Source organism: Crassostrea angulata, chromosome 10, assembly GCF_025612915.1.
Source record: "Crassostrea angulata isolate pt1a10 chromosome 10, ASM2561291v2, whole genome shotgun sequence".
In the NCBI taxonomy this organism is placed as follows: Eukaryota; Metazoa; Mollusca; class Bivalvia; order Ostreida; family Ostreidae; genus Magallana; species Magallana angulata.
In genome coordinates this window covers 35648159-35792337 of record NC_069120.1, presented here as the reverse complement: position 1 = coordinate 35792337, position 144179 = coordinate 35648159, and the positions used below count along the sequence as shown (strand labels likewise).

General features: G+C 34.6%; 15 protein-coding genes, 2 long non-coding RNA genes and 1 pseudogene across 25 annotated transcripts in view; 9 read left to right on the top strand and 9 right to left on the bottom strand.

The window, feature by feature from the left end:
• LOC128167147 (E3 ubiquitin-protein ligase MIB1-like) overlaps positions 1-38731 on the bottom strand; it is a 40081-nt gene extending 1350 nt beyond the window's left edge. Inside the window, exons 1-21 of one of the 4 annotated variants that reach the window (XM_052832695.1) lie at positions 38349-38731; positions 37222-37393; positions 36753-36987; positions 36449-36515; positions 36063-36196; positions 35470-35546; positions 34292-34487; positions 30396-30543; positions 29214-29404; positions 28390-28497; positions 27468-27665; positions 26859-27010; positions 7223-7355; positions 6404-6490; positions 5277-5405; positions 3385-3566; positions 2717-2909; positions 2192-2270; positions 1825-1911; positions 1232-1347; positions 1-468 (exon numbers count right to left, since the gene is read on the bottom strand). The exon at positions 1-468 is cut by the window's left edge and continues 1350 nt beyond it. In XM_052832695.1, coding sequence (XP_052688655.1) covers positions 328-468; positions 1232-1347; positions 1825-1911; positions 2192-2270; positions 2717-2909; positions 3385-3566; positions 5277-5405; positions 6404-6490; positions 7223-7355; positions 26859-27010; positions 27468-27665; positions 28390-28497; positions 29214-29404; positions 30396-30543; positions 34292-34487; positions 35470-35546; positions 36063-36196; positions 36449-36515; positions 36753-36987; positions 37222-37393; positions 38349-38610 — 3087 coding nt within the window. In that variant the 5' untranslated portion in view covers positions 38611-38731 and the 3' untranslated portion in view covers positions 1-327. The remainder of the gene's footprint in view (positions 469-1231; positions 1348-1824; positions 1912-2191; positions 2271-2716; positions 2910-3384; positions 3567-5276; positions 5406-6403; positions 6491-7222; positions 7356-26858; positions 27011-27467; positions 27666-28389; positions 28498-29213; positions 29405-30395; positions 30544-34291; positions 34488-35469; positions 35547-36062; positions 36197-36448; positions 36516-36752; positions 36988-37221; positions 37394-38348) is intronic. The other 3 variants (XM_052832696.1, XM_052832697.1, XM_052832698.1) reach the window with 3 other exon arrangements.
• On the top strand, positions 14806-15919 carry LOC128167153 (uncharacterized). Of its 2 annotated transcripts, none has more exons than XR_008241220.1 (2): positions 14806-15358; positions 15534-15919. It is a non-coding gene; the product is annotated as an uncharacterized LOC128167153 (long non-coding RNA). The 2 variants fall into 2 exon arrangements; XR_008241219.1 differs by having other exon boundaries at positions 14806-15369.
• A 12-nt stretch (positions 38732-38743) lies between the features above and the next one.
• On the top strand, positions 38744-54830 carry LOC128167149 (CDK5 and ABL1 enzyme substrate 1-like). Of its 3 annotated transcripts, XM_052832699.1 has the most exons (13): positions 38754-39143; positions 42782-42870; positions 43029-43125; positions 45407-45487; positions 46049-46166; positions 46684-46801; positions 48104-48184; positions 51294-51397; positions 51900-52006; positions 52119-52155; positions 52309-52371; positions 52775-52879; positions 53324-54829. In XM_052832699.1, the coding sequence occupies exons 1-13, from the start codon at positions 38791-38793 to the stop codon at positions 53462-53464; spliced, it is 1494 nt and encodes a 497-aa protein (XP_052688659.1). In that variant the 5' UTR covers positions 38754-38790; the 3' UTR covers positions 53465-54829. The 3 variants fall into 3 exon arrangements, with proteins under 3 accessions (XP_052688662.1, XP_052688659.1, XP_052688660.1); XM_052832702.1 differs by lacking the exon at positions 45407-45487 and having other exon boundaries at positions 38744-39143; positions 53324-54830; XM_052832700.1 differs by lacking the exon at positions 48104-48184 and having other exon boundaries at positions 38763-39143; positions 53324-54828.
• A 2103-nt stretch (positions 54831-56933) lies between these two features.
• Positions 56934-61420, bottom strand: LOC128167152 (Rieske domain-containing protein-like). The gene is made up of 5 exons (XM_052832706.1): positions 61333-61420; positions 60715-60841; positions 60418-60452; positions 60242-60322; positions 56934-59962 (listed from the first exon to the last, which is right to left on the bottom strand). Exons 1-5 carry the CDS (start codon positions 61348-61350, stop codon positions 59777-59779), a joined length of 447 nt encoding a protein of 148 aa, XP_052688666.1. The 5' UTR covers positions 61351-61420; the 3' UTR covers positions 56934-59776.
• LOC128167150 (manganese-dependent ADP-ribose/CDP-alcohol diphosphatase-like) lies at positions 61345-63995 on the top strand. 2 transcript variants are annotated; one of them, XM_052832703.1, is made up of 3 exons: positions 61345-61483; positions 62539-63213; positions 63486-63995. In XM_052832703.1, the coding sequence occupies exons 1-3, from the start codon at positions 61426-61428 to the stop codon at positions 63797-63799; spliced, it is 1047 nt and encodes a 348-aa protein (XP_052688663.1). In that variant the 5' UTR covers positions 61345-61425; the 3' UTR covers positions 63800-63995. The 2 variants fall into 2 exon arrangements, with proteins under 2 accessions (XP_052688663.1, XP_052688664.1); XM_052832704.1 differs by lacking the exon at positions 61345-61483 and adding an exon at positions 62065-62104.
• Positions 63996-64847: 852 nt separating this feature from the next.
• LOC128165951 (uncharacterized) lies at positions 64848-66975 on the bottom strand. Its single transcript, XM_052830883.1, has 4 exons — positions 66876-66975; positions 66520-66588; positions 66229-66392; positions 64848-66133 (listed from the first exon to the last, which is right to left on the bottom strand). The coding sequence occupies exons 1-4, from the start codon at positions 66973-66975 to the stop codon at positions 65768-65770; spliced, it is 699 nt and encodes a 232-aa protein (XP_052686843.1). The 3' UTR covers positions 64848-65767.
• Positions 66976-69431: 2456 nt separating this feature from the next.
• Positions 69432-70608, bottom strand: LOC128167151 (uncharacterized). Its single transcript, XM_052832705.1, has one exon. The coding sequence runs from the start codon at positions 70440-70442 to the stop codon at positions 69615-69617; it is 828 nt and encodes a 275-aa protein (XP_052688665.1). The 5' UTR covers positions 70443-70608; the 3' UTR covers positions 69432-69614.
• Positions 70609-76137: 5529 nt separating this feature from the next.
• Positions 76138-87029, bottom strand: LOC128166434 (uncharacterized). Of its 2 annotated transcripts, none has more exons than XM_052831601.1 (2): positions 86907-87029; positions 76138-78759 (listed from the first exon to the last, which is right to left on the bottom strand). In XM_052831601.1, the coding sequence occupies exon 2, from the start codon at positions 78733-78735 to the stop codon at positions 77392-77394; it is 1344 nt and encodes a 447-aa protein (XP_052687561.1). In that variant the 5' UTR covers positions 78736-78759; positions 86907-87029; the 3' UTR covers positions 76138-77391. The 2 variants fall into 2 exon arrangements, with proteins under 2 accessions (XP_052687561.1, XP_052687562.1); XM_052831602.1 differs by lacking the exon at positions 86907-87029 and adding an exon at positions 81391-81414.
• LOC128166433 (uncharacterized) lies at positions 81345-83182 on the top strand. The gene has a single exon (XM_052831599.1). The coding sequence runs from the start codon at positions 81401-81403 to the stop codon at positions 82742-82744; it is 1344 nt and encodes a 447-aa protein (XP_052687559.1). The 5' UTR covers positions 81345-81400; the 3' UTR covers positions 82745-83182.
• LOC128166435 (uncharacterized) lies at positions 86787-90334 on the top strand (annotated as a pseudogene).
• Positions 90335-91040: 706 nt separating this feature from the next.
• On the top strand, positions 91041-94938 carry LOC128166436 (serine protease inhibitor dipetalogastin-like). The gene is made up of 7 exons (XM_052831603.1): positions 91041-91187; positions 92222-92317; positions 93412-93609; positions 93875-94042; positions 94154-94281; positions 94396-94576; positions 94815-94938. The coding sequence occupies exons 1-7, from the start codon at positions 91154-91156 to the stop codon at positions 94886-94888; spliced, it is 879 nt and encodes a 292-aa protein (XP_052687563.1). The 5' UTR covers positions 91041-91153; the 3' UTR covers positions 94889-94938.
• Positions 94939-96574: 1636 nt separating this feature from the next.
• On the bottom strand, positions 96575-101525 carry LOC128166579 (GTP-binding protein SAR1-like). Its single transcript, XM_052831847.1, has 7 exons — positions 101427-101525; positions 100966-101037; positions 99450-99569; positions 98997-99062; positions 98724-98827; positions 98147-98278; positions 96575-97745 (listed from the first exon to the last, which is right to left on the bottom strand). The coding sequence occupies exons 2-7, from the start codon at positions 101006-101008 to the stop codon at positions 97629-97631; spliced, it is 582 nt and encodes a 193-aa protein (XP_052687807.1). The 5' UTR covers positions 101009-101037; positions 101427-101525; the 3' UTR covers positions 96575-97628.
• On the top strand, positions 101516-104830 carry LOC128166580 (28S ribosomal protein S24, mitochondrial-like). The gene is made up of 3 exons (XM_052831848.1): positions 101516-101641; positions 103043-103226; positions 104417-104830. Exons 1-3 carry the CDS (start codon positions 101624-101626, stop codon positions 104734-104736), a joined length of 522 nt encoding a protein of 173 aa, XP_052687808.1. The 5' UTR covers positions 101516-101623; the 3' UTR covers positions 104737-104830.
• Positions 104831-106330: 1500 nt separating this feature from the next.
• LOC128166581 (uncharacterized) lies at positions 106331-109651 on the top strand. The gene is made up of 3 exons (XR_008241158.1): positions 106331-106474; positions 108597-108832; positions 109128-109651. It is a non-coding gene; the product is annotated as an uncharacterized LOC128166581 (long non-coding RNA).
• A 1332-nt stretch (positions 109652-110983) lies between these two features.
• LOC128165950 (adhesive plaque matrix protein-like) lies at positions 110984-112273 on the bottom strand. Its single transcript, XM_052830882.1, has 2 exons — positions 112025-112273; positions 110984-111847 (listed from the first exon to the last, which is right to left on the bottom strand). The coding sequence occupies exons 1-2, from the start codon at positions 112271-112273 to the stop codon at positions 110984-110986; spliced, it is 1113 nt and encodes a 370-aa protein (XP_052686842.1).
• A 297-nt stretch (positions 112274-112570) lies between these two features.
• LOC128165949 (uncharacterized) lies at positions 112571-114137 on the bottom strand. Its single transcript, XM_052830881.1, has 3 exons — positions 113958-114137; positions 113288-113698; positions 112571-112981 (listed from the first exon to the last, which is right to left on the bottom strand). Exons 1-3 carry the CDS (start codon positions 114135-114137, stop codon positions 112571-112573), a joined length of 1002 nt encoding a protein of 333 aa, XP_052686841.1.
• Positions 114138-127298: 13161 nt separating this feature from the next.
• LOC128167327 (WD repeat domain phosphoinositide-interacting protein 3-like) lies at positions 127299-136773 on the bottom strand. Its single transcript, XM_052832987.1, has 10 exons — positions 136591-136773; positions 133864-133938; positions 133232-133333; positions 132701-132788; positions 132347-132441; positions 131384-131574; positions 131024-131109; positions 130292-130393; positions 129608-129729; positions 127299-128651 (listed from the first exon to the last, which is right to left on the bottom strand). The coding sequence occupies exons 1-10, from the start codon at positions 136655-136657 to the stop codon at positions 128545-128547; spliced, it is 1035 nt and encodes a 344-aa protein (XP_052688947.1). The 5' UTR covers positions 136658-136773; the 3' UTR covers positions 127299-128544.
• Positions 136774-137002: 229 nt separating this feature from the next.
• Positions 137003-141619, top strand: LOC128166472 (enoyl-CoA hydratase, mitochondrial-like). The gene is made up of 8 exons (XM_052831653.1): positions 137003-137139; positions 137343-137537; positions 137943-138070; positions 139061-139160; positions 139285-139389; positions 140417-140536; positions 140832-140899; positions 141292-141619. Exons 1-8 carry the CDS (start codon positions 137031-137033, stop codon positions 141355-141357), a joined length of 891 nt encoding a protein of 296 aa, XP_052687613.1. The 5' UTR covers positions 137003-137030; the 3' UTR covers positions 141358-141619.
• The last annotated feature ends 2560 nt before the right edge of the window (positions 141620-144179 follow it).

The following is a 144179-nucleotide window of genomic DNA, read 5'->3' as shown; positions in this document are numbered from 1 at the left end:
ACAAACAGGCAGTGTAAGAAAAAAAAACCTATCAAATGAATTCGCATTAACATAGATTCAACAACACTGAGATTTTATAACAAAAACTGGGAAAAAATTAATAATAATAATAATTAATAATAATCCATGTACAATATACAAAACAGTATTTTCTTACAGCTGGACTTTCTTCAAATTTAACATCTTAATTTCCATGAAATAATGTCAATCACATAAATAATGCCATCCATGACTTGTTCTGCCTTCCACCAAGAGTATGGAGGAATTTGCTTTTCCACCACTTTTCCACTATCACTTTTGCAGACCGATCCACCTTTTTCAATGTCACTAATACAGAAGGATCCGCTTTTCCACCGCCTTTCGACATATGGGGCACTCCGCCATCCTGTCGCCACACATCTGACATGTGCCGTGGCCGCAGAGGAAGATCATGTTCTTCAGGCGGTCCATACACACTGGACAGCTAGTCTGAAAATTGGGTCAAGGTAAAAAACATCAAAATAATTAGGTCAAGGTAAAAAAAAAATCAAAATAATTACCAGGTAGGTCAAGGTAAAAAAAATCAAAATTTCGAAAAAAATGTTTTAAACTAAAATTGAATTCTTTTTTTATCTGTGCATTTGCATCTTTTAATTTAAGATACATTGTACCTTAGAGACATATGTCAAATTTATGTTGTTTGCCTGTCTTTTAAATCATACACAGCATTTTAATTATTGGTGGATCTATAGAAAGATTTATCAATTCAGCCTTAACTGCACTTGCATTCATGTCTGAGTCAATAGTTTATTAATACTTGCATGTAGAGTTTTCCAAGAGAACTGTTACTTACAGATACATGTATATGAAAAGTTCAAACAAAGTAAACCCATATTTATTCAAAATGTGTCCATGCTTTCTCAATTTTTTATTTCTAGAAACAGCAAGTCCATCTGCCATTTTCAATGCTACTAGTATCTAATTCATTGAAAATCAAAAATAATACTGTGGTTTAATTCATTAATATTACCAGGCATCAATATTTTGTGGATTTGGTGAAAATCAGTTTCAAGGAACACGTACCGGTAAATCTGCGGCCGATGATCTTACCATAACAATATTGAATAAGCATTTAGATATTGCATTTCAATCGACATTTAATTTCATGGATCAACTCCAAAACAAAATTCAAATAAAATTGGCATTCAATGAATATTGATGAAAACCACAGAAGTGTCCAAGTCCTTCATACAAGAAATGGTACCTGATCCTTAATGTCCTGTAATTGTTGCTGTAGCTTTTGTATGTCTTTTGTGTTGTCACGGGAACCATTGTTCATTATACCAGGGGGTTGTGGTGCCGGAGGAGCTGAAATTTAAATATACACGTCACAGAAAACTTCTCTTTACCTTTCGTGATGCAAAAGTCTGGAGTTATCATCACAGAAAACCTTATCAGGTTTGTTTCTGGTTATGCAAGTACAAAGTTGAAGAGTTATCTTTCTTTTATAGATTCTCACAAAGGTTGCATCTCCCTTTATAAATAAAGAGCACGTTTGTTTCTGCCATCATCCACTTGTTTTGCCTTAGACTGGGCACTAATCCCAAGATTATCTCTGATTATTTTCTGTTATTATTATTTTCATTAAAAATAAAATGAACATATATTGTTATATATAAATATACATACTGGTACAAGTATAAATTTTAAAGATGCTATTCTTTTCGGGAAAAAAAATCCTACTTCAAAGATGTACAGACAGATTCAATAGAGAATTATACACAACTAAGTACTGGTAAGAATATTAAAACTTATGTCCTAGCGAAGGTCTCTATGGAGACTTACGAGTTCCTCCACAGCACACAATGAATGGCACAGTCTTCTCTATGGAGGATCGGCATTGCACACACTTCTTCATCAGCTGCCCGCAGCCTGCAAGCAAAGAATTGTAAAGCAGGATTTAGTTATTGTGCACACTGATAAATTATATTTATAAAGAACTATAAGCATGATTACTCCAGTGATTTGAAACTGACGATGAAATTTGAGCAAAATAAAATACATGTACTATACTTTTTTCTAATTTTTGAAACATGGTAAAATTTCAAAAACCAAATGTGGTATCTAGGTATTTCTCCTTTGAAATCAAAACTAATGATTTTTTTTTTAAATCAAATTTTTATTTATTAATTAAGGTTTATTAAGAATTTACCATCACAGGCACACATGTGTCCACAGGGCAAGAAGAGAGTGGACGCCTTCTTATCTGAGCACACTACACATTCCTCTATCTGAAAGCACAACATCATTCCGTACGATCAAAGCAATGAATTTATTTATAAACCATCACAACATTTTTTTTTTGTATTGGTACTTCACAAAAATCTTTATTACCAGTCTTTACTAATTTTAATTCAAAATGAATTAAGATTTAAAATTAGAGAAGTTTGCAAACAAAACAGGCTGTACAGCAGATACTGAAAAATAGAAATGAATACAAGTCAACCCAAAATAAAGAGAATAAAGGTTTGGAGAAAATCCTCTGACACCACCCCCACCCCCTCCCCACAACATACACCATGGAAAGTAAAACATGTACTTGTTTCTTTTCCGGCTCCAAAGTACATTTATGACTTGTATCTAAAATGGGACTCTCCATACACTAAAGGAAACCCCGTGTGGAGTGGATAAAGTGGATATAGGGTCCATAAACTGCGGGAGAATTCCGGAGGCTTACCTTGGTGCGGGACTGGACCTGTTCCTTACACATCAGACACTTCTTGACCCGCGGGGAACAGAGGGAGCAGGTGGCGATGTGTCCGCACGGTCCAAACAGGGTGTCCCTCTTCAGGTCGGAGCAGACCATGCACTCCTCCAGTGACTCCTGGTCATTCCGCAGGATGACTGTGTTAGAGGCAGTGCCATTTGGACTGTAAAAAAGGAAAAAATGACTCCATCAAGTACTTATATTGACAGATTAGCCTTAACCATTGACCATGACCATTAAGGTAAATATAATCCTATTTCAGTATGTAGTTTGAATACTAAAGAGAGAAAGAATTAATCAAGACTTTGAAATGGAGAATGGCCCTGAATATTTGTCTCTTACAATGAGAATGGCCCTGAATATTTGTCTCTTAGAACAGACCTTTGCCTTAAAAGCCAATATGTTTGAGGTCTCAAGAATTAAAGAGCAAAGCATTCCATCAACAGTTTAATCAAGGGAATTCCCTTTAACATTATCTGTCTTTAACCACTGATCTTGAACCCAACCAAGGGTCGATATGTTTAGGGCATAAAAACTTGGTAGTAAGGGTGAAAGGGAAATAAAATTTTTACCCTTTTTCTTCAACATTTTTTACAACTATTTCATTTTTATTTTTCAAATGGTGACCCCCGACTTACCTATGCCTCTCTTTGTGACACTTGGCCAGGGCTTTACACAGATTGGGGTCGGGGCAAAGGTCCAGTGGGGTCTGGCCTTTCTTGTTCTTGATATTAAGGTCAGCTCCGTTTGCGGCAAGGAAGCAGGCAATAGAAGCACTGGACTTCTTGTCGGCTCCAGGAGTTCCGAGGCCCATTAGAAGCTTCAAAAATAGAGAGTCAGTGAGTCAAGATAGCTGTATAAAGACCAGGTCCATCCAAAATGATCAAAATCACACACTGGCATAATGTATCCCAAGTTATATAAAAAAAAATTAAAATATTTTGTTGGGTAAAAACTAAAACGCAACGTGATAAATCCAATTCAGCCAGTCTTGAAATCTTATATAACCTTCATTCAGATAGTGAACAAACTGCTAAACTGTACTATTGATAAATGATGCTAAATTCCAGTCATATCACACTGTACGAAATCAAAACTGTCAAGTTTAAACCTTAGTCCCATCAAATGTCATTAAAAAAAAGGCTCTTTACTGCATAAAATAAAGTAGTAAAACTGAGGAATGATGTAAATGCTGTTCATTTTATTCATAACATTTCGAAAAAATGATAAATAGGAAGATTTATTTCTTCCATTTTTTTTTCTCTGTCTCCAAATTCAACTCCTACTAAAGGCATTACTGCATGATTTTTTTCCCTGCTACTTCTTCCTCATCAAGCAAATTAAATGTCATCTAATCTGAATTTTAAATCATTATGTCACTGATCGAGATCAAAGTGGTACTTCTTCTAATCATCTCAATGTTTACTTGAATATGATTACAGGGCAGGATGTAAATCTTTCATCTGATTCAGTGAATTTATTTAATCTAATATCCGACAGACGATTATCAAATCTTAAGTGACTCGGTATTCATTAGTTTTTACGTCTCATCATCACAAGAATTAACAAACAATGCAAGGTTATCTCCTTCTAATAAAAAAACAGCACTGAGTCACATGACTCACATTGTGACCCCCCCCCCCCCCTCCCCTTCCCCTTTCTACGGTGCCAAATTTAACCCAAAAGTCAGATTCTCCCTCAAACATGCAGAGCTCACTTTTTTTCAAATGATATTAGGCATATTGAGTCTGTGTTCAAAGAAACACCAAGCAAAATCAGGTATGTGTTATTGAATTTGGTCAAATGCATATACAATTCCTTCATGTGTATAAACTAGTAAAAACCAATTCACCCTTCCCCTGTCTACTACAACTATCTTTGCATAAAACAGAAATCTTAGAACAAGTATATGTACCAAAGGCTGGCCGATACTGATGGAATCCTCAGGCAGCTTTGTACAATGTTGGTAAATATATACATGTTGTCACAATTATTATCTAGTTATGGGAAACAAACAATATAAAGCCTGTCTTTTCCATCAACTATCTTAATTATAATCAGAAACTGTGAATATTCATATCAAAGTTCTAAATTTACTCCTTATTCAGTTCTGTGGTATTTTAAGAAATACATGTATAACATTTCTACTAGCCCTAGTTCTAAGTGGGTTAACCCTTTCAATCAGTTGGTAGATTGCTGAATTTGCATGCCAAAGTACCTGGGTTCAAACCAAAGATGAGGCAAAATCTGTCTCACCATTTTACATGTGTATTTTTATTTTGGCAGAATTAAAAGTATGCGTTGATGGCTTTAGCAACTGGGATAAGCAATGACACATTTTCATTTAAGAATCATTTTTTTTCTTTCTTTTTTTTTTTTTTGGCAGAATGAAATTTTAGTGTTGGTGGCTTGAACCACTATGATATGCACAGAGACATTTTCTTCATTATTCTTTCTTTTTATCAGAATAAGGAGTATGTGTTGATGGCTTGAGCCACTGTGGTAGGGGGTGGTTGGCGGTGGTTTGTACCTTGCCGACGTCCTGCATGTCCTGTAGCTGTCGGAGCTGGGACAGGGTGTGGTGTCGGAGCGCCTCGTGGAGGGGTGTGTCCCCGTCCTTGTCCGGGATGTTCAGGTTACAGCCCTCCCTCACCAACAACTATACAACAGAATAATCAATAATATACTTCAAGGAGTTTCTATGATTTCTTTGTCATATAATCTTGCAATGTAAGAAAGAAACTCTGGAAATATTGCTGTCATTTTTTTCAGAGTGTATATGAAAGCTGATGTTTACTGTGTCCACATTGTATTGTGCTGAAGTGCACATTCTGACAGTAGATATATAATTTATTTGTGCTCAAGTGCACTTTTTTAACTCAAAGAGTGTGCTGTGTTTGGATTGAAGTACACGGTAATATTCTGGATTTGCTAAAGTACATACCAGTAATCCAAAACATTGTGTGTGCTGTGTTTATCTACTAGCATTTGATATCTGTGTGTGTGCAGTGTTTATTTACTAGCATTTGATATCTGTGTGTGTGCAGTGTTTATTTACTAGCATTTGATATCTGTGTGTGTGCAGTGTTTATTTACTAGCATTTGATATCTGTGTGTGTGTGCAGTGTTTATTTACTAGCATTTGATATCTGTGTGTGTGCAGTGTTTATTTACTAGCATTTGATATCTGTGCTGCACTCTCACAAAAAGTCAACTTTCCAAGTGAAGAATTTATGTAGATCAGAAATCCTTGACTTGGGAAGATGACAAGCATTGTATACATGAAGTTTATGCCTTGACAATTTGTGTTCATTCTCTTTGTGATGAAGAATAAACTTTGATATATTTGCGTGCACTGCATTTGTGTTATTGTACAACCTGTGACAAACTGGGTGTGCTCTATTTGCACTGAGATGCACAGTTTGATGGAGTAAGTATGCGTTTTATTTGTGTTAAAGCACATACCCTCACGATCTGTGTGTGCGGTCTTGATGTGCTTTCTTTGAGGTGCACAGTTTAATTGTATAAGCTTGCATTATATTTTTGCTGAAGTACATACCCTGACAATTTGTGTGTGCTGTCTGGATGTGCTTTCTTTGCACTGAGTGCACAGTTTGATGGTATTAGTGTGCATTATAGTTGTGCTGAAGTACGTACCCTGACAATTTGTGTGTGTTGTCGTTCCACTGCGAGGTGTAATGCTGTTTGTAGATTGACGTTTTGCAAGTCCATGTTAGCCTTCCCCTGAAAGAAAATAATGACATATGAGAAACCTTTCATGAAATCTGTCAGCTATTGTTCAGTTCCTAATTGATCACAGCATCCATAGAAATACATTCATCAACTGCACCTTTTCAAATACATGTATATTAGTAGTCTATTCTGTGTGTATTGGTCGACACTGAGATGTACAAACAAACAACAGAACTATCAATTTCATGTTATCAATCGTATCAAGGTGAATACAAAACTTTTATTCAATTCATTCTTACAATTTTAACTTCAAAATGAATGGATCATATGGAAATTAGGCAAATTAATTATTTGTCAACTCAATTTTGAATTAAATCTTTTCTGATTAAGTTAATTAAATCCTACAATATCAGAACAAGGCAAATAAATCCAATAGTAAAATGTACCATCTCACACACTAAAGAATCCCCCCCGCCCCCAAAATTGGACCTACCCGTAATTGGAATCCAGTTTTAGTGGATTGGGTTCCTCAGGATGTCATTGGTGAATTTGTCATGTATGTTTAATGAATTAGAACACTGTTTCATGCTTTGCTTGTTGATAGATGTAAATATGAAAATTTGTGGTGGCGGGTTTGGGGGGAGGGGGCGGTGGGCCACAAAAATCTCAAATACCAGGCCACCAATAATTCTTCTGATTTCACAGTGATCCATAGTACTGTAGCATATGCCATGTCAAATTAAGCCGCTTAATTAATCTCGCATAATTCGTACAGTAACATACCTGGTGAACTAGAAGTTCCGCCACTTCAACATGGTTGTTTAGTGCCGCCAAGTGGAGGGCAGTGTATCCGTCATCCTTCTTCTCATCCACAATCCATGGCCGGGGGATTTTGGACAGAAGGATCCGCATAGCACTGAAAAAGACCAAACACAATGAAGTTGCTGAATATATACAACACTTCTATTACTACTGTAGACTAGAGTCCTTTTCAGAATAAGTTTAACATCTCAGTTGTTTTGTACATGTACTACAAGAAACTTCAGTCCAATCCAGGGGAGTGTGGTCATTATATGGAGTATTCAGAATACTCTCATTTTGGATTAGAAGGGTTCCAATGTATATGGTACAGCACAATACAATAGACATACCCAATAATCTTTAATCATTAAAGGACTCCTTTAAAATTCATTATTCTAAACTTCTATCAGACTTCGTTATCTCGAACTAGATGGGACTGTTTAAAAACTTCAAAATAACGGTATATCAGTATTCAAGATATCGAGAGTAAAATACTTAAAAAATAAGTGGTTGGGACTTACAAATCACTTTGACATATCCATTGGATTCGAGATATGAGTGTTCGAGATATCCAAGTTCAACTGTACCAGTAAATGATTAGGTTATACATATAAAATTAAGATAACCAAAGCTTACAAGAGAGCACAATTTGACATTCAGAGGGAATAATAATATCCTCAATCCTTGCCATACTCTGTGGTTTCGTTAATATTGAATGCCATTGAATGCTATCAATATTTGTGAACAATTGTGAATATTAAATAAACTCAAGAGCTCTGACAATGCTATATTAGTGGACAAAGATCCTGCTTGGCTACCAGAGAAATTTGAGGATCAATCAAACTATGAAATCCTTCAATTACAAACTCTCAACTCAAAGTCTTGAACCAAATACATGTATTGGTACGAATTAATTTTACCCCCTCCCTCTAAAAGTACTTCATGGTATAAATCTTCATATCATATGAATGTACATATGGTATATTAAACATGGTTATTTAATTTTTAGCTGGTTATTACAAGATGTAAATTATGATGAATCAGCAAATTTTAAGCCCCAGAGAAACATGCACACAACATGAACATTATTCAACATGGCTCTTAGGATTTTTTTTTTTTTCTTTCTAGGCGTACAGATTACAAACATAATTATCTTGTCCAATGTCAAATTAGAAGCCAGATTCTCGTAATTAGACTTTGCGACTACCGACACCTAAAAAACAAGGTTTGCCGCAGTGTGAAACATACTTGTTGGTGAGGACACTATCTGGGTGTTAGATATAATCTAAACCACCAAAAATTTTTATCTGTGTGTTCCAGGTTTGTAACATTTCAAAACTCATTTTTTTTTCTCCTCATACTTTTCGTCTTTCATTCAAGTGTGAGTGCAGAACATTTTATCAATGAGTCAGCCAAGCGTGCCTGGAGCTTCTTGTTCTGACCTAGTGACCTCTATAATGGCCGCTTCTGGAACATATGTTGCCCAGAATGACCCATGTATTTTGGTCAATTACTTCTCTGCCAGTCAATGCAAATCTAAACACATGATTGCTGGCTCATTAGCCTGGACAATAACTGCCTCTCTCCCCTATCCTAATCTCCCCCACCCCTTCATACCAATAGAAATCCCCCCCCCCCCCCTCACAGCAATTTAGTTTTTAAAAATTAGCCTAATGTAAAGTGATTCAAATATAGCATTTCTATAATTGATTTTCCAAAGTTACAAGATCTTCATTTATAGAGATTTTTGATTTCAAGATTACCCCTTGGCAATCCCCCTGTAACAATCTCTTTGGTGTGGTCTAAAACTTAACTCCAATGCACCATATGTTCTGAAAAGTCACAAGTCATATAGCTCAGCAGGTGCTTTGATTCAGGATAAGACCAAAAGGAATAAAATCACCACAAAATGATTTATGATTTATTTAAACTCTGATTTTTTTTAAATATGTACTATATGTAATATACTGCTAGGTTTGAATTGAGTTTTTAATATTGAGTAACCAAAACACAGACTTTTATTTTTTGATAATTCATGATTTCAAAATTTCCAAAGATACCCTTTTTCTCTTTGTCCATTAAATGTAAAACTTAGCATCATAAAATTCTTACAATGAAATATTTTTCAAAAGGAAAAGAAAGATATACATCCATTACAAGAAACAGGGGAAGCGAGCATACATTTATATTGTCTCCATCTAAAAAAAAAATAGCATAAATTTATTTCCCATGATAATCCACAAGTGGCATCAGGCAGGAGATTTATCACCCCCCTAAATCTTAAGATAGGGCCCTTCTATATAGCTTCTGTGTGTATGCTTCCAGACATTTCTAATTATGGCTCACTGCTTTCAAGCCCTGGCTGCAGCCTCTCTCAACAGACGCACTATGTAATGTTCCTCTCATTCAGCAGAGAGAGAGAGAGAATGAGAGGGAGAGAGAAAGAGAGGGAAAAAATATTGCCATGGAAACCAACATCTCTCTCTAGGCTGTGTGGTTACAATGAAGACAACCTATATTGATTTTGCTGCAAGTGCCTCTGTGTTGCATTCCTAGTATTATTATTTTTTTTTTGTACTCAAGGGGTGCAGACCCTTAACAAAAACACAGCCAGCGTCATATTAACCCTTAATTAGTAGATAAGGTCACCTGCACGAATTTTCCTTGTGTAATAAAATTAAAAGTACCAGCAAAGCATAAATGTGCTGAACTGACAAGAAAAAACCCAAACCTGGCATTTATTTTTTTGTTCTCACTTTCTATTTCATTCTAGTTAATTCTTTATTTATGTCACATTATATCACAAAAAAAAACAAAAAAAACAGGCCTTGTCCCTTACTATGTGGGACAACCGACTGATTATTCAATGGAAGAACACCAGGTTTAGTTTCCACGGAAATTAGCCGGGAGATAACCAATGGATGGAGGGCACCATGTCCTGGTAAGAAATGCATTATGATCTGGCACTATTTGCAGACGTCATTCGGTTGTCCTGCGTTGTCTTAAGACCTTCTAGATCAATAGTTTTCCATTAACTCTGAAGTGTGAAGGTTTTTGTCCTCATAATCTTGATGTAACATGCTCATTTTCCAGTAATTTAATTTTCATTCAGAGCCATAACTGTTGCTTCTGGCCACTGATAGGAAAATATGATATTCAAAGAATCTCTCTCAGTATGTCAAACCACAAAAAAAACTGAAGCTAACGAAAAAATTGAATAAACGAAGGAAAAAAAATTGTTCTATTGTCAGTTACTCAAATTCAGCAATTAAAAAACAAAAAAAATATGTCAATAACGACAAACAAATAAAGGCAGCTGAATAAGTAGAACCAAATAATCCACTGTTTTCAGATGATTGATATGACCAGAAGGAAAAATGATTATCCTTAATCAAATTGTGAGCACCAAATTCCATGGTATTGTAACATCAAACCAATAGTTAGCAAAATGTAGCGGGACTTCTCCTGTAACTCCAATATTGACATCGCTCGTCATAAGCAGCCATTGTCTGCGGCCTGCAATGGACGGACGGATGGAATGAACGACTCATTCCCCCTCTCTGTCACTCTCTCAGCATTCTCCATAACATGCATTCTGCTCTGTTATTGATCTTTTGGAAGAGGCTTTCAGTCAATTGGACTGCCAAAGGTAATCAATGTTTACACTGGTCATCAAGTTACAGAGAAAATTCAAACTGTGTATCTCTGGGCCTTCCTGCATGTGACAATTTGGTGGAGACACAGATGTCTGTCGGAAATAAATGGGGCAAGGTGAGTAGTGTTCACCCATCTATTTATAGAATAGGGAAGCCTTTTGATTTAGCCAAAAAAAAATCCAGCAACAAAAATGATAATAATTTGCATACTATGCAGAGAGTTTCAGATAATGAATATCCAATATTTAGACACATTAATCTTTTCAAGTGTATGGCTGTCAGGGCTATGAGTGGGATTGCTGGAACAATTGATTCCATAGAATTTGCTTCTGTCAGGAAAATAATGGAGATTGGGATAGGAGTATAACCCCCAAATCTATAAGATTATAGAATAAATAGACATTAGCTGGTATGTTGTTATAATTCTTTCATTTGATACATTTTATAACATTATTTAGTACCTGCATCTACTGTATCTAGATTTTTAAAAGATTATTTATGAATCCGACTACATGTACAAGTTTTAAACTTTTGTGTAACGTGAATTACTGTATATATACCCTTTAAACTCTAATGAAATTTTAAGGCCTTTTCACCTAAAAGCTGACACTATACTGCCAACTTTTAGAACCTGAATGTCTGAATATTTGAGATATATGCAATAAGGACCCCCCCCCCCCCCCAAAAAAGTATATGTTTAAGAATTTAATCTTTTTGAAATGAATGAAGGAATTCTAAGTGAATCTACAAAAAAAAATCAATGCTTTACTTAAAATCAGAGGTATTTTATGTATATTTTTTTCATTTTCTTCTAGATATCATATCTAGATGTAGATATCATATTATATCATATCAACACATATTCCATAGGACTTTTTCCAGCTTTTCTGTAAACTAAGAGATAACAAAACTGATGTCGATTTGAAATGAATTCAATGGTTTTTTTCTCTTCTTTTTTTTTTTTTATACAGTTTCCAAACTGGATCAGGCAAAACTTTTAAAGGATCCAGAGTGAATCTACATGTACTTCAAGAAGACTCTTCTTCAAAAAAACACACAATACTGAAAGGAAAAAAAAAAACATTCAAAAATTCAAAGGGATGCAAGAATATTTTTTAAACCCATTGCTATCCTTGGAAGATCCAACAATTCTGAAATTTGCTAGCATCACGCTGAGCCACAGCTTCTATCCTCAATCACAGAACATCTAGATACCATCAGCCTACCGAGGAACTTGTTTAGATAGCACCTGCTAAGAGAATTTCCACTTGGGAGATGTTCCCCCTAAACCCCCAGAATCTTCAAACCTTATCGGCTGAGGCAAAAAATTAACTTCTGGAAAATTTCCCAAAATTTTATTGAACTCACGAGGTGCTACAACTTTCGTAAGATTGAATTTACCTCTCTCTCTCCTGTTTTTTAGGAGACAGAATAGCTTTGTTGAATCTTTAGGAAACTTCCCCTGTTAATCTGAATCATATCTTGCATATGCCCTTTGCAGCATCCATAAATAAGTTACATAATGAATATAAACAGTCTCTATTTTTAAAGATGTAATTCTGTATTGGTAAGTATCGACCTTGTAATTTTCTTTAAAAGATATCTTCATAACCTAATTAATTATAGTATTTTAATTATAATCATGAATATGATTTTACAAATCCACATATACTGTAGAACTTAGCAGACTATAATATATTTAATTTATTTCAAACAATAATGTTAGATATCACTGCATTTAACATCTTAAGATCTGGTCCTGAATTAGAAACTTCTTGCATGGCTATATTTAGGAACTGTTATGATGTAATTTTGCATTAATTCATTTCAAAATTTTAATTTAGAGGACATTCTCTTTTCAGATTTCTTTCTTGATTACTGAAAATATTCCAGTCATTTAAAATTGAAACAGGTAAAGTACAAAAAAGTATACTTTGATTCTAAACTAAAAATCTACAATGTAATGCTGTATTTTCACACAGAAAAGGTGCTTTCAAAAATATTTTTACTCATAATACATTCACACACTCAGATTTCACCTTAATTGCAACATCAAAAGATATTCTTGTGAATTCAAACCCCTATAATGCGACAAGATTACCCCCCATCAAATCACACACCCAGGAAGCTAAAGAATTCCCCCAGTGTTTATTCAGTGACACACTTTCTCACTGCCAGTGTTTGTATAATGCCAATCTCTGTCAGCAGGTGCCCCCCTCCCCCTACCCCCAGTTCACAGGAAGTCCTGTCCCCTACTGTGTATACACAAAGCCACCCACCCCCAAGAGATGTCTATGACCTTTGTGTACTCATCACTTATCAAAACACATGTTGGACTCACACTCTTTACACCACATGTACAGATTAATGAAATGAGGAAGAAATTGCACCTCTGGGGCATGGGATGTTCTTAGCAGGACAGTGTTCTTCTGCATCATTCACATCTCTCTCTCTCTCTCTCTCTCTCCCTCTCTCTCTCTCTCTCTCTTTTCACCCCACACACTAAATAACTGAATAAGTATATATCGAATGGGTTTCAACCCTCTCTCTCTCATCTCTCTCTCTCTCTCTCTTTTCCTCAAAATGAAAGGAACACAAAACACCTGATGGGTGAAATATACATCAAGATTCCTCCTTGCACCTTAGGAGAGTAAAAATAACACAAGTGTAGATAGAGGAATCTAGAGCCTGCATGCTCCGATATTAACCTCTGATGGAAACAACACCTCTGAGCAAGTGACATTTGAACTCTTAATTCTGATAAGAAATGTTTCCAGGATAAATTCAAGGAGTATCATTCGCTCTTGCTTCTCATATATTTGATCAAATTAGAAAGTAAGAATATATATATACATGTATATGGTACGGGCCTTTCCACTTGAAAATTATAATTCAATAACTCCTTTCGATAAGGGTTCTTCAATCTAATTACACAAACCATACTTGCAATCATAAATACATTAACTGATTGAAGGCTTTTAATGTTTTAATACAAAGAAAGCTGGGGTAATGCGAATAATTTGTCTATTATCTTTTATTGGAAGAAATATATCTATCACATAAACTTTCAATGATTTGACTCTTCCTGAAAAAAAAAAATGATTCTACTATCAGCTTTTTACATCAATGCCCACACCTATCTATTTCAACATATCTACAAAATGATTAAACTCTGAAATGATGAATTTTCATATTCACTAATGTAGAAAAAGTTCTTTTTTTTTTTTATTTCATTGCCAGCTCATCAAGATATGCCAGAACTCTACGAAACTGCTGTATGTACAGAAGCACCCACACAGATTTCAGATTTCTTCAAGAAAACTGCTTCAAAGCAACGCTTATCATCTTGGATTTACCGCCTTTTTGCAATCCAGCTGAGAGGTTCATTAGAGATTTCAGGAAGCAAAACATTGCTGCCCCTCCCCATTTAAAAAAGTGGAAGAGCCTTTGTTGTAAAAACATGATACCTACATCCTGTCAGTGGGGCTACCCAAATCTTGTTTAAAAGGAGGCTCAGCATTTGGAGCAATCTGATTGGCCGAGAAGATACCAGTTGCATTATGTGGTAGCAGTCAAATGGCCAACAGATCTCATGTGCTATCCCAGAAGAACTTGAAGTAAGCGTTGGTTGGCATTAGTGCCAAGTTTTCTGGCGGTCACAAGGGTTAGACCAATTTCTCTGCCAAAATCTATATAGAGGCATTCGTTCGGCACTCCGATCCTTTTTTTGCCCTGACAGTCAGCCATTGACAAAACTGATGGACTTACAACCGACAAGGTTTCTGATGCTGAGGACTCACAAGAAACAACTATGATCTCGGTCCATACTTCTTTGCTATCCCATATGTACAGCCTGATCAGTTATGGAATGTAAAGAAGTATGTATCCTTGCTCATGGACAAACGCCGAAGCAGCTTCAACTTTTTTACCGTCCACTAGTGGATATTTAACATTGTCTGTTTTCATTTGACAGGATACCTCATTTTCTCATGCAGATCTTTTTATTTGTTTGTTTAGTTTTTCCTGTCTTTTTGGACTTATTTATTACAAAAAAGTTTGTTTCGATCTCACTTCTGTTCTCTTATCTTTTTTCATCAGGTAAGTAAAAAGTCTGTGTGTGTGCTCTTAAAAGTAAAGACTTCATTAAGCTGCTTTAAAAGCTGTTTCAAAAGTTTTTCAAATGCAATATTTGTGCCTAAAACGCATTAACTTTGGTAGAACTTGTCTCACTTTTCATCTATCTTAGGATTGCAGGAAGCCATTTTCTTTGTGAGTTAGTGGGGCACGTTTCCTGAGATGATGTAAAACATATGTTTCATGCTTGTTACATCCCTCCAGTAGTATCAGTACTTGTGTGTAGCGTCCGATAGCATGTGTGAGGGGGTTCTCTGTGGAATGATAAAGATGGTTGCTGCTAGATCACCAGTCTACAGTAGAACAAAACTTTCCAGCCTACAGTTTTGTGAGCTTTTAGTATTGCATAAAAATGCATCAAATTCTGCTTCATTAAAGAGTTCAAAATCTGCTTTTTAACAATCTGTATGCTCAGTTGAGTAATAAATATAGTTCGTTTTGCAAGCATTTGAATTAATCTAAAGTATGAAGTGTGTTTTGTGAGATTTTTTGTTCTTGTACAGTTGGATTTGGAGATTTGAGTAAGAATTTAACAGCAGGGGGCCTCCATCAAAACGTGAGCTTCAAGTGCATCCAATGTGATCATGTTCCCTATCTAAAGATAGCAGCTATATGGCTTCTGAATTGGATCTCTCATGCCTCTGGAATGTCTGCTACTGCCTGTCAGCAGGGTGGCAGGCAATTATGCAAAATCCACTTCTAAAAATTCAAAATGGCCGCCATGAGCTCTTCTATCCTAGAGCTCCTCCAGACTGCAGGGCAAAACCTGTGACTTTGAGAAGTGACTTTGAAATTCTTATTCTGGTGCATCCAATCATTAAACTGATCCTTATTATTTTTAATACCATTTTCGATTAAAATTTAAATAAAAAAAAAATTGATAAAAAAATGAAGATCGTTTTTGTAAACTTTCAAAATTGTTAGTACAAGAACACCCTTTCTATTTTGTTCAGCCTCATAATCTTTTGATCATCTCTTGTAGCATGATTTTCAATATCCTTTTAGTGTTTATTCCAAACAACAAATGTGTGTTTTGTAAGAGAGTGTGTGTGAGTCTGCTTGTTTGAGATAATTATGGCATTGGCTTTGAAATATAAAACACATGCCAATTTTTGACATTCTCTTGAAAGCTCTTCCATGTTCCTTCTCACAACTCTTACACCACAGGCTCATTACAGAAACCGTTTCACTGCACAAATGGCAGAGATCTTTAATTCGACATGATTACTTGGCATACAAGATGTACACCCTTAAAAAAAACCCACACATGCCCTACATACCATAAACCTTACTCCAGACTTCACAAAACGTTATAGTCTATCATAACCATATTGAAATAGAAATTTCTGGTTATATATCTGCATCACAAGCCTTGGAAGATCACTCTGCCTTACCATCAATGTTCCATATAAACCACAACAAATTAAGCAACATACATTAGTGATGAGGAAATACTTCCAGTGAGGAAACACTTAATTCTAGATATTGTATTTCAAAGACTGGCCATCCCGGGATATCTGATTACAGAAAATAAATATCATCTGGTCCCATATGGACAACATTGTACAAAATAGAAATGTACAGGATTGCCCCCCCCCCCTCCTCCAAATTCCATTTACATTATTTTTCAATTGATTGTGATGCACAGGACCAAATATTTCAGAAGAGAACAACACAATCTAGAACACCAGCATTGTATACCCATTGAATTATTATATTTATTTCACCTTCATATACATCTTCATACATATGTGTATCAAAATATGTCCATCTTAATTATGCAACCATTTTGCATTCCCAGGTAAATCAAGGGATAAAACCACGATGTCCTGCTAGATTCATTAATTCTCATGTACTATGATATTTACATTCTGAATCAAAACTTTTTTATTTAATCTTTGAATTACTGGTTAAAGAAAAGCCCATTTAATCTTTGAATTACTGGTTAAAGAAAAAACCCCTCCCCCCCCCCCCCCCCCCCCCACTTAAATTTTTTTTTCAAGGTCAGACGAGTCTAAGTAAAGAGATAGAGAGCTAGATTATTACAAATACCTTATTCTTATTTCATATTCACACTTTCCTTCAGGGGTTTGGAGTGGGGGGGGGGGGGGGGGGGGGGGGGCTCATGCACCCTACCAGCCGACTAAGAAAACAATCTAGGGATGAAAGATCAAAGATTTCAGTTCTATTCTTATCCACAACAACCACTGAGAGAAGTTTAAAACTGCATGATAATATCCTGGAAAGGGCTTGTCAGCCACAGTCGTTAGTGTAAATACAGACTACCCCATCCTATTAGCGAATTGCGTAAAAAAGTAGGGAAAACTGAGGTTTTAATTATGCGGCATACAAGTTTTTTGTTGTTATTTCTAACTTGCAAACACATAACATGTTTATTCCTTTTCCCAATTTTCTTTTCCGTCTTCTTTTCTTTTTTTTGGCAGTTAACCTGATCTGTTTTTAAAATAAATAGCATTAACATTTTATAAAAATCTTAGCTGGTGTGCGGTACAGAAATATCTATAAACAAGCTATCATTGATAGATATAAACTACCTGCAGTAAACTTTACTTACAAACAGAAGCGCTTTCTCAACCACCTGACAATTATATAACAAAAATATAGTGTAGAAAGCTTTTTTAGAGTTGTCTTTCCTTGGTTACAGAGGAGAAGATTATGTAACAGAAAAAAAAAATTATGACAAAGTTCAAGAGTACCACACTACAAAGAGGAAATTATGAAGTATATCTGATATAAACTCCATATTACACTCTGAAAAGCACCATAAATACATGGACTTGAAAGTCAATGCAAGGTCTATATAATTAACATTATTATACCTTCTGCTAATAATTTTTCTAGTTTTCTAGTGCTTTTCTAGTGCTGATCATCATACGCTAAATTAGGTTTTTAATTTCTGGTAATGTGATGTCTTTCGATTTTTTAAACAATAAACTGCAACAAAATTGCCTGAAAAGAGCCCGCTTTTTTTTATGTATCTGACTAACAGTGCACAAGAACTGCCATGATCAACCAGGAAATCCACGCTAGGTATTTCTGTGTACTGACAATACGTAACACTGATGCATGACTGTCTGATCGTTCACCCACGACATTAGGGGTCATTAGAGTACGCAGAAAAAAAGCACATGTAATGCTTTGAAGTACCAAGAAAAACCATTCCTCTTTGGACGCAAGTCAGAAAAATGACAACATTTTTTGCTGCAATTTCTTGATTTTCTCTGTCGTTTACTGCAGTTAATGATGACATAATGGTGTTTCCATACGACAAAAAAACAACAAAGCATGATATCATACTGTCTTTGTACTGTATCAGCCTCTTCACATAGTTTAATAATCACCCTCAACATTTGCAAAGATACCAATGTTTATTTATAATTACTTGGTTCCTTTCACATTCCCTCAAGATTCCTTATTATCACTGATAAGTGTTAATAATAAAGCATTCGTGTGAATCTGACTGATAATTAATACACCTATCTATCTCCATTGGCAAAAGCATGCTCTTTTTTTCCCAGTTCTCAATCATGAACTGTGATCTTGAAATCATTAGAAGAGCATAAATACATGTATCAAATTGAAAGAGCATGATTATAACCTGTGGTGACTTGGCTAATGCTGATCCAGAGACAATGGAGCATTTTGTACATAAAATTCTATAGTGTTTGGTTAAGATGAAATAGTAGACAGAAATTACTGTGTGTTCTGTAACTTTTAAATGTACCTGTACTACCATAAGGTAAAACAGAAAAAAAGGGAAGAAAATAAAGCAGGTAGTGACTATACACCAGTACACATATTTAAAACCAAGCATTGAAACACCAAGTAGAATATCTAGGGGTTAAATTAATTAATAAATTGAATACAGTAGATTCCTTAATTTTAGGTATTAATGAATTAATATACCCATAAAATCGTGAGAAGCAGATCTCACACATTTTAAAATTTCACTTTTATTATTCTGAGAGATGTCAATTAAATGAATCTATGATAAATATTTGGCGTTTGCGATTTTATCTTCTTGCAATTTGCACTCACATAAAATAAGGAATCTACAGTACATAAAAGGTAACTTTTTCAGAATTAAGGAAAAAATTCATTTAACCATCTGCAATACATTATTCCCAGTACTCGAAGTGTAAAATTCACACTCTGAATTTAAAATATATAAATTTAAAATGGTTAAAAAACCATCTTCTGCTATATTCAGTCTACTGCAAATACATATTAGAATGTTCTAATATTTATGTCTTTTTAATTAAGAAAAAAATTATTGGAACACTGCATTAGTATGAAAATCTTCAAAAATATGGCACAGAAACGTCAACTACCAAAAATGTGGAAATAATCACGCCTCCAAAATCTTGATAATTATTACATGTATTAGTAGTAAAATCACTGCTGATCAAAACCATTTTAATAGACATGCATGCTCATCCCACGACCCCACTGAGATTCTGCACAACGCCAAATTTGACTGCAACATTCCTTGAAACGTGACTTTGATGTCAATACCTGGAACGCAAAAAACCCTAAAAATCTTTTCAAATTTCAAACTGAATTTTTCATCGAGTTTGAATTTTCTGATATTTTCAATCAATCATCTAAATTCACGGATGCCTAGATAGATACATGTAATTACTCCATCAAATAGCAGAGATAAAAGACCAAAACCTTAATACACCACGGCTAACAAGATGTATACATCCACAACATTAATCTCTATTTTTATAAAAAGAGGATTTTCACCCAAAGTAAAACCCCAATAGTCTTTTATTCTGAGCCTTGCAAACCTGAAGAACAATTACCAGAGCTAAATGGATTAGCTGTGGTTTTTGAGGAACATATGGTTTACTTTATCATGGGCTTCAGGAATGTCAGGCGCTACCGCAGAACCATATGTACTGGAGGGATTAACATAAAACATTCTATGGGGCCAAAATTGGGGGGGAGAAGAGGACAACAGAAGAGGGGGGGGGGGGGGGTGTAAAAAGATGCTAAAGAAGGCATCATATAATCTCTATCCAATATAATGTTTCAATTTGGAACCTGCTATCAATTGTTTAAAATCAATATCTAAAGCTAGAAGACTTTTACGCATTTCTCCATTTTTTTTTTTCAAATTTAGATCCCCAATCTCTTCTCCTGGTTTACAGTAGCAATGTCTGCCAGGTTTGATTTATCTTGTCTTGGAGTGGGGGGGCCTCCTGAGGGGAGAAATTCAGACAGTGATCAGGAAGCTCCCCGCTAATATCTGCATCCATCTTAATACAGAAAAGATTTCAGATAGATAAGATGGAGAGATGCTCCCCATCCATGCACACTAATTTGGGGGAACATGGAGCACACAGACAGAGCACAGATGCTTCGCCCCCTATGAGGTCCCTATCTGTGGTTAGGGGGAGACACGTGGAGTAAGTGTAATAGATAATTTGTGTATACTGTTGATGTTCCATCTGCCAATGGCTGCGCATGACCAAATATGCTGACAGTTTTTCCCATGGCCCGGCCAGCCTTATAAGTTATCCATGCTAGCAGAAAGATCAAGCAGCCCTCGAGAGAAACTCAAAACTACCCCCCTTCGCTTCCAAGAGCAAAAATTTCCAATCAGATTAAACAATTAATCTATTAACATGAAAAAAAAAATATGTGGTTGGTATGAATATTTATAAACCAAGAATAAATCTTCAGAAGAATGGGAGGTTACTAGTACATAAGAAACCTTATCCCCTCACATTGTAAGTGCGTATATATGCCAGCGTGTTCATCGTTTTATAAAGCCCTGACGAAAGACAATGGAGGAAAGAGGGACCCCTAAGACAGTACATGTGCAAGGTATATTGACATTAATACAAATACTACCCTCCTCCCACCTCTGCCTGATAAAAGTATCAGGGTTACACCGACTGTAACCCCTGACCTTTCGGCAGGTAATGGAGAGAGAGAGGCACACGCATTGTGAAGGGGGGTAGAGCCTAGGATATCTCACATTCCGCTCTGATCAACAATGAAACTAAGCACAGAGAGTGTACATCTTTAGGCATATACAAACTGTGAGAGCATTCAACACCGGGGCCGATGTTATAAATTCCCCTCTCTCACATACACCATAGGCACATGGCAGGCTTTGCCAAATATATCTCCCTGGTACCTGGATGCAGGTACGACAATCACATGGCTTATGGTGCTCTCAGTGCTCGGTCCACAGTCGTTGGCCATCAGTCGCTGCCTCCTCGGGATTAAATCACCAGCTATAAGGGGACCTGTATTATCTTCAGCTTATCATTTTGTCTCTGTACCTTCCATAATATACTCTATGTATCTATGTTTGATATATATTGATGAAGGATGTTATTCAGTAATTGCTGAAACAAAATGTAAGTCCATTTGTTTGGTTTTCTTTCTTTTTTATAGTTTGCTGTGTGCATTGATTTTGATTTTCAGGTATATTTTTCTCTGGTTCTTATTTTTTCAAAATTCAAAATAAATGATACAACTTTTTGCCTCCATATTTGCATGTAAAAATTACATGATAATTTTTCATTAGAAATGGGAAATATAAGGATCTTTATAGAAATCAGAAAAAAAGTAATAAGTTCCTGTAATTTTTTGCAACTCTGCATGCTTTTTGACTGTTGTAAAAATGATTTACAAGCCCGAAAAAAAAGTTTTTTCCGTAATAAATTGCTGCATCCTACAACTGGTTGAAGGGCACCATTTGAATGTTTGTTCCTGATTGCTGTGTTCTCTCCCTTTGTTTAGTAATAATAACCAAAAAAAAAAACTCCATCACCAATTTTTTATGAATATTTATTTATCCATTTTTTGTTGTTTTTTTTTACCTACATTTCCTTCCCCCCTGAACCAGCTACTGCAATATACGAGCAGCTGAGATGTTAGTTGCTATTCTGTAGTTGGTTGAGATTGGGCCAAATACGTTCAGCCAGTTAAATTTGGTCCCCTTCAACCAGCTGTAGTTAGCACTGTTAACGACCGCAAGCCATGCCCTGTGTATTTTTTTTTTGTGTGAGTTTTATTTTTACTTTCAGTTTTAAAATAGCTGTAATGTGAGTTTTGCTTTCAGCAGCTGACTGTGCATAAATCTATATTAACTGGGGAAGTTTTCAAGCAAAATTCCATTTATAGTAGAAGAGGGGGTGTTTTGCTGATGTTGTGATGCTGTCTGTATGAACTGAATTGCATGAACTGTAATGGTGATTTTTTTTTTCAAGTGCATTGATGAAATTAGCTTGTTAACTGGTTTAAATATTTAGTGAAAAGTGACACACTTGCTAAGTATTTTATGGGAAACCATAAACAGTTCCTTACTTACTCAATATGATACATATATATAACAAATTCCACTGATTACTGTTTTTATAATAAGTATTGATAGAATTAAAACTGTGCATTGTAACTTGCATTCAATCAAACACAACTGTTTCATGTCCTCATAACCTCCGGTACTTATACATGTCCAAACATACTGAAATTCTCTATACATGTACTACTGAAGCACAGATTTGTTGTAAGGAAAATCTAAGGCATAAAAAGAAAAGGTTAAGACTGCATAACAACATTATACATGTAGTAATTTAAAGCATTTATCAATGATACAATATCTTTCAAAATCATGATTTTTTTTTCTCGAAGAGGTAACAGAATAAAGGACTGAGATTTTTAAAAGAAACAACAGAGTAGACGACTGAAAACCATGGAGAAATATTTGTACTAAGATACCCGATGTAAGTTATGTGCAACAGCTGATATGTGTAGTAAAGTAGTAAGAGTATTTGTAGCAGGTACCAGTTATTGTAGGGAGGATAAAGCATTGGTTCTCTAAAACTCTGTGAGCCAATGCATGGATCTAATAAACACTTCATGCCAAAACCTCATAATCTCTAGTAACCTAGTTATGATATTTACCATTTGCCTTTACACAAGAGTTCACCAGGAGATACTTAATGAACATTTGATCTTTGTATATTTCAGATCTTTCCTCCAGTCCATGATCAGAAGAATCTCAAGAACAACAACCTCATGCTAATTAACCTACACTAACAAACCATCAAAATTCTCTTTCTAAAGTTTACAACTTTTTAACATTTCCTTACTGAAATCATATCAATATGTAACATATCCCCTCCCCTCCATGTCTTCTTAAAGTGTGTGAAAATTCTTATTCTATAGTTTACAACTTTTTAAGATTTCCTTACTGAAATCATATCAATATGTAACACCCCCCCCCCCCCTCCAAGTCTTCTTGAAGTGTGTGAACAATACTGTTGTGTAAATAACATTACAACATCAATTAATATCAATTAACTAATTTCTAGTGCCCGCATCACTAGTATTACATCATCACTGCATGAAATTGCATTTATAACAAATCCTATCTTTATTTTTAGCCATCTTTCCCTTCTTTATTGCCTTCTTATTTTCTTTCTCCTGTCAGGCTTTATTTCTGTTTCTATCTTTTACATGTAGTCACCCTTTCTCCATGTTTAAATGGCACTCTTCCTCCTCCTTTCTCTTTGTCTGTCAACTAGTAGTTGATTTTTGCACCTGATGTCTTCCAAGATCTCTCTCTCTCTCTCTCTCTCTCTCTCTCTCTCTCTCTCTCTCTCTCTCTCTCTCTCTCTCTCTCTCTCTCTCTCTCCCTCAGAATTAACATTAATCTTCTCCAGGGGGACCCCCTAGCTTGAGTCAGGGTATAATGTCTTGCACCTGGTAATGACATGCCGATGTCTTGTGTAACACATCTTGCCAAACTGTCCTACCCTGTCAGCATCTGGGCAGAGACAGCTGGGGAATGCTGCAGTGTAACCCTGGTGCTCTGGTCAGGTCAACAGCAAAATAAACAGGGTTAGAATGTGCATGGTCCTGATGAGGCCAAAGGGAAAACAAATCACTGCTTACCGGGACAGATCAAACTAATTCATTTTTGAGACCCTCAAGATTTTATTTGAAAGAAATTGTGATAAATCTAAAGAAAGTAGTAGCTTGGTTTTGAAAAGTATAATGTAACCCCATCAACAGGCAAGTTTTCAGCATTGTTTCTAATAAGATATCAGTAAAAGACATTTTGATTCTTAGCATTCCTTTTCATGATATATCACTAGGGAAAAAAAAATCAAACATGAAATGTCACTCTTTTGGCCAACAAGAAAACTCCCCCATCCTCTTTGTCTCCCAACTTATAAACAAAGCCAGGAATCTCCACACCAAAATTCTTTGCAAAAGACTCCCTGCAACAGGAGAGAAAGTGTGTTTTACTGAATTCCTGAGAGTTTTCTATGGTTACATCAATTGTAGGATGCTGCTAGAAACAGACATCTTCAATCAATCAGGAAGAGATTGGGTTTAGGGAACAATGAGAGAGAGAGAGAGAGAGAGAGAGAGAGAGAGAGAGAGAGAGAGATTGCCTTCCCATAGACAAGGACAAAATTTGATAAAACTATTGAATAACTTAGAACAGCATAACATTGTACAAACATGTTGATGACCAAAATATATGGCATCTGGGGAAAACCAGTTCCAAGAAGATAAAATTAAATTGGAATTTACCAGACAATCATATTCTCTTGATGCTTTTAGGAGATAATGGTTTTTTAAGCAATGAACTGAACTGTATTCAGAGAGCTTGTCAACACCTGTATACTAACTCTCCTCGTCATTTTGTTACATAACAGAGGAAGAGCTTCTGTATCAGCCTCCTTTGAAATAAACCAGCTAGCTTTGAGCAGAGATAGACAAAAATATACATTTTTGAGCTTTGTATACCCCTTTCTCAAAAAATTGTGCACAAAAAATGCACATTTTTCCCTTTTTTCCTTCAGCTTGCCCCAAATCTTCCTATTTTCCTGCTATCACCATTTACAAATTAATTTACTTCAAAGATCCTTGTGTGATACAAAATATCCTATATCCAAAACTCTACCGTTTTAGGGGTCAACGTTAGTATGACACATACACAACATCTCCCTTACATTCACAGATGTTCCTTACTTATACATAGAAATTACCATACATGGCTCTCAAAACTCCTGTAAACCCCCTCTCCCTTCTTTTCATCTCTTACTCAATACACATTGCGACAAGATGGTGCAGTTGTGGAAAAAATAAGAAACCAGAGATTTTAACACCCCATTTGATCCACCTATAAGGATCATAAAAGCAACATGATCCCAACACATCTGGGGAGAATAAAAAAGGAGATGCATCCTCCCACCACATGGAAATGCTATGGCTGTGTTTATGTATAGAGGCTCCAACAGATAATGCCTGCCGTGTTATTAGTGTGCCAGCACAGTGACCCCCTGTATGAGGACACCCATTGGGGGAATCTTTATCCCTCAAGACTGACATGGAAAGATTTATGAGAGCAACTAGGTGTAACTGTCTAAGCTTTAAAAGAAAGACAGAGCCCTAGTTTCTTTCATGAAAATACATACCGTTATATATTTAGAGTTGCAAAGTCAGCTGGCTTTAAATGTCTGTGGTTTGAAGAGGCATGCACCCATACTTTCAGCATGCAACATTTTGTTAAGGTTTTAAAATGATTTTTCATAAATTTATGATTTATGAATGTCTAAAATTGGGTTGATTAAATCTTAATATCAGAAATGATCATCACATAATAGTTTTTAATAAGCCTTGTTTTGATTTTAACTTTTTTCCATGCAACACAAGAAAACTATCTGCCTCATTTTTAAACTTTTTTCAGACAAGATTAGAACAACCAAAGTCAAAGTGTTAATAAATGTAAAGGGAGATAAGTCTCTGATCTTTTGAAGTTTGCTGTGAAGAATTTACATCACAACACAGAACACTGGTAGCAATTATAAATCCTATTCAAGGATATTTCTGAAAATCTCTCAGAATTTTTCTTATAATTACCTTAACTAACATTAAAAACATCTGATTATATAACAAGAACAATAAGATTTTGAAGTCCATGGGAAAAGAAAGACAACTCATGTATATCAAAATATTAACAAACATTGATGCTGTCCAAAAGGAATGCTTGACTTTGCTATGAAGCTCTTTTTACAGTTATAAACCAGTGTGTGAAGCACTTCAATCCATGGCTTAACCAACAAATGAAAAAAAATTATCCTTGAAACAAACTCTTCTTCCCAATGTCCTAACAAATTCATTCAATATACAAATTCAACTTAAAAAAATTTTTCAATGAATAAAACTGATCTTTGCACACTATCCCAGTTATATTTGAAAGAGAAATGTGATACAATATACACTGCAATGTTCAGAGAAAAGGTGATAACTTAGTGACCAATATGTAAGCAGTCTTTATCACGAACAATTTAATAAACCATATACGGTCACCACAAACTCTTGGCACTGTGCGATCAGATAATTTTAACATTAGGCACATTAGGTTGGGAAGTTTTCAATGCAGAAATCAATAATGCAGTGCAAATTTTGCAAGTATTTAAATCTTAACACTAGCGACACATAATTTATCAAGTCAATTATCAAGCAATCATTATGAAAAAGACAATTACTCTACAAAACATTTGTGTAATTTTGACTACCAGTATAAAGTTAAGTTTATATACAGTCTTAAAATTCTTTTTTAAGGATTATCTTGACAGAGCAAGTAAACATGCAATTTCAAAACAGAGGCAATATAAAAGAATGAATACAGCAAAAATATATACTTGATGCTATAAATGTGTCTGAATAGTGTTGTAATTTAAATCCTTCAAAAGATGAACACATAAGATATCTGCTTAATTTGGCAACAACACTTTCATGCCATGCTGACTACATGGATTACATACCTGGGATTTCCCCGTAAAGCAGCGTGATGCAGTGAGTTGAAGCCATTGTTGTTGGTGATCGTCAGATCTGCGTGATGTTCCAGAAGCAGGGAAATCATGTCGTCCCTTTTTTTGCTGATGGCGTCATGAAGTGGGGTATCCCCCTCGGAATCCTTAATAAATGTCACAGATTAGCATAAACACGTTAGCATGAACAAATGCAAGGTGACTAATTTATGTTGTTGATTTCACATACTATCATATATTCTGAATCAAATTCTCCTAGGAACTCACATCTAAATTATTTATCTCTTTATAAAGATTTAACAAAATATTTCTGAACACAACGATTTCAAAGTTTCATTTGTGTCAATATTATTGATGCACCAGTATAATGAAATAGTAGTAAACAATATCAAAATTAGCAATGATGTAATGTTACCATTATATCATTTTATAGTTTTTGCTGCAAACGTTAAGAAGTAAAAGACATTCATTTATTTGAAAAAAAATTAAGATTTTTCCTTTACCTGTATTTTCTTTTTCTACGAAAAATTACATGCACTTTCAATACCTCCATTAACCACTATGACATCACACAACACTATCCATGCCCAAACCAGTTTCTACCTGCAGACTCGGGTGACATCCCAGATCCAGGAGAGTTTTGACCACGCCAATGTGACCTTTGTTGACCCCTATGTGCAGTGGTGTCTGTCTGCGTTTATTGCGGGCATTCAGGTCGGCTCCCCCGCGTTGTAGCTGTTCAATGACGCTGGGTTCGTCTCCAAAAGCTGCATGATGCACTGCACGGTCGCCATCTTTGTCCTGAGAAAAATAAAAGCACAGATAACTTGCAATACTGAGCTGGATTACATAAATGGAAATAACAGTATTTTGTTTTACGTTGACCAATGCACCTATTGGCTTTTTACACCTCTTCCTTAGCCAAGGGTTTACTATCCATTCCGCTCCTCCTCTTGTAGAGAAGCAGAGTGGATCGTAAACCCTTGGCTCGCGAAGATGCCTTTTACAGTTATTTCAACAACTACAGATTAACAAAGAAGAAAGGAAGGAAATTACTGTGGAATCATTAAAATTTGTGGGGGCCAATTTTCGTGGATTGCTTAAATTTTACAGGTTCGTGGGGATGTAATTTCGTGTGTTATCTTTTACCTACAAAAGAAGAAATGACTTTATAATCCTAGTTTACTAAGACGTGGAAGATGTTAATTCCTGGATAAAAGGTACCCACGAATTCCACGAAAATTGAGTCACCATAAATTCTAATGATTCCACAGTATTTCCAAATTATATTGAAACTCTGAATCCCACCCATGACATTATTTACTGGTAGTCATCATGAGAACAGGTCTTTTAATGCCTTAACTATGTATGTCTTGCATAAATTTGGCACCAGAAAAAGCTTTCAATGTTCTCTCTTAGCATTTTCAATACATATGTCAAACTCTTAAAAACATGTATCCACTAGTGCAATGACATGTTTACACCTAAAGTTACATGGGAAAAAAGAACAGAAAAGATATTGTACCTCGATTTCGAAGTCGACATCGTGTTTGATGAGGATCTTGATGACGTCAGTGTGTCCATTCTGTGAGGCCGCCTGCAGGGCCGTGTGTCCAGCAAACATTCCATTGGCCTACATAATTCAAAGCATCTTATCAATGAAATCTATCTGTTAACATGTATGTTCCAAAATATCTTAGCAAACACTGTATTACCTCCCTTTAATTTTTTTGTTAAAAATTGTTTTAAAAAAGTTCATGCATTTCTTTCTGTTGTCTAACGCTCAGCTAGATTTGAAAGTTTTGTAATTCTTATAAAAGGAGTTGTCTGTTCCTCATACTAATATATAATCTAAAATCCCAAGAAATTCCACTTTGGCATCAAGATTATACATGAAGCACCATTGTTAAGCTGAGCTAAAAGGGAAAGTAAATGAGGAACGATGTGTAAGTATATAGCACATAACGGTAAAACCTACCAACCTTTAACAAGAATCAATGAATGGTTGTCAGAGTTCTAGCATTTAGCTTAAGTCATTATTATAACTGTGTGTAATAAAAACTGTATCAGATTACTAACAATCTTATATCGTAATATGAAAGCCAGATTTAATAATATAAACACACATCCATTGTATGAATTAAACAGACCATTTACAATCAATCATTTAAGAGTTATCAAACCTTGCTGAGGGACAGACAACATTTTAAAAACAACTTGAGATTAGCAACAAGTCTGCAATGACCACTCTGCACTACCACTATAATAATGAAATGCCGCAAAAATATACAAATTTATTAAAAAGTTATCATTTAAAGCAAAGCTCTCTGATCAGATATTTTAACATACTGCTAAGTGTGAGTTATCTGCCTTCTCTGCTGCGTTTTGAGCGGGTTGGTAACTCACATCATTGTCGGGTCGACTGAGCAGATCTTCCACCTTGACGTAGTCCCCGTTGGCCGCCGCCTTCACCAGTTCCTCGTTAGCATCGCCAGTCACATGGGTCTCAAATAACTTCTTCAATAATGCGCTAAGTCTCTCTGAAAAAAAAATTATAATACATGTAGTTAATCAGAGTACCATCTTTACCATTTCATCACAATGTGGTAAACTAAAGATATAATGCAGACTCATATAAGTCTTTACCTTTAAACATGCCCTTATAACCAATATTAAAAGGCAAAAAATATGTTTCAAATAATATCTTCTGATCTACTCATGTAGATCACAACAAAAGAGTTTAAAATAAAGAAGAGTGCATGGACTTTTTAGATATAACTGAAATGACATACCAAGGTAAATATATGTATTAAAATAAATGATAATATTCTTATTAATGAAATGTCACCAGAACATAACACTTCATTGGTTAAAAATCAAATCCATTTGAAGCAGACTCCACCATAGGATCAATAAACAGATGTTGTTTGTCATCAGATTGCAGATTTGTAGCTCATTTCATGGTACACTGTATCAAAACTTATTCAAATAACAAAGCAAAGTCACAAATAAACATGGATAATTTGTACAACTGAATTTTCTATGCAGTGATATACATCTAATGACAAAATCTTGTGATAACTTAATTTCCTTCCTTCAAAAATCCCACCCTTTCCTGCTAAGAAATATATTTTGGGGTTCATGAAGTAGGGTTGTCTCTAAGACCTGTGGGACGGGGAATTCCCCCGCCTAAAGTCATTAAGTGATGTACCGGTAATTACCCGGCTATTTTTGCATTTCAAACACAATCTAGCTATAAGCTAGACCCACAGACCCCATTCTACCTTTTTATTTCTTCCTTCTACTTCAATTTTTAGAGACAACCCTGATGAAGACATGAACACCTCTTTATACATGTACTTCTCTACAAAAACTTTCAGGAGACCAGGCTCGGGGGCCACAAAACTACGGCGAGGTCAATTTTTGTTTCAGTCTTGCTTTACAGCTAGATATTCCTTTTAAGAGGACTGAGATCAAAAGTCAACTTGTGAAAGTGTTACGGCCCTGGGGCTTGATGGTTCCCTTTCTCACCTCCCGAGGAGTTTCCTATGGCAGCACCGTCTGAGGAGGCGACTTTCGTGACGGCGGAGGGGTTGTAGGTCCACGAGGTGCCACAGACCTCCACCTTTAGGTCGCTGTCGTGATAAATCTGCTGGACACGCCCGATCTTACCCAAAGTCTGCAGTAAATGTTGTAAACATTGTAATTAATAAATTACTATCATCACTTAGTACAAATGTACTTACATCTTCAAACATCTATAGTTAGATATATTTTCATTTAACATGGAATAATCAAATTAATCAAATGCCCTAACACAGTTCTGTTAAGAGTGATAACCCCATTTTAAATTCCCAAATTAAAAATGCATGCAAACATAATAAGAACTAGATACGATCTCGTTACGAGTAACGAGTAGGTCTTCCGTTCAATTTTTTAAACGATACCATTAAAATATCAAAGAAATTTCACAATTTCCACTCAACACCTCCCTTTCAGATAATGTATACAATTATCAATATCCTTTCAAATGCTTGACAAAGAGTTTTGCTTTTTCACATACAGCACATTAAAGATTTAAGATTGTTGTCCCCTAAAATCCCTAATGACGTCATCAGTGGGGTTGGCATTGAGTTTTACAAACTAATATTGTTACGATCAACAACTTTGCTTCTATAATGCATTACAAAATCTTGATCGTTTTAAAGGTATTTGAAAGAGACTTTACGAGTCTCTTGGCCCCTAATTAAAGGGGCCAGCCCCTTTCCCTAGAGTTCATTCAAAAGGTCCCACGAATACTAACATTTTTTGTTCTTACAGCCACCTAAAATTGTTGTTCATTTTTTAGATACAAATGATTGAATATTTTAGGGGCCAGTCCTCTAGATCCTTAATGGGGACAGACATTGGTGCTTTGATTAATGGAATCGATTAGAATCATCAATGCAAACATTTTCTCTTTTACAATGCTTAACAAAATATGTCTCCTTTTTTAGATATATTGCGTCCAAGTTTAAGTACTTTGGCCCCTAAAAAACCCTCATTACGCAATAAATGGGCGTGGCATTTATATTTTATGAGAGATATTGTTTCGATCAACAACTTTGCTTCTATAATGCATTATAAAATCTTTGTTGTTTTTAAGTTATTTGTAGTAGAGTTTACGAGTCCCTTGGCGCCTAATTAAAGGGGCCAGCCCCCTTTTCTTGATTTTGTTGAAAAGGTCTTAAGAATACAAACATTTTTTGTTCTTACACCCATCTACAATTCTTGTTCAATTTTGAGATACAAATGTTTGAATATTTAAGGGGCCAGCCCTGTAGATCCCTAATGGGGACAGAAATTGGTGTTTTGATTAGTGGAATCGATTTAAATCATTAATGCAAACATCTTCTCTTCTATGATGTCTAACAAAGTATGTCTCCTTTTCTAGAAATATTGCGTCAAAGTTTCAGTACTTTGGCCCCTGAAAATCCCTTATTACGTAATAAAGGGGCGTGGCAATAATTTTTTCTGATAGATATTGGTATTATCAACAACTTTGCTTCTATAATGGATAACAATATCTTTATCATTTTTAAGTTATTTGTAATAGAGTTTACGAGTCCCTCAGCCCCTCAAAAAAGGGACCAGCCCCTTTTTCATGACTTCGTTGGAAAGAACTTATGATTATCTACCACTTTTGTTATATATATCTTAACAAAATATCAATTGATAAAACGATACAGATCAAAACGTATGAAAATTTTGACTAAAAATTCGTACCAAATTTTCGTGCCTACGCGAGCTCCAAGAAATAGCGCCACTGGCGTAAAACAACACAATAGTGCACAACTTCAAACTATAGACTACCTATCCTGAAAATTTCATAGTCATATCTCTGATATTTTCTGAGATCAACTCTGCACAAAAAAGGTCATAAAAATGTGAAAAATGGCCGATAAATCGGTACCGGAAGTGACGACAGGAAAAATCTCAAAAATGTATGAAGTTTATCTCAAGTTTCATCTTCTGTGAAAAAATAGTTGAATTCGGTCGAATAGTTTTCGAGAAATCGCGTGCACAAAATTAGTGGAAAAAAATAATAAGAAGAAGAAATCGTACGAAAACTATAAGGTCTTCCGTTTCCAACGGAAGACCTTAAAAATTTGAGTGTGTAATTTTTTTCTGAAAGTAAATTCCTTCACTTTTTATCAACATTTAAAATGAAATATACTGTGTGTAACAACATATGTTATACTTGTGGGAGTTGATTTAGTTTGAAGTTTGAAAAGGATCCAATTTACTAGTAAAATTATGACTCACTAACATATTTCTGGGACAAAAGTTCATTGGCTCGAAAAAATAAAGAATTTCAGTTAATCCTTCAATGTATATGAATCATTATAATCTGTATTTCTCTAAAAACCATGCAAAGCCACCTACACAAATGTTAAATATTTAATATCCTCAATGATAATTTGAATTACCACCTCTTCCTCAATTATCACATCTAACATAAGTACTCCCATTAAACAGAAAAAAATTGTTCAGAGACATCATACATTGGTACATGTCATAACTAATTTCAGTGACTCTAATAATCACATAATCACTTGAAGCTTCATCTCAGACTAATAAAACCTGCATATATTATGGTTTCAGTGTTATTGAGTTTCAGATTAAATGTAATGGCAAGTAAATCTGAGAATCAAATTTTGAGGCTAAATTTCCTTCAACCAGCAAAGATTGAGGCATCAATTTTATTTGGTATCAGATAAAGACAAGCATAATAAAAGAGTCAACTCTTGTGGTTCAATTTTCTCCACATCAACTGCTAAATTTTCATGGCTAGCAGACAGGGTTGGCCGGGAAATACCAGTGCTGGGAATTACCAGTGGTAAATACCGGTATTTCCCGTCCCGGTCAATACTACTGTTTTTCACTAACGTGGGAAATACTGGGAAATACAAATTTTTAATCTTTATTTCTTTAATTTTTTCAATGTTAAACATATGTTTATGATAAAAGATATTAACAATAAGCATCAAAAACCAGTTTATCCTACTTTCCCATTTCACTGCCAGTTTATGAATCTTAAATTCACCAATCACCTATTCCCAAAGACTTCTATAGCTGCTAAAGTACAAATTTTAGTCCAGCTTTTTGAACCTCAAGTTTTCTGTTTTACAGATTTATAATTCAAAGCACAAAATAAACTGTTATAATTACTGTAGGTGTTACAAGTAACAATTAAATAATCACACATGTTGTTATAATAAATGACACTTGACAGTTTTGTGCTCCTGTTTAGGGGAGATATATACTATGAGTGGGGCTGATTGGCTTCTTCTTAGGTGTGTTGCATACTGAGGTAGTGACACAGTCACACTTTATTTTTCACAATTTTCTTGCACCATTTTCACATTCACCAAATAACCAGAAAATGGAACTTTTGATATCATGTTTATGATAACTGTATAGATTCATCTTAAAAACAAAATAACAATGTTGTCAATGAATGAACCATGTTTGGAGTATTCAGAAGAAGATAACCAATGCATTACTGGGCAGTCAAAACTTGTTAAAATCAAAGAACATTTATAAAATGTCAAAAAGCTGACAAGGTGTACTATTGTCTACATCCCTACAGATTTGATTAAGACTAATGTCTAAGTATGAAGTACTATAATATGTAGTTGTACTTTATTTCCCAGTATTTCCCGGGAAATACCAGTAATTCCCCGGAATTACCAGTATTTCCCACCGTCCTGGGAAATATGAGTATTTCCCGCTTTTTTGCCAACCCTGCTAGCAGAACTAGTGGATGTTGTATATTTTATCAAGCCCAACTTCCCCAGTTTTCTACGTAATGAAGTGTACTAAGCGTACTAATGTGTACTAAGTGTACTAATGAAGTGAAGTTTAAATTGGAAATTGTACTGTACCGGCATCATGGCCTCTGCCCATTCCCCATGGCCTCTCTGTAAGAGCTTGATCTTCTCTGGGTCATTACAGATCTGGACTAGGTCACCCACAGCAAACTGGGCCGAGGGGGTGACTGAGGGCGTAGCCTCATTAGAGGTGGAGGGGACAGCACTAGGAGTGTTCACTTTTGTAAGAACTGCAGGGTTGAATGTCCATCTGTGATGAAAAAACAAGGGAAAATGAACATCCATTTCAATGTTAGATATGCGACATCTGTAAGAAGGCAAATAAGAACACAAATCTTATTAGCAATGATCAACCTTAGAAATGTACAAGCTTATCTCTTAAAAAGATTGGTGAGCTAGTGCCGTAGCCATCCTAAAACAGAGAAGCAGATTTCTAAAACATTGGTTTAAATTCCTGAATCGATTAATTAACAATAAGAAGGCACAGTGGTGTACTGGAATAGTGCTGGAGTGGGGTCTCAATTTAGAATTGTGAATCAAGAGTGGGCTTCACATCGGCAATGGCATAGCTCATTGACTGTGCCTTAATCATTATGTTTCAATTTCGAGGTGAACACTTTTAAGAACCATTGGTACTGTTGTGTAGCAATCGTATCTTCTCGGGCCTTTCCGGCAAGCTCGGAAAACATATCCGAGGTTGTTTTCCGAGCTTGAATAAATTTAAGATAAGGCTAGCTATTTATTATAATATTTAAAATAACTTTGCATTATAAGACCTAAGCTACTGTTACTTTTTGAGATTTTCAATAAAACACAAAACTTCATGTGAAGGTGATAAAACGGAATTCAGATGGTACAGTTTATCTACAGTAGTACAGTATTCCCAGAATCCCCTACTATGGAGTCGAGCATGCATATTCCAGTGAAAAAGACTAACGTAGTTGCTAGCGCTCGAGAGTGCTAGCAATGATCAAGAGAACAAAGCTGACTTATGCGCCATATGCAATTTCTTTAACTTTAACAACTAAACTACACTTAGGATTTAGATATTTTGTTGACAGGTACACATACATCATTCTCCTATCTAAATTTTTGTATCATGATATAAAATCTTTTTGCAAGTGGGAAGTACATCTACCAGCATAACTTTCATGTTTTTTAGACAGCAAAAGCTTGCTTTACTTTATGGAAACAGCAAATATTGGTATCCCGTCGAGAGCTATAATACTGACCGGTTTCCACTGGGGTAAGATACAACAATATCATGGTCTTCATCAATGCCAACAACAGTTCCTGTGGTACCCAGACACTGAAATAGACCATGTCACTCACTTAAAAGACTAAGTTTCAAACTAAATTCTTAAAAATTAACAGTTTTAAACAAGTTGCTGTATGGATTCCATTTCAAAGCATTAGAAAAAATGTAAACACTGACAGAATACATTTTTTTTTATTTCTCAAAAATTTTTATTGAATTCGTCTAGATTCTTATGATTTGAGGACCTTTCTGAGGCTTTCAATTCATCTCTGACCTTGAAGAAATTTTTGAATAAAATTTGTAGAAATCTTTCAAAAATGTGGTTTAATCAATATCAAAGGCCATCAATTTAATGGATTTCTTCGAAAATCACATTTTCAAGGAAACATACAGTAAATTTGTGAACATTGACCCAATCGCTACAATAAGTTAGAAATTGCACTTCAATGAACATTTAATTTTGTGGATCGATTGTATCAACAACAAAATCCACAAAACTTGGTCTTCAACATATATTGATGAAACCACAGTATCCTAACCTATGACCCTCTGGATTTGACCTCTTACCTCAAACATTCCGTCGGTCCACCCTCCATGCCCATGCTGTAGAGACTGTACAATCTCAAGCTCAAGGTCGACGTTGACCTGGTCACCTATCGCTAGTCCCCCCGGACCTGATCTGGACCCTGGACCTTGTTCTCCTAAGGAATGGAAATGCAACTTACAATATGTATACATATATATTGTGGTATTCGTGTATAACCATGCCTGTTTAAAATCTGAACATCAAGTCACATACACAGTAACAGCAGAATGTTATCATAATGAACAATTACTAGTAAGTAAATGTTATACAGTACCTTCAAATTTCAACTATTAAAATTTTTGTATTGTGAATTCTTTATAATATACTGCTAGGAAGTTTGATGTAGACAGCAAAATAGTTTTCTTACCCAACAGAGGAAGATGGTCCCTATAAAAAGAGCCTCCTTTGGCATCATTCACAACCTTCAAATCTGCCTGAAAATGGAACAAATACACCTATTAATGTGTTCATAAAAGCTAGCAATGAAAAGTTTTGTCTTAATTTGATAGAATTTATGGCATCAGGTTTTTTTTTAAAATTTCTTGACGTTTGTTTAAATCTCTCGTGAACGATTTTGCCAATGCACAAACTTCATTACATATTACTGATGTAAATAAGCAAGTGATCCAAAAATTTAAAAAAATTAAAATACAAAGAGAATCTCATATTACCATTCCCTCAAAGCCCACTCTGTAGAGATTCTTGGCAGCATTGTCCCACAACACATAGGCTGCACTCCTGGGACTGGCTGCGCTCCAGTCTTGAATCTCTGTGACCTTGCCCCGACGCCCGTTGCCCCCGTCCTGATCCTCCCACTGCCAGTCCACCCCCCTCACAACCCGCGCCCCTGGAAATATTCCCCGGGCCGTGATTTTCTTGCTTTTTCTTCTAGGTTCAACTGAGCACCTGCAGAAAAAATATCTAAAATTAAACAATTCTTGACAAGGTAAATATTCTCAAACGAATTTCGACCAAGAATTTAGAAAATTCAAATATAAATGATTCTTGCTTTAAGAAAAGATTCTAATAGGAATTTTTACAACAAATGTCAAGTTATTTGCCCCTCTTGATATATGTACATCGTTTTAAGTCGTTTATCTCCGTCATAATTTTTTGTCATACTGGTACATTTCAACCTACTTGTCACTTCCAGGTGTCGTGATTCTGTAAAATCGGTGCCGTAAATTATGTTTATCGCCATGGTAACAGACACTACACAGGTCATAATTGGAGCATTCAGCACACTTCCATCTAATGCCAAATATAGGTTGCTGCCTGCAAGTGTCACACATCGTGCCATCGTGTTTTATTCCTGTCAACAACAAAAATAGTCATCATCATATCTATCATGTCTTTTTCATTTCAATATGAATATTGGTTGACGAAAGGTAGTAGCATATACATGCCTACGTCTCCTTACTTCTAATCTTGAACTTAATTTTTCAATAAATTTAATCTCCTGGCCAAGAAAGAAAATTTTTACATTCAAGCTATTAGGATTTTGACAACAAAGGATTGTTTCAGTTATATCAGCTAATAAGTCCTGTGAGATTTTGACCTGTGAACCATTCTGGTAATTGTGTGTAAATTTTGAGATTAGTGAGATACTGGTCAGTTATCAATTTGCTTAAATCACTTTATCTTATCTGTTGACCAAAACAATGTTAAGTGGTCTAATGGGTTTTATGATTTTTGATCCAGCTATAACTGATGTTAATTTTAAGCTGCAAAAGAATGAAAAATGCGAGATTTCATTTTAGTAAATAATACATCAAATTGGCGAAACAGCAAGATTGATGTTGTCGAAAGGATGGAACATCCTAATTTGAATTGAATCCATTTAAATCCCAGAAAGAAACTCAAGTTTGGAACACACCAAGATTATGAAAAGTATTGAATAAACAAATTTCTCGGCAAGCAATAAAATACATGTAGTAATATGTGACTAGAGAGATAGTTACAGTTTGCTATGCTTGAGATGCAAAACTCAAGTGGGTGACACACACAATTATTACAATTTAAACCTTGACAAGGGACTGAAATGGGGGCAGATCAAATTTCAAGACATGAACAAGAACAATTGTCTCGAGACTCGGTGAAGGAGTCAGTCCAAATATCAAGCTGTACCAAATCTCTACAAAGATTTAGCTTGGTACTAAAAATCTCAAAATATGGTTCCTCAGAAATACAAGAGTACATGACTAACATAAGCCATAAACATGTGTTATATGTTCTAGTAACTAAATAAAATCATGCACTCAATGCACCTGTTGGAGCACTATCGACGATCCTAAGGTCGAATGCCCCTGCACATCTGTAATTGGCTGCTGTCCCATTGTCCCACACAACGACAACTTCCTCGGGAGACTCGAAATTTCTCACAGTACCAACATGGCCCTCTCCACCATCCTGTTTTCCCCATTTCCAATCTGGACCTCTTACAACACGCGCCCCGACGCCCTCGACCATGTTCACACGAGCTACACGATTAGTCGTGCTAATGTTAGGGTCTATATTTTCGGCATTCATTGTCACTGGTGGTTTATATCACCTCATTGGAAAGAAATAAGTCAATTCTTCAACGATGTAAACATTTTCTTCTGTGTCTGTCAAATGGCTGAAGTATGAAATCTCGCGAGATATCTCGAGGCCGTTCGGAACATTTATACCGAACACCTCTGGCTTCATGCAGTTTATTCATTACTTGATATGGCGACAGCGAGCATGAAACAACAAAAGAGGAGATCAAGACGAAGAATAGCCGCTGTTAATTTTCTGTCAAACATTTCATTAGATGGAACCTACAGGGATACTAAATACCCATTATTCAATCCAAAACACCAACGTCTAAAAGATGATATCACGGAAGAAGTGGAAAATCACATAAATAAATCGAGTGCAGAAGAAATTTGTGAGGATGAAAGTGAATCAAGTTTAGAAGGAACTCGAAAAGTATCCGCTCTATCAGCGGTTGAAAATAATATATCTGACAACAAATCCGTCCAAAAAAATGAAAATGTGAATAACTTACAGAGAAATATTTCCAAAGGAAAAAGGGGAAGGTACGTGATTAAAAAGGGGGTCAAATTTGACGTAAGATGGAGGTCAATATTTGTGTTCTGTATCAGTCAGCTATTTGACCAGTGGTCATTGATTTTTGTCGGAAAGATAGACCAAGTTCAAGAAACCATGAATGATTAACATACAAATGCGTACAATATTTTGTATTTGTATGTCAATTTCATATGAGCCTATGTTTTAGACTTTTTATTTTAAAAAAATGTCATTTATCATTTAATCCTTCATCATCTTGAATTATGTGTGATATCACTGGTAGACAAAAGTCTGATTGAAAGAAAACATCATTTATCGCTTATCTGACTGGGAGTTGATAAGTTGGTACAAATATACGGACATGCATGTTCATATATATCTCATGCAAGACAGTGGGATTCATTTAGATATTGTGGTTATCATGCGGATCCTGAATCCTTACATTGGGTTTATATATGTATAATGTTATATTTGGATTTAATATATGATATATACTGGAATTGCGAGTCATCTTTGACCTCATTGACCCTACAATGAAGTCTAAATGAGGGAACACCTACGGCATTTGTGGTGCAGGCATTATACTACAACTGTATGCCAGGAAATAAATAATATTCATTTGTCACACATGACAGGGAAATGGTAAAAAGTGTTTTCAGAGGCTAGTGTGACATGATACACACTTCATTCACTAGGTCACTTATAGATGGTGTAAATTCTTTAAGTCTAATTTTCTACAAATAGGATTAAAAGAATCGTATTGAAAGACTAATTCGATGCCATGAATAGTATTAGGTTGAATGTAGTGCAATTTCACTTTAGGAAAACCAACCAATAGAAAGACTTTATTTAGAATTCATTTAAGTTAAAAAAAAAATACAGACAAAACACATAATTCATTTCATTTGGAATACACTGCAGCACCTGTGCTACCAATTGAGTATATTGATAGTGAAGAAATGAATTAATGGACCCTAAGGCTGTACAAGACTTTAGCCAGTGTATACGAGTCTAGACTGTTATGTCAGTGTGCATAACATCTTAATGTCTTGTCACTGTACACCCTTAAAATCCTGTTAACCTTTCAACAACTCTCAAAAATAGTTTAAACACATACATTATACATGTATGTGCGTAGTTTTATTTATCTGGTGGGGAAAAAACCCAAAAAGGACGGGAAAGTATTTTTAAAACTTTTAGATTTTTGTTGTTGTTTTGAATGGTTTTGGTTAATTCTCATGCAGTTACATAATTTGCAGTTTTATGCAAACACATTTGGCATACATTTCTAATCTTCAGGCATATTTGATGTTTTGGTTTTTTCTTTAATTTATATCTGCCAAGAGATTATATTATTAACAAAGCTTAACAACTTCAAAGAGATACTGGTCTTGATATTAAACAATAAAATAAAACAATAAACACTACATTATAATTTGATAGTAAAGATTATTCTGATAAATGTTCCATTTCTTGACTTAATATTAAAGACCTAGATGTATAATACGAGTTCTTTAATAAACCTGAACACGTGTGTTAAATATGTCCTTTATTTGTAAAGCCTATTGGAATCCAGCTGTTTACTGCTGACACACAATAAATTAAATGATTTTATTGAACATCTATATATTCCATCAAAGTTAAAGCAATCCACACTATGTAACTTTGATCCCACTTTTTTTTGGCCTTTGGAAATGCAATTTATTTAGATATAAAAAATTAATTAGTTGATATGATTAACATATATCTGAGTCATATTTAAATATCTTACTTTTAAATAATTTATTCTGTTTGCTAGAACTTACCAACCCTCTTCCTACGTCAATTAACCAGTCATAAATTCATTTCAATTGAGACATTTTTTGACATAAACATCCCACCTGTATACCTACAACTTGCGTCATAAATGTACAAACTTTCTAGATGCACGTAAAGGTGTCACAAATATGTTGTTCCACCTCACTCTATATGTGTTGTGTGTACAGATTTGACAATACAAAAGTACTGGTTTTATATTTCGGTTTGAAAACAAAGTCTTTGTGAGTCATACAGGTTTTCTATATCAAGTTCCTGGAAATCTTATTCATTCGAGCAGTTTGCAGATTATCAATTTTGAAAAAAAACATGTTTCTTATTCTAAAAAGATCTGAATATCAATTGAAGAATATGTAAACAAATTATTCTTCTGTTTTGTAACTTCTACAGTCATTTAATGATTTGTATATTTAATTCAATTAATTGTTATTACATTATGATGAATATAAGGCTTAATTGTGTGGGAGTGCTAACTGTTAGTAATTTAATTATTTTAACAGTTGACTTATTTGAATCTGCTATGTAAGCTAGTTAAAAAATTATTTAGTTTTACTTGATATTTATTTGATCATTGTTTGATTTGGAATAATTCTTCTGTGATATATGTACCTCAGAGTACAGAGTGTAATTCAGGAATGGGCTGATGCATACCCCCACCCTGCCACCCCCCCCCCCCCCACCTCCATTTAATTTTTTTTGTAATCAAAATTCAAAAATTGAACTATTGATCAATTTAACGTCCTATAATGGCCTATTGATACTTGTAGATAAACATATCCAGCCTTGTTGTTGACTCTCGTCGAACAAATCCAACCTTGACCGTCTGCCAGCTTAATACACAGTGTTGATATACCACAATGACTTTAGATTTTGAACGATAACGCGATCAAAAACATCGCAACAAAAGCAATTCTTCCAAAGGTTAAACAATCAGCATGAATGGCATTGTTCATATTGGCTTTAGTCTTATTAATCAATATTGAATAATTTGTTAATATGATCATATATTTAAAGTTTTACTTGCAGAAGTACATTTTTAAAGAAACTGCAAAGTAGGTCACATCCATAAACGTGTTTACATGCACGTTTTTGAGAAGATTATTAAAAATGTGACCCACTTGATAAAAAAAAAAAATTTGACCCATTTGCATTAAAAGAGGATTAGGGGGTTTATTTTAATGTTAAAAACTATTTTGTGATTATAAAAATGCAATATGTATGTAATACAATGTTTATTGATTGAACATTTTGCACAATATGATATTGTGTAAAATCTTCAATCAATAAACATTGTATTAAATGGTGTTTAATATTTATTTTTATTGATGCTATTGGGTACTCTCCAATCTTTGGTAAAAGATTTATTTAGGCTGCTTCCATTCTATTTATACTTGAAAATATTTCCTCAGGATAAATCTTATAAAGATTAGTTTAATTAATCAAAAGATTTGTCAAAGTTGTTTTATTGCCAACCACAATACTAGAAAAACTAGTAATTACCTAAATATTTGATACTGTACAGTATTTTTCGAGCATTTGTTAATTGCATTGCTGGGAAGGAAGGACAAAGATTAAAAGACTAAGAACTCAATCAAAACGTTTAATGATTCTATTTGGACCCCATCTTTGTGCGACTTTTATACCCTATTAGAATAAATTTTGCATAGTGTCTTTGTAAAAAAATTTCTTGATTAGTATATTATGATTAAGGTGATGATGATGATGATGATGATGATTATGATGATGATGATGATGGTTTTAAAAATTGTTTGATTGCCATGTGAATTGAATGATACCGTATAAAATTGTTTTTATTAATTATTTTCCTCAGTATTGCAGTCAGCATTTTTGAGGAGAGGGAGAGATGGAGAAGAGATTCCGGAATTGGATATGCTCCCAAAGACATTCCTGACAAACCAGGTAATATAAGGCTGCATGGAGTAACCAAGGCAACACAAACCAATATAATGAGAAGTGGGTCATACATTTCAATTTGATATACAAATCAACTGAGGTCTGTCAGTTGAGGATATTATGTTACAATATTAATAATATGAGCAACAATTCCAATCTTGTAGAAGAGAAATGTCCGCGACAGGAAGGAAACGTTATTTTCCGAGGGAAGGACCTTCGACAGATGAGTACGGAGACACGAAAGCTGCTCGCAAATGAGAGGTACCATTTTATTTTTGCTGCCTTCAGAGTTGTAGAAAGTCTCGTACCTGTCAAACTTTGTTTCACCTGCAAAAATTCCCCCATCAGCATTGATATTTTTCTCTAGATCACTCCTCTTCTCCAAGATTTGCATGAAAAATGACTTGAATGTTGTTATGCAGACATGTTAGCATTGTTTTGATTGACAGTGTTGTCATATGTATCCTGATTTACAATGACATTTTCATTTTTCATGAACATTTGCTTTGAAAAAATTACATTGTGATTGGTTGAATTTTTTTTTTGTCTAAATAGTGACAGTCACTGAACTTAATTCTTTTTAGCTTAACGAGGCCGAGTACAGTTCGAGTGCGCATGACTTAGCACATCTTTTTTAGTTTTTTCATACAGCCGTATGTGCTAAGTTATAACTTTCTTTTGTATTATGTATTTTATAGAAAATTAACATTATATGTAATGTTTATTGGTTGAGAAATTGTGATTATAAGACTTTGGTAGGGTAACATGCTTCATCACTTATCAGTATTGTAAACTAAGCATAAAGTTGAAGAAAAAAGTCAGATCTGTTCATTTATTTCAGGTGGAATTGGATTATCAAATAAAGAATTTATTGACAGAGCATCAAGAGAAACATAAAATCAATTTAAAAATGTTACTGCATTAAAAATAAATTTTTATATGCCATCTGACATCTACCGCAATATGTCAATAAGTTGGGGAAAAAAATTGTTTTTGATATTTACCTTGACCAACTTGGCAAACCATGAGATAAACATTTTAATTTCACCGTTAGGTGACTTTTCACACTAGTTTTCACATATATAAAAGAAAAAGAAATCCTAGTGCAGAAATACAAATAATGTGCAGAAAATATGAATACATATAATTAGCGCTTTTTCAACAGGGCCCTTATATAGGGTCCAATCGCAAAAATTGATAACTTTCCAGACGACTGTCTAGGTAATTGGGGTGGTAAATAAATATTTTTTTTATCTTAAAATATTTGATATTACATGCAAGAAATTTTATAAATATATTTAGGGTATAAATAATTAGACTTGGCCTCTGTTAAAGCCTTTTTGGATTTTTTTTTATCATTAATAAGCATTAAATGATGGCAACAGTAAACTTAATTCTTAATATTAACTTTTTAAATTGTACCTGATGGTTTGATTTATTTTTCATATAATGCTTATATAGCACTATAGCAATAAGAAATACTTAAACCTTTAATAGAATAACATCTTCCAATTAAACATGCAGTTCTATTAACAAATATCATACAGTTACTTTAGAATTATCTTCTTTATGGTAATGTAGATGCTATTTGACAACAATACTGTACATTTCATTCCATCAATCATTTTGGTCAATATTACTTAATGGCTTGAATGTCTGTTCATAAATAACAGCAGGCAAAGGATTTTAGGCGGATGTTATATACAGGAATGAACTATGATGACTTTGTTTTGTGGTTACGAGTGTGTTAATAACCGTTACATCACACAGAATGACTAGGACATTTATTGTGAAGCATTGGAACATTGCACATTGACTTGTCAGTCACCACTTTGAATTTAATGGCTCTCTCTTTACTACAAGTTCAAGTTTTGGTGAACAAAGGTCAAAAGCCAGCTTAGTATATGGCATTTAGCAGTTACAATTTGATATTGGCTCTGCTTTTATTTTAAGAAACAATAACCAGTTCAAGTCGGCTTAAAGCTCAAAGGTTAAAAAGCCAGCTAGGATGGGCTCCTAACTTGCTCACAATGCGCTTCTTTTTATTTTTTTTATATATTGCCGTCTTCTCATTATTTTTGATACAAATCTTATGCTTTTTTAATTAATTAATTTGATAAAAAGTGTGAAACCATACATCTTGTTAGCATGTTACTTATAAATGCACATGAACACACTTGTACTATAACAGCACATACAGCATTCATTGATGGAATGTTCAACAATAAACAATGCTGAAATACTCGTACAGAATGCCAGTTTTTTAACTTCTACATAGACATCTTCATGTTAAGCACTCGATTGTACAATCTATGAAAAATATGACCTAAAATAAAGAGTGAACAAAAACTGATCTAACTTTAAAAAAAACTTGATACCAAGGAAAATCTTCATACATATATCAAGTGTGTTTTTCATTTATGCATGAGGAAGAAATTAACTTTTTTCTCTCTGATATAACAGTTTGCTACAATTACATTACACGTACCTAGATTGCATTTCTTCTCCTATCTCATCTCTGAACGCATGCTTTTTTTACAAGGTTGATGATTGTCTCAAAAAAGAAAAACCCCTTCGTTGTCTCCTCAACCCTGATGTACAGTCGTAAATCACAGATGCGCAGGTAGGTCAACTCTCAAGGACAAAAGGTCAAGAACAAAGGTCAAGGCCATTTGATAGTTTAAGCCCAGTTACCTTGAAGGGCTGTGTGATCATGTTTTTGCTCATCACCATCTTTTGCTCACTTTTTATGCAATCATTTTAGGACGTTGATTATTCATAACTAGCTTTTATCTTTACATGTATCATGTTATTGATAATCAGATTTAGACCTTTTGTTAGTAGATAGAAAACTTCGGTTTGTGTATTTATTGTACCTAAGTTAGTGTCTGTGTAGACGTAAAAAAAACAAAAAAAAGAAAACATTATTTTTGATACTTGTAGTGAATAAATCTAATCATCTAATCCACATGTACAAACAAAACGTTTGTCATACTTTATACATGTTATACATGATTTTATATTTTCTATATTCGTAGCTTTTAAAAAGGAAAATACTAAGCTTGCTTTAAAGCTGCTTAACATTAATATTTAAACCCTTGAAAAATATTATTTGATAAAGATTTTTTTTTTTTTTTAATTTACAATGTTGTTTTCTTACTGTGTTGTTGGTGTACATTTGTAGAGACGAGGAAATCTTTGCCAGGGCCAGGACTGTGTCAGGGTCAGGTTCAAGGTCACTGTCCCAGGAGGGGCTGCTCTACCTGGGTCTCCATGCCATAGGGAAGGTGGAGGAGGGGCAGGTAAAAACTGACCAGTTTATGTCTCAAAAATGGAAGGAGGGTGGGTGGAGGTGTTCTGATATGTTAGAAGTATATACACTGTTAAGTGGAGTCACTGATTGAGATTGTTTATTTACTGGTACTAAATGGATACAGGTACCTATCTTTATTACTAGAACTAGTACAATATAGTATACAAGCAGTACTTTTAAAGAAAAATTGAATTTGAAATAATTTGCTCAGCTACCGGTACATACAGGTATCCTGTATAGAGGGACATATTTGCCCCATTTTATTTTCGCCCACATCTGTGAGCAAATTGAAGACTGGGCGAATTTAAAAAAAAAATTTAATTACTGTGTTAATTCGAAAGAGTGTCGGTATTCATCATATAACCGTAGGTGAATTGGATATGTAGATGGAAGAAAAAAATAGATGGGGTAAAAATAACCCTGTCTACAGTTTTATCGCATATTTATGAAAACGAACAGGAGATATTGTAAATGCATGATGAACAGCTCATGTTTTGTCATTTTAGGACATCTCCTATGCAGATTTCCTGGTACCCTCAAAATCGCACCTTAGGAGGGTCTCGTCAGAGAGGGGGCCATTGAATGCCATGGAAGCAGCCCCCAGCCATCAAAATCTTACTGCAGGTAAAAAATTTTCACACACTCCATAACCAAAAAACCATATCATTTTATTAGCCATAAAATTTCTCATATTCCCAGCCTTTCCCACTTAGAATTAAAAGCTGTTCTTATGTTTTGGAGGTTTCTTATATTGTATTTATGTTATTGGTTGTTTTTTTTTTTTATTTCATGTACCATATAATAGGCTTATTATAGGCTTTGAAGGCTTTTAGTAGAAATTCATCGATTGTTGGGTTATGCATAAACTTTTTTTTAATGATGGATGAAGTTATGCTTTTTCCTTTATTTTGTAAGCACAACAAAATACATGTACTATATACCGATAATGCTCTAAAGAAGGAACTTTTTAACACATTTTGTTGATCAATTTTCCTTGATAATGACTTGATAATTTCCTTCTATTGAGGTGCATTATGTTGTAGGTCAGTTTGTAAATCAGCGATATAAAACAGGTACATGCACCGATTGTTAATACGGTACATGGCCACACATGTGACAGGTATTTATGTAAATCGACCTTAGAGTTCATCTCAAGGGGAAATATTGATAAACATTTCTACTGATATTGGTAGATATGTTATACTGTTTAGAAATAGTCTAGGGTTCAAAATATAAATATAGGTTATTTTTTATGCATGGTATTAAATAGAAATGCCGGTGACATCTCTTTTCATCATCGGTTAAATGCATAATGTATTAGTTTTCATTATCGGTTAAATGCATAATGTTATAGGGGGTCTTATTTAAAGTTATATTGAAAGATCAGCAATGAATATAAAAGAGATAGAAATAATATAGCATCGAAAAATAAACACACAAAAAAGTGCTAATAATATTTTACTAGTACAGTATTTCACTATACTAAGAATCAGTGTTTCCGAAATGGTATGAATGTTCTTTTCTGTGCTCTAGGCCTTTGATTTTATAAAAATCAAACAAAGCATTCAAAATGGGATGCAGATCGTCTTGAAACGTAACTTAATTTTGATGTAGTTTTAAGTCACTTCATGTGTTGTATAGAATGCTCTGCACATTGTTTGTCCCCAAAGTGATAATACATGTATTAGATCATATACAAATAATTATGATATAAATGACCTCTATTTAGGACAAATCGGGATTAGTCTTACTCGATAGAGATAGCATTATCGCTTTGTTAGCCTTGTAACCATCCAATTTATTGTTATACAATGTCACGGCAGAAAAATCAAAACAAGGTGACTTTTGTTATGTAATGTCATTGCATTGTGTAATTTGGAGTTTTTAAAAAATGCAAAATTAAAATGCTGAAGTGAAATCTGACAGGTCGAGAGCTGACCAGGAGTAGGTCACATGACCCCAATCTGCTCCTACACCGACCGTCAAACGCTCCGTCACTGGAGAAAGGTATCATGTCTGGAACAGTGGTGTCAACGGGCCTTCTTGTTTAGGGACGGTTGATAATTAAACGATTTATCTCCAATTGATTACAGATAATCGGAAATCAAGATTTTAGAGTAAATTTTTTTAGTAGGATGTTGGAAATTCATTTCTTTTCTCCTTTTCTATGGAATTAAAAAAAAATATTAATTGGAGGACAGTAAATTGTGTCTTTTTTTTCTTTTTTAGTTTATAAAGCAAAAATATTTTTAATTGCATGGAACTATGGGAAATTCAAATTGCAATTATTCCCCCTTCTGACATATTTTTGATGAATTTGACTAATTGAGCAAAACAAAAAATATGATAAAGTAAATATTGAGTTTTTCTAGATAGTCTATTCAAACTAAATAATGTTCTGTTAAATGACATAGCAAGACTATGATTCTATAGCAGCTCAATTCCTTTCATGAGAGTTTAATAAAAAAAAGTCTGTCAAAAAACAAATTTTAATTCAAACTTAAGAAAATTAATTAAATTAAATTAAATTGTTGCTAAACAAGAAGGCCTGAAGGGTTTAGTGTGCTTACATTTGCTTTGCTAGACCTTCCTTCCTATCACCATAGTTACCAGAATATAGTGTGTAGTAGCCATTTGTAATGCATGATTCCCTTCATCTTCAACGAATCTTTAACACTGAACAATCTGTAACTATCGATTTGTAGTGTGTATTCAATTAAAGAAAATCTTAGAATTAATGTTCAAATATTGAGGTTCAGTATACATATCTGAAAAAATCAAATATTTAAAATATTTTGGATTTATGAATTTTATGAATATACTTTTAAAATATGGGGGGGGGGGATACAAAAGATAATTGTCCCCTAAGAGTCAGGGGAGGGGAGTGTATGTTCAGGGATTATGTTTGTTTATTTTATATTGAACCTTAATTTAACTCATTCAATTTGTTTGTACCAGTAATTATAATTTTAAAATTCATCATTCAAAATTCTTTGAATTTTTAACATTTAGAAAAAGTTTCAATTTTTTCTTTCCATTTACTTTTTATCTTTCAATACTATTTTTTTTTTAATTGTTGAATTTACAAAAAGAAAATCTTTTTTGATGATCATCTATATTGAGTTAATTTTGATGTCAAACTTAGTTGGTTTTAGATGTATGTGTTTACTAACATGCCAAAACAGATATGGCTGTAAAGTAATGTGTACTACATGTACCTTAGTACTAATAATGGAGTAGCACTTGTTTTACTTTGAAGTTGTCCACATTAGTCTGTATATAATGACTAGGAATATGTAACTTAACTATATTGTAGAGCATATGACTTAGGGCATTAATTATTTTTTTTAAAAATGAATCAAAACAATTTTCTTTTAATTTTCAATTATTGAATGATGTAATTATACTTTTCTATGTCATATTTTCTTTGGTGGAATGAAGACTATGAAATGCAGTGTATGATCAAGGACTATAATATGAACAAGTTTCGGACTGATCTCATGGCATAGTAAATTAGAATGAACATTTACGCAAGCTTCAATATGAACACTAGCCATTGTATGAACATATGCTTTGATATATCCATCAGCTTCAGTATGAACAAATTTCATAGTATGAACATACTATCTACTCTATGAACACATTCTACAATATGAACATGTATGGTTTATTGTGAACACAACTTTCGAAAACAAGGTTTGGATAAATTTAAACATGTTAAGTTAATGGAATATAAGATATTAAAGAACATTTGTTTCAATGATAACATTTTTCCTAGAGGGAACACAAAATGATGACATTACAGTTGAAGATGCTAGTCTAAGATAGCATTGTGAAAAATTAAGTGACAAGACTGTATGAGACATGTTCAGTGAAGTGATATATATATGCAGCAGGAAAAATTGTACCTGTTTATGAACATGTAAAAACAATGCCATCTTTTTTTTTTAGCATACTTATTACCTTTCTTACGACTTTTACTCCCAATTTCACTTTTGACCTACGCAGCAATGTTAAGGCGTCCCGATGCTAAAATACGGCTGGAAAACGATATTATTTGAATCATCGCAAAAATACTTTGACCGGGAGTATTTCTTAAAATCTATGTTACATTTATTGACACCGATGTTAAACATTATATTTGATGCATTTTTGTGACGTCATATGTACTTTGCAATCACGTGACATGCGAATCCTAATACATGTATTGCAAATGATCTTTCTAAATCGCATCGGCGCAGGTGATTAATGACATTAAATCATACATATTTTTAAGAAAAATCCTTTGTTGAGTCATATACTTTGAAGTTCTTGCTTGGGAAAGAAATAGATATTTCGTTTATGGAAGATATTGTTGAAACATTACACAAAATCATCAAAATAATGCACATTTTTACTAATCAAGAGCAATTTACAAGAAATTGGGGTAAACCCGTGGGTTTCCCAAGCACGATTCACAATGGTACTTATATTCTCTACCAATTTTACGATAAATATTCTAAAATTGTGTTGATCTTTCACCTGGGTAAGCTGGTTTTACATGCATTAAAATTTCTTCATTTAGTTGTTTACACGTAACAGGGAGAGTCTCCAAACCACTAGTTTATAAATAGTCTTTTACTTAAAACGAAGTTTTAAATCTGCCGATTATTTGATACTGGGTTTTAATATGAATGAATTCTGAACGTGTAGCATTAACGGCAGCATTTATGTAAAGGAAACATGCGGAATTATACTGGTTTGATATAATTCACTTTTAACGTTAAGAAACATTCCCTGTAAACGATCGACAGGAATGCAGATCGTGACGTCAAAGTTAATTATGACATCATATCGTATGAAGTACAGACAAGTGACTTTCTACACATCGCTGTAAAATCCATCGGGAAGCCTTAACATGCCCGCGTAGTACCATCATACACAATGAATTATATACAGCACATGTATTATGACATGCTATCTGCACAAAATTTATTAAAAAATAGAAGTCCATGGTTTTTTGCAGTGAACGTTTGGCTTTAACTTTGTTGAAAGATTCATACAGAGTACTCTGAAATGATTTTTTGTCTGTGATGTGTTTTTGTGTCTTTATGTGTGTTTGTTTTTGTGTTCACAGTTCCAGAGGAGGCCACAACTGATTGGTACGACCCCAATGCACTGGACGACCGTGAGCTGCAATGTGGGAGCTACAAGACTCTGCTGACATTTTCCTCCTATGTGGTGAGTGATCAACAGCTTCATGAATATAAAGATCATCTAGAATTTATTGAACTTTATTTACCAAGACTGTGTTTCTTTCAAAATGTTCAATTATCAATGAATGCAGACATCGTCGGAAACCCACGGCCAGTATTGCATACAATACAACCCATTGGAAGCCACGCATATGTTTACTGAGTTAGTGTATGTGAGACTGGCCATATGAGTTTCTGACAACTTGCAGACATCAATAAAACATTTTCAAATCATAAAATGTGAAGTGTCATCAATCAAAAATGTAAATAATATAAAATTAAGCGGCGCATATCAATACAAAACAACAATAGCAGCCATATTTAAAATGGACGTCAGCCTTGCATAATTTACAGTTCTATACATATTATTTAAATGTTACCATTATTATTTTGGAGAATTCCAAAATTTTCTTTGATACTGGTGGATGTTTATATCATGTAAAAATTTTTTACTAACTTTCTGATTTCTTATTTTTTTTTTGTTTCAGACTTCAGTGATAGACTATGTGAAACCTTCAACTCTGAAGAAAGAGATCAATGAAAAGTTCAGAGAGAAATACCCAGCCATTCAACTGACCTTGACCAAGCTCAGAAGGTCAGAGAAAAGAAAGTTATGAAAAACTGTGTTAAGAAAAAGATTTTCACTTTATACATATATTTATTAATAGTATAGGAAAAATTTATTGTATTATTTTGGATTTTTTCAGCATTAAGAGGGAGTTAAAAGTGATAACACACACCAAGGTAAAATTATGGAAGATTTTCTTATGATTGATTTTAACATGAATCTACATAAAACCAATCCAAATTTTCTTTAGAAATCCTGGTGATTTAGAAAGAAAATTGTTGTTTCTTTTTGTGACACTGTCCATTAAATTTTTGTGTTACCTCTTTCAGTGTGGTTTAGACCTATGGATCGTGGCCCAAGCATATGTTTATTTTGAGAAACTGATATTAAAGGTATGTTACAATTATCATCATTTGACATTACAAAATAATCTGCAAGATATAACTCATTTTAACTTTTGTACTTTTTATGTATAACAGAGTCAAATATCTTTATTTGACATGTACATTGTACATGTATCAACTTCCAAACATACTATTGTATTTTTATATTATAATTGATGATAAATACCTTGACTTTTCTTAGTTATTGAAAGTGACTGCTAAATGTTACTGTAGATTCCTTATTTTACGTGAGTCCGAAAAATAAATGCAAGATTCTAAAATCTGTGAGATGTGCTTCTCGTGATTTTACGCGGATATTAATACCCTGCGTTTAGTTAGGAATCTACAGTATTGCATTTTCAGTGAAAATCTTCATCTCTTCTTCTCATTTTCTATGTTTCATTACTTGTAGCTGATGATTAATAAGCAGAATAGGAAGCTATGTGCTGGAGCCAGTCTGTTATTGGCTGCCAAACTGAGTGACATCAAAGGGGCGGAGCTTACAAAGCTCATCATGGTTGGTCACTCTTGTGTCATTACATTTAGCCCTTCAAAAAAGAAAAGCGCATTAAATGTACAATTTTTCAGTGAAATGAAGTAAAATTTATTAAATGAATTACCAATATACTAGTAAACTAATGTTTCATATTGTTTTCTAAATTAGTGATTACTTCTAACTTATTTTAATGAGCCTATTCAATATTTACTGCAATCTTAAAACTTATTGATGTTAACGTAGCTAGATTATCATATTTAGAGCCAAACTGTTTTTTCTGTTTTAATTTTACATAAATGCAAACTTGAAGTAATAGACATGAGGAAAAACATAAGAAGGCTAAATTTGAAAAGCATTTGAAATTAAGCATGTTTACAATATTTCTTAATCCAATAATTGTTACAAAATTTGAAAAGCATTTGAAATTAAGCATGTTTGTAATATTTCATACTCCACTGATTGTAGCAAATAGAGGAGGACTTCCGTCTGCCCAGGAAGGAGCTGTTGGTGTTTGAGTTTGCGTGTCTGGTGGCCCTTGAGTTCTCCCTCCACGTGTCCGACACCGAGGTGTTTCCCCACTACCAGAGACTGCTCTACCAGTCCTGACCCAGTTCTGACCCATCTCTACGGACACTGGGTCAACACACAAAGTCGACGAGACAGGACAATGTTCAGTCACCCATGAAGTCAACGGGACACAACAAGTCAACGAGACTCGACAATGTTAAGTTGTCTCGCATGTCGAGACTTAACTTCTTTACTCGTCTCAAAAAGAAATAGTCATTATTTTTTTTTTCTGTAGGATGTAGGATATGACTTATTATTATTGAATAAGCTTGCCTTACTTTTAAAGTCAGGGTTCTGACTCAAATTAAACTACCTGATGAGTCTTAAGTTAGTTTCAAGTCAGAAAGAAATCAGCTTTCTGTAAAATCCCAAATCATTAACAAATCTTTTTTCTTAACACAGCTGATTTCATTATATTTGTTAAAAGCAATAATTTAAAGCCCCAAATTTTCCAGTTTTCATTGTTTCCTCTTCAATTTCAAATATATGTTGCCTTCTATGCATGTGGATATTACAGACATCTTTGGGTAAAACCAGTGATATCATAAAGTTAATGGCTGCTAAATCATATTTGTAACCCCTGTTGTTTTCATCATTCCAGACTTGATTTCAGATTTGTAATATACGGTACATATGTACAGTAAAATTTGTCTTATCTGACATTTTATTAACGGTAACTAATTAATGGAGAGAAAAAATGTTAAGTATAAGGACACCGATCTTAAAAAGTAAGGAGCAATAAGGATGTGTTTCATTATAAACAATGTTCACAATATGTGGTTTTCAGATAAGACAGGTTTAACTGTTAGAACCAGATTTTTATCTCTCTCATATTCCCCTTCATGTTTGTTGCATACTTTGGTTAAATTCCAGATATGAATGGTCATTATTCATTGAAGTTAACAAAGCTTGTATAAATATGAATAATTTTTTGTTTTATTTATGATCAGACGTTTTGTGGAATATGTATTCATTCAACTTGTTAGCTTTTTGTGGAAGGAAATTTAAACAGAACGTGATTTTATTTAAATGCATTGAAAACAAACTTTCATTGTCCAAGAGTTTATATCAGAATTGAAGATTTTTTATGATAACTATGTATACGTTCTTAATTTGAGAGATATTGACAATTTTACAACTTGGGTTATGCTTGCATATATTACATTCCAAGGTTGTAAAATGAAACACCAAAGTTAGGTTGGATGTTGTCAGTAGTATTGATCTCATTTGTTTTAATAGTCAATAATGCCATCCTTAAAAATTGGTTTGCTTGGAATTGCCGCCAAGAGGAGGTTTCTAGACCCAGGAGGCAGGGAGAGGATTTTTTTCTAAAACTTAAAGTTTAACTAAATCAAAATTTATAAAAAATAAAAATCTCAACATAAAAAAAACTTTTTGTTTTCTGCTAAGGGGGGGGGGGGGGGGGTATTTCAATGAGGTGGGAGGCAATTCCAAACAAACAATAGTTTTGTTTTGGCGTATTATGTTCTTACATCTCATTCCATCAAACCAGGCTGTAATACAGTGTAACTAGTCGTTATACCCTAACATTGAGCATGCAAAATTTACAGTGAACTCAAGTACACACACACACACTGAACTTCTGTTAGCTTACAAGGTTAGCCGGAACTGGTCTTTTCTTGGCATCTGTGCAATAACATGAATGAAATTAATATCAAAAATTGATCTCCCTGTAAAAGTCTGCAACATTTTTCTTATTTTCTCCTTTAAACAGTTTAGAGAGAAGCAGTGAGCGGCTTTCTGTTTGCGGTATGCAGGAACTGCTCTTCTCTTTCCGAAAAATATGTGTCAAACTTTACAAGTCTTCATTACATATTCATACCTTCAGTGTATAAGTACCATTATAGGTAATTTAGTCACACTTTAATCATGTAAATTGACGAACAATATCATCTTGCATGTACATATACCATATCATTAACAAGAAGTTATCGGTTTTCTTCTTTTAATTCAAACTTACTGTAAATACACTGTACTTATATGATGTTTTTATAAATAATGATATCACAGAGTATTTTGCTATTTATATGTATGTATTTTCTTGTAATAATGTGTACGTTCTTGTTCAATGCAAATAGGGCCAACCTCAGTATCACGAGGTAGAGACTAATTAAGAGACTATATGTGTTATTATTTTTGTGTGTGCCTGTACATTAACTTTTTTTTTGTACATATCTTGATGTCAATGAGCATTGTTTTATTAACCAATCAGTGCTAAGATGCCACAGGTAAAAAAAAAATTTTAAGTGAAACAAAATATCTTTTTTTTCATAGGATGTAGAAATCAGTTGAAGAGATCACCATTTTAACCTTACTGGATAAAAGATCTTTCTGAAACTGAAATTAATTAACCATAAGATAGTGAAAATCTTGCTTAGCTAATGAAACTAACAAATGTTTTTACAAGTTATATTTATTTACCTTTCTTAAGTCTGTGATCTCAAAGGTCTGATTTGATCAGGATGTTACCTTGCATATTTATTTTAAGATAAAAGTTGATGGAAAACATTAATTGTATTGGGGACAAAGAAATATTTATGGTTAACAAAATTTCATACATATCTCCTGTACATGTCAGATCAAAGAAGGATTCGGAGTACCGGTACTACTAAAATCTGTAAGAATTTGTGCTTAATTCCCTAGTGCTCTAAATCATTTTACCCTAAAAAAAAATTTTGTTTAATTCTCAGGAAAACATACTCATAACACAGTAATTACTTTCAGTTCAAAGCGTATGAACAACAATATTTCTCATTTTTTCAATCTACAATTCATCATTATATTCTTAGACTAAAAACAAAAAAAATATCGAGATTATTAGTGCATGTTCTCTCATGGAAGAAAGTGATTTCTTCTTACTCAGCGAGTAAATTTTCTGTGATAATCTTATTTATTCAACGTTTGATTCCAATTTTGAAGGAAAAATATCTGAAAAGTAGAAATTTTAACATCAGTCAACTCTCTAAAGTCTCCATAAAAGTGGACTGGGCTTTACCAATTACCGGTAATTGTCATATTAGACCTTTCGTTATAAAATTTTTAAATCCTCTATATTTAACTTCAGTTATGTCACTATCTTGTTTTGTTGTGGAATCATTTGTTTTACTTGTTCATGGGAATAGACAATTTTCACCTCATGGATATACTGTAAATTCCTTATTCTACCTGAGTACCTAATTCCGGGATCCCGCTTTTTTGCATAAAATCGCAAGGATATTGAAATAATATTAATTAATATTGGAACTTTTATCCTTAATTTTTATAGTTCTCAACTCTCAGAAAATAATAGCAAGATTTTAAAATCAGCAAGGTGTGCTTCTTACGATTATATGCGGATATTAATTCCTCACGTTTAATTAGGAATCTACAGTATACAGTAGTAGGAATATAAATTTATATCCATGAAAACCAGAAAGGCTGATCCTAAACAAACAATAAATGATTTCATGGCATCTTCATCTATAAAAGCTGTTTGGGTTTATTTCCTCTCTATGTTTTTCATAAAAACACATGAATGAGGCATCAAATTGTCTATTTTTTTTTCTTTGCAGATTTTTACTTTGCTCCTATGTATCTATTTATTTTCTTTTTTCTTGTAGTCATCGTTTATATATATTTCATGATCTATAAAGGAGTAAAAAGACATCACATATGCCTACCGGTAATTGTAACTTCTTGCTTTCCAGAACCAAGCAGATATTCTTTGTGAAATATAAAGGGAAAGGGAATTAGAAGGAACAAAAACAGAATTTGTAAATTTGTGATACAAAGAATAAAACAATCCCTGGTACTTGTATCATTTTTCACAGCTGTAATACTGGGTACAAGCTGTAAACTAACTTTTATTATTCATAATTTAAATGAGCAAAATTCAAGACTTAATTTTCATTATTTCTAATATTTCTCGCCTTTTATCAATATTGTCTCCTGTAAAACATTATCTGCAAAGGCTCAGTCTAAAAAAATTAATTACTACAAACCAGTTTATTACTTCTCAATGGCGAAACCAAGTCTTTGCAAATAAAGGGTAGTTTACAGTTGAAGGAATAGACAAGGCTAAAGATACCTGGAAGGGGAATGGGGCACTTTGTGTCTTAGTAAACATTGCCCCACCCCATGCCCATGCTTGAAAGACTTCCTTGGTATAGATTCCTAGATTGCCTCGCAAACAGAAAGTTAGATTCCCCATTTCCCCCACTTAGACTTTGAAAACATGCATCATCTCACCTCCTTTTAAAATGGTAACTTTATAAATGATATATTTTACCGGTATGTAAATTGGGATCTATTTTTCCACGAACAAAAATAAAAGGTCAAGTGCAATACAGGATTACATAATATCAGAAGAAGCTGTTAATTTTCAACCAGCCAAATATAGTAAGGTTGCTTTTACAGTTGGATAATGAGCAGTGGCGTAGGATGAATGTTTTTTCTACGAACAATTGTTTAAGGATTTTTTCCATCATTTTTCATTTGTGAGTTTTTTCAGGACAAAAATTTTCTTCCCATAATTTAAGTTGTACAACTAGTACATTAAATTTGCTATAAAGTTACATGCATTTAGTTAATGACCCATGATGAAAAAAAATTCATGAACAAATGTTGAATCAGAAGTTTATTAACCAGTTTGAAAGGATTTTTAAATGTTGTTTTTGTTTTTTCATGACAAGCGTATTGAGAAATACATGTACTGTGTCAAAATTCAAATTGAATATTTTTTTCCTCTTTGGTGTATGTTTGTCATTAGCAATTCTGTACATAGTACTTAATGTATTATGTATTTTGTACAGTTCTTGTGCTATTGTTATAGACATGTTGATTACACTTCAAGCTGTGCAGTTGTGTGACCAATAAAGTTGACCAATAAGAAAACTGTTGAGACTTGTGATTTTTGATCAGATAATTTTAAAAAAAAAATTAAAGATTTCTGAAATGTATTGCAAACATGATCTTGTAAATTGATACAGTATAAGCTTAGTTAAAGTTAAATCCTTCTCCGAGCCATGAAGGAACATAAGGCCTGCACTGTGTTTTCCATGAAGCTAAGCGAATGAGTCATTGACTCCCCCCTGGATAGACACCAGTCCATCAAAGATTGACTCATAGTTAATGCTGGTACCCAATTTCAGCTGGGTGGACTGAGACAATGTAGATAAAGTGCTAATTTGTCTAAGGGCACAACATCAAGTGACCAGAGCGGGGTTTAAAAAAGCAACCTTTGGGTTATACTGAAGGCCCAACACCTTTGACCACTGAGCCATGTGCTTCTGAGTATAAGCTGCCATACTGATCTATTTTCAACATTTTGTAAAGGACTGAACAATATATACAGAAGACTGCTTTGGCTAGAACGTGGATGCAGGCTGATGTCTTTTTAATGAACATTAGCTGTTACATAATGACATTCCATTTCCATAAAAAAGAACACCCACTCCTGTCAACTAGCAGTCAACATGTTTTGCAAAATGAGACTTGTATGGGATAATGAAATTGAGACATAAGATGGATGAAAACATTTCGAAAAGAGAAAAACATATGTACCGGTATTCAAAATTGAGAAAACATGATATATACCGGTTATCATCTCTGGGAATCCCTACACAGGCTTTCTCTCTATTCTAAATTATAAACCCCAGCTGGATTCAGCAAAAAAAAATCCACTCTTGCCAGCTGACATGCAGGCTTTGCTAAATGAATTTTAAGCTTTTATGAAAAAGGAAGAGATGAACATTTTGAAAGATAAAAATAATAATGTGTTTTCATGATACCCCAGAGAGAACACTTACTTTCCTAGTCTTATAATACCAAGCTTTGGCAAAGTTGGCAAGAGTGGGTTGTGTCTTAAGATATTGCCACAATTACCACCTCCTAATTTTTTATGGTAAAAATTGACACAATTTTTTGGAAGAGTTTTAATGCTTGTACGTATCATAGCTGATAGTTCACACTGCTTTCGGTCGTTGTTGTCTTTGCTCATAAAGCAGAACATTGAATTGTTATTCAATCTCTGTCATAATGCATCTGCATAATAAATGGCGCTGGTTGAACAATTATGCATTATAAGTTGGTTGAGAATTATGGACATATTTCCTTTTCCTCATTAATGCATAGTTGCATGGTTGAAAATCATAGATATCCTCTTTCATTCATAGATGCATGGTTGAGAATTATGAATATTCCCTTTCTCTCGATCATTAATGCACAGATGCATGGTTCAGAATTATGGAATCCGATATTCTTTTTCGTTCATTAATGCATAGATGCATGGTTGAGAGTTTTGGATAATCTCTCTTTCACAGATGCATTTTCATTTTGGTGTGAACATGCAGGTCAGCTATTTGTTTGCCACCGCTGTCGGTACTCGAGAGCGTTATACTGGTCTGATTGGAGGTCGCCGGTACAGTCCGAGAAAGTGACAAAGAGGCTGTCGTCACGCACTGTCACACGATGCACTCTCTGCTTCTGTCCGCTATTCTTCCACACGGGGGGGTTCTTTGGATTATGAGGGTCAATAGACTGTAGGAGAGTAAAAATAGTAAGAGTTTATATAATTAAACCATAGTATTATTCACGTTCATCAGGATGTCGAGTGGATATCACTATGAAATTATATACTCTGAATATGCTATAAAAATAACTTGAAAAATCATGTTCACTTGAAAATCCAGTGGATATCACAATAGTTTTTCTATATTACTGGGATGTGATATGTCCCAATCAACTACATAGTACTTAAGAGTACCAAAAAACAACTGCATTGTACTTTCAGTACTAAAGAAAAACTTATGAGAGTACCTGGTACACCATGTTTCCAGTCTCAATGTGAACTTTGTAATGGTGCCATGGACAAACTAAACAAGAAAGACCATTGAAGTCCTGTAAAGTAATGATAAATCATGTCTAGTTTCATTGAATTTGGCTAACTGAATTGTATATGAAGTAAAAACAGTTTTATAAAACTTTTAATTTACCTCAATGTCCCCCATAAACAAAGGACCTCCAGCATCTGGAATAAAAAAAAGAATGCTAGGTATAAAAACTTGTATTATACTTCATAGATTTATTCAATGGAGGTACAATGTACTGAAATTTTCTTTAACATTTATTTTTTTCACATCCTTGGGTATGTAGCTAACAGGATGTTGATTTGCATAGCCGTCTATCATATAAATTGTCACTCTTGAGGGCATGCTTCTAAATCCATTTTAACACCACTTTAAAATTTCTTTTAAATACCAGTAAATGAAAACCATACATATAGCACATACGGTAACAAAAACTGTCAAGAGCAAAGAATTTTTCTCCTCTTCTTATGATCACAATGTCTCTGTCTTGTACCTGAAACCTTTTCTTGGAATTTTGGTCAAATTCTTCAATTCTGCAAACAAACCATTCCTGAGAAAAAAAATATAATAAATTATATATTATTTGTATGGTATCAAATGATATGAAGATAGAATATATTAATTTTGTACATATGATATGAGGGTAGTATACACAAAAGGCAGATCTATCAGAAGCATTCTCTTTATTCTACAGAAGGGGGCGGGTAGGGGTATTGCATGTCCAGTTCTGTATAGATTAATGGAAAGGGTGGGGGCTCACGGGAAAGAAAAGGGTTGCCTCCCAATGAACCTGTGAATCTTAAACTTGGCTATACACTAAATATAGTATTAATTTCGAACTTTACTACGGTAAAATTTAATTCTCTCTCTTTCTCTCTCCTCTCTCTCTCTCTCTCTCTCTCTCTCTCTCTGGGGCCTTTTTTCAGTTTGCCAATTCATATTTCACCTAACATTCATACATATCAACACTTTGTTTCTTTTAACATTATACTCACATTACAGAATGAGATACTAGCTATATTAAAAACTCTGATAACCTACCTGTCCTTCTTTCGTCATTTTTGTTTACATGGACAAATAAGAGTTCCCACAAGGGGAATAATTCATGTTAACTACAATGTACACGGTAGATGAATGTGCCGTAACTTTTTACTTTTAGCTCGTTTTATCTACAGAAAGACAACCAAGTTTTGTAAGTTTCACTCCTTTGTTATTTCTTTATCAGAAACCATGTATGAATGTCGTTATAATGTTCGTAAAACTTGAGAAAAAAAAGTTTATATAAAAATATCAAGTTATGGTACACAGTTAATGTCACAATGTGCCATTTATGAAAGAGATACCGGCCTATACACAAGCAAACTGGAAGTTATACTTTTATCTATTGCAAAACTATTGCATGTTTCGTGAGTATTCAGATTTTCAAGTAACTCAAGTCATTTCTATGTTTAGAACATTGTTATCTATAAATAGCCTATTGTTATTTCACCACAATGCCAAATCGTTGCTCATTCTAACGTTGTACAGTAAGTTGTTATCTTTAGTATTTGTTAACATATACATGTAAGTTTTTATTTCGTATAACACATTAACTATTAAAATCTTTATCTGTCATAATTTGTTCACATATAATTACTCTTTAAAATGTATTGATTTTCAATAATTACCATAATTATTAGTTATCGATTGAGTTGATTGATTGACACATAATCATCGCTGGGAGTCATCAATTATCAATTTATCACTCTTGTTTCTAATACCTTAATTACAGCTACTTTGGATATTTAAGGTCGAGTTCTATATAAATATACAGGTAACTCAACATTTTAAGCTGATAAACTGAATAACGCCGAGGTAGGGAATAATATTTTTTAATGCACTTCAAGAACTTTCATAACTTATTATTAATACGACTAATATATTCAATTATTATTACAACCTATTATTGATCAAGCATAGTTGTCATAAAGCCTTCAATGAATAAAACACGCATATAAAGTAGGTTAAGAAAATACCGCTATAATTTGAATTCACATCGAGCACGAACAATTTTTTTATTGTTGTTCGTTTGTTTACATTATCTCAACGTTTGAATAATTATGCTTTACACGTTGGAATGACGCATATTATTTGTAAGTCAAAGAATATGTATGATATCGGGCATATTGTTTTAGATCATCTTTCTGGTTTATACATTTCTTTTTTCATTGAAATTGGAGTCTATAAACGATATGTGCAATTTTTCAGCTGCTATGGCGGACGTCTCTGGGCGCATTCCCCACTTCAAGTTTGGTCTTATAGCAGACGTACAATACGCAGATTCAGAAAATGGATTCAATTTTAGCAGAACAAGCGAAAGATTCTACCGTAAATCCCTGACGCTGTTGGAGGAAGCCGTTCAACATTGGAAGCAGGCGAAAGTTGATTGCGTTCTACAACTAGGCGACATCATTGACGGTAAATGTCGTCCAGAGAAACAATCTGAAAAATGTCTGCAAAGAGTACTAAATCAATTCAATGAACTTCAGGGGGACGTGTATCATGTATGGGGAAATCACGAACTGTACAATTTCGAGCGGAAGGTTTTGTTAACCTCTGACCTGGCCCCAAGTCCCGGATGTAGCTCCCCACCCGACAGTGCTTACTACTCCGTTGTCCTTCATCCCAAACTCCTCCTAGTGGCCATGGACTGTTACGAAGTCAGCTTACTAGGGGTGGACAACTCTTACAAATATTACGACCAGGCATGGAAGACTCTGGGTGCCATAAACAAGAACGACACGTGGAACAGTCCAGAGGGTCTGGTTGGCTTGGATACGAGGTTCGTGAAGTACAACGGTGGGTGTTCCACGAGGCAGGTCCAGTGGCTAGACCAAGAGCTGACAGAGGCTAGAAGAAAGAAGCAGAATGTTATAGTTATCGGTAACGTCATGAATTTTATCATTTTTATTTAACTTGCCATGAAATATTAAAAAAAAAAATAGATGAAAAAAATAATGTGTAAGATTTTTTTTTTTTCATCTTTTTAAGATATAACTTGTACAATAACTTAGCGGGTTTTTTTTGCATCGGTTTACGTGTCTTATACAAAGATTAATTGCCAAATATTGATAGTAACCCTGGTTTGCATAAAATACAAATGTTTAAAGAGAACAAACGTAAAGCCGTTATAAGATATGGTGTACATTTTTCAGGCCACCTCCCTGTGTTGGAAAGCAGCGCGCACGCGGCAAACTTACTATGGAACTTTGACGACGTTTTGCAAGTTCTGAGCTCCCACGAAGACAGCGTATTATGCTATTGTAGCGGCCATGATCATGATGGTGGATACGCTCAAGATAGTGCTGGAATTCACCATATCACATTTGCCGGAGTGATAGAAGCCATCGACAACAACCCGTTCGGTACAGCACATCTCTATGACAACCAGCTTATGCTCTACGGAAATGGAAATGTACCCAATATATGTATGGACTTGAAGTATCCAATAGCAAGTGGAGACAGTTGATGATGATTTGTTTTATCCAATCAGATACATTTTTTTAAGTCACAAGTCAAACTTAACATTTGTATTCAGGGAAACTAACTCTTTTTACAAAGTATGATTTTTTTTACCAAGTGCTGCATGTATTTTTATCAGATTTTTAAAATTTTTACGATTGTTCATTCCATTGAGAAAAAATAAACTTAACTCTGTTGTTTCCATGAAAGACTTCGGTTATTTTACTTCATAAATTTGCGTTTTTGAGCACTCCAACGCTCACATACAAAATATTACGCCATTCCTTATTTCAAGCACTTTGAGCAAAAAAAGAAAGTAAAAAGTCGCAATAAAAATTATTTATTTGTCTTGATAAATTCAGCGGCCATCATCCGGTGCATCAAGCGTTCAATATCTTTAAGGTACTAAACCTACCTTTGTTTGCTCAAACCTTGAAAACCGGTTAACAATTATGCCACATAAAATTTTGGAAGGTTCTGACGTAAACAAGACGCACGTTCATAATTCTACTCCATGGTCACCTAAAGCTATAAGTCTCAGCACAGTGTACTATATAAGGAATCATTCTTTGAGTATTATGAGGTGATAAGTTTGGTCGGGGCGTGATCAAATCCAATAAAGCCCGAAGGGCTTTACGATAGATTTGATCACGCCCCGACCGAAATTATCACCTCATAATATTATAAGAATGATTCCTTATTCCTTATATTTATATAATTTTAAGCCATCGTACGATTAAATATTTGAATATGAATAAGCAAACCCCACTGGCGCCTCAATTCGGCGTCATTTGTATTATGGGTTATACAGTACAAAATCGATACGTAGTGTTATCACGGGCAAAGACACTGGAAAATGTAAATATAAGTAGTTATGATATCATAAGCTGCGCGTTCATTCCGTTGGTCAGTTCTTATCTTTAAATTTACTGAGTGATTTTGCGTCGCTAACATCAATTGATACATGTAAAATTACTTGCAACTTGCTAGGTTATTGGTTTGATTCCACGTCATATATCGTGTGATGTCATCAAGGAAATCCAGTCAATCCGTACCCAAACAAAACCGTCCCGGTCAATCCGTCCCCTATATTTTGGCTAATCCGTCCCCAAAATTTGGTCAAACCGTCCCATCGTATAATTATGTAGTTAATGTAAATCCGCCCCTTAGTTTTGGTTAAACCATCCCCAACTTTAGTCAAACCGTCCCCTGGTATAATGTTAATTAACACATTGTTTTGGTCGAGCCGTCCCCATGCTTTGGTCAATCCATCCCCCGGTAGATTCATTAGTTTTTTTTTTTAGTTTTTTTTTTTTGTTTTATTTTGCTTATATTTAAATGGATTCATATTTAAATGGCTATATTAATGATATTTAAAGTAATATAAAAAGCTATCGTTTCCAAATAGCTATATATAAATGATTTATGAGGATGTCTGCCGGTATCATGTTATTACTCATTTCTACCCAGAGAGAACGAATGTTGATACCGTTGCCCAGCTCTTGCCACGTGGAGGCCTCCTCTTTAAGAGCCATAATTTTGAATGTAAAAAATAAAAATTTAAACCCAAAAGTAAAAATTTAAATTTCATTGGAAAAAATAAATTATTAAACCCAAAGAGCTAAAAAACATATTCTTATCAGAAAAAAGGGAATAAAAAATGCTTCTGAAATTTTCATCTCAAATATATAAAAAATTCTATTCCAAAACTATCAAAATAAATTATTTCTATATTTAACAAGTTGAACGTGAAATTTTAAAAAAAATCTGAAAAAGAACACATGATTAATCAATACAGATTAACTGAGAATAATAAAAAGCTCTACAATGCTCACAATAAATTCCACATATACAAACCCAACCAGTGAACTGTCATTCTGAGAGATTTCAGATCCTATAACGCAATGTAGCAGCGAGGCGACGAAAGAATCTGAAGAATTCTCTTGTCATACGTCGTCAGTCAGTAATGTTAAGTCTATTTGTCGATTGGTCCAATGACTTTACCACAGAGGAAGAGGAACCGACGAGAACGAAGTTGCTTGTCTTCATACTTGTCCCACAACCGAAAGATTCGCTGTTGTTGGCCAGTTTTCCTCTGTCGGCGGCAAAGCTTTCCTTCCGATACCAGTTTCCGCTGGAGGGGAAGTAGTGACGCCTCTTGGTGGAGAAGTGGCACCAATATGTAGAAAGGCAGCTGTCCATTTGGGGACTTGTCGTTGAGGCGACGATGCCAACCTTCAACGTCATTGTTCGTCCGAATGGACTGCCGATACACAGACCAGCATTTGGTTGGCCACATTGGATTGGTGATCCAGGTTTCCTCCAAGTAAGTCATCAGTTCCTGAAAAAAAAAGAAAAAAAATTCACGCATACTTTTTGAACATAATTGTACTTACTCGTATATTGTATTAACGGGAATATGATAATTCAATGTACCTCTAATTGCGGTGTGGTAGCCAGTCCACGTAGTTGTCTAAAAGCTGGTGCTATGTGGTTCTCTGGAAGGAAGGGTAGTCCTAGGACCATGCGAATCAGGTCGTGAGTCCCGTCGTCATGTCGGTATGCTGAAGACAATCCTATTTCTGTTGCCTTTCGCCATACTGTGATTTCCAATCCTAGTACTTTCGAGAACTGGTTGACCGATCGGAGTAATATCGGATTGGAGATCAATCTCTGTCCTGTTGTTTGTCGCCTCCTGGTCAGTTTCGGTCAAGTCGCTGGTAGTACACATGTGACATCGGAAAGGAATGTCAGACTTGGTACTGACAGCTTCTTTGTAGTCCGCAACCGAAATGCCTACAAATGCCGCATAAGATCATATTATGTTTTCAGAATGTTAAAATGTAGTATTTATAAACGCAGTGTTACATTAATTCCTTGGTGGATCGTTATACATGCACTTCTTAATATTTTCAATTACTTCGTTTTTATATTATTTAGAAAGAAAAATACACTTATCTGTTACATTTTTATAAATATAAAGAAAATTTGAATTTTATTTACTTTGTTTTATTAAAATGACAACGATATTTATATAAACTTTCAATATCATAACTATTTTAAAACACTTTAACAAGACTTACCAGTGTTGCATTTCCGATGGGTCCATTTCTCACATCCATCACACATAATGGCTTGTTGAGTACGCTTAACGTATTTCTTGCACACAGTACAGAAAGTCATTTTGACAATGAGGTGGAAAATTAATTTTTTTTAACAATATATATACCTTTTTAAATTAAAAATCAAAATTTTATTGGTTAAATCTTTTTCGACCAATAAGATTCTCATCATCTTAGGGCCTCTTATTGTCATGTTGGTAATTTTGTATTTACATCCACCCAGTAAATTCAAAATTTACAACATGACAATACCCAGGGACGTATAACTAATGTATTCGTAGGTTATGTAGTAGTATGTCTCTGCAATCATGGCAATACCTTGACTAGACGTGTATACGGTGAAAATCTCCATATCCAAATTTATGACACCATCTCTTATAGTTATATATACCCACCTGTTGTTTTGACAATTAGCGTCACCTGCGGTCTGCACAGTCTTTATTAGTGTGTGAAAACTATGGCCACCCTTGGTATTTAGCGATTATTATGAATTTGGCCCGTCTCCTTGAAGATTGGAAGAATTTTATTCAAATATACGCTCTTCTATATTCAAGGTAAATACTATTAATACATTGATTATGAAACACGATTCGTATTTTGTCAAAGTTTGGAATACAGAGACAGTAAAAAACAAAACACTACACTGATATTAAAAAAAAAAAAAACAACTAATAATCTACGTAAATCTCACATTATTCTAATTAAGTTATGGAACACATTCAATGTACATTCTGAAAAAAATAAATGGAAACAAAAAATATGTGAAATAGAAAAACATTATGTATGTGAACATGAAAATGAAAACAAAACCTTTGGGACGGATTGACCAAACTTGGGGTCGGATTGACCAAACTTGGGGTCGGATTGACCAAACTTGGGGACGGATTGACCAAACCTGGGGGCAGATAACGAACAAAAATTTGGGGGCGAATTGACCAAACATTGGGGACGGATTAGCCAAAATATTGACCGGGACGGTTTTGTTTGGGTACGGATTGACCGGCACCCTCATCAAGCCCTTCTTACAGTAAGTATGAGCTTAATAAAAAACAATATTCACGAATAAATAATCCCGTTTACTCTGATCGAAATGAGTGGATATTTGTCGTTGTGTCATCATATGATACTCATATTTGCAAATACATATTTACTTCGCGGGTATGATAAGGCAACTATCAGCGATCAAATTCCTCTGATCGAAATGACGTCACAATAAGCAGCATGATGTCATATTTTACACAGAAACATGTCGATTTTTACTTTATTTCTGGTTTAAATAATAAAAACTACAGGCATAAAATATCATTAAAAGCTCTTCTAACTGAATATATCTTTGATTTCTCTCTATTACGTATAATTATCATTGATGACGTCACAAGCATGTTTGATAGAGAAGATTATGTCGGGAGACAAATCATCGGAATGCAGTGTAAACAATGCCGAAATAAGACTTTTTTAATTCAGATACCTAAGATTTAGATGAGTTTCAGTTAGGATATAATCAGGATAATACAGGCATGGATATTTTGTTTAATCAGCGAGTGTTATAAGGTAAGCAGATCGACATTTATATGGCTTGACCAGCCTTTCCTCTGTCAGTGTGTACAAAAAAGGCAAAAGTGTAACACTACCCTGGATATTATGAAAGATGACTTTGGTAAATATCAACGGTATATGACCTAAACTACTTGAAAAGTGCTGCTAGAATCATGTGAATCGTTGTTTTAAATGAAAAATACGTTGTATTTTCAATGAAATTATAGAAGTTGAGAGGGTTTCCGATAAATATTTACAATATTTATTTTATGCGATTAACAATAGGATTCTAGCAGTAATACTAATGAACCTGAACTAATTGCCGATCGAATTATTGTAGCAATCATACAAATGAACTTCGGGGTAGTGTTACACTTTTTGATTTTTTGTTAAGGTAAAAAATTGATCTATTTTTAACTGTCACGTGATACCATGGCACGGCAACTTCAAAGATCCAGTCGATTCCGAAGTAGAAAAATAATATCTTGGTGAACACATTCACTTGGTATTAATATTCCGCACTGTTTTCATAAAAATAAACAGTTTTCAAATAGATCATAATTTTGACGGTCATTTAACTATGAGTTGCCTTAACCTACCCGCGTTGTACATGTACCAGGCTACAAAAGAGCAAAATGTTCATTTTTTTATGATTTTTATAATGGGTCAAACTATAATACGATGAAACAGTTGCATTATTATAAATATCATAACACGGTTATGTTTATGAACCTGAACAATTTTACTTTTCAAACATGTTTGCAAGTTAAAAGCAAATCATAATACATACAAAGGGATTACGCCAAACTGAATTTGCATGCATTAACATGGTCCACTGACTACAGGATACAAATGACAACTCTACACACATACTGCAACATATGTTCAACATATGTTTCGAGTAACATAATACATGTATGTTGAACATACGTTGAGCGTACGAATTTTTCACAGTATTTTAAACATATATGTTGGTAAACAAAAATTGTAAACATAAGTTTGAAAAATATGTTAAACATAGGACTGACTAAAAACATAATTATGTTGAACATATATTTGTAGTAATTAAGTTTAAACTTTTTAATCATAATAAGTGACCACTAGATTATCGTTATGTACAAATATACTGAAATCTTTTCAAACATAACCACCATTGTTTGTTCTTTAATCGTCGAGTCTTGTCTCAAAAAAGTTCACAACTTTAGGGTTTAAATTCCAAGCATCAAAACATCCAGAAAGGACTCTCTCAAATTCAGGAAAACCAAATTTCGCCGCCTTTACAAGCTCCGGAGTTTCTTTATCAAATAAGTTGTATTTGATGCGAATTTTCGAGAAATACGATCCCGGAAAGATTTTATCCAGGTGTTCATTTCCGAGGAAAAAATCTGGCAGGACTTCTTTTTCTAGTGCTGACTTCAAAAATGACAGAAAGTATCCCAAAGCCTCGCGGACGCCACTGAGGCGATAACCCGGTGACGTCAGCTTCGTAGGCACGGCTAACAGAAGGATGCAGTACATGGCGACGGTCTTCAGGTGGTATGACGACAGCAGTATTGCCGCCTGGTTTTGGCGATGTCTCAGCATATGTACCAAGGTTTTCATAACGCGACACGCGGTTCTGATGTAGCATCTTTCCTCGCTGACAACGCATAGATCGAACATGAATCTTTCAAATGACGATGAACAACTTCGCCATATGAAATTTTTGTCATTTTCATCAATGTATTTATTTTCTTTGTTAATCCATTTCATGAGGCAATATCTTGGGAAGGTAACAAGTGTGTCTTTAAACGTTGACACAACGGCCCCAGGGATGGATATTACTTCGTTGTCTAGATCAAATCCAGGAACAAAATCAACGTTTACATATACAAACACGTTGTCTCTAATTTTTAAGTCCATTGTAGGGGGTCGGGATCCTCTTGTAACGTAATAAGTGTTCGTAGCTATATCTTTTGGAACCAATGACTGAACGTAAAATGCTTTATCCATTAGAGATTTGAAAACTTTTTTTATTAAGCCTTTGTATTAATAAAACATGCTCCAGAATTCATCTCAAAAACTCCTGCGTTTTCCAGGCTTGGATACTTATCGATTTGTGCAACATCTTCTGCACGAAGTCGTATCTGACCAGGCAAATAATGATCAGAAATGTCTTTCAAACAAGCTTCTTCTTGGACAAGTCCTGCGATCCTAAGCAGTATCGCAGGACTTGTCCTAGAAGAAGCTTGTTTGAAAGACATTTCTGATCATTTTTTGCCTGGTCAGTCCCTCGAAGTGCAAAGGAACCTGATTTCTAAGTTCGTTCACAATGATTCTTAAGACATCATCTGCAACTGAACAGCCTCTTTCCCAGACACATAGGGAAAAATCCCATGGTATTCCAATCCTTTTACTAAGTTAGAATTTCAAATTTTGTTCGTTAGAAGCAAAGTGATCTTCGGGATGCACCCATGTTCGTGACAGTAGTCATCCTGTAAGTGTGCACACAGTTTTTGATATAGTGTAATAAAAGAAACCTAGAGTTAAACTTCAAATAAGAAATGAAATACGTGTACATCAATATTGTTTACCAAAAAAACTATAAACGATTTATCTCTATGTATAAAAGGTATATAAGCATGTATTTTTAAAGTGTTTTCTGAAAGATGATCGGTATATTTTTTTCCCAGATAACTTATCAAAAAACTAATATTAAGGTTCTCCGTCCATCAGGTTCAAAGTATTTTTTTTCATCATAAAATGCTATTTGTCCTTGAAACTTTATAAGTGGAATGCAATAAAAAAATAATTTATTAATGATAGACATGCATTTTACAAATTTAAGTTATTGCAAAGGACTATGTGCGGTTTCATGTTTTTTTTGCCCAGAAAATTAAAGTTTTATAAAGCGATTTAAAAATGAGGGTGAAAATAGTTAGAATCATATTAAAAATAAGGGTGCAAAAGGTTATCACCACAGTGACATCATAATGTAGAAATGACGTCATGAATATTGCCTAATTTTGATAAATTGATATTTCGAAGCAAAATATGGGTGTTTTCCGATGGTTTTTCGACTGGGAAACATTGAGCGCAGGCTTGTTCAAGTACCAATTTTTAGTATTATGTGTATAATTATCTGAAGAAAACCATATGTTAAAATCTTACTTGAGCAGACCTGCGCTCTATACTTCCGAATGCAAAATTTAAAGCAAAAAAGAGAATATTTTCATCCGTTTGCAAATTTGCGGGAATAAGGTTATAAAGTTGACGTCACAGAAAAATAGCCAATGAGCAATGGTGGTTAAAATCAAGATTAAAGTGATAGGCATCCTCTGTACAATGGTTTATGAAGATTTTATTTTTATACGACACTATTTAAAAATTGGTTAAAATTGGGGGCAGATATTAGACCATACCGCACATAGTCCTTTCCCAACGATGAATAAAATGAAATATATATACAAGTTGAGATCAAATTAAAAAAAAAAGTTATATCGATGCATTGGTGGCTCAAACCCCTTTTCCTTATATGCATTAGATCTCAGTGGAACCACAAAGCCAACCATTTCATTGAATAGTTGATCGTAATAAGAACACTATACGATTAATTAAAACTGCTAATAGTATATAAAAGGTAGATTTAAGGTACGAATACAAATAATTTGGATAATTTAGAGTTATCGAACATGGTTGCGGATCGGAGACCGTTTAGCATTTGGACACCTTAGAAAGAAATATAAATGTAGCTTTTCATATGCATTATGTTTTCCCCCCACTAAAATCAAGAATATAAAGTGTTTTCTTGTGTATCCTTTTATGGTCCGAGGCATGTTTGAGGCTTGCTAAGTTTTCTTTTCACTGTCTAGGAACATGAACATAGCACTATTTATTTAGCGATCAGTTAGCTCAAAGGCTATCAGGCTTGTATTTGGTTATATGAACATTAAAGCAGAAAACATAGGTTAAAAAGGCTAGGCTTGTTAAGAAAACCCACAATTTCAAATACGATCGCATTTCGACATGAGATAAGCATGTGTAAAGGTGAGTTAAGATCGGAACCAGAAATCCGTCATTATATGATAAACATTTGAACAACCAAAGGAAAAGATGTGATTTCGCATGATTTTGATTTTTGATAGACAAAGGCAAATGAATCAGAAACAAATCTTGTATATGAGTCATAAATTTGGAGGGCTGACAAACACTCGGTTGATGATAAATAAATTGCTGAAATGGCGAAATGGTCCTGATCAAAACGGTACAATTTTGTTGACTTCTAACCTGATCCCGAAACCCGGAAGTGCTTCTCCGTTGTCCTTCATCCAAAACTCTGCTTAATGGCGCTGGACTGTTACGAAGTCAGCCTACTAGGGGTAAATAACTCTTAAGAATATTTTTACCAAGCATGAAAAGCTCTTGAAGAACGACACATGGAAGAGTCCAGAGTTTCTGGTTGGGTTAAATACGAGGATCGTACAGCACAACGGCAGATCTTCCACGAGGCAGGTTCACAGGCTTGATCAGGCTAGAGTAAGGAACACAATGTCAAAGATATCGGCAACTTCATGTATTTTTAATATTCATAGGTTAATTCTTAAATTATGTAAATATAAAGATATTACATACGTACAACACTTAAAAGGGAAACTAGTAAGGCTTCTAAACTTTCCATGCCATATCATTCTATATGCACTAGCTTTCAAATATTCAAAGCTACCCTAGTATGCATAAAATACCACTACTATACTATATTAAATACACATGAATGTGGACAGTTCTAATGAGAAGATATGTTTAACATTTTCCATTCCACCTCCCGATTTTGCAAGGCAGTGCGCATGCGCCATTTGATGACGTTTTGCAGTTCTTCTATCAGAACAACATGTTATGCTACAGTAGCGGCTATGATCATGATGGTGAATACGCTCAAGACAATGCGGGAATTTACCAATTACCTTTGTCGGTATGATAGAAGCAATTGACAGCAATCCGTTCGGTCAAGACAATTAACTTAATATGCTTTTCGGGAATTGTACCAAATACATGTATATGCATGGACTTAAAGTATCAATATAAAATGGAGACGTTGACAATGATTTGTTTTATCCAATCATAAACTTTTTTATTCTTAAGGTGGAATGTCCCTCTGATAAGAGAGATAACTTCTGTAGAAAATATTCTCACTTTGTTTCTGATAACTCACAAATATTAAGGCATGTAGCAACAGGGAGGCGGTACTGGACTTTATTTTATGTTAGAAATGTTTTACCAAAAATTACAAGAAATTAAAAGTAATCTTGTTGATCAAATTTTTATGAAGTAATATCTGAACCCCCCCCCCTTCTCCCATCCGCCTGTTGTTGTTTTTTTTATATATACCTAAATTATAGGTACTAGTACAATACATGAACAATATACGTGTTTGATGGTTTAGGCCAGAGAATCTTTAGATGGACAATGTTTATTTCTCTCTTAATACCGGTAGCTTGTTCACATAGGTAAATGAATTATATTTCGGAAAACATATCAAGACAATTGCAAACTCTAGACTTAGTTATCATCATCTGAAACTTATAACATTCAAATGTTTAAAATTGATTCAGGCTTTTCTATTCAAAAAGAACAGATATGGGAAAACAAAATTTAAAAAACTAACAACATCACATTTTATTCAAGATAATATATCCCTATCTTGAGATTATCATTCATTTGATCCCTGTTATGTTTTATAACAAAAAGCTCTGATTTGAATTTTTTTCATTCTACAACATATGGATCCATTTACTATTATCTTATCCAAATTTAAAAAAAAAAAAATTGAAAAAAAAATATGGTTAAATTTATAGCAGAGGGATATTACACCTTAAAGTATCTCACACCTCACGTTTTGATTTCATTTCGCATATGTTAATTATATTTTAAAGGAATATGATTTTATCAATTTAAATCTCACAGAAAGATTATCATTTTATAATTAGACAACATGCATAAAGAAAATCCATTCGAATTCAAGAAACAAATACGTTTTGGGGGGAACTAGTTTCTCGTGCGGAAGGTTTTTTAGTCGAAAATGAGAGAAACAAGCAATTTTATGAATTTTCAATATACTTTTCTTTTAATTATACTTTATACACTATTCACATTTTTAACAATTGATAGGTTTGTGACATGTTCTAAAGGTCCTGTGTGACTTGAACAAAACTAAATTTTGAGAGAATTTAGACGTTTAGCATAAAATTATGCAGATGTATAAAAAATGTCTTAATTTTTTAAGCCAAATTTTGCGGGAATTATACCTTTGAAGCCATATATCTAAAATTTGACATCACTGACTCCCTTGTTTTATTATGTCAAAATAATACTGAATACATATCTAGGCAAACTGGATTAACCTTATAAATTTCTTGATATTCAAAATCTTTTTATTTAAATCAAATTGTAACTATTATAGAACTTGTCTATTTAAGTGCAAACACATCACACAGAAATTTATCCTGCTTCGTACAACTTTTTTCCTATTCCCTCTATTCAGTGTGACAATTGTACATAATTAAAAACAATATTTAAAGAAAAAGTTTCCTTAATCAAAAATATTGACAACAAATCCTAATCAGGCTGAAATCGCATTTTAGGTGCAAAAAGGTCTAATTAAATTTGCCATAACTCAGAGGGATGAACACTGACCCCCCCCCCCCCATCATAATTGTATTATTAAGAGTGTTTTTTATCTACAGATTTCAATGATATACTTCTCAAGAAATTCTTGATACAAGAACATTGAGGAGTGGGATACTTTAGGTCAAACATTCAGGAACACTAACTCTTTTTACAACGTATGAATTTTTTACCTTCCTTCATATATTTGTGGGTTTTTTTAGCACTCCAATGTTCGGATAGAAAATACTAGGTAGTAGGTAACTCCCTTATAGTTAGCCGATTACTTATTTCGAGCACACTGTACAAGACAAGACAGAAGAGATCTCGCAGTAATTATTATTTATAAGTCTTTGTAAAGTCAGCGGGCTTCAGCCAATGTATTAAGCGTTCAATATCTAGCTAAAACTTTTTTAGCTCAGTTAATTTTTAGACTAGAGTAAATAAAATGTCCCATAACTTAAGTTGCTTTTGACTTCAACAAGACATACGTTCATATTTCTATATTGTGGTCATATATAAGTTGCAGCGCACTGAATGGCATATATATTTTTTGTAAGTAGGTTGCCCGTTTTGTTAGTCTTTAATCTTACTGAATTTGCGTCATAATCAACTTTAGAAACCCGTAAAATCACATGCAACCTTGTAGATTATTAATCTGATTTTACGTCATATATCATGTAATTTATTTACTCCTTGCATAGAGTTATGACGTTAAGTTAACACTAGAAAATAACCTCGTTTACTGTAATCAAAATGAGCAGATCTTTATCCTTGTGTTATCTTATGATATTTACATATGTAAATATAAATTTCCTTAAACAAGCCTTCTGAATATTTTTTATGAACTTTATGATGGGTCAAAATGTAAATTAAATACACAGTGTACTATGAAAAATAGTTGACAGTTGCAGGACACGTATCATAATATGATTATGTTAATTATCCGGAACGTTTTTATTTTCTCAAACTTAAACAATGATAAAGATAATAAGTTAAAATTCATTTTTTGATTGAACTTTATTCAAATCATTATTAAGGACATTGTTTACTCAGGGTTTGAGTTCTCAAATCCGGATTCTTAAAAAGTTCATGCAATTTCATGAGTAAAATTTGTTTTAAATTCAAAAAGTAATTATGAAATGAATTATTATTGACATACCAATCGATATTTTTACTAAATTATGGAATTAAGCTATGACAAAGTTTGACTTTTAGCAAAACAGGAAATTCGGACTAAATTTTTCAGATTTTGTTTTCCACTGAAATATTTTAGGTAGTACTATAATATTTAAAGTTAAGATTTTATTTGTTAGTCAACATAATTTTGCATATTTTCTATTGGTTTTATCTTGCTTTTTCGTTTTGATAATCGTTTGGCACACACTACAAAAATATTGAAAAATGATTAAAAATGATAAAAGACACCATATCTCAAAATTTTAATCATTGACCTCATATAAATTTTATGCCAGCAAAGAAAGGTCAATATACTTAGTTTAATACTATAAATGTTTTAGCATTATCATTATCCATTTTTTGTTGAATTGAATCAAAATGGGTAGTAATTTGAAAACTGATAGAGGAAATTCAGACTAGAATATCTATAGAAATTGTGAATGAAAACTTAATGCTTTGGACCTATTTAATGTCACTAGCATTCATAAACGGTATTTCATTTGTCAAAGAGTTATAAGCAATTTGTATTATTTTCACAATTAAGAAAATCTCAATCACAGTGAAAAAAAAATTATGGTTTTTTTTTTAATTTTCAAAAAATATTCAATGGCCATTAACTCAAAAAGTAAATCATTTACCTACTTTTTTTTGAAAGTGAAGAAAAACACTACAATGTAAGGACTATAACACACAATAGTTGATTTTTCGTTATCATTAATGGAATTTGTTTTTCATTCTGAGTAAAAGTCATCCTTAATACATTCAAAGTGAATACCCCAAATTGAATGTACATCATTATAGTTCATTGATCACCTTATATGACAAACAACTCTAGCAGGGGACATTGAATATATTTCCTTCTTGAAATTTTTTTCTCTGTTGATATTATTGATATTATTATTTATTATTATTTATATGATTTATATTATTTACTAGTATATCACTTATTGATAAAAAGTTTAGCATACAATAAAACCTATTTGGAGCATTCATTTTTTTTTCTTTTCACCAAACTTTTCTTAACACTGACTTATCAATAAGTGATCCAGTGACAAATGTTATGTACGTATATATTACCAGCTTATAAGTTATGACTGCAGTCTGTTCAAACACTCAATTCATTTTACAATATAAGAATTCTGTCTCTAAAAAAGTTGACAACTGTTAGGTCTAAATTCGCGGTATCAAAACATCCAGCAAGAACTTTTTTGAATACAGGAAAACTGAATATCGCCATGTTTACGAGTTCCGGAGTTTCTTTATCAAATAAGTTGTATTTGATGCGAATTTTGGAGAAATACGATCCCGGAAATATTTCATCCAGGTGTTCATTTCCGAGGAAAAAATCTGGCAGAACTTTTTTCTCCAGTGCTGACTCCAAAAATAACAGAAAGTATCCCAAAGCCTCGCTGACCCCGCTGAGGCGATAACCCGGTAACGTCAGGTTTGTAGGTACGGTCAACAGAAGGATGCAATACATGGCAACGGTCTTCAAATGATAGGAGGACAGCAGAACTGCTGCCTGATTTTGATGCTGATATAGAATCTTTACAACAGTTTTCATGATGCGACACGCTGTTCTGATGTAGAGTCTTTCCTCGCTGACTTCGCATAGGTCGAACATGAATTTCTCATACGACGATGAACAACTTCGCCATATCAAATTTCGGTCATTCTCATCGATGCATTGGTTTTCTCTCTCTTTGTTAACCCATTTCATTAGACCAAATCTTTGAAAGATAAAAGGTGTGTCGAACGGAGCCGACAGAACGCCTCGAGGAATAGATATTATTTCGGTGTCCAGAACAAGTGCAGGAACAAAATCCACGTTTGCACATCCCAAAATGTCGTGCTGGATATTCAATTCGATTGTTGGGGGTCTGGATCCTCTTTTAACGTAATAAATGTTTGAAGTGTCTAAAGGTTTTGGAGCCAATGACTGAACATAAAATGCTTTATCCATTAGAGATTTGAAAACTTGTTCTTGTAAAGCCTTTGCATTGATGAAACATATTCCGGAATTCATCTCAAACACTCCTGCCTTTTTCAGGCTTGGATACCTATCAATTTGTGCAACATTTTCCACACGAAGTCGTATCTGACCAGGCAAATAATGATCAGAGATGTCTCGCAGGCGAACTTCTTGTAGGACAAGTCCTTTGATTGTAAACGGTATAACGGCATCAAACTCATCAGGTGCTATGATTTTCATTCCCTGTCTTGCACTTGCCTGTCGAATAAAGTCGCTCTGAATCTCTAGCCCCTCGAAATGCAATCGAGCCTGATTTCTAAGATCGTTCAGAATTATACTTAACACATCATCTGCAATGAAACAACCTCTTTTCCAGTCATCATGGGAAAAATTCCAAATACCAATCCTCTCACAAATTTCAAATTTCAAACTTTGTTCGTTAGAAGCAAAGTGATCTTCAGGATACACCCAATTGTTGTGTGTGCTAGAAGCCATCTTGCACACATATAGTTGTAGACCCTTTTGAAAAAGAAAGTGAAAGTGAACAGAAATGCATGCAGTTTTAACGTTTATCAAAAACATCAACATGTAAATGATTACTTGCTATCTTAGGTAAACAAGCATATTTTGAATATGTTTTCCGAAATTCGTTTTATAATGGGTGATCGATATTTATTTTTCTAAATAAACTTATCAGTAGACAAATATTAGGCACAGTCATCTGAGTTATTTATTTATTTCTTGATAAAAATAAAATGACACTTAACTTATCATACACAAGGTTGATTAGGTAGGGGTATATTTTTTTTTTGTATCATGAGAAAAATGTACAACATCTGGTATCTAGGGCATTTACACTATATAGTACTTAAAAGCAAAAATATTTTTTTATATGCATTATGCAAACAAAAAAAAAATATCTAAACTATTACTAGCATTGTTTATTTTTACCCTGTCTCTCCTGAGTGGTTTTGAAGCTGCTTCAGAATTTGCAATAAAATACATGTAAACTCTTTCCAGCTCATATTGGGAAAAAAAATCTTAGGTAATCCGATCATCTCACAAAGCTGAATTTCAAATTATGTCCATGACAGCTATAATACGCTAATAAACTATAAACCATGACTATTTAAAGGTGTTACACCGCAATTTACCAATGATAATCTGTCTACAAATAAACGTTAAAAATTATAGTTAAAACTGTTAATTATCGTTTACAAATCATACTTTCACAAACCGTTAACCTATATTGAACAGATAAACTGTGTTTTGCTATCACTATTCATTGTTTTCAGTGTTAATTGCATTTTTTATTCAGGTAAATATATCACAGAATGCCATGATTACACATATAAAATACATCAAATAAAAAACAGACATTAACACAGCACAATGCAAGTTCATAAGAATCAATTTGTTCAATATTGTTATTATTGTCATGTTGTAAATTTTGATTGTCATGTTGTAAATTTTGTATTTACTGCCACCCGGTAAATTCAAAATTTACAACATGACATTATATAGAACACATGACATACAAATGATAATTATTACCTAAGGACAGCCCACAATGGCCTTGTTCAAAAGCTTGTTTCCAATAGGGTCCTTATATAACAGTTAAGTTTATAAAAACAAAATCGCACTTCAAATTTACGTAATGGAATTTAGGCAGGATACTGAAAAAGACTATAGCACAATGCTTTGAAAAATTATTTTTTAAACTTAAAAGTAGTAACAATACATAAGATAAAAATGAATATGGACAAGCAGTCATGTACAATCTCTTGCATTAGTAGACAAGAACAATTTTACGGCTCATTTTAAATTCTTGTTTAGAATTAAGTTCCTTGACCTCAAATGGCAATGCATTCCAGTCTTTAATAGCATTGTAGAAAAAACATGAAGACTCTTTACCTTTTATCTTTATAGGTAAAATGAAATTCTTATTGGTTGCACGTCCTGTAATATTGTTATTCAAATCAAAATGATTATTAAGATATACTGGTGCATTACCATGGTATATATTAAAAACATGGTTGAGTATTAATTGAGCAACTCTATCTTCAACTCTTAACATAAATTTATATAATCTAAAATGCTACCAGAGATACTGTCTCTGGTACCCGGATTTGAAACGAATCATTAAGTTACTACTTTGCAATTTATGCTTAATTTGTTTGTTTATTCCACAATACTAATGATTTTACAGCACAGTTGGATATATGAATGGGTCAATGCTTCTTTGATGTTTAATGGGGGGGGGGGGGTTTAAAGTTAGATAAATAACGAGATTATTCAAAACTATCTCGTTATTTATCCATTACGTAAATTGATAACTATTTAGTTATAAGCGATTTGAAATTAAACCGAAAGCGCATAAACAATTAAAAGAAGCAAGTTATAAACCTGAAATGGGTCTTGCTCCGTCCAATGTCTGACATATCGAACAGTTATCGACTTATATCCAAAGCACATGCGTGTCAATTAACTTGTTGATATAAACACATTTTATTGAATAAATTTAATAGGATTGGACAACAAGCATAGCCTTGTTTCTTCACTGCAGAAAACCAACCAAAAATTTGAACCAATTTTTTATTTGTTCAAGATCCTCAGTAAAGGACATAGATGGGGCAATAATATCATTATCAGCAATATCAAACAGAGATATATCATCAGCAAATAATCCAATGTTTTTATAAGCCATCAGCAATTAATTCATAACAAAAACAAAAAAGACATGTCAACATGTTAAAGTTTCAGATCAGTTTGAAACACACTATTAACGTTTTTCGACATCTTGTTTGGTATAAGGATTACCAGGACAATACAAGGCACACCATACCCTTGAATTTTGAAGGAGTAAAAACGCCATGCATATGTAGATATATTTTTTCAGTCCGCTCCTATTTAAATGCCTATTATTTTGCAATCGTTAGTTATCTGAAAAACAGAATGCCGATCTCTAATTATAAAACGACTTTCGGAAAACACCAATTCATAGATATGTATAACTTAAGTAGGTAATCATTTAAATACCTTTTTTCAAAAAATTATATAGATGTATCACGTTTTTCATTACTTGGAATTCATTTTCACTTTCTCTTTAGAACTACATAATCAAAAAACTGTATGCATACTTATACATACTGTATGCAAGATGGCTGCTGTCACGGACAAGTTTTACTCGAACAGTTGGTTGTATCCCGATGATCATTTTGCTCCTGGTGAACATAATTTGAAATTTCAGCTTCGGGATAAGATCGGAATACCATGGGATTTTTCCAAATATGATTGGGAAAGAGGGTGTTCCGTTGCAGATGCTGTTTTAAGAATGATTCTTAATGAACTTCGAAATCAGGCCCGTTTACATTTCGAAGGTCTGGAAATTCATAGTGACTACATTCGACAGGCGAGTGCTCGACAAGGAATGAAAATCATAGCCCCAACTGAGTTTGATGCCGTTATCCCTTTTACGATCAAAGGTCTTGACCTGCAGGAAATTCGTTTGAGAGATTTTTCTGATCAGTATCTTCCAGGTCAAATACGGCTTCGTGTGGTAGATGTTGCACAAATTGACAAGTTTCCAGGCCTGAGAAGAGCAGGCGTGTTTGGAACGAAATTTGGAACATGCCTCATCGACACCAAAGCTTTACAAGAGCAGGTTTTCAAATCTCTAATGGATAAAGCTTTTCATGCTCTGTCATCGATTCCATATGCTACAAATACTTATGACGTAACAAGAGGATCCCGACCACCTACAATGGACTTGAAAATTCAGGACGACATTTTGAAAGAAATAAACGTTGACTTTGTTCCTGGATTTATTCTGGACAACGAAAAAATATCTATTCCTGGAGCTGTAGTGTCATCATCCGAAGAAACACCTGTTGTCTTCCCAAGGTATGGTCTCATGAAATGGATTAACAAAGAAAATAAAAACATCGACGAGAATGACAAAAATTTCATATGGCGAAGTTGTTCGTCGTCATATGAAAGATTCATGTTCGATCTATGCGCTGTCAGCGAGGAAAGATGCTATATCAGAACCGCGAGCCGCGTTATGAAGGTATTAGTATTTAGACTGAGAGGGCGCCAAAACCAGGCGGCAAATCTGTTGTCGTCATACCACCTGAAAACCGTCGCCATGTACTGCATCCTTCTGCTAACCGTGCCTACGAAGCTGACGTCACCGGGTTATTGCCTTAGCGGGGTCCGCGAGGCTTTGGGATACTTTCTGTCATTTTTGAAGTCAGTACTAGAGAAAAAATTTCTACCAGATTTTTTCCTAGGAAACGAACACCTGGATAAAATTTTCCCGGGGTCGTATTTCTCCAAAATTCGCATCAAGTACAACTTATTCGACAAAGAAAACCCCGCACTCGTGGAACAGGCGCAATTCGGTTTTCCTGAATTTGAGAGAGTCCTTTCTGGGTGTTTTGACGCCGGGAATCTGAACCCTAAAGTTGTCAACTTTTTTAGAGACAAGACACTTAACATGTAAGAGGAATATCAACGCGTTCATGTTGCAACGTATCATATGTTGAGCATGTACAGAAGTTCACAACGTAAAACCAAAACAATTATAACATTCATCTTTAATTTATTAGATTTGATGTAACATGTTAAAAATAAGTTTTTCCTACGTCATTTGACCGCATAATTTCTTAATCCGGACAATTTGGTTGGGGACAGAGAAAAAAAGACCGGATAACCATCTAATACTAGTATACTGTAAACGTAGTATATTTAGCGTGTACGATATTTGGCGGAATATGATTTTTAACAAGTTAGCGTGGATTTGATTTAGCGCATTTCTGATTGTACCTATTTATCTACTTAATATATATTTTACATTTGGCGGTGTACTTGATTTCGCGGACGGCGTTTTCGGCCAATAACGCTAAATAGAATACACAGCCAAATGCAATACGTTTACTGTAATTTAAACTAATATTTTAAGAAGTTTTTATGGCTGTGATTTTGAGAATAATCTTTGCTGAGTAATTTTTAAAGGTTGACTTGAGTATGCCATGGATTTGCATCATATAAGAAGTCTCGTTTTTGCTTTCTTGTTGTAAAATAAATGTTTAAAAAATTAAAAAAAAAAAAAAACAAGACGGAAATCACAGACTTTGTCACGGGCTCTGTCATGAGGGGAAAGGGTTTAGGGTCAAATATTTCCTCCATAAAGACTGCATATGTGTTACTCATTTTCATACATTATCATTATCAAGTATATCTATACAACGTCATTTTATCGCAAACGTCAATCTTAAGTAACATAAGCGTTAAAAAAAACAAAGTTTCGGGGGAAGTCTACCTTTTTAACCAGGCACCTGAATTCTAGTTTGTAATCGAAAACATGGTTCCCATGGTTATATACATGTAACGTCTTCAGTCAACCTTTAACTGTAGCAATACGGTGCTGAGTAGCTAGAACGTTTGGGATAGTTCTTACCGCTGTGTCAAAATTCATGGTGAGATATACAGGGAGATCAGTTCTGTGAGGGACAGACTTATATCATGACGTTAAAAGACAACTCTGTGGCAAGACATATTCCCCTTCACACCTACTTTAAGAAAGCGAAAGCGAATATCATCATCAAGGAATCTTCAGACTGACTTAAGAAATTCTGCTGTAGTATGTGTCTGAGGCCAAAAATTTCCGAACCGTTTAACGACGTTTTAGGCGTCAAGTAGTGATGGCAACTTTCATCAAACGTCACTGACGTCTCCATCTTATAATTACGATTATAAGGTGCAGAAAACACCAGAGATGGAATCAAGCTTTGTGAACTCATGTCTGCTTCTCTGATTAACACAAATTTAATTTACGCTTTAATGATGACAGGTTACGTTTGTGTCCCCGTTTTAAAGAATATCTTTCTGTCGCAATTGCGAGGGAACGTAATCAGTTCAGCGGTGGTTCTATGTTGGTATAAGACGGTATATCACTCAACTTAATGCTACTTGATGAACTTTTGCTGCCAAAAGATCTTTTCTTTTCCTTTTAATTTGCCAGATCCTGTCGCTGTCGAATGTTGAATGATTTTATTCAGAAGCGCAACAAACCGATCGAGAGTGGTATGGCCGGTGTAAAAATAATAAACACCCGCAAATTCATGCAGTCTGAACCCTAATTAGGATCTATGGGATGAACGTGGAAGGCAAGAACATAGAACCAACCCCCCAAACACGGTTAGCTCAGCGACTGCCTACATCAAAAATGGAATAGCATCCTACAGGTTGTAATCGAAGTATTAGGATGCACTGCACTGCATTTTAGTTTATATACGCTAATAAGGACATACGCAATATTAATTTGACGTTTTAGTTTTGCCCCTAGATTGTTGAAATGTTGATCGTGACGTTTAATAGTTTGCTCCGTTTTGTTTATTTTCTCTGTATTTTGTTACTTTATACAATCTGTTAAAATTTTAAAAAAAAACATAAATTGATTCTAATTTTTTGGTAGTAAAGTACACATGTGTGTAATCGATTTGTTAAAATCAGTGAATAGTGTTCTAGACAGAATCAAGCAATATAGATCATCAAATCTGTCCAAATTCAGGTTGATGTGATTAACTAAATGGGAAATAATCTATGATCTAAAACTGATTAAAAAGAGCTCTGCTATGGGCTTGACATTGACTTGGTTCAAGTTCACTGCACTTCATTCACCAAAATGCTCTAAGTAAAATATTAGCCAAAAAGGACTTAATGGAGAGTATATATATGCTCATACAAAGGATTTTTGTTTGATCTGATATGATCTTGACACTTAATCTACAAACATCATATAAAGTCACTGAATACACTTTAATAAAAAAAAACTATGTGAGTGAAGTATGAGCCAGATAAGAGAAAAGAAAAAAAATATGCTCCGGATAATGATTTTTCATATAATTCTGCTATGACCTTCACTTTTAACCTTAAAAATTGGTTACAGGTCACTACACACCCGTTATTCATTAGCTTTGTTTATTTGAAGTCTGAGCCAAATAGAACTAAGTAGAAAGTATATATGCTCTGAAATAAAAGGATTTTTGCACGGTCCAATATGACCTTGACCCTTGACCTACTAACGTTATTTAAAGTCACTGCACACCCTTTGACCATAGACACTATGTGAGTGAAGTATTAGCTAGATTGGACCAAGGGGAGAGAAGATATGCTCCGGACAAGGATTTTATTTATAATTCTTCTATGACCTTAACCTTAGACCTTGAAACATGGTTTAAGGTCACTACACACCCTTTACCCAAAGGCATGTGAGTGAAGTATGAGCCAGATTGGACCAAGGAGAGAGAAGATATGCCACAGACAAGACATCTCGGACGGACGGAAGGACGGACGGACGGACGGGCAGACAGACTGATCACTATAGGGCGCCCGCAGAGCGGGACCCTAATTAAAGTCACGTACATACATATAGCATCAATTTCAGTTTAGATTTTTCACCCCTGTCCGGTCCTCTAAATATTCAGCCATTTTGATTTTAAAGAATAAGTAAAGATAGCAATTAAGAAAAATTTCGGACACAGTATATACCACATTCTACTACAGTAATTGCCGAGATCAAAGAGATGCCGCGGACATTATTCTCCAATATACCACGAACGTCATCAGTAAATTATCAGATCAGAAATATCTATTTGTCTCGCACTGATCATGAAAGTTCAACTTCAAACCGTAAAAAGTTTTAAAACCATGTCAATATCACGTGTTAGTTCCAGTCAAAACGATATGTATTGCCTCAAATGTTTATTTTTAAGAGATCCCTGTGGCTGTTCCTAGGACCTCCCTAGCACATTTTCACTGCGTGTTTTTACATAAAATATATAATGTGTAGTAGTAATTATCGTATTAAATTGCCCTTGAAATATTAAGAACATGATTGAAAGATATTTTATAAATAAGTAAAGAATATGAAAAACCCAAAGAAAAATTCTGTCGTCTGCATGTGGTTCCTTTGATCGATACACATGTAAACATTACTAACAAAACCATTGGGGTTACACAGAACAGCCGTCAAAATGACCTAGATCGTCTCTCTATAGGAGAAACGATCTGTAGAAATACTGAGCTGTTAGTAGAATAGAAATAAAGTTCTTATTATCGTGAATGCTGCAGGATAACCTCCTCGGTCTCGATATGTTGTTTGAAATATAAAAGCCTCGGCTAACGCCTCGGCTTTTATATTTCAAATCAACATTTCTCGACCTCGGAGGTTATTCTGCAACATTCACGAAAACTCGTACTTTATTTCTCAACTGAACAAAAAAAAAATACGGTTCAACATAGCATCAACATTGTATCATATTATTGTGTAAAGTGTTACTTCTCGCGCTTGAGAAACAACAAAGGTCTACATTTATATTAACCATAAAAACTATTAAAGTTTTTGACATGCAACACGACAGAAAGTCAGAAGGGTTTCAAGACATGACACATACATGTACATTGAATTTTGAAGGTGCATATATATCTTCAGTATTTAAATGCCCATACATGTAATTTAATCGATTGGTTACGTGGAAGACCAACTATCGATCACCCATTATAAATGAATTTTGGAAAACACATACTCATTGTTCCGCAGGTAATTATTTGTACGTTTTCGAAAAATCATGTTGATGCATTCAAGTTTTTTTATTACTTACTGGGAATTCACTTTCGCTTTCGTCAAATACTGAGTGCAAACGTATGCAGGATGGCTGCTGTCTCTAACCAATTTCACTCAAACAGTTGGTTATATCCCGATGATCATTTTGCTCCTGGTGAACATAATTTGAAATTTGAACTTCGGGATAAGATCGGAATACCATGGGATTTTTCCAAATATGATTGGGAAAGAGGGTGTTCCGTTGCAGATGCTGTTTTAAGAATGATTCTTAATGAACTTCGAAATCAGGCCCGTTTACATTTCGAGGGTCTGGAAATTCATACTGACTACATTCGACAGGCGAGTGCACGACAAGGAATGAAAATCATAGCCCCAACTGAGTTTGATGCCGTTATACCATTTACGATCAAAGGTCTTGACCTATAGGAAATTCGTTTGAGAGATATTTCTGATCAGTATCTTCCAGGTCAGATACGGCTTCGTGTGGTAGATGTTGCACAAATTGACAAGTTTCCAGGCCTGAGAAGAGCAGACGTGTTTGGAATGAAATCTGGAACATGCCTCATCGACACCAAAGCTTTACAAGAGCAGGTTTTCAAATCTCTAATGGATAAAGCTTTTCATGCTCTGTCATCGATTCCAAATGCTCCTACAACTTATAACGTAACAAGAGGATCCCGACCTCCTACAATGGACTTTGGAACATGCCCCATCGACACCAAAGCTTTACAAGAACAGGGTTTCAAATCTCTAATGGATAAAGCTTTTTATGCTCAGTCATCGATTCCAAATGCTCCTACAACTTATAACGTAACAAGAGGATCCCGACCACCTACAATGGACTTGAAAATTAAGGACGACATTCTGGAATTCATATACGTTGACTTTGTTCCTGGATTTATTCTGGACAACGAAAAAATATCTATTCCTGGAGCTGCAGTGTCATCATTCGAAGAAACACCTGTTATCTTCCCAAGGTATGGTCTCATGAAATGGATTAACAAAGAAAATAAATACATCGACGAGAATGACAAAACTTTCATATGGCGAAGTTGTTCGTCGTCATATGAAAGATTCATGTTCGATCTGTGCGTTGTCAGCGAGGAAAGATCCTACATCAGAACCGCGTGTCGCGTTATGAAAACCTTGGTACATATGCTGAGAGGGCGCCAAAACCAGGCGGCAAATCTGTTGTCGTCATACCAACTGAACCGTCGCTATGTACTGCATCCTTCTGCTAACCGTGCCTACGAAGCTGACGTCACCGGGTTATCGCCTTAGTGGGGTCCGCGAGGCTTTGGGATACTTTCTGTCATTTTTGAAGTCAGTACTAGAGAAAAAAGTTCTGCCAAATTTTTTCCTAGGAAACGAATACCTGGATAAAATTTTCCCGGGGTCGTATTTCTCCAAAATTCGCATCAAGTACAACTTATTCGACAAAGAAAACCCTGCACTCGTGGAACAGGCGAAATTCGGTTTTCCTGAATTTGAGAGAGTCCTTTCTGGATGTTTTGACGCTGGGAATCTGAACCCTAAAGTTGTCAACTTTTTTAGAGACAAGACACTTAACATGTAAGAGGAATACTAGTATCAAGGCGTTCATGTTGCAACATATCATATGTTGAGCATGTACAGAAGTTCACAACGTAAAACTAAAACAATTATAACATTCATCTTTAATTTATTAGATTTGATGTAACATGTTAAAAATAAGTTACTCCTACGTCATTTGACCGCATAATTTCTTAATCCGGACAATTTGGTTGGGGACAGAGAAAAAAATGCCGGATAACCATTTAATACTAGTATACTGTAAACGTAGTATATTTAGCGTGTACGATATTTGATTTTTGATTATGATTTTTTAACAAGTTAGCGTGGATTTGATTTAGCGCATTTCTGATTGTACCTATTCATCTACTTAATATACATGTATATTTTACATTTGGCGGTGTACTTGATTTCGCGGACGGCGTTTTCGGCCAAAAACGCTAAATAGAATACACAGCCAAATGCAATACGTGTACAGTAATTTAAATTAATATTTTAAGAAGTTTTTATGGCTGTGATTTTGAGAATATTCTTTGCTGAGTAATTCACAAAGGTTGACTTGAGTATGCCGTGGATTTGCATCATATAAGGAGGACTCGAGCTCGTTTTTGCTTTCTTGTTGTAAAATAAATGTTTAAAGAATTAAAAAAAAAACAAGACGGAAATCACAGACTTCAACATCCTGACCCCATACTATTGGCCAGCAATTTACACCAGAAATTGTTCCCTATGGCTTTACCCTCACTAGCATAAAGCAGACCAGATTTTGTAACCATTATGCAGCATTTTTAACATTTGTTACGCTCTGTCATGAAGGGAATGGTTTAGGGTCAAATATTTCCTCCACAAAAACTGCATATCTATACTACTCTAAAAAGTTTAAAATCGTACGTATAATAATCATTGCTGAATGACTTATTTATAACAAAGAGTGTTACTCATTTTCATACATTATCATTATCAAGTATATCTATACAACGTCATTTTATCGCAAATGTCACTCTAAAGTAACGTAAGCGTTAAAAAAAACAAAGTTTCGGGGGAAGTCTACCTTTTAAACCAGGCACCTGAATTCTAGTTTGAAATCGAAAACATGGTTCCAATGGTTATATACATGTAACGTCATCAGTCAACCTTTAACTGTAGCAATACGGTGCTGAGTATCTAGAACGTTTGGGATAGTTCTTACCGCTGTGTCAAAATTCATGGTGAGATATATACAGGGAGATCAGTTCTGTGAGTGACAGACTTATATCATGACGTTAAAAGACAACTCTGTGGCAAGACATATTCCCCTTCACACCTACTTTAAGAACGCGAATATCATCATCAAGGAATCTTCAGAGTGACTTAAGAGATGCTGCTGGAGTATGTGTCTGAGACATCGCAATTCCGAAACGTTTAACGACGTTTTAGGCATCAAGTAGTGATGGCAATTTTCACCCAACGTCACCGACGTCTTCATCTTATAATTATGATTATAAGGTGCAGAAAACACCAGAGATAGAATCAAGCTTTGTGCATTCATGTCTGCTTTTCTGATTAACGCAAATTTAATTTACGCTTTAATGATGACAGGTTACGTTTGTGTCCCCGTTTTAAAGAGAACCGTTTTTGACGCAATTGCGATGGAACGAAATCAGTACAGCGGTGGTTCTATGTTGGTATAAGACGGTATATCACTCAACTTAATGCTACTTAATGAACTTTTGCAGCCAAAAGATCTTTTCTTTTCCTTCTAATTTGCCATATCCTGTCGCTGTCGAATGTTGAATGATTTTATTCAGAAGCACAACAAACCGATCGAGAATGGTGTAAAAATAATAAACACCCGCAAATTCATGCAGTCTGAACCCTAATTAGGGTCTATGGGATGAACGTGGAAGGCCATAACACAGAACCAACCCCCCCCCCCCCCCCCCCCCCCCCAAATACGGTTAGCTCAGCGACTGCCTACATCAAAAATGGAATAGCATCCTACAGGTTGTAATCGAAGTATTAGGATGCGCTGCACTGCATTTTAGTTTATATACGCTAATAAGGACATAAGCAATATTAATTTGACGTTTTAGTTTTGCCCCTAGATTGTTGAAATGTTGATCGTGACGTTTAACAGTTTGCTTTGTTTTGTTTATTTTCTCTGTATTTTGTTACTTTATACAATCTGTTAAAATAAAAAAAACACCATAGATTGATTCTAAATTTTTTGGTAGTAAAGTACACAGGTGTGTAATCGATTCGTTAAATTCAGTGGATAGTGTTCTAGTCAGAATCAAGCAATATAGATCATCAAATATGTCCAAATTCAGGTTGATGTGACGAATTTTCCCATAGAGGTGAACACTATCACTGAAGCAGTTGAAAATGTGAGAACTATTCGTTATTCAACGATAAACCAATAAATTGAAGAAGAAAAAAAATATATACACAAGGCCAATTTAAACAATATGAATCAAGGCTGAACCATGCCTGCAGAGGCAGAAATATGCCGCCATACCGAGGTGGTATTTGATAAATGAACATTTTCGTGGTTATTAACTAAATGCTGCCTCTATATATTTTATGAGTATACTTGTAATCCGTTTATAAGGAAACCTCTCACATTTATGTATATACTAGTTCAAGTTATAGAGTACAAAGGTGTGTCATTTGGCTTGTTAACGTCACGAACTTGATAATTCCAAACTCTACTGATAAGGGGGCACTCTTCTCTCCAGAATATATTATATCGCCATGAACGGCCTTCTGATTCTCTCCTGTCTTGTCGGTAAGTTATTGGTTTACTGAACATTTTTACTCAATTGTACCAAATGTATAAATTGCATACAAAGTTTTCAGTACCATGTCCCTTCTATGAAAAAAAAATTTCAGTATCAATTCACTTGAACCTTGATTGCATGTGATTCCATACTTATCAGTAATAATGATATATACCAGTGTTCTATACGTTTATTGATGTTAAGGTTATAAATAAAGAAATATATCAGAATAGAATGAAAAAATAAAATAAAACTGCGGGTAACTAAACTCAAGAAAATTGGCACTATTTGGTATCTATAGACATCATAGTTTGTTCATATTGTAAGAAAAGCATTTTTGTAATGATAATAAGTTGAAAATTGTATACAATTCATATCATCGTGAACGTATGACCAATACTCTCACAAATATATATGCAACACACCGGTATATGCGGGATGTCCGACTTCCCTGGGGTTCTTTGCCTTATTGGATGGATGTGTAGAAACAGAGGGATTCGTAAACCTTATTTAAACTTGCATTACTATATAACATACTTAACTAATTGTTTTTATGAAAACTCAAGTATAAGTCATATGCTGAAAGCCGCGATTGTAATAGTCTATCCTAAATTCAACTTCAGCTCATATTCGCTAGTCAAGGGTCCACATTCCTCTATTAATTCTGAATCGGACCCTTGACAAGCGACGATGACTTCGGCTAGAATTGAGGAATAAGGAATCATTCTATGAGTAGTATGAGGTTATAATTGCGGTCGGGGCGTGATCAAATCCAAAAAAGAGGGCTTTATTGGAATTGATAACGCCCCGACCGCCGAAATTATCACCTCATAATATTCAAAGAATGATCCTTTATTACTTATATTAACATAATTTTCACCAATTTTTCGATTAAATATTTGAATACGAATAATTCATTGGACTGTATAGTAAAAAAATCGATACTTGTGTTATCACAGGCAAAGACACTGAAAAATGTAAATATATATATATACATATAATTCTAACGTTGACCTTTGGAAACTTTTTTATTCACACTCAGGCTCCATTGCCGCCCAGTTGTCGGTACCTTCAACATGCCAGAAAATGTGTACCGCCCAGTACTCGCCGGTCTGTGGAACCAACCACATTACCTACTGTACGTATATGATCCCCCGATTGTGATAAAGCAATGCCTCTAGGAAAGTCATTTAAGACCACCACGTCTAGAATCCTTATGTCCTTATTCAAAAGTTTGATACATCGATTCTTACGACAAGAATATATAATCAACAACATGTACATTTCCTAATGTACGTATAGAATCATAATCCTGTTGAATCTCGTAATGTGTTTGAATAAACAAAATAATCAAGCTATTGGCTGATTGTTTGAAGAGATTTTTTAAGCGATCCCTTCCAAGTCTTTAATTGGAACCTATTTAAAATGAAAGTAACCGTACCATTTCACAGCAGGCACAATTTAATGACGACAGTATGACGTAAGTTGTATGTCGAACAAGTTGCAAGTAGCCATTATTATGCAATTCATGAGAAAATATTGAATGTTTGTACACGTCATAATGATATTCCATAAAATCACATTCATATTGTTCATCATGCGGAGAAAATTCTCTTTAACAAACTTGTAAAAGATGTCTGCTAAATGTTCAAATGACTTTTGTGATTTGAAGTCTTGAATACGTTCATGAAGCTGGCATTCTTTTACAATTCAGTTTTATTGATAAGACAGGTACACTGTATATTTGTCCCAATAACGATTCATTAATTAAACGTCATTTCCTTTCTGACAAATGCATGACGTAGGCTTTGGAATCTCACATTTTCGTCAATTATTTGATGTTTTAACGTTTTTACCAATTTACATGGACGTACTTACGCGTTGGTTTATTAAATGATGTTGTATAACAGTTTCATAACAAATACCACATAAAACGACGTTGTGTTTAGTTGCTTTTTGGTAAATTATGATTTCACTTCCGTCCGGGATCATATTGATGACAACTGAACTAACATATCGTATACTACGTTGTATTATCTTAGAAGATATTGGCACATATGTCCAAATAATTAACATTTATTAATCACAGAAAATGACTACAAAATTAATATTTACCTGTGCAATTAACGATATTTACTTATTCAATTTATTATCTAGCACAGACTTTAGGATTTCTTCGCAAGCTTATGATAAATCAATCGTTTTAAAATATTAATTATTATTACTACACAGCTAACATATGCAAGCTACAGATCGCGCAATGTGAGTACAAACTGCACCACCGCTTCCTTGGATTGTCCCACACAGGAACCTGCTCCTCTTCCGGTGGCACCGTGTCGGTACCGGACCACTACGACTGCAGGAATCCGGAACCTTGTGACGAGGAAGAGACGACCGGAGAGGTCTGCGGATCTGACGGAGTGACTTACAGTAGGCGGGAAAATTTGAATTCAGGAAGAATTCGTTTTGCTGTTAAAGATGACACTTAGAACTCAGTTTATCTCATACACAGAATGTTAAATGAAAGAGTATCCGTTAAGACCTTGTTTGATGAAAAGAAAATGATCGGGAATTGAGATTGTGAAATGTAACAATGGGTTAAAAGCTCGACGTGACTTTTTGAATGGCAGTTTATGAGACTTCTCTGCAAAAGATACCGAATTCCGTGTTTATGGCCATCTGCTTTTTTTGACAGAGAGCCAATGTTTGTTGGAGCAGGCGGCCTGTGGTTTAGCTTCCGCCGGAGATCACATGACCAAATCTCACAATGGCGCTTGCACCGCAATGGAAACCAGCCACGAATGTCCCACCAAATGCGACACCACTGTGGATCCAGTGTGTAGCAACGCCAACGTCACATACAGTTTGTGTCCACTTCAGTCAACGCAATCCTCGATAAAGAGAGACATACTTTAATTTTCAACGAAGAATCAATTTGATACTAATTCAGACCTTTCACACTTTATCTTCCTAGAGAACCCATGTATCTTGAAGCAGACTTACTGTCGATTTTTGAAATACAATAACCCCACATACTTAGAGAGGTACGAAGTTAATCACGCAGGAACCTGTGATGGATCGGACCCAACCAAGACCGTTGCAGTAAGTTCCGTCTTCTAGAATATACTAGTACATACCAACCTTAGATCTTGGATCTTTTCGTAAATTGCAAATCAACCAAATCAATCCAGAAATTTATCAAATTGATTTCAATAGGTTGATTGCAACCAGTACAAGCCCCACCTTGGATCTGTCGCCATTGAGGGCTCCACCAGCACCTACTCTTGTCCCCACATTGACTCGCACACCAGGTCCGACTACGTGTGTGGATCTGACGGACACACCTATTACTCTGAGTGCTACTACTGCCAACACTTGGCGCGTGTGAGCAAAAATGGTAGCTAGATTTTTATCTACGTCTTTTGGTACAATTTTCATTTGTATATATGTATGCATTTAATGCGCACCACGCATCTTATATGTTTAATTTGATTTTTAAAATGCTGAAAATGAGAACCCCATGTTATGGGTGGTTTAGTTATTTTCTTTTCATTTTGAAATACGGTTGGGCGATGAGTAAATTCAGTTGAAATTTCAAATATAGTTCAATATACATGTCTTTTCTTAATCTACAGGCGACACCTCAGGAGCGTCCATTCTTATGCAGGGAGTCTGTCCTCGTTACCTTACTCAGCACGTTATCGGATAAAGTTATTATATCTATTGTATATGAATTAAACCGACAACTTTTCTATGAAATATTATTAATTTGAGAGAGGGGGGTGTCGTTTGTGGGTAAACATATAAGATTCTTCCTATAAACTACGTCGCAAATTTTTATTTGTAAGATCTGCAGAGAGAGAGAGAGAGAGAGAGAGAGAGAGAGAGAGAGAGAGAGAGAGAGAGACGTAGGTTATAAATTCATTATATAAATATAATGTCGTTTACAAAAATTTAGATAATTGATAATCAAAATTTGTCAAGTACAAATTTTGATTTGTCAAGTACAAATTTTGTTTCTCAATAATCTTGCAATTGGGAAGGACAATAACCAAGGCCTCCAAGCTTTAGTGAATTATTTAGGGTTGGTCTTGTACTCGTTCTTCTAGCCTGGCCAAAATGGTTGCAATGTAGTTAAGTTATAAAAGGAACAAAGAGAAATGAGCTGGATAACACTTACAGTCTTATTGCTGATTGTCACATTCATCTTTAGTCAGAGCAGGAACAGATAATTCACCGCCAAAAAAATCAGGTTCCCAGAGCATCTGAGTAGCCAGCGAAGCTAGTCGGGCAAAAATGGTCTCAGTTTCCATAATTATGAGATGGATGATAGTACCATAGTTTGATTAACATGAATAATCCTTTAACATGGCAAGGTGAGGGTCTGGAAAGGACTACATATAGCTGACTCCCAGAAATCAGATTTACAAAACCTGTGTTACATGTATGTGTACCTGTAGTTAACTTGATCAAACTTGGTCATTTTTGGTCAAGGTTCTAAGGATCTAAAGACGAGCGAAGTGGCCTCTATCAATATTTACCTCCACAAACTATTTTTTTTTTCTTTATAAAAAAATCGATGGAAATTAATGTAAAAACTGCCAAGTTCTACTCATTGCTGACTTTAGTTCTAGCCGGTTTAAAAACGTAATGTCCGCGTTTCTATAACTGTTAAAAAGTATGTGCTTTCGACAAATTAAACACAAACTTATAATATTCAAATGACTTTCATAAATAAATCTTTAACTCATTATAATTAGTTCACGTCCATTTTTCTTATTTATTTATTTTTTGCATTTCTGAGGTTGACTTTGCATGGATTATTTCGTGGTCGATTGAACCATACTTTTTAAGAAATAGCGCTACATTTAAAGTACGAACTCCAAAGGACATACACTGACAGTGTTGCAATTTAACAGTGGTAACCTTCATACAGGGAAAAATAGGCTATTTCGTGTAACGTGCTGATCGACGATTACATGAATTTACGTATTTTTAACACACTCAAAATGGACAATTGAAAAAAAAAATAAAGAAAGATGTAAATTATAACAATAAAATGGCTTCTTTAGCGTTTTATACGAGTTTAATGACGGTAAACATTGTAGATGACTTTACATAACCTTAGTTTGTTGTTGGGTTGTGCTTTTTTATGCAATACTTGAACGAAACTTTCATAGCTGCATGAAACACCAAGGAAAGCATTTCATTGTTTCAAAAATCTTAATTGTGATGAACACAAAAGATAGAGAAAAACTAACATGGCACACAGTTCTTGGCAAAAAAGGAGGGGGGGGGGGGATAAGTTACTCTAGATCTCATTCAACTGCTTTCTGAAATTTTTTTAGGTAGTGTTGTTTAGTTACTGCCAAAGAATAACACAGTGACAAGAGTGTTGTGTATAAATAGTTGACAATTTATTATTCTCATCCATCCTAAACATACAGATACAAACACAAAAAACATTCATGCATCTTTAACAGCATAACTGTAGATTATAACACTATAATTAACGGTCTGTCAAAAATTACAGTCCAGACAAAAGTAAGGGAAACAAAATCATGAAGGTAGTTGAACACACCTTTTACCTGGTACATCCTCTCACTTATCAGAACATCATACACCCTTGCTTTATTTTATCGTCATTATATAAAAATGGACATCAATACAACAAGCTTTTCAAAATTCACAAAATTTTCAATTAAAAAGAAGTAAGGGTATGTCATTGCCAGCAAATAATATCTGACTATGGGGAAAAAAGCTGACTGATACACACACACAAATAAATCTGCATTTTACATTTTTATTTTTTCAAGTTCATCTTTAGTGATATATTTCCTGAAAAGAAGTAATACTTTTTGCTATAAACTTGAAATGTTAGTAAAGTGTACAGTGTACTGAAATATATATTTTGGGTTTTTTTGTTTTTGTCTTGGTACAAATGATGAACACTTTTGATGGCAAGAAGATTGTTTTCACAGTCAATTGCAATACATTGGTGGAAAATTTCTAATTCTTAATAATGGATTTTTCAAGTACATATACACCCGTTTAAAAATATTTTATCTTTTTTTTTTAATAAATCCTGTAAGTATTAATCAATTTAGTTTATATCTGAACACAGAAGCACAAAAAAGAATGAAAAAAAAAATTATATGGAAAAAAAGGATCCCTACTCAAAAGCAATGGAATTTCGCACGAGAAGAAAAAACAAAACTAATTCATGTGGAATAACGAACATGGAGTTGTTGTAAGCAAATGAACTTTGTTATTCAACATGGTTGAAATGATTATCACAAAGAGCTGCTTCTTCTCAATGGAAGGAGGAGTTATCCCATCCTGATGTCAATCTCTAGAACTTCCGAAATACAATTTGTCTCTCTGTGGAAAAGTTAAGTTGCCTTGCAGTGTTCACCATGTCTTATGTGTTGCGCTATTAAAGTCATTTTTTAATTGATGTACTGAGCTAGCCAGCGGAAGCCCTCTCCGTATCCCTGTCTTTTCAGAACACTACACATGAATAATTCCATTGGACGTCCCGGAAGCTCGTTTCTGGGCACTGTTCCCTGATGACGAAGAAGGAAAACAAATCTTTTTAATCTCAAATAAATTGATTGAATTGCTGTTCAAAACATTTTCACAAAAATGTTAACAAATAACAGAATATGAAATAGAATTTCAATTAAATCTTTCAATTATTAAGCATATTCTAATCTTAAAAAAATGCACTTGAATTTTTTCTCATGCCATTACATATAAACCAGAGACTGCTACCTTAATTAACCACTAAAAAGATGTGTAAAAAAATAAAAACTTTGGTTATTTGTTGGGAAGGGTATTTTGGTTTAGTCTTGCTTCAAAATCCATGTGGAATTGCATATCTGTTTTTATAAAAATTGTCTGGTGGACACTTACCTGAAAAACATTGTTGGCATAACATCATTAATAAATAAAACCACACACTCACCTTTCCTGTAGTTTGCCCGTGCAGTCCTAACCAGTGACGAATTTCATCTTCACTTGCAGCACCAGCCTTGTCAATTTTGTTGCCAAGAACAAGCACAGGTGCACTGGCCACTTGTTCGTCTGTCAGTAAACTCTGAAATATTAACAAAGAATTCTACATACCGGTCAATTTCATTAAGTCCTTGATCTATCGAATTGACTTTCCATCAATTTTTTCTGTCACTCTTGTTATATTTCACAAAAAGCGTAGCGGATGATAACAAATGATTAAAGCCTCTCAGGAGTATTTCTATTGCAAGAGAAAGTCAAGACAAAATTTTCAAGGAGAAAATGTCTTTGAACTTTCAAATTTATTTTCAGGTGTCACTCTCTTAGAATTCATATGAGTATACCTACTGTACCTACAGCCACTGTTAAAAGTCATTCTAAATCTATCTGGCTTGTAAAATCTTACTAACCCTTGTACTAAGATAATTTTCATACAACCTAACATACAATGCTTACATCTATTTCCATCAAGTCGTTTTACGGGGTTGATATGGCCCAATAAACCTATCTCAGTACAACGACATACTTACATCTAACTCTGCCTTGGCTTCTGCGAACCTCTCCCTGTCACATACATCTACCAGAAAGACTATACCATCAACAGCTGGAAAGTACTCCTTCCACACTCTTCTGGCTGCAAACAGCAAGACAAATATTTATTTACTTAGAAAGGTACATACAAGACAGCGATAGGCAGTAAGAGTAGTCAAAGAAGTTAGCCAACTCCAAATTAAATATCTGTAATACATTGTACTGCATTCAACTACTTATAACAACTTTTATTACATTGTAATACTATTTACCTTGCTGATGACCTCCAAGGTCAAAGGTTGTGAACCTCATTCCTCCCATTGATAATTCTTCTGAAGCTAAACATGGAAAGCAAAACATGAATCTTGATGCACAAGAATTGATCAACAGTTTTCTTAGCAATGAAAGCACATACTGATAGTGATTAAAATATATTCCTTCAAAATAATTTAATTGAAAGATTATCTATAGACTAGAGTGTTAAAATAATGTCATTCTATTTGCAACAATTTTTCAAAATACGAATGAATCCACATGTTACAGAATTTAATACATTGTATGATGCAATTATAAAAAAAAAAGATTTCTTAAACAGGAAAACATATGGATATTCACCCCCATTACTGACCCTGGCTCTACAATATACATCTAGTTATAAATATGTGGAGGAGTAATGAAGGTGAAAACAAGTCCTTTCTGGTTTATAAATCTCTCTCCATGCTTACTTGGGTGAAGTGTGGGAACATGCTGTGCCATCCGGTCATCTTTTAACATGTGAAGCAGTGTTGTCTTTCCAGCATTGTCTAGCCCAAGGAACACAAGCTTACCCGACTTTTTATAAAGACCTACAATGTAAAGCCATGCCTTTAACTCTCATGCGCTCAGTGCTTAAAAGCCTGATCACTCAACATTTCAACGTTTGGATAGACTTCCAAATTTGGGTCAGCGCATTATCAATTAAGGTGGACTAAAGAGAGAAAAATCATGCAATATTTCAGAGGTTTATTCAGCCAGCTTCTTCTTCCTGTAAATTTTTACATCATTTGAAGCGTTCTTACCTCTGATAGGAAACTTCTAAATTTAATATAAAATGCTATACATGATCTATCAAACATGTTTACATCTATTATCATTTTATCTTCCATGTGTACTGGAATTTGACTAGCTGGTGCAAGTCATAGTAACCCAGTTTTACCTCACCCTGGTGTAAATAACAAAAATTAACTTTTCCCTTTATAACATGCAACACTATCACAAAGTCCTCTGTAGCCCTTTCATATTCTCTACTGTACCTATCACATATACAAGATATCAAACTCCACATTGGGTGCTTCAAATGTTTAGCTGTATCACATGAAATTCCATTTGTTAGTAGATATCATCACCAGACAATTGTGAAAACCATTCAATATTGAATAAACCTCAACATAAAATCTAGAAATTATTTCCAAGATGCAACATGGGCAGTCAGATGCTGTTGCGTAATTGCCTCATCTGCCTGCTTACTTGGATGTAGAGTGGGCATTGGCTGGGTGATGTGACCCGCTTTCAACACACTCAGAAGCGTTGTTTTCCCAGCATTATCTAATCCCAACAAGAGAAGCTTGCCAGATTTGAGCCGCAGTCCTCCAGTTTTGGAATACAGAGTCAACCATTAGATAAACTAATAACTTTTTAACTTTTGGGACCAGATTTTCTAATTCAGATTTAATATCCATTGGTGCATTAAAATATATAAATTATATATACATATATATAAAAATAGTGCATTGGCTACCCTTTTTTAAAGGAAAAAAATTGCTCAGCTATTAGACCAACTATCATTTTTTTTCCTCAGAATCCTGTCTGTGTTTGTTGGGTGGGGCTTTACTCAACTGATTTTAGATTAACATGGAGTAGCCATGAACAAGAGGGTATTATCATGTTAAAATATTTATACTTATTCATATACATAGGAAATGTCACAGTTCCCCAAAAATGACTGTTTTACATAGTTTTAAGTTGTTGTTAAAGTTTACTTCTAGTTTAGCCATGGAATGGAAATGGATCAAGCCAGAAGTGTCTCTTTGCAATTTTTTTTTTAATTATCAACTATTTAACAGCACAGTACTTTGACAAAATAGAACAAAAATATCAAAAGCAGAAATCTCCTTTTCTTCCATTGATGAACCAATTCATGTGTAGTATTTTGCATTCAGATCATGTGTAGAATTTTCCCTTTAGATTCAATGGAATTCTTACCTAAATAATTTAAGATGCCTGCAAACCAATCCCACAAAAACATCTTCAGGAATTGCTATAGAAGATCTGTAGCTATATGTAAAGAAAAAGAATTCCATGTAGATATTATTGTAAATATATAAATAGTTAGGCCTATGCAATGGCATACTTATAAAACATTCACAAGTTGCATATTAAGAACAAATGATTATTAATATCAAAGGAGACTATTGATCTTCAGTAAATATCTATCAACTTTTAATTTGATAATTTTCATCTTTAAACCCATCAGATGGCATGCATCATCACCAATCCAAGGGTTATGACAAAACATTGACAGATGTTCTAAAAATACAAAAATCGGAGGTCGAAACCCCTAGGTTTCCATTCATCAAATGTTATTTTCAAAGTTTAGACATTCCATATTCATTTAAAATATAAAGAATTTGCCAAAGAATATCGAGAATGTAACTTAAACTTACAAATAAAATCCACAGTCTCCGTACTTTGTACACGACGCAAAATGGAGTCTACGTTGCAAATCTAAAAACAAAGTATGTGTTGATTCGTTGACACTTCCCTCTTCAACCAATCAGATTGCTGTTTACAAAGTCACTCGTTTGTAGGTGAATGTTTCACGCAAGTAAAGACTGAAGAGAGAGAGAGATAGCCATCAAGCATGGCATCTCTATCACAGGTATATTTCAACTGCAATTGTAGTAACGGTATTTTAAGGGACAAGTTAATCATTTTTTTAATTTCATGACAATGAACGAAATTGTCATAATTTTTAGTTCGAATTTCCTCAGATTTTTAGCTGAAAGCATGACCAGTGACGTATAACAAGTTATACTAATATAACTAATATAATGTGCAAATAAATATCAGAAAAACTACATGTATTGTAGTAAGAAAGGAGGAATGAGCACATAACATCTGTATAAATACAATGAAATATATAGCTGGACCGGGAATCAAACCCGGGACCCATGCAACTTTATAGTCAGGAGCTCAACCACTGATCTATACTCAGGCTGATATCCACGGTGCATATAGCCCCAACTAATACAATGTCATCACTTTACTTTCCTTTGAAATTCTGATGCACACTTTTACCAGCCCCATTAAATAAAATAGTAGATTCTTGATCTGCATTTTTAAAAATTAAACATACTTCATTCTTTGAGGATGGAATATTGGAAAGTGACAACTTCATTTAAAAAGTCTCTAAAGAATTTTTTGGTAGTAAGTTTTTTCACATAATGCTTTTCAAAAATAGGCTGAACTTTTTGCAACATAAATTGAAAATTTTTTGTATGTGCCTGAGTTTTTTACATTGAGCTACAGATCTACAGCTTAGTTTAATTAATGTACCCAATACCCATCTATATTTATAAAGTAAGATGTCTCTTAATTTGTCTGGTATAAAACAAATGAGATAAATGTAAACTAAACTTTATTAAACAAAAAGTCTGTTGTCTGTAATCCAGTTTTCATTTGGAGAGCTACAGTGACACAGCTGCATGTATAATGTACATGTTGCCCCTTGGGCCATTTGAAACACATGCAATTATAACATGTTTTAGTGCTTCTTGATTGTACAGAATCCCTGTGAGAATCTGAAATTTTGGCATCCTTTGCTTTATTCTTTAGAATAGTGTTTTATGAGGCAACTTATATCCATTGGGTCAATCATCATTTAACCTTTTTTGGATTTTACTTGGTCAAATGTCCTAAATATTTTGCACGGCTTACGGCTAACAGATACCGGTACATTTTCTTTTAATACCCATTTTCATATATACAGTTAAAATATATGGTATGAACATTGCATAGCGTCCATGGGAATCAACCTCCTCCAGTAATAATTGAAATTCATATTTCTTGTCTGCCGTTTGGTCACCTTCATTATACCGCTCAGTATCCTAGTACAATGTACATACTTTCCTTTTCAGATTTTCAGATCAGCCCTAGCTCATGATTGCCCAAAATCAGTCTTGTTTTCTCTGACATTTTCATTGAAGAGAAATGATACTGAAGTTAAAAGAGTTGTATATATGGATAAATTACCGGTATATGTGATTTTATTATATTTCAGAGATTTTTCTCACATTCCGCTACCTGTGGAAAACTAGCTAGGACATTCAGCACGTCATCCCACTTGTCAAAAAATCTAAGAGCTGGTAAAATTCATAATCCTAAGAATTTTCCTGTGTCATATGAAGTTACATGGCCTCCTGATGCGATTGGAGTTAAAAAAGCTTGGAATAGTTGGGATACAAGTAAGTAATTGTAATTGTATAATGTGTATTCTAATATTTTACGTTATAATTGTATGCATTAACCATTCAACAAAACTCTTAAACACTTTTCATCAAATTAAATCAAACACGATGATTCTAATTAAAATATTGATTTATAATGTATAATTTTCCTCTAGCTATCCTTGTACAACACTTGGTCTGAAACCAATGTTTAAGACCACCGTTTCAGACCCTGTTCTGAACCTAGTCCGAACTTAATTATTTCTGAGCCTATGCTCCCGGACAATATGATATACTCTATTGTTATACTCTCATGTTAAATACTGAAATCTGATTGGTTAAGACGCAGTTCATAATCCGTTCTATTACCCTCAGCATTAGCAACGCACTTACAAATTGTTACATGCACGAAAATTATGCGCGTACGGTTCGCTGTAGAATTCATATTATTCCTATATAAAAGCAGTAAAATTTTCTTAAAAATTAAGACATTCAGTATAACAAAATAAATAGTGCCTGTTTTGGAGGATAACAGTTGAAATTGACACCCCTCGAAAACCATTGTCAACCTCCGCTTTGCATCGGTTGACAATGGTTTTCTTGGGGTGTCAATTTCAACTGTTACCCTCCCAAACAGGCACTATTTATATAATGTTTCAAATGGTCCACCCGCAGTATATTGGGGTCCCGCATATGAAACATAAACCGTACCTGCTATTATACATGTAGCTGTATCTCTGTTCTTTGAGTGAGATCTTCTCTCCTCTGTGTCTTCCAGCAGACTGATGTGCTTCCAATTTATACCCTTCGTCAATTCTGCTGACAAAACGTTTGAGACAGTTACCACACCCAAGGAATAGCTTATGATTGAATATATTTGATTGACCCTGATTGCCCTATTTACATAATCAAAGGAATTTTCATTACACATATATCTCTTTTGAAGAAAATGTCAGTTTAATGCCTTAAATTAATCATATTGAGTATAACTTTATGCCAATCATTATGGTGAAAAATCTGTTTCTATACATGCAGATAGGAGCAGAAATTTGTCTCCTTTTTGCTAGAGAAAATGTTCAATGTGAAATATGATATATCAAGAAAGCAATTAATTATCTTTCAAGGGTCAAAATATAATGAAATGGTCCCTGTGTGTGATATTAAATTTCATCAATTGAATATATGTTCTCTATTTTGGTATATTGTAGCTAATCTACATGGAGAGAAGGGATCACCAAGTGTAATATTTGAAGATATATTTATTCGAAAATTCTTGGAAGGAACTTTCCCTACCATGTACCAAGAAACGACTCCAATAGTAATACGGAGAAGGCAAAATCTGATTGACATTAGCATTTGGATGAAAGAGAGTCCCGTTACAAAGGGTATTGTGGAAAAAGGAATTCCCAGATTACACTTCTTACATGGCTACAGTGAAGAGTTGTTATCCCGATTCTTGAAATGTCCCGTGAAGCTTGACATACATTGTGTAGATTTCGATAAGGTGGACAAGGACACAAAATTTTAGTTACCTGGTATTTGGTATTCATGTTGAATCCTTTTATGTCTTATTTTGTATTTGAAATATGTGAAATAAAAAGAAAAAGGATTAACAATAGTAACACGTTTTGCTGGTACATTACTTTCCTTTTGGAATTAAGCTTTATGATCTAACAACACTGATTTTAAAAAAGAAATCTTATTATAAGTTATATAATTTAATTCTGGTTGTTACGCGGCATTTGATTGGATAGAAAAATTTAGTTAAATTTGTATAACCTGGTTTGCACGTCACAAGACACGTCACAATGCACCAACGTACTAATTCACTTGACGTTACGTTTAAATTTTGAACAGATTTATATCATTTTTAAAAGTAAAACGGACTCAATTTGTACAGCAAATTCCAGAAAATTAAATTATAAGGAATGAACTCAATATCTACCCAAGTTATACTCGTATAACCTGGGTTGGAGCAATTTACGCTTTTTTATAATCCGCTTCGCGGATTATAAAGCGTAAATTGCCCCAACCCAGGTTATACGAGTATAACATGGGTAGACATTGAGTTCATTTCTTAAATACATGAAAAATTGAGTAGGGGCATTTAATTTATGGATTATTGATCAAAAATTAATTTAGGGCCTGGTGACTATTAATGAATAATGTGGTGTACCGGTTCATGTATTCGGTAACCATAGTCTATGCCATCTGGAATATCAGTCAGCATTTTCTATCAGAAGGAGCATACAGTGAGGCTGAGCCAGCTACAAAATGTCAGGGATTAGTGTAATTGTTTTCAGAGGTGGCAATGGTAAAGCAGACCAATTTTTGACAATATGAAAGCTTGACAATTTTTCTAGTGCATCTAATCTTTAGAGTGATCTTTAATTAATTGACAAAAATATCCTGTGTTACTGTGTACTAGTATAACAATGCAATTTTTAACCATTTTTTTTATCTTCGTTAGCCAAGGGTTTACGATCCACTTTCCTCCTCTACAAGTTGTAGAGGAGCAAAGTGGATTGTAAACTCTTGGCTAGCGAAGATGGGGTTTTCCAAAGGAAAAATTCCGGTTATTGAAATGGTGAAAATGGCGTTCTGCCATTAAAGGGAAACCCTTCAAGATAGGAATACACGTTTTCAAGATAGGAGTTGTTCTTTTGCAGATCAGTTGTGTATATATATATATATATATATATATATATATATATATATATATATATATATATCAGAGGTGTTCACTTTGCTAGGATTTTTATATCTGATCATTACTTCATTAATTTTAAAAATACCAGCTGTTGAACATCATTTTTTGGCAAAAAATATTGCATATAGCTCTGGATAGGTAGTGTTCATCAATTCAGGGTTGACAAAAGGATTATTGATACTGTTCACACAAAAGAAAACCCAGTTTGCTGTCAAATTGACAGCTTTACTCTTGCTTTTATCTTACTTGGCATCTGGGGCCATGCATTAAATTGTAATTTGTTTTTGAGTACCCAATTTCAATGAATATTACCAATTCTTACACATCAATTAATCCAAAAACAAGATGTCAAATAGCAAAATAACTATGATCTAGTATCTTTTATTCAGTACTGTACAGTATATTACAAATTTGTTTTTAAAAGTGGGGGGGGGGATGCACTTTGCTATAGAAAAATAAAATAGGCGTCGGGTTTGTTATCTGAAATATACTTACAGATGTCTACTTTCACTTTCCTGGAGTAAAATTTCGAAAAAGCAACTTCAGCAAAATTTAGGTAATCATTGTTACATAAGGATAAGACAAGTATATATTGTGTCAACATAAACATCATATTTATATTCCAATGTTTTGTCAATCATTGGTTCATAGAATGTAACAATGTGTTAATTTCTTAGCCCACACACAACCCTTGACAAATACCCAGTGAACATCATCGAGTGTTGTTTATACAGTACAACTTGTTTACAACATATAAGAGTGATTTTTATATTGACTTAAAACTCTTATGTTAAAAATTTTTTTAACAGTAAAACTAAAAGTTTACTTATAACTATTTATTTCATTAATATCAATATGTAAACGGTGTGACCGTTGGACCGAGCGCAGATTTAACACAGTGTAGTGTAGTATAAATAAACAAGACAGAAATGTCTTTCAACATCAACCCAGGTTCATTCTTTTCAGTTTGCCTCTGAATTACAAAATAACAAAGATAACGAAGATTTACAAATTTATTAAGCAAAATCAAATATTGAACATAAATAACATTGTTTGATTCCGGTTATAACCTAAGAAGGAGAAATGAAAATTTACTTAATGAATGCCGAAAAAGGGGAGAGGGGGAGGGCTTGGTCCGTAGACCAACAAGAGAGTCTCTCGACAGTCCTCTGACGGCTGTATTTATATACTTACAGACAATAGAATTTAAATAACACTAGACAGGGCATCAATAGTCTTAAACAAAATATAAACGGAGTATAAATTTCCGGAATCAAATATATACAAATACATATAGATATACCACAGTAGTTTGATTTTTGTATAATAAAATCTATTTAAAACGCATAAAGTAGGATCCGCCAGTATAGTTGCCTACTCATATCATTCGTCAAAGTTAAACTAAACGTCGCGTGCTCAGTCTACATTATGACGTCATATTTCAGACGTAAACGTTCAAGTTTTGTCTTCGGAAATAGCCGAAGAGAGTTACGTGATTCCGAAATTTTTTTTATTTCTTCTTTCATTGTTCATTAATTTAATTCATATGAATGTCAATGTAATAAAATTGAATACTTTATTCAGAATCTAAAAGATCAGTTCCTTGACGTTTATGTTTTTATTTTCCATCTGATAATTGATAAGACATACATAGAACAAGTCGTGTTTCTTGATTGAAGCACTGTTGAAACTTATCTGGTTTCTTTTTTAATTTCTTTTAATTCAAATTACCTTCTATTGAAACACTGGAACTTATTTGATCGAGTTTAGGGACAATAAACATCGATAAGCACCAGTCAATCAATGATCGAACTAACTTTTTAAAAACAAAATGGCTGCCAATATGGCGGCGCCCAGGGCTGGAAGAAATTTTTTTTGGCCTTAGTACCCCTGATTCAACTTTCATTTTTCACTGATTTTCTTATATATACGTGTTACCATTAATCCTCGCTTCGCGAGGCGGGCTTCGCCCGCCTCTCGCTGCGCTCGGTATTAGTAATATTACTTTAAATACTTGTATAGAAAAAATCTCTCTCTCTCTCTCCCTCTCTCTCTCATCATAGGGGCTCCTGTGCTCTCATAATTATATTTTGTTTAACTCTCTTATAGGGTTTTTTCTTTAGCTTTGCATTACAGAAATTGAATAAATGAATCCTCATTCATAGTAGATTATAGTGTCCCATCGTAAATATATAGGCTGCTATCACTCTTTGCCTTGTGTTTGTTTTTGATTGAGGACTGTATTTTGACCCCTGCACTAAGAATACAACTATGTCAACTTCTAAATAACAGATAAAACTACCTGATTTAAAAAACCATTTCATTAACCAAAGTCCGAAACGTAAATGAAAGTTCAGTTATAACCAAGATTTAACATACCTTTTTAAGTTTTTACAGCATTAACATTATCTTTAAATATGAAAGATTATTTTCATCCACCAGTGTCTAAAATTATAAATCTCCTTAACTCCCAACATTACTGAAAAGGGACTTGAAGTGTATTCTTCTCCAAATGTTGTTTTGTTTTAAAGACTAAATATTTAATCTTAATTTTAGTCACATTTTATTAATGATACTGAACAGGTAATAATGAACAGGTAAACAGGTCTGATAGATATGAAAGAAGACTAGACTGTTTATTGGCCTGCAAGTATTGTTATTAGTAAACAAATTTTTAGGATGGGTGGATCAGACGACACAGATTGGAAATTTCAGACATGTTTTCAATCATTTTGTGACCGCCATGAACTGGGTCAAAAATGGCAGTCAGCCAAAGATTACGGACAGGAAAATCCTGGATCCACTCTCTTTATCATAGCTGTAGTGGCTATGTGCAGTTTTCCAATATTTTGTTTTCTGGCATTCGTCGTTGGATCTCTTATCATTGGGTTTACAATTTTCCTCTTTGTGGAAGGTAATTATGACTTATTTTAATCTTAAAGTTTTAGGTTTGTACATTTTAAAATACCAGTTACAACAAACTGGCTATCTTTTCTCTTCTTTAATATTAAAGTTTATTTATCAATTTTATGGAATAAAATTAAAATTTATCATGCCTCATTGAAGCCTTGAGTCCAATTTTTTGTCAATAAACAAATAAATCTTAAGAGAGCTTCAGAAGAGAAGAAGTGTTTTAATATTCTGCTCCGTCATGGTTAATAAAAGAAAAGAAATTGAAACCGACAACTTCGCTTGTTCTCTATTTACAGGTACAGTTCTGACAATAGCTGCATTCTTGCTGGGAGGAGCTCTTTTCTTTGCTAGTCTGTTCTCTGTTGGTTTCAGCATCTTTGCCGTCTTAGCCATCTATTCGTTCTCTACTGCTCAAAAAATTATCAGCAAAGTGTCTTCGAAAACCCCTAGTTCTGGTCCTGTAATAGAATGTGATTCTACACAGAAAGATAAGCTGAAGTGAAAATGTGCGAGCATAATTTTGAAATGACAATGAACTGCTTTGTAAATATGGCAAAATAACTGACATGTGTTCATGATATTCAGTGAATTATAAATATACTGATGTCATTTATTATGATAAAATGTCATCACATTTCTTTGACAGTCATTAACTGTTACAGTTTCCAATTAATGGTGCATTACAAAGTTGTGTATATTTTTGTAAAATGATTTGTTCTGGTCCTCTATATATTTGATTTTTTATTGCTTGAGGTTTGTACCATATTTGAAAATTCTGATTAACTATTTTATAATATGTGTTTTTTTAAGTTTTTTTTTTCAATACATGTATTTACTGTTATCTTTCAAATATATTGTTTATATTGTTTTCTATTATAATATTAAGGTTTTAAATCTCTCTTTTCTTGTTTGCTTTCATATTTTGTAAATATAAATGATTTTGTATAGAAATTATTCTAATTGAAATAAAAAAAGGATTTTTCTTAACTGTTTTTATGTCTCTTTTTTAACTCGATTGTCTCATTACAAAACAATTTTTCATTTATATTGACTACAGAAATTAGTAAGTAAATGAAGAAGGAGTATCGCTGCAGATCCATAGAACCTGGATGAATAAAATGGCGCAATGCATGTGGGCTTTGATCGTAAAACCTTCTCTGGAACCACTGACCATTTTCAACATAACACAAAGTATCCTAATGTAAAAGGTGTTTAATACAAGTGTTTGTTAAATGAAGGACCACTGCAGGTCCCCTCCCAAGAAAATGAGAATTATGAAATAAATGGAAATAGGATGAGGTGTTCCCAATATTTTCTCAATAATCAAATTGTATGGTTTCTGATATATGGTACGAAGTAGATTCAGGTTTTTTTGGTAGTCAGTAAATGTATCATCATATGGTTAATTTGAGCCAGGTATCACAACACATAGTTCTATAACCAATGGAATACTAGTACCGATAGTTGATCAGTGTAAGAAATGTGTGATATACTGTGCTTGAGAATATGTGTGATATACTGTGCTTGAGAATATGACAAAACCTGCAGATACAAGAATTACATATCAGCCTCAAGAAAAAGGGCAGTAAATTTCCAAACCTGCAGTTTTGATCAGGCGACATGTTTTCCGAATCGGAGGGCAGCCAAGCAGGGTTTGGTTTGTTGGAAGAATATTGAATGGGGTGACTTCACATCAATTCTTTCTTGTTGGGCTGGGGGCAGAATTGGCATGACCCCAAACTCCAAGAGTGCCCTATCCAACACTGAAATGTTTCCTGACTCCATGCTTGAAGGAGCTGAACTGGCAAACAGGGTAACAGAGACAGCTGAAGCGACAGAATCAGCATTGAAGGAAATGGATAGCTGACATCACTTGACCTTTCCATCTGTACCAGGGCCTCTTTGTCTGCAAATTTCAGTAAAACTGTGTTGGACAGATTGGCTTGCTCAGGGGCAGAGGTATCTTCACTTCATGGGTATGAGTCAGATATATATATCCCAGGTGAGGTTGGTGGTACTGGTGGTTCTCTAAAACCAATAGCAATGGCAAAAATGGGCACTTCCTGTGGCTGCATGGGATGGAAGAGTGATCCTGTGGTTGGTGGTTCCCTCAAACTTTCAAACTTACAGGGATGGTAAAAATGGACCCTTTCTATGGCTGGCATGTAATGGTAAGAAAATCATCTGGCGGGCATGGGATGGTGGGGGCTCTGTGGCTAGCATGTAATAATAGGGGGATCCTGTTGATGGCATGGGATGGTAGGAGGATCCTGTGACTAGCATGCAGTGGTACAAGAATCCTGTGGCTGGCATTTGATGGTAGGGGGATCATGTGGCTGGTGGTTCCCTCAAACTTACGGGGATGGTAAAAATAGCCACTATCTGTGGCCGGCATGAGATGGTAGGGAAATCCTCTGGCTAGCATTGGATGGTAGGGGGATCCTGTGGCTGGCATGGAATGGTAGGGGAATCTTTTGGCTAGGATGGAATGGTATTGGGATCCTGTGGCTGGTATGGGATGGTAGAATGATCCTGTGACTGGCATGGGATGGTAGGGAGATCCTGTGATTGACACTGGATAGTAGGGGGATCCTCTGGCTGACATGGGATAGTAAGGGGATGCTTTAACTGGCATGGAATGGTAGGAGGATCCTGTTAATAACATGTAATGAAAGGGGGATCCTGTGGCTGGCATGGGTTGGTAGGGGGATCCTACAGCTGGCTTGGGATGATAGAGTGGTCTTGGAATGGCATAGAATGGTAGGGGGATCTTTTGGCTAGAATGGAATGGAAGGGGGATCCTGTCATTGGCACTGGATAGTAGGGGGATCCTCTGGCTGGCATGGGATGGTAGGGGGACCCTGTAGCTTGTATGGGATGGTAGAGGGATCCTGTGACCGGTATGGTATGGTAGGGGGATCCTGTTGCTGGCAGGGATGGTAGGGGGATCCTCTGGCTGGTATGGAATGATAGGGGGATCATGTGACTGGCATGGAATGGTAGGGGGATCCTGTGGCTAGCATGGAATAGAAAGGGGATCTTGTGACTGGCCCAGGATAGTAGGGAGATGTGGCTGGCATGGGGTGGTAAAGGGAACCTATGGCTGGCATGAGATAGTAGGGGGATCCTGTGACTGATATTGGATGGAAGGGGGATCTTTGGCTAGCATGGAATGGTAGGGGGATCCTGTGACTGGCATGGCATAGTAGGAGGATCCTGTGACTTGCATGGGGTGGTAGGGGGATCCTGTGACTGGATGGTAGGGAGCATGGCATGTAATGGTAGGGGGTCTGGTAGCTGACAGTGGATGGTAGGGGGTCCTGTGGCTAGCATGTAATAATAGGGGGATCCTGTTGCTGGCATGGGATGGTAGGAGGATCCTGTGACTAGCATGCAATGGTACAAGGATCCTGTGGCTGGCATTGGATGGTAGGGGGATCATGTGGCATCAAACTTACAAGGATGGCAAAAAATGTGCACTTTCTGTGGCTGGCATGAGATTGTAGAGAAATCCTCTGGCTAGCATTGGATGGTAGGGGGATCCCGTGGCTGGCATGGGATGTTAGGAGGATCTTGTGACTGGCATGGGATGGTAGATGGATCATGTGATTGACACTGGATACTAGGGGGATCCTCTAGCTGACATGGGATGGTAAAGGGATCCTGTAACTGGCATGGAATTGTAGGAGGATCCTGTTAATAGCATGTAATGGTAGGTGGATCCTGTGGCTGGCATGGCTTAATAGGTGGATCCTTCAGCTGGTATGGGATGATAGGACGGTCCTGGTAATGGCATAGAATGGTAGGGGGATCTTTTGGCTTGTATGGAATGGAAGGGGGATCCTGTCATTGGCACTGGATAGTAGGGAGATCCTCTGGCTGGCATTGGATGATAGAAGGATCCTGTGACTGGCATGGCATAGTAGGGGGATCCTGTGGCTTGCATGGGATGGTAGGGAGCATGTACTGGTAGGGGATTTGGTAGCTGACATGGGATGGTAGGGGGTCTGGTGGCTAGCATGTAATAATAGAGGGTTCTGTTGCTGGCATGGGATAGTATGAGGATCCTGTGACTAGCATGTAATGGTACAAGGATCCTGTGGCTGGTATAGGATGGTATTGGGATCATGTGGATGGTGGTTTCCTCAAACTAACAAGTAAAAATGGACACTTTCTGTGGTTGGCATGAGATGGTAGGGGGATCCTGTGATTGACACTGGATAGTAGGGGGATCCTCTGGCTAACATAGAATGGTAAGGGGATCCTGTAACTGGCATGAAATGGTAGGAGGATCCTGTTAATAGCATGTTATGGTCGAGGGATCCTGTGGCTGACATGGGTTAATAGGGGGATCCTACAGCTGGCATGAGATGATAGGACGGTCCTGTGAATGGCATAGAATGATAGGGGATCTTTTGGCTTGTATGGAATGGAAGGAGGATCCTGTCATTGGCACTGGATGGTAGGGGGGTCCTCTGGCTGGCATTGGATGGTAGGGGGACCCATTAGCTCGTATGGGATGGTAGGGGTATCCTGTTACTGGTATGGGATGGTAGGGAGATCCTGTGGCTGGCATGGGATGGTAGGGAGATCCATTGGCTGGCATGGGATGATAGGGGGATCCTTTGGCTGGCATGGGATGATAGGGGGATCCTGTGGCTAGCATGTAATAGTAGGGGATGATGTTGCTGGTATGGGATGAAAGGGAGATCCTTTTTCTAGCATGTAATGGTAGGGGGATCTTGTGGCTTGCATTGGATGGAAGGGGGATTCTGTTGCTGGCATGGGATGGTTGGGGGATCCAATGGCTGGCATGGGATGGTTGGGTGATCCTGTGACTGGCACGAAATGGTAGGGGGCCCTGTGGCTAACATGGAATGATGGTAGGTGGATCCTGTGAATGGCATGGGGTGGTAGGGGGATCCTGTGGATGGCATTGGATGGTAAGTTTTAGTAGGGGAATCCTGTTGCTGGCATGGGATGATAGGAGGATCCTGTGACTAGCATGTAATGGTAGGGAGATTCTGTGGCTGGAATTGGATGGTAGGGTGTCCTGTGAATGGCATAGAATGGTAGGGGGGTCTTTTGGCTTGTATGGAATGGAAGGGGGATCCTGTCATTGGCACTGGATGGTAGGGGGATCCTCTGGCTGGCATTGGATGGTAGGGGGACCCTGTAGCTCGTATGGGATGGTAGGGGTATCTTGTGACAGGCACAGGATAGTAGGGGGATGCTGTGGCTTGCATGGGGTGGTAAAGGGATCTTCTGGCTGGCATGAGATGGTAGGGGGATCCTGTGGCTGGCATTGGATGGAAGGGGTACTTTTGGTTAGCATGGAATGGTAGGGGGGTCCTGTGACTGGCATGGAATGGTAGGAAGCATGTACTGGTAGGAGAACCTGTGACTCTATGACTAGCATGGGATGGTAGGGAGCATGTAATGGTAGGAGGATCCTGTGACTAGCATGTAAAGGTATGGGTATCCTGTGCCTGAAGTGGAATAGTAGAGGGATCCTGTTGCTAGCTTGGGATGGTAGGGGATCCTGTGGCTAGCATGTAATGGTAGGGGGTCCTGTTGCTGGCATGGGATGGTAGGGGACCCTGTGGCTGGCATTGGATGGTAGGGAGATTCTGTGCATGGCTGGAATTGGATGGCTAGCATGGAATTTACAGTATATACCTCATCCTCCTTGGTAGTATGGATACTAATCATCCCACCCTCCAGAATATCGTCCTTAGTTGATAGCTACTAGTGACTTCTTGATTTTCTGGTTGCCATTTGCAGTACAATACATCATGTTGAATAAATCTGTCCAATTGTTTTCATATCAGTTTTGCTGTGCATGACAGGTGGGAGATATCATTTCAGATAGGCCTATCAAAAACATCTTCAAGTAGTGCCATGATTGATGGATGTCTATATCTTGAAATTAAAGCTGATGGAACTGAGCATGCTCCCCAACATGCAGTACATGTATAACTGTATTAAAGTGGAATGTCAGGTCCTGATGTCCTAAGCATTACTTGTAATGTTATGGATATGGCTTTCCTGACATTATCTGGGTTTATTTCCTCATCCCTTGCATTTTCTGTCGCCTCCTCATTAGCCTCAATGGTTTGCAGGCACTACATAGTTACTTTGACAAAGCATTAATCCGCTTTGCAGTGTTTTATTCCTTGGCTGATGGACCACTGTCAGATAGGTACCTTGCTCTTTCATCTTGACCAGAAGGATTCTTCAGGTTATTCATCCAGTTTACTGCTGCATTATCTGTTCTAAGTAGGACTGGTAGACCATATAGGTATAGATGAATATGCTTCGGGGCACACACTACAGCAAGGAGTTCTTTGCAGGTTGTGCAGTAAACCTGTTCATGTTCTTTCAAGGCTTTACTGTAACAGGAAACAACTTTTTTTACAACCATCTTGCAAAAGGGACTGTCATGTTGCTAGCATCTGAATCAAAAAAGAATTTTTGACAAAGGACTGGATTTGTTAGAATGGGGGGGACGGACTTGAGCATCCATTGAGCTTCTGGAATGCCTCAGTACAGTTATTGGTCCAATGAAATTTCTTATTCTTTTGACAAGCTTGGTGTAGGGTGACTAGGGGACAAACAATAGTGGCAAAACTCTTGACATAACATCTATAACAGCAGCATAGTCCCAAAAAGCTTCTTTTTTCTTTTGTACTGAATGATATACAAAATATAGGCCAGTTTTGAACAGCCTTGGTTCTATCTGGATCTGTGTGGATCTCTGTCTCTGATACAACATGTCCTAATACTGTGATTTCTTTTCGAAACAGGTTATATTTGGATAACTTGAGCTTGAGGTAAGATGTTTGGAGTCTCTCCAAAACACATTCTAACCTCTGTTGGGTTTCCTCCAGTGTCTTTCCAGGTACAATAATGTCATCAATGTAGATCAGGCATTCACTTCACTGAAGCCCATGAAACATATCTTCCTTCAGGCACTCAAATGTTGAAGGGGAATTTGCAAGTTCAAATGGAATGACAGTAAATTGATAAAGACATTGACTTGCAGAGAAAGCTGTTTTATGATTTGTCACCTTCTGCCATTCTAATTTACCAAAACCCAGAATTCAGGTCCATACAGCTAAACGACTTGGATCCTGACTTTGAATCTAGGCATTCATCAATGCAAGGAAATGTTAATTCTGTTGAGATATTATATAAAATTCACTCATATATGAACTCACATTTTTGTTGATTTTTTCATAAAGATGTTCAGCAACATATACATTTTTTGTACTTTTCCTCAACTCTTTGTCAGCTGTCTCTGAAAAAGTTTAATTTCAATCAATCCATTTTAGTTTGATAGATCTATGATTAATACCCAATACACATAAATTATTTAATGGTACGAGTAAAAGCATACTTTTTATCAATACCTGTTTTATCTCTGAATGTGAAGGACGTTTAATAGTCCACCACAAATATGATATGTACATAAGATTGTGGCAAAATCTTTTGACAGCAGACAGTAAATCAGAAGTCAAATTCCTGAAAGTGTTGATGCCCCACAATAGACAATCATGCAATCACAGCAACTGAAGTTCTTCAAACCAAATTGATGTATGAGCCGAACAGAGGACTGGAATGGATGGAGTTGGCAAAAGACCCCTAAATTATTTAATGGTACGAGTAAAAGCATACTTTTTATCAATACCTGTTTTATCTCTGAATGTGAAGGACGTTTAATAGTCCACCGCAAACCTCTTCTTAAACATATGATATGTACATAAGATTGTGGCAAAATCTTTTGACAGAAGACAGTAAATCAGAAGTCAAATTCCTGAAAGTGTTGATGCCCCACAATAGACAATCATGCAATCACAGCAACTGAAGTTCTTCAAACCAAATTGATGTATGAGCCGAACTGAGGACTGGAATGGATGGAGTTGGCAAAAGACCCCATGAAATCATGAAATTCATATTCCTATCTTCATGACAACTCCAATGCTCTGCACCATTTCATCCCAAAAGCCCACAACAACTGTAGCTGTTGCAACACTATTAGGAACTCCAGTGGGGGTCTGCTGCTGGTAGGGTCAGGCTGAGCCAAAGAGGAGTAGCATACCACTCCTGGAGCACAAGGAGGTGCACCCTAAGAATTCCAGGGTGGCCTCTTAGCACAGTCATGTTCCCTCCCATAAAGGTAGTTGGAGGAGGGCATGAAAATTTGGGGTTGGGTGCATATGGCCCTCCTCTTTTTTAGCACCAGGGCTCCCAAGGAACCAAAGAGCTACTAGTCTGTGCTGTTTCATCCTCGTTGTTGGCAGGTCAGGACTCCTCCAGAGTGGCAACTTGGTCCTGTTCGGGAACAAGGACCATGTTCATCCTATGGGTCAAAGGGGTCATTCATCCACTTCTGATGATGTAAAGTTCCTTGGTAATTCCAGTGCAAAGCCAGGCTCATCCAAGACACTGGCTGGGCCTGAACACGTCAGTGGGGGTGCAGTACAGGGTGGAGGGACTTTGTCAATCATTAGGCTTAAGTATCGCAAGCTACCTTACGATACATTTCATATCACGATATATTAACTGGTATCTATGTTGCCTACCTCTATAAGAAATAGTTCTGTATACAGGGAAATATTCGCCCGTTTTATTTTCCTCCTTTCGCCCTCGTTGTCAGCGGACGAATTTACGACTGGGCGAATTCCAATGTATCAAATCAAATCATAGTAAACACAAACATGTCTGGGCGTATTCAAGACCAAGCCAAATTGTTTGAAAGTGTAGAAGGGCCAAAAATTACACGGGACCAAAATAACCCAGTATACAGTATTGCATGATAATGATGAAGAAAATATGTCAACTATTAAAGTATTTACAAAATCAATCAACAAACTGTAGCTCGATATAAAATTCAATTGATTAGAACAAAATGAACAAACTATTTCTAACTTTAATTGAAATTTCTTAATGTCTTCATGTTATTAACTACATGTATTCTAGAAAGTCAATTTTTGCTTGGCTTCCCATCATTCATGTTGCTATCCTTGGAATGGGGATCGAGGCACAATCGTCCTCACTATCACTATTTTTTCTGTAACTTAAAAGACAAAGAGAGCCTGTTAACAACTTACCGTCCCCCCTCATACAGCTTAAACATGTAAACTGGTCCAAGGCTGAGAAATCTTAGAGATTCCTCTATTAAGCATGACTCATAAAACTAGCAGCACATTGGTCACATTGCACCATTATTCTCAAAATGTCAGGACATTGCCAGATTCAATACAAATCTGTGTCACATGAAGGATTGGGGGACCTGGGATTTGTATGCGAGGAGGGCTCAAGATGTTTGTAAGATCAAACCCGGTCTCTAGGGGGCTGCAGAGAGCTGTCTGAATACCCTACAGCTGCAGAAACTTGCCTAGGAAACAACTAAGCATGGTAGGGGCTTTGGGGAGCCATCCAGGGGACGATTTATGGGCATCTGCCACTGCTACAGAGGGGCTGGAACCCACTCCCACCTTGACACCCAAGCAGATTCCTGCGGGACACTCACCCACTTCCAGAACTATTATCTGTATCTAGTCAGCCACAGGGAAATACCCTGATCAGCACACTTCTTCAGGTGACTGTAATTGTCCACCATCGACGCAGACTTAATCTTTACCTTATACAGGTAGGACGCCACCTTCTTTAAGATAACACCAGGGCCTTTCAAGGACGATCTGAGCTTTCACCCTTTTCCTTCATGGTAACAGTGTCAAGTATATATACCATGTCTCCTTCATGGAAGGGGCAGGTTGTGGCTTTGAGGTATGCAGGCATCTCCTAGTTGTTTCATGTGCAGTAAAGATGCTCTCCTCAAGATCAACTACATGGCATCAAGATCCACTGGGCCCTTCACCTGGGGGGACCTATACATGAGACTGGCAAGCATGTTAACCTCCCTGCGTAGCGTAAGCTTGCTAGTGGTAAACCTGGGATTGCGGTTCACAGCAGAGCACAGGGCCCAAGCTATCTAGGCTAGCTGCATGCTTATCTTAACAGTTCTGGGCTTTGTCATTGTAACACCGGAACGCATCCATAATGGTCCAGTTGTAACGCCATCATGCACCTGTCCATTTGCCAGTGGACTTTAAAGGGTGGTGTGGGCCTTGTGTATCTGCAGAAGGCCACACACAGCTACAAACAGTTTTCATGCGGATATTAATTCCTCGCGTTTAATTAGGAATTTACAGTAGGCCCTTTGCTATAGGAGGGCCAAGATTGGGGAATATCAGAGCTCTCCTGGCGGCCTTAAAGAGGTGTATGCTGTAATGTTTAAAAGACCCTCACAAAAAAGGCTTTTTTCCTGTGATGTTGTACAATGGTTGAGCCATTAAGGCGTAGCCTGCAATAAACCCCCTATAGTAGTTGGCATAACCAAGTAATGCGGCGAGGAAGAAGGGGACCCCAGTTCAGCACAGCCTCCATATAATGATCCCTCATCCTAACCCCACTCTGGGTCCCCTGCCCTCCAAGGAACTCTAACCGCCTCTGAAACAGCTCACACTTTTTGGGCTTGAACTTGAGGTTAAACTCTCAAAATAGCTATTAGCCAAGTGGTCATCAAAGTCAACCCCCCTCCCCCCTACTAGAGTGTCATCCAAAAAAGCTAACTCTATCTATTCTCCATGTGAGGCCATGCAGCACCAGGTTCTGCCATGGCTCTTGAAAATGTAGCAGGGGCATTATACAAACCAAACCCCATAGGCACAAACTTAAAGAGTACCAAAGAACTATTTTCTTCCAGTTCAAAGCTAGTATCTTGATCTGATGGAGGGCCAAGTTGGCATCAAGCTTGGAGGACCCGGACAGGGTGTCAAGGCACTCATCTATGAGAGGAAAAGGAAAGACATTCTATTACCGGTACTTTATTAAGGTGGCGATATCCAGGCACCAACGTACCTGCCTGTCCTTCTTCCGAATGAGTCCTGGGACCAAGGCCCATACAGATATAGAGGGCTGGATGACTCTGGCATCAAGCATCTTCTTAAAGTGGGCTTCTTTGCCCGCAAAGAAAGCAGATTTCCGCTGCACACTCCTCGTGACAGGCGCCACATCACCAGTCAATTTCATGCTCCAGAATGGTGAAATTTCTGACATCAAACTTGCTGTGGGCAAATACGTCCTGGAACTCAGACTGCAAACTAGCGAGCAGGGATCCCTCAAACAGGTCCTACAAATGGGCAAGCAGCTCAGGCCCACATTCTGCAACATTCCGGACCTCCCTCCTTGAGTTTGGAACAATATGTGCAAATCTGCCTCCAAGGTTCAAACAATATTCATTCAAGAGTATGAAAATAAAAAAACTTCTACTTTGAAATGCCCCTTTTTGCATGTTAGACTTCAATACACAGCTAACAATAAAAAGGCTATGGGGATTTTAAATTGAATAGCAAACAACATGAAAGTACATCCCCTGATGATAAGGTTTGAAAATAGTGCAAGGTGTTCCGAGTACTTCTGAATGGAGAAAAGATGTCACCACTTCTCAATATAAATCTCGATCCTTATGAAAGTTTTTCGTTCCTGTGATTTTTCTGGGTATTATCATGTGTCAATCAAGATATCTTGGATTTTCCCCTTACATTAACTTTGATTGTATCTTTTGTAAGAAATAGTATTAAAAAGTGACGGAAATAAAATCTTTGGACAGGCTAAAAAGTACCGTATGCAAAATGTAGATACCCTGTTATTCATTTACATGCACATGTATTAGTATTTTTACAAATTACAAGTTATGTGAATCTTTGTTTATTCAAATTGCTTTCATAGGCAAGTGATGTGTATATTTTTTTTTTTTAATAATTAAAAATTGATATGATTGTGTTATAAACATTTTGATGACGTTACAATTATATCTTTAAATCTGGCTATGTACATGTACAGAACTTTTGAAAAAAAGTATTTAGGAGCAGTTTATTTTATTTTTATAAATTTTCATCTTTCTCATAATTGTTCATACTCACTATTTGTGTTCCACAATGCTGGCATAAACTTGAACACGATCATATTCATAAGCAACATCATCTGACGTTGAAGATTGCAACTGATGTTGGGGTTTTAAAAAATGCTGTTTATATACCCTTCTATATTTTTGTCCTTTCCTGATTGGTTGAAATCTAACAACAACGATTGGTGCCGTTTGGCGCTAGTTATCCAATCAGGAAAAGGCGCGAAATTCTCCTATAACGGTGAGTCACCTTCTGCCATTCTAAAGACTTTTTAACGTCAATTTTTACATAAATGAGTTTCCTAGACCACATAAAAAATTACGTTGTGTCATCTTCAGTGTTCTTTCCGATATAATACTGTAAATTGATAAATTTCCCAATTAAGCATTATTTGAATTACGTAATTTATGCCAACTACCATTTATTGCATTGTATTACTCTGGTCACGGTGGTTAACAAAGCAATGCAAATAGAGTTACTATTTCAAAAACCTGCTTTGTCATGCTGTGCGACGTTAAGACTTCAAAAATGGACATCAACAGTGTTTGATGGTCATTTCAAGAAAAACGATCGGTTTAAATCAGCAGAAATACTTTTGTTGCCGTTTTTCTGTCGTCTCACTGCCATTTTGTCTAAATGGCCATTTTTGTTTACGGTTTCTACCTTGACAGCGTGGCGTCAAGGCAACGGCGACAGCATAATGTACAGAATCTAACGACGTAACGTACAAAAGTCCCGGATAGTTTTACGGCGGTGAAATATGAAAGACAATTGACAAAAGCGAAGATAAATGGACCTTTAAATGGAGTTTATATGGGCAGAAGAAAATCTGTTTATGGTTCGGATATAACAAAAATAAAACCCTCTTTCGTCAAATTAATTCAAACCAAGAAACAGTTGGAACTTATAGTTTCCCAAGACACCTATGAAATACGAAATTTAATAATTCATCGTACACCATTATGCTAGATATCTATGGTAGTGTAATATACTTTATATCGTGATAAATAATTTAAACTGACAATTCCTGTGTACTCACATTCCCATCATAATAAAAATCTACATTCCAACAGCTGAACAGAGAGCGCTACTCCAGTAGTTTGATCACGTTCCATAAACAATATATACAATCATAAAATCAGGGTTGGGGTACAAAGTCAGTACTTATAGAATATAGTTTTGCTCTTGTCTATTCCTGAAAAAAACTAAATGAATTTTATGCTTGAAACGGCATCGAATCGAGAGGCCCCTTGCAGAAATCAATCTCGGGGCTTTGCCAAAAAAAAAGTATTTTAAGAAATAAAATAACTGCATTTTTTTATTCAACTTAATACGGTTTTTTTTTCTTTCGTAAGTATAGGTATACTCCCCCCCCCCCCCTCCCCCCACGGATTAGTATTTCCATGATTTTGGGAATTACTTTTTTCTCAATATTTCTGAGGATTAGTCTAGCCCCCCCCCCCCCCCCCCCGAATTTAATGCGATTTCCTCGATATTTGATTTGTACTTTAAGAAAAATAATATTTGAGCTGAGGATCCTTTTTCCTGTAGCAAGACGTGTCATTTTTAAATCTGAGAAAAAAAAGAAAGAAAGAAAAATTATTCTGGAAAAAAGTACATGTAAAACGTGGTGCAATGTGTTTGTTCGTTTTTATTCTTCTTTATATTTTAAGAAATAAAATAACTGCATTTTTTTATTCAACTTAATACGGTTTTTTTTTCTTTCGTAAGTATAGGTATACTCCCCCCCCCCTCCCCCCACGGATTAGTATTTCCATGATTTTGGGAATTACTTTTTTCTCAATATTTCTGAGGATTAGTCTAGCCCCCCCCCCCCCCCCCCCCACACACACACACTTTCAATTTGCTTCCGACGCCAGTGTATCGTTAAGGAATGCAATCAGACATGAAGTAATTCTCTGTACATTCTTTTCTCAGTACATCTTTTATATCTTTTTGGGCCCAAAGCGAAAATCTAAAATCCCGTATGAATGCTATATGGAGGACGGTAGTGTAACAACGAATCCTGAATATCTTAAACAAAAATGGAAATCTGAGTTCTCCAATCTCTACAACCCAAATACGGACTCCTCATTCGACTCCGAATTTAGAAATACGGCTATTATCCAAAAACATGCATTTGAACAAAACATGCTTGATCCATTATACATCTCCAACTCAGAGCTTAACAAAACTATAGATATAAACGAAATAAGGAATATCGTACTAAAAAATAAAGACGGGAAATCTACAGGAATTGATCAACTGCCAAATGAAGTACTAAAAAATGACACTGTTATAAAAGCTCTGCACAAAATGTTCAACTTTATATTTGAAAACCACAAAATACCGACCATTTGGAAAAAAGCGATCATATATCCCATCTTAAAAGACCCAAATTCTGACCATAGAATTCCACTGAATTACAGGGGCATCAGTCTACTCTCGGTCATATCCAAAGCGTATAGTTCCGTTTTAAACAACAGATTAACAGCTTACCTAGAAGACAACGAACTCTTAGTTGATGAACAAAATGGTTTTAGAAAAGATCGAAATTGTGAAGATCACGTTTTTACTCTGAACAGTCTAATACAAAATAGAGATACCACGTTCGTTACATTTATTGACCTACAGAAAGCATTCGACACGGTTGACCGGGATCTACTACAATACAGTCTCCTAACTAACGGAGTGGACGGTCATTTTTACAACAATGTTAAATCTTTATATCACAATACAGAATCTTGTGTGCGCATAGGAGATCATCACACCGCATGGTTTAACTGCACCTCCGGAGTTAGACAAGGAGATAACCTATCGCCAACCCTTTTTGCCCTTTTTATTAACGACTTAGCTAGGGAAGTTAAAAATACAAAAAAGGGAATCCCTATTCATCATACTGATGTTGGAATTCTTCTTTATGCAGACGATATAGCTCTCATCACTGAAAATGAAAGAAATATGCAAGACACTCTTGACGTTGTAAGTAACTGGTGCAAAAAGTGGCATTTACAAATCAATTTAGCAAAAACAAAAATCTTACATTTCCGAAAACGAAACAGTAAAAAAAGCAACTTTACATTTTACATAGGAAACACGAAATTAGAATATGAATCAGTTTATAAATACCTCGGAGTGTTATTTAACGAAAACAGAGACTTTAAAAATAATGCCGAAAATCTTTCTAAATCTGGAGGACGAGCTCTTGGTTCCTTAATATCCAAAATCCACAGCTTGAAGGACATTGGGTTCACTACGTTTGAAAAATTATTTTATAGCTGTGTCGCCCCGGTAATAGACTACTGCAGCGGAGTATGGGGATACCAAAACTTCCATTCACTGGACCAAGTGCAGGACCGAGCAGCAAGATATTTCCTGGGAACACATCGTTTAGCACCACTACTAGCCGTACGAGGAGAAACCGGATGGGCCCCTGCTAGCTCCAGACACAAATCTAATATGGTCCGCCTTTGGAACAAATTACAGACAATGGACAACAACAGGACGGCAAAACAAGTTTTCATCTGGGATCAATGCCTTAACAACGAAAGGGGATGGAACTGCCAACTAAAAGCTGTGCTAAATTCCGTGAACATGTCAAATATCTATACTAACGCAATATGCTGTGACGTCCAACTTTTTATCCAAAACCAACACTCGACATCAGAAAACATTTGGTTCGCAAATCTTCAAAACTCTCCCAAACTCAGAACTTACCGTCTCCTAAAGCAAAACTTCTCAACAGAAAATTATCTTCTCATGAACATTCCAAAAAATCAAAGATCTGCCCTAGCTCAGCTCCGATGTGGAATTCTCCCTTTACGTGTTGAAACTGGACGCTTTCGAAATGAACCTTTAACTGACAGACTCTGTGTTTTTTGTAATTTAAATGAAATTGAAAATGAAATTCACTTCATCCTAAAATGTACATTATATAATGATTTACGAAATTTACTTATTAGAAATACCACTGGCTCAACAAATTATGAAGAATTTGAATTATTCAGAACTTTAGTATGTACTTATCCCCGGCAATGCTCTCAATTTATTATTAATGCTCTAAAACTAAGACAATCAAAATTTTCACGTTGACTTTTACATATGTAATTTATATAACCAGTGACATATAGGTCCGATGGGCCGGGTGCTATTATCTTGTATTATTGTTTCACTGTATTATTGTAGCATGCAAAATGCACATGTCACTATAATAAATGATTTACTTACTTACTTACTTACTTATATCATTTATCACATGGAATTAATGGCAAGTTCCTCCTTTTAATATACAATTGTTCTCTTATAAATATATTTGTCTTGCAAAATATTTCCATTTTTTTTTATTCTGTAAAATTATACCTTAACTGAATATAAAGAAGAATAAAAACGAACAAACACATTGCACCACGTTTTACATGTACTTTTTTCCAGAATAATTTTTCTTTCTTTCTTTTTTTTCTCAGATTTAAAAATGACACGTCTTGCTACAGGAAAAAGGATCCTCAGCTCAAATATTATTTTTCTTAAAGTACAAATCAAATATCGAGGAAATCGCATTAAATTCGGGGGGGGGGGGGGGGTGAGGGCTTGATGGACGTGGATATTTTCAGACTGTATTGATCTCCTTTAGAAGAAGAGCTTTTTAAAAATACATAAAAATATAGGAAAATTTAAACGGTAAAATGTATTGATTTTTTTTTACTAATAGATAGTTATTTTGTAGACCATAAATTATCATTGAATCTCTTACAAATAAAGCGTTAAAAAATGTGTACATGTAAATGTATCCATGAAAATAATATGAACACTTCACATTTCCATCCTTTGATTTTTAATTTAATGTGTTTTGATATAATAAAACAGGTAAAATTCTAACTGTTTCATTTCAAACTCATATCTGCTTTTAAATTAACTTTTAATACAAACAACTTCATAAACAAACTAGAGAAGCTTGGAATTCATGAACATGTACATGTATAGGTTTGACATGCTGGCAAATAAGTATACATTACACATATATATTAAACATTTGCAGGGACCCCTTTTATTTCCTATATATGCATGAAAGAAAATTAAATTTCCTAATGAAATTTTTTAAATCGGTAACAAGTTTTTCAGTGTATATGTGAAATGAACAAGACATTCATAAAACAACCTTTTTCATTTATATATCATTGTCATCAATGTTTTACAACTGCAAAAATATGTTTAGTACACATACACGTATTTATTGAACAAAACTTGGTACTAAAAAACAATAAATGGTTATTGAAGAAAACATGTACATTCTCAACCGATTTCAAAGGAATGTACGTTCGTTTTTCTATGGCTCTTTATACAAAGAGCTTGAAAAAAACCAGGAAGCAATTAGATTCATCAACTCGTGAAAAACGTCTAATAATGGTTCAGTCTTAAAATTTACAAAGTTAAGAAATGCAACACTTATCAGGCACATCTGGCCAAAACAAAAAATACATAATATACACATATTAAATATTAAACAATGTGTATGACATCCTTTATTAAAATACATATACACATGTAATTTAATACCATACACAATATATGACTTTCTCTTTCACTTGATATCCAAGGGACATTATACATATAGTGGGTCATGTTAACTCTAAACTTGTAGTAGCTCGTTGTATAACATGTGATAAAATGAACGCCACTGTTGTTCCAGCAGCTCAAATCATATTGCACAGCAGCCATGGCTGATTTTGATGTTTGTATTTAATTTTCACAATTTTGCAAAAAAGCATAAATAGTTTTACTACAATCATTTTATAAAACAATTAAAGCAAGGAATGACAATATGCAGCGTAAAAAATAATTACTATAATGTGGGAATTTCAATTTGTTTTGTTATTTTGTTCTTGTTTAACAAACGAAAGACAGTTATTTGCACGTATATGTGTATGTACATTTTCACAGTTCATATATTAATTAAGAGATACAACATAGTACATGGACATACTGAGTATTTTCTTCTTTTTCTAAAAAATATATCAATGACATGTATATATTCAATTCATTGGATTTATTTTTTTTTTAATTAACAGATAACCCAGTAGGAGAAGTTATTTTTACTTTAGTACATTGTAATTGTTTTCTTTTGACCAAAAAAAACCAAAAAACAAAACAAATGTTAAGTTATTAAACATTACATATGCTCACCAGAAATTAGTTTAAATCAAATCCCTTTACAACAAAGCTTTTTTTTCAAATCCTGATGAACGGAAACAAGAGTTTATGGAACAAATGTGTATATGTATTTTCTACTGTTTCCATTAGTAGCCATTTTGGCCACAGAGACCTGCAGTTGCTTCATTAAAAAACAAAACATGGTTAATGCCTGCATTCTGATACCACATATTGATTACTCTTTTAACATGTTAATAAGCAGTATGGCAAGTATGTACATTTAGAACTAAACAGTTTGCTTTTGAAAAATGACAATTAAACAATGGAAAATAAAAGTCTGAATCAATAACAACTGGACAAACATTTTCATTTGGGATGCAATGCAGGGTTCAACTTGCTGCAAAAATGTAGCACTCTATGATTTTTTTAAACAGACGTTTTCTGGAGAGAGAAAAAAAGGCTACATTGTTGCACTAAGATTCAACAAGATTAAATTTGATTAGATCACCAAATATTCCATTTATTAACTTTAAAGCTAGTTTATAAGTTGAATATGTGATAAACATTGTATACTTGTTGATGGAATATCCCTTTATTTTGGCATCAAAATATCAAGCTCAGTTTATACTGTATCACATGTGCTAGTCAATTTCATTGATAGTACTATTAGTAAAAAAAAAACAACAACCTAACAAAATTATTGTAACTTAAAACAACATCAAAATGAACAAGAATTTCTTTCCAAAAAATGTATTAAAAAAAAAAAAATTACCCGGTAATACATTTTTAAATCTCAATTTGAAAATTTGCTGTTTAATATTAAAGATACTTTACATCTGAGATGATAATATTTCTTTGTATATTTAAATGCACCAAATATCGAAATCATCTCGAATTATAAAAGTAAACTTGACAAATATTAAATCACTGAATTTATCAGTGGCTATAAGGAATATAATCAGTATCAGTTATCTTTCTTGTCTATGGGAAGCGATTGCCTCAAATTAAAGTGCACGTGAGAGTGTTCCCTCTTCTAGAAGCGTACAAAATTTTAACTGGGATTCCTCAATTTTAAATGTGCCAGTATTTGATAATTTTAAACAATCTCCAACTATGGTTGCGAAAAATTTAATTTTGGTGTATACTCTCAAGGTATATGGATAAATTTCTTATTTTACATGAGTACGTTTAAATTCCATGATTCCACTGTTTTGTATCAAGAATAGGCCTATGACATTACGAGCACCAGTTTTTTGTTATAATTTTATATAGTTCAAAACTATATGAAAATTAAAAGCAAGATGTTAAAATCCATGAGGGTTGCTTCTCCCGATTTTACAGGCATATTAGTTCCATGCATAATAAAGAATCATATGACAACATAAATAAACTCTCTAATGAGGAAGATGTTTAAAAAAAAAAATAATAATCAACCAACGTAACAATGTTATATCAACATAAAATATTGCAAAAGAACCTGGCATAAGCTGCATTTAATGCGCTACTTGCACACTGGTTGGTGAGAAAAATTGTGAAAACATTGATTCTATAATTGCATGCTCATGTCGTGGTGACAAATTATGACAATGATTTAGGATCTGTCGTCCGTCATTTCCAGGAACTGGGCATACACATCTCTCGTACACTCGCCCTTCTGGTTGAACACAAACTTGTAGTAGCTGCCATCAGCACAGATAACTGAAATTAGACATGATGTATTTTGAAAAAAAAATTCACTATCTTTTATATCAGGCCAAAGCAAATGTATTGTTGGTGTCAAAAATGATGAAATGTTTTTAATGCAGTTTTGTAAACTTGGAGTGCTGCAGTCAAAATGTCAAGTGGTATAAAGCCATCTCAAGAGACACTTATGGTAATTGTTACAAATAAGCTTTTCCTGAAATTCTTGGTCAACAGTTGGAAACAGTTTGTACTCATATATATGAAGTACAACAACAGCATAGTCGAATGATAAAAATCTATACTGGGTATACCGGTACTTTGAAAGCAAAAAAAGCTAAGATCTTGTAGTAGCACATATTTTCTAAGTCATTAAGTTCATATCATAATTAAAACTGATTCTTTCTATGATATAGTTTCCTTATTGATAATAAATTCAAACAGGAAGGAAACTTCAATCAGTGAAATCAAAGTGATTCCCATTGACCACCATTGTAACTGAACTTTGGCAACAAAGCAGGAAGTGTCGGAAATACATGTATTCAACTCTTTATAATACAGTATTTTTCCTCCTACATAATCAGTACTAATCACAAAAATGATTCCAATCATCCGATTATGCGGTTTTTAACCTCATTTATCCTAGAATTGTAGTTTCCGTTATGAAAAATGTTTCTGAATGTACCACAATTCATAAAGTGTCATTTTAAATTGTAGATGTATTCAAATGTCAACAACATCCAAAATGTATATATACACATGTAGGGATAAAAAAAAATTTGGTCATGCTTCATGCAACTTGGAAAATTATACAAAATTAAAATGCCAGCCATGTAGATATTGTCATCAGATCATCTTGCCAGCTAAATAAACGTGTACTATCAAAGCTCCAAACAAGATACTCCTTTCACTTAAGAATGTTTAAAACAGATTTCAACTATATCTACAGTACAGGAAGGACCTCAGGTTCATACCTATGACAGAGTTTGGGTCAGCCCCAAAGGCACAGATGCACCGTGCCCCTCCTGGGACCTGGAACTTGGAGAAACTCCACGTAGAGCTGAAGTACTTGGGTAGGAAGCTGGCCGATCCAATCCTGTAATCAAAGTACTGAGAGTACAAAGAGGCACAAAATATGTTAACTTTACATCCTTATTCCCATAATATTGCATGGATGTATATTTGAGTTGCAATCATGATGTTAACTGTTACAAGACTGACTAGGTCCCAAAAAACCAGTTTACAAATCCACTTACAGATTGTACTGTAAGATAGGACAGCAACAATAAAGTGGGCACTTAAAAAAATGCTAATGCCTATTTGTAATAATGAAAAAATCACAAGATTTGAATTGTTTTAATTTTTTCTTTCGATTGTCTTATTTGTCTTGCACATTTCACTGAAAGTAAATACCAATTTTAACTATCTATACAGTTGGATTTTGATATCTCAAACACTGATATCATGAATACATATAGGTCAAAGTGATTTGTAATTCCCAACCACTTATTTTTTAAGTACTTTACCCTCAATATATCAAGTACTTGGATATCTCGAAGTTTTCAATCAGTCTTTTCTAGTTCAGGATAACAAAGTTTGACCATATTTTAGAAATTAGGGAAGATATAGAAAAAGTTTGAATTACTTTTGATACCTACCCTAATTGTTTGTTCTTTTTAAGATCCTCTGTAGAGAAGATATGTACAGTGCCATGATCACTGGCCACACAGAGAAGACTGGAATCCTGGTTGAAATTGATGCTGAAACATTAAAGAAAATAATTAATGCATCTTAATATTTACTGCCTGAGAATGACTATGTTCACTGAAAGCTTAAAGAGCATGTGTAACCTTGCATGTTAGTACATGTATAGTAAAGTTAAGATGAATGTAAATTAATTGAGAAACATAGACATTGACAGTATATTGGCTTTTATAGCTCAAGAATATCAAAACCAGTCCCCAAGCTTCACTGGGTAATAGAAAATATCTCGGCCTAAAGAAATTGAGAATAATGACCTTTGAAAAAGTCACAGCTATTAAGTCACGCAATGCTAAGATTTTTAACAAGTAAATTAATAGGTTAAGACAAAAAAAAATATCAAAATTGCCTGCAATACCTAAGTTACACAGGTATTGTAATCATAATTCACGTATCTGCATAGATTACATATGCAAAACTACACACTAAATGTTTATATGCATGCATGCTCCATTGTCAATGTGAGCTTTCTGAATCAATTCAAACAATCATGTATATTCTATGCAGTTAAATTATCCAGAAAGGACAAAAAATTCATAAGCCACCTCCAGTTATCTAATGTTTACTTGGAGGTATTTTCTGGACAAGAACAAAGATGCCAAAGAAGGTATTTCCCTGACTGAACCTACCAGTAAATGTGAGCACTATTAGCACCTCTCCGTAGTTCATGTAACTGGAGCCCTGAATGAGTATCAAACACACGGATCAGAGTACCCTGAAAACAGAACAGAAAGGCCAAATTATCAGTCATGTGTCACCAGTCTGGCTGTTTGAACAGTGTATATCTAGGAACTAAAATATAACTTTGTTACAAAGCAAATACACCACATGTATCTTCATGAAATTAGAATTGTTATTATAAGCATAGTGATGTGGATAGGGGCCATTTTGGAGAAAAAAGTCTTACAAAGAATCAGCCCCTCCAAGTTCTGATGTCTATAAGTATAGATGTACAAAAAAATAAATCACATGCGTGACTCTCAATTTACCTTCTCTGAGCTTGTTGCTAACCTGGTCCCCTGCAGATTCATGGCAATACAACTTAACGGGGCCTCATGAGCTGGAATATCGGTGGCCGATTTTTCGGTGTTGGCCAGGTCCACGATCTGGACATGGCCGGACTTCCTCCCAGGAAAAGTCAAGAGCGAGTTGTTACTGTTTGGACACAACACACACAGTCCTGAAAGAATCCAATTAATTACAAATGTAAAGAAGCCAAAATGGAATCTTGTTAAATTTTCTTTTTAATTTTTATATGGTTTGTCATTTAAATTTTTGAACAGTTTTTTAAATCAACAGAAATATTTTCAAATGTGGCTTATTGTCCGATTTAAAACTGTCTGCAAGAGGCAAGAGGTTAGTATTCAAGAGCTGTTTGTTTTTAAAGTTACAATTAGCAAATTTTAAACAATATTTTATGTACACTTTGTCAATGGCCTGCATGATGTTTGTTGTGTATCTATTAAACACACTACATGTACTTGCTAACAAACTTGGTGTCCAGTCTTGTTTAAAGAGCTAAAACTAAACTTAACCAATTGATTGCAAGGGCATAATTGTAGGTTTCAATCTAAAATATATAAAGTATAACAGGTGAAAAAAATTTCCTTAAAATTATGCACATGTAAATCATCAAAGGCCCTTTACAAAATATAAACATCATTTTATTTCATATGTAGATATAAATATCCTTGGCAATATTTTGGTATAATAAAAGATATATTTAAAATGAAATGTTTGTAAATGTAAGATAAAATGCCATTGGATCTCAATTTTAATTTGGTTCCTTATTTCAACCAACGCTATCTACATATTTGTGAAGGTCAATGTTAGAGTACCTTTAAAGGTTTTTTTGTGTAGGCCTACATAAGAACATATTTCTCGAATGACACTCTGCATCTCTCAAAAAGAATAAAACATGTACATGTATCGGTATTGAAATCTGTGAGTACCTTTGGGATTGGGGCAAGTTTCGAATACGTGAAGCTGCTGTGGATTCTGGGTAAATGTGTACACTTTGATGAGGGTATCCAGCACCACAACAATTCTGAAATCAAAGAAGTAGGGAGAAGTTACATAGAAAACACAAAGTTTCGGTTGAGGCATTATAATAAGTTAACTTAAAGCAAACTTAAAGAGCAGATATTATATCATAGCATTTACAATAAAGATCTTTAATACTAATATTTTTCACATTACAAAAGGACAAATAATTTGGCATTCATCCATCAATACACTGTACTTTTGTTCTGTATAAGGCAACATGAAGAACAAATCAAGTGTAGCCTATATACAGTCTGATTTACCTGTCTCGTCGCAGTCGAACGCTGCGGACTTCTGTGGAAAACTCCAATTCTATCACAGGTTTCTTCTTCAGGTCATCCCACACCATTACTAAATTCAGAAAACAGGAAGTGTTAGTTCTATGGAAAAAAAATTAGATATGATTGTGCATTTTACTTATAAGTACCGTAATCTGTTAAATATTTCTATTGTATGAAATTAATACACCAAAAAAAAAAAAAAATCTTAATCAAGAAAATTTCACCATAAACTCTATGTCCCCTTTTGAATTATTCTATAATAAATGAAGAATACATAACACAAAATACATAAGGCTATTAATTACTACATCCACCTTGGAAAAAGCCAAGTCAAAGAGTGTATGTCTCTGTGAATTAATTCAAGGCTCACCATGCAAAGTTGAAAAATTTTAAGCAGGCCGGTGTTCAAACCATTCTTAGTGTCATTGGAAAAGTAAAACATTTTAACTACCAGGTAATATTATTATTTACCGGGGGTATATAATACAAGGTTATATTAGATAAAGGATTTACCTTTTGTAGGTGGGTACTTTGGATTTTTACCCCCTCCAACCAATGCCAGGTAATTGCACCTGAACAACATTTCAATGTGATGAATGCCACCATCAGCAAAATCTGTTTGAAATATAAATCAATACATCTCAATATGTATTAATAAACATTTATTCTCCATTCTTATTCACTAAATTTTTATATCTATGAATAAGAATTTTATGGCTTTTATATAATACGACAAAGCAATGTACATGAGTAATATCCTGCAAAGTATAATTGTTTTGTCCACACACAGGATACTAAGTATTGTAATTTACAAAATACATTTTGTACTAGACCAATGCAAATTTTTAGGTTTTCTGCACACACACAGATATGTACTTGATGTAACGGTAATTTTCTAAAAAGAATTTCATCTTGAATGTTTCTAGGAACTGTGCATGTATGAAAATCAAGTACCGGTAATGCATAATTGATGCTGTGCATCTTCATTTCTGTTTGATCATACCTGGTATATTTACATGTATTCAACAGTTTACTCCAATTCTAAAATATCATTAACCATCTACATCAAATTATATTCTGCATATACATGTATGTCATTGACTTTTTTAACATGAGAAAATGAGTACTAAGCATTGTGTAAGCACCTTGTCGTTCCTTCTCTTTCAGTGGATCTGAGTTATAAACCCGGAACCCCGTCTCCATACCACAAGCAAAACATCCTTGAAAAGAACAATTGAAGAAAGGTTATTAATAAGGACAGAACTGTTATATATTCCTATTAATTAGTACCAGTATATGGAATAAAGGAAGGATGATCCTGGCATCCAATTGTGCACTTCAAAGAATTCTATTCATAGCACACCTAAAATATCATGAATAAATGTAACTGTTATTTTAGGAAATGATAAGTAAATTTTAACAATAATTGTAGCTAGAATACGGTAAATGCTGTGAGGCATGTTCCTGAGGAATAACCATGGGTTTTGCGAGTTGGGTGCCAAACGCAACCGGCGGTGAAAAGTTAGCCACAGGTCAGCTAATGAAAAGTCAATTAAGCCTCAACCAGGATTCGAACCTAGGGCCTTTGGCATTCCATGCCATCATTTCTGTGTAAAGTATTTTGGGATTCCAAATTCAGAAACAAAATGTTCAAGGCATACAATAACTTTGGGGCTGAACTTTATATATCAACATATGCTTTGCTTTGGTTAATGAATGAATACCAGGTGATCACAATAAAAGATATCTAAAAAAAAATTGTTTATTTGTACTTTTCATCAATCAAGGAAAAGTTAAGACACTGGGTTGTCTATGAAGTGTATACATTTATTCATACCAGCTAGTGCATTTACAAAGGTATCTAATACATTGAGATACTGTACAAGGAAAACTTTCTTTAAAATTTTCCTGAATGAATATTTATTTACTGCTTACCAGGTAGTAGGATGCTACCAATTCCTCAACCCCCACATTGCCAAGTATTATTGTGCTATCCAATATTTTTTTTAAGTGAATGCTTTCATTGTCACCCGCATGATCTACACTTAATTCTCTTGAACTTAAAATCAATTCAATCTTTATTGCAATTATAAGGATGCTGGGCAGTATAAGAGTTGATCAAGATCTTGATCTATGAAATAATATGAGTACAAAGTTTGAACTATACATATTGCATATGTCAATATGTGAAAATGTTTAAAGGACATGAACAAATTTTTAACTGAATGATGACAAAGAATTATACTCCTCAACTCTGAATATATAAAAAAATAACAGCAGCTGACATTTAATGAATGAAATACTTGTAAAAATTTAAAATGTTGGTGTCGCAGTACATTCAGGGTTGATTATAAACAGATCAACTCTGCATACATAATTTCTCACAAACACACAAAACTTAAATATAAACAAGTTAATAGTCTGTCCCAAGTAATAGCTGGAGGTCTGTAGCTCCCGGTCTGAAAAAATTCAGATGGACGACCTGGGAGCTACAGGGCCTCCATGGTAAAAAACTGCGAGAAACTGAGTATCATTAAATTCTTCATTCAATTTACTACTGATATCCGTACTTCACTTGCCACAAACACGCTACCGACCTCAGAAATTGAAGTATGTTAAATTTACGTCGAGATCTAGAGTCGCCATTTTTACATGTAAACAAACTGCACCACTTCATTTTACAGGGCTGGTGATAGTGTTTAAAAAAATTTCAGAGGCAAGTAAAGTAATGATATCTGTAAAGTGTCCAAGGAATTTTTTGGAATCAAATATTTGTATAGAATGTGTTCGGAAATGAGGTTAATCAGTCCAAAGCTAGCGCAATTTTTTGTGCACCGTAAATTGCAGTTTTTTCCTATGGGAGGCCCTGTAGCTTCTAGGTCGTCCATCCGAATTTATTTAGACCGGGAGCTACAGACCTGCAGCTATCCCAAGTAACTGTTTCCTACATATTTGGATGACTTTTATTATAAAAATAACACATACCTGTCAATTAAACACAATTGGAATTGAGGGAAAAAACCCAAGATTTGTTAATTGATAAATCATTTGTTTTTACCCAGAGAAACTCACAGGAATGAAAACAAATTTCTTACAGAGATAAACAATGGAAATTCAAATATTGTTAAATAACATCTTTTATCCATTCGAAAGTACTTGGGACACCTCACACACTTTTTTTTAACTTTAACATCCAGGTACTTTTCATGTCATATGCTATGCAAAATCCCCATAGACTTTTAATTTTTGGATGTGTATTGAAACCTGAGGTGATAAAGAGGGCCTTTTGAAGCAAAAAATCTGGACTCTTTTCATTTCACTGAAATTGAATGAATGTACATGCATGTAGTTTGGGCACAAAATATTTCTAATTATTGAAATATTATGCAAAAAGTGGTGGAAGCCAGAAACTTGGGAAATATCAAAGTATCCATACAAGTGTGACACCTAGCTGTTACTTTGATAGTGTCTGTAAAGAGAAGACTAAACTTTTAGGAAGTTATTTACTTACACTTCTTTTCCAAGGATAATTATAGAGTAAAACGTTAAAGGTCAATAACTAATATCACAATTGCAAAGTCGATCTTATTAACACTAATTAAAGACAAAACAGTGAATACAGCAACTACTTACAACATCACACTCAAACAAAAAAAAAAAATAAAATTCATTCATCAACATTTTTGGTTTTTAAAATGATTAAAAACTTCGTAAACGTGACATAAGTAAATACAAACCTTTAGGTATAGATGTCCATGTTAACAACTTGATATACCACAGATTAAAGATAACAACACATTTTCAAGTGTGGGTAGCTCTTGAAAATACTTGTAAACAGTAAGTGACCAAAGGTAGAAAATATTGAAAATTACCTTGATCCTGGTTCCAACCCGCATACAACAAGCCGTTGCCATACGAATTACCGAGGGATAAATCCATTTTTTCACTTGTTGTTGCTATCGATGAATATTTGCATTCATTTTGGAGCAAAATGTGACATTATTTTCAGCTACTAGACAACACACCCCCATACGATGATAAACATTTGAGTGATTAGGAAAATTGGTCTGTCTCATAAACATGCTTATATTTGGTCCTACTAATATAAGAAAAAGAATTGTGAATTTCTGATGTATTAAATTATTTTATTTTTACGATGTAAAGCTGTTATAAGATTTATTTATAATGATAATGATAATTTTATGTATATTCAGTCTATTACCTAATAAAAATATACTCTAAGTTTAGACTATTTATAACAATAAAATACGTTCACTACTGTCTATTTCGTTGATTAAATAAGCCATTCAAAATGGCTTGCTTCAGAACAAGTGCCCGAATTTGTAGGCAATTTTTATTCAATAATTCATCTTCAACAAAGTTTTCTGCGGTTTTTAGCTCTCCAAGGTGGATGTCATCAGGTATTTTCATGATAGCATTATATAGAAAAGACTGTCATTCCGAATTTTTTATGCGATTTTAAGATAATCAAAGGTCACAAACATTTCGAATTTTCTCAGAAACCGTGATAGTTTTTAACCTTTTCACAAAAAGTTTGTATGACAGTTATACTCCTGCAATCTTTTTTATTTTATTTTATAATATTAAATATTTTTCTTTTTAGGGAATTATGAATACATAATTGTGGAGAAAAAAGGCGAAAAAAATAATGTTGGGTTTATTCAGCTGAACAGACCAAAGGCACTTAATGCACTTTGTAAAGGTCTCATGTCTGAATTAGATCAGGCAGTCCAAAAATTTGAAAAAGACAACGATGTTGGTTGCATTGTGTTGACAGGCAGTGACAGAGCATTTGCGGGTATGTATATAAGTGTTTTACATTGAATAATGCATTTGTGTATTGAATTTTATCAATGAGTCCCATGGGTTGTTCCCTTAAGAATATGTGCCACATTAGGCGCTTAATTGGTTAAATTTGATACACTGAATTATTAGAAACATAAACATACAATGGACTTCTATTTCTGTGTATGTTTTTACATTATATTCATTATTTACTTTTTCATCAACCTTAGACTAAGTCTCACGAGAAGCAAAAAGAAAACATAAGGGACATGACACTAAGACCATAATGAATTCAGGACCTCCAACGATAATTTTTGATTTTTTGTCAAAATGCTTCTTTGAAAATGAAATTGTTGTAAATAAACATTGATAAAACAATTCAGTGTCTATCAATAAATGAGTATCGTCTGCATTATAGCTGGGGCAGATATCAAGGAAATGCAGACTAAAGAATTTTCAGATGTCTGGAGAGGCAATTTCCTAAGTGAATGGGATGCTTTGTCAAGATGTTCAAAACCAGTCATTGCAGCAGTCAATGGCTTTGCTGTGAGTATAATTATATAATTATCTAAATAAATAATACCAAAAAAATTATAACAATTTTTATTATTTGATTAATATATCAAGTTCATGTGTTAAAGTATAGATAAATAAATTCAGACTATTAGGCCACATAAAAATAATTTTTAGATTCTTACTTTGATTTGCATTTGAAAATGTGGTGGGTATGTTGATTTATCTTCAATGTTTTTAAAAAAATATCTCTATTTCATCTTCTTTAAATAACAAATGCTATATTTTTTTTTCTAATTGTTAATGCTAATACTCAAACCAGTTTGTAATATTTTAATTTTATTTCAAATTAACTGTTATTGCATGTAGACATATGTTTCCTCATGATAAATAACATGACTGGAATCAAACATTAAAGGGGCATGGTCACGATTCTGGTCAAAAATTATTTTTCTGTTTTTTATGTTTACAATATACTCCAGTAAGGCATTTCTAAAAGTCAGCCAAATTTTGAGTGTCAGTTCTTGAGTTAAAAGCCAGATATACAGCTCACAATTCTTTGTTATGTAATCAAAGCTCAGGTCGTGTTTTTGTTTAAATTTTGAATTTTAAAGTAAAATTTCAAGTTGTAGACCTAAAATGAATTTGACAAAGGCTAGGAACTGCTAATTTATGGTTCAAAAGAATTAGCAGATAGAAAATCCAGCTTGAAAAAGAACTTTACAACTGACACTTTAATTTTGGTTGATCATTAGAAATGCATTTCAAAAGCATTGCAAATAGTTAAAATGGAAAAATAAAATTTGACCAAAATCATGACCATGCCCCTTTAATCCACAATGACCAATTGAAATGTTCCAACATTTTTTTCTATACTAAGTCCAATTTTCTCTCTCCCAAATTGTTTTCCACAGATTTTTTTTTTTTCAAAATAAAATTAAAAACAGGGCGGGGCACTTTGAGAGGGACAAGAGGGGATGAGAATCTAAAACTTAATTGTATGTGGCCTTATTTATATTTCAGCTAGGAGGTGGTTGTGAGGTAGCTATGATGTGTGACATTATCTATGCTGGTGACAAGGCACAATTTGGACAACCCGAAATCACGTTAGGCACAATACCAGGTCAGTTTCGTATATTTTTACTTAAAAATAAATTTCTGTGAACCTGTACAGTAACATTATTTTTTACAAATAAATTTGAAAATAGATTAGATACATTTACAAAAGTCTCATATTTTTCAAACAGGAGCTGGAGGTACCCAGAGACTTTGCAAAGCTGTCGGAAAATCCAAGGCCATGGAAATGGTATTAACGGCCAATAGAATATCTGCAGAGGAGGCAGAAAAAGCAGGTAGATAAAATATTTATTAAAGTTGGTGTAATTTATTTGAAATTCATTTGATTTATATGATTTAACACTGTTTTAGAATTTTTGTTTGTTATCATTGTTTATAATACATGTATTGTATTAGAAAAGCTCATTGAAATCATTTCCTATTTGGATGAAATAAGATACACATATTAATTGTTCTTTCAGAACTAATGTTTAGATGTGAATAAATAAGGAATTTATTTTATAATAGATAAAATTTGATAAAGATATTTAATGATGCCAATTTAGGACACATTTCTGTTGTTAAAAACCAAAATAAAATTATTATTTGTCTGGAATTGCCCCCCCCCCCCCTTCCTTCATTGAAACGACCTCTGTTGATAACATTTTATTAGTAGAAAATGAGGAACTTTTTTTTATTTGGGAATTTTAATTTTTTACCAATCTTTGATTAGTTAAACTTCAACCCTGTACAAGAAAGATAGATTCTTGGTATAAAAAAAAGGTCAAGGTTAGATAAAGATAAAGGTCAAGGTCATTTTTATAATAAAGAATAGACTGGTGGCTGTTAATTTGTCATTTTGAGACCACATGAATTAATATTTAGATTCTCATCCTAATTTGCGAAATATACGGGGCGTGTGGGTTGATTTTACCTTTTAAAATATATCTATATTGTGGTTCATGTTCTTGAAATAACAAATGCTCTTTTTTTTTTTTATTTTCAAAGCTACTATGAAGACACAAAACAACTTGTAATCTTTTAATTCCATTTTATATAAACTTAATTTTTATAGACATTTGTATCAATATGACTGGAAAAAAACAATAATCCACATGTCAAGCAGCCATTGAAATGTTCTGCCCTTTTTTATATCAAGCCCAATTTTTTTCCACATGATTTATTTTTCAAAATAAAACAAAATACATCAGGATGGGCAAATGGGCAGAATCTAAAAATTAATTTTATGTGGCCTATGGGAGCATTATATTTAATCCTTGTTTTTGTCAAAATCTAATCCTGCTTTCCCTGGTCCTTGTGTAGGATTGGTCAGTAAAGTCGTGCCTGCTGCAGAACTGGTTAATGAGGCCATCAAAACAGCCGAGAAGATCAGCAGTTTCTCCAAAATAGCCACAGCCATGTGCAAAGAAGCTGTCAATGCAGGTATGTTTTTTTTCTTTTGTATGTAAGAAGAGGGCTAGAATAGGATTTATCTGCAGCCATTCCTATCCAATTCAAATAAATGAAATAGTGTTTTAATGAGGTTAAATTAAATTTATTCTCCATGCACTGGAGACCACTGAATCTCAAATAGACAAATAAATCATTTAGCACGCTATATGCGAATATAAAGCAAAGCTTTTGGCCTCTAAATTGTTGAAGAATCCATCAGGCTTGACACAATTTTCAACATTATTGAGGGGGAAAAAAATATGATATTTTTTAAATTTTTATACAGGTTATGAAATGACTTTAAAAGAAGGACTTCATTTTGAAAAGCGATTGTTCCATGCATCTTTTGCATCGGTAAGTGTTTCGTAAAAAAATTTCTTTCTTTCTATTCTGTATTGTTTTTGAAGAATGAATTAAATTTGATAAGCTAATATTCATATAGTATATGTGTAATTTTGGATTTTAAATGCTTGACCATCTTTGCTTCCCTACTCACATCTTCCCTTGTCAAGAGTTTCTGATCCGCACCTCTCGTCACGTGAGTAAAGTGGACCAAAAACAATTGGCCAGCAAAGATGCCCTACCCAAGGGTGACAATACACTTGAATTCCGTTTCTTCACAAAGAGAAGCAAAGTAAAAATGTCCCCTTTGGCTAGTGAAGAAAGACAGAATTGATCATTACCCAAGGATTGCCAAGTTGGTTCATTATAAACAAGTTTAAAATTTTTATACATTACTTTACTAGAATGATCGGCGGGAGGGAATGACAGCTTTCTCCGAGAAAAGACCACCAAAATTTACAGACAGTTAAAGCAGGAAACATGCCTATTTGTAGACAGCTGTGATTGCCAAGTTTCTTAATCATTAGAAATCTAAAATGGTACTGCAATATGCAGATACAGGACTTTGATCAGAAGGAAATGAATACAGGGACTTTTTCTGTGTTGGAGTATACAATCATAAAAAGAGGAGTGCTTTGAATGCTTTCTTAATATTGAGTTATAATGTATTACATTTATACATATGCTGTGCACATGGTTTAAACAAAACCAATAAATGATTTGCAGAAATTATTTGTGTCTTTTTTTTTAAGTGAATTCATCTCCTAATCAAATGATACTCAAGATTACAAATCTATGGTTGTCAATGCATAATAAACTTTAAAGTACATTGATTTTCTATTAAAAAAAATTAATAGGTTTTATTCAGTGAATAGATTTAACATTTAAGTTAATGCATCCTTTAAATCATGATTTGCTTGAAAGGTCACTTTTAAGCTCACCTGAACCAAGGCTCAAGTGAGCAGCTTTTCTGATCAAAATTTGTCACGAACTTTTTCACATTTTCATCTTCTCCTCCAAACTACTGGGTCAATTTCAACCAAACTTGGCAAAAATCTTTTTTTTCATATTACTGGAGATAATTAGGAAAGAGTGACAATAGGGTTGGGTGTTTTAAAAATTTAAAATTGATGATCCCATTAGAGAGATCATATCGAGTATGGTATAGGAATCAAATTTCATAAAGAATATATACCTGCATAAGATAATTTAATGAAAATTGAAACAAAAGTAAATGAAATATAGACGCAAGCTATTATTAAGAATTTCCATATTTTTTATACCATAATTCCCAATTGTCAAAAAGAGCTACAATTGGGGAAAGAGGTGTTTTAATACATGTGGAACATAAAAAAGTACATGTAGTAGTAAATACCATTCTGAAGCAAAAGAGAAGGTATGATTTTTTTAAATTGATGTGAAAGAATTAGTTAATTAAGAAAAGTTGTCAAATTTTATACACTAATAATTTGACAAGCCATGATGATTGTATTTTATTTAATGCAGACAACTGATCAGTAACATGCAACAATATATTTGGGGAAATTTGCTCAGGTGAGCGATGTGGCCCATGGGCCTCTTGTCTTATTCTAAGGTCAAACGGTCAAATGCAGAGTCAATTACATAGAAGACTATAATCAATATTTCATGGAATTCAGAGTTGGTTAATTTCTTTTTATACCATATTTTAATGAATTATTAAACCATACTAGTATTTTAATTAATTATTTTCATCTATGAATTGCAGCGAAAAGAGGTTTTTTCGCATTGTGTCCCAATCGTTTAAGTTTATTAATCCGTTGAATATGCTGAATGTTGCGCAGCTTTAGAATACATGTACATATGTAGGTGTAAATTTCGCGCACCTGTTGCAATTGATTCAGAAGGAAGAGGATACTCGGAAAGGATCTATATCACAGTAACAGCAATATTATGCTGACAATAAAAAAAAACAGCATACCTATGATCATTTATAATGTTGCTGACAGTATAAAAACAGCATACCTATAGTCGTTTACCATGGAAACATGTGCTCTATTACATGTCAAGGCCAACGTTTTTGCATGCAGTTTATTTCAAAGTGTGTAGATTTGTATGGATGGGTCAAAGAGCTACCTTAATTATCGACTAGGAAAATTTTAAAAGAATAATGAAATTGGGGGGGGGGGGGGGTATTGACAAACAAAAAGACCCCCTTCCCCGCTCTACGTGCACGCAGATCTTCGTTATTACTTCTAAAATTAAATTCTTCGAAATTTTCCATTTCCTATGCCGTATCATTGCATGACCCCAGAGAAGTCTGAAGGGCACACTATCATGGTTTACACGTCGAATTCAACTGAACCTGACAATAGATCTGTATCTAATTCATTTTATACAAGTATTTCTATATGACATTGCGTGCATAGATATTGAATTCTGATAAAGATTAAAGACGGGTCGACATATAGGATTTTTCCGCATTTCTTGTATATCATTTCAAAAGATAGAGAAAGCTCATATGATATGATATTTACGTATACATGTATATCCATTGATTTTTTTTTCACAGATACATATTAATATTTAAAATTCATATCCGGTTTAAATCGATTTCTGGTTAGACCCTCAGTCTTAGGTCCGCCTCTGGACTTGTTCTACAGCCCACACTTGAGCGTTTTGTTCCCAAGCTGTCGTCTGAGAATTGTAACACGTGTTGTAGTTTTACCTAACACAAAGCGAGACTGACGATTTTAAATGTTGGCTCGAGGATGCTCTAAAGTCACTCAATAAATATGTGAAACGCACGTCACGTGAAGGCATTGTTACGGCAAGTCTCCAGATGTAGCTCCAGATAGATGTATCGTATACTATATTAGATCTGTCCACAACTCTCGTCCCCTCCAGCTCCGAACGTTATGTATATTCATCATTTTCTATAGGGTTTCAAAAAGTTTTGTACCATTGGAAGGAGAAATTAATTATGTATACATTATAACGATAATAAATCACGAATAATTTATAGCTGTCGATACCTACAAATTATTACTATTAAACTTAAAAAAAAAAATTAAGAAAAGAAGCGGAAGCGGCGTCGAAAATAGTTTAAGAGATGTTTATACAACCAACGGACTCGAACCAACAGCTACTGAACACGTATAGCTATACACGTATCCTACTTGACACGTATATATGTTAAAAAATTAATCATAAAAGCGTAATTAAAGTCACATATAAAGTATGTTCACATTAATAAATATATCCTATTTGAGATCTAAAATTATCTTATATAAGAAGCAGTTATAATGATAAA

Coding starts and splice junctions, on each gene's coding strand:
- LOC128166579 (XM_052831847.1), bottom strand. CDS start 101,008: ATGTTTTTGTGGGATTGGTTTGCAGGCATCTTAAATTATTTAG. Junction 98,828..98,996: donor CCTTGGAGGTCATCAGCAAG/GTAAATAGTATT, acceptor TGCTGTTTGCAG/CCAGAAGAGTGTGGAAGGAG. Junction 97,746..98,146: donor ACGGGCAAACTACAGGAAAG/GTGAGTGTGTGG, acceptor CTTCGTCATCAG/GGAACAGTGCCCAGAAACGA.
- LOC128167151 (XM_052832705.1), bottom strand. CDS start 70,442: ATGGATAAAGCATTTTACGTTCAGTCATTGGTTCCAAAAGATATAGCT.
- LOC128165951 (XM_052830883.1), bottom strand. CDS start 66,975: ATGACTTTCTGTACTGTGTGCAAGAAATACGTTAAGCGTACTCAACAA. Junction 66,393..66,519: donor TCCTTTCCGATGTCACATGT/GTACTACCAGCG, acceptor TGGAAATCACAG/TATGGCGAAAGGCAACAGAA. Junction 66,134..66,228: donor CTACCACACCGCAATTAGAG/GTACATTGAATT, acceptor TTTTTTTTTCAG/GAACTGATGACTTACTTGGA.
- LOC128167152 (XM_052832706.1), bottom strand. Junction 60,453..60,714: donor TCTTGACAGTTTTTGTTACC/GTATGTGCTATA, acceptor TTTTTATTCCAG/ATGCTGGAGGTCCTTTGTTT. Junction 60,323..60,417: donor TGTTTATGGGGGACATTGAG/GTAAATTAAAAG, acceptor ATTACTTTACAG/GACTTCAATGGTCTTTCTTG.
- LOC128166472 (XM_052831653.1), top strand. CDS start 137,031: ATGGCTTGCTTCAGAACAAGTGCCCGAATTTGTAGGCAATTTTTATTC. Junction 139,161..139,284: donor CACGTTAGGCACAATACCAG/GTCAGTTTCGTA, acceptor TTTTTCAAACAG/GAGCTGGAGGTACCCAGAGA. Junction 140,537..140,831: donor CAAAGAAGCTGTCAATGCAG/GTATGTTTTTTT, acceptor ATTTTTATACAG/GTTATGAAATGACTTTAAAA.
- LOC128165949 (XM_052830881.1), bottom strand. CDS start 114,137: ATGCCAGCCACAGGATCCCCCTACCATCTCATGCCAGCCAGAAGATCC. Junction 113,699..113,957: donor GAGGATCCCCCTACCATCCA/GTGCCAATGACA, acceptor ATTCCATGTTAG/CCACAGGGCCCCCTACCATT. Junction 112,982..113,287: donor GAGGACCCCCCTACCATCCA/GTGCCAATGACA, acceptor TTTACTTGTTAG/TTTGAGGAAACCACCATCCA.
- LOC128166434 (XM_052831601.1), bottom strand. CDS start 78,735: ATGGCTTCTAGCACACACAACAATTGGGTGTATCCTGAAGATCACTTT.
- LOC128165950 (XM_052830882.1), bottom strand. CDS start 112,273: ATGATCCCCCTACCATCCAATGCCAGCCACAGGATCCTTGTACCATTG. Junction 111,848..112,024: donor CCTCCTACTATGCCATGCCA/GTCACAGGATCC, acceptor ATTCCATGCTAG/CCACAGGATCCCCCTACCAT.
- LOC128166436 (XM_052831603.1), top strand. CDS start 91,154: ATGAACGGCCTTCTGATTCTCTCCTGTCTTGTCG. Junction 92,318..93,411: donor AACCAACCACATTACCTACT/GTACGTATATGA, acceptor ATTACTACACAG/CTAACATATGCAAGCTACAG. Junction 93,610..93,874: donor ATCTGACGGAGTGACTTACA/GTAGGCGGGAAA, acceptor TTTTTTTGACAG/AGAGCCAATGTTTGTTGGAG.
- LOC128167149 (XM_052832699.1), top strand. CDS start 38,791: ATGGCGACAGCGAGCATGAAACAACAAAAGAGGAGATCAAGACGAAGA. Junction 48,185..51,293: donor CGCTCCGTCACTGGAGAAAG/GTATCATGTCTG, acceptor TTGTGTTCACAG/TTCCAGAGGAGGCCACAACT. Junction 52,007..52,118: donor ACCTTGACCAAGCTCAGAAG/GTCAGAGAAAAG, acceptor GGATTTTTTCAG/CATTAAGAGGGAGTTAAAAG.
- LOC128166580 (XM_052831848.1), top strand. Junction 103,227..104,416: donor TTGGAATAGTTGGGATACAA/GTAAGTAATTGT, acceptor GGTATATTGTAG/CTAATCTACATGGAGAGAAG.
- LOC128167150 (XM_052832703.1), top strand. CDS start 61,426: ATGTGCCGTAACTTTTTACTTTTAGCTCGTTTTATCTACAGAAAGACA. Junction 61,484..62,538: donor CAGAAAGACAACCAAGTTTT/GTAAGTTTCACT, acceptor GCAATTTTTCAG/CTGCTATGGCGGACGTCTCT. Junction 63,214..63,485: donor GCAGAATGTTATAGTTATCG/GTAACGTCATGA, acceptor TACATTTTTCAG/GCCACCTCCCTGTGTTGGAA.
- LOC128167327 (XM_052832987.1), bottom strand. CDS start 136,657: ATGGATTTATCCCTCGGTAATTCGTATGGCAACGGCTTGTTGTATGCG. Junction 132,442..132,700: donor GTTCGACTGCGACGAGACAG/GTAAATCAGACT, acceptor CTTTGATTTCAG/AATTGTTGTGGTGCTGGATA. Junction 130,394..131,023: donor AATAGTGCTCACATTTACTG/GTAGGTTCAGTC, acceptor TTAATGTTTCAG/CATCAATTTCAACCAGGATT.
- LOC128166433 (XM_052831599.1), top strand. CDS start 81,401: ATGGCTGCTGTCACGGACAAGTTTTACTCGAACAGTTGGTTGTATCCC.